This window comes from Myotis yumanensis, unplaced genomic scaffold, assembly GCF_028538775.1.
Source record: "Myotis yumanensis isolate MYYU_CA2020_CCGP unplaced genomic scaffold, mMyoYum1.0.hap1 SCAF_10, whole genome shotgun sequence".
In the NCBI taxonomy this organism is placed as follows: Eukaryota; Metazoa; Chordata; class Mammalia; order Chiroptera; family Vespertilionidae; genus Myotis; species Myotis yumanensis.
In genome coordinates this window covers 4,905,582-5,041,507 of record NW_027223761.1, presented here as the reverse complement: position 1 = coordinate 5,041,507, position 135,926 = coordinate 4,905,582, and the positions used below count along the sequence as shown (strand labels likewise).

The 135,926-nt window shown below is 53.2% G+C and overlaps 9 protein-coding genes, 1 long non-coding RNA gene and 1 pseudogene across 13 annotated transcripts in view; 6 read left to right on the top strand and 5 right to left on the bottom strand.

Annotated features, from left to right (window-relative positions):
* NAALADL1 (N-acetylated alpha-linked acidic dipeptidase like 1) overlaps positions 1-5,160 on the top strand; it is a 9,007-nt gene extending 3,847 nt beyond the window's left edge. The window contains exons 6-18 of the mRNA XM_070427450.1: positions 1-88; positions 794-879; positions 983-1,102; positions 1,907-1,992; positions 2,071-2,134; positions 2,219-2,286; positions 2,513-2,604; positions 2,702-2,792; positions 3,496-3,577; positions 3,660-3,833; positions 3,907-3,994; positions 4,105-4,197; positions 4,484-5,160. The exon at positions 1-88 is cut by the window's left edge and continues 14 nt beyond it. Of these exons, the coding sequence (XP_070283551.1) occupies positions 1-88; positions 794-879; positions 983-1,102; positions 1,907-1,992; positions 2,071-2,134; positions 2,219-2,286; positions 2,513-2,604; positions 2,702-2,792; positions 3,496-3,577; positions 3,660-3,833; positions 3,907-3,994; positions 4,105-4,197; positions 4,484-4,670 (1,319 nt within the window). The 3' untranslated portion in view covers positions 4,671-5,160. The remainder of the gene's footprint in view (positions 89-793; positions 880-982; positions 1,103-1,906; positions 1,993-2,070; positions 2,135-2,218; positions 2,287-2,512; positions 2,605-2,701; positions 2,793-3,495; positions 3,578-3,659; positions 3,834-3,906; positions 3,995-4,104; positions 4,198-4,483) is intronic.
* On the bottom strand, positions 5,144-7,604 carry SAC3D1 (SAC3 domain containing 1). The gene is made up of 3 exons (XM_070427449.1): positions 7,547-7,604; positions 6,808-7,387; positions 5,144-5,750 (listed from the first exon to the last, which is right to left on the bottom strand). The coding sequence occupies exons 2-3, from the start codon at positions 7,379-7,381 to the stop codon at positions 5,248-5,250; spliced, it is 1,077 nt and encodes a 358-aa protein (XP_070283550.1). The 5' UTR covers positions 7,382-7,387; positions 7,547-7,604; the 3' UTR covers positions 5,144-5,247.
* Positions 7,605-8,071: 467 nt separating this feature from the next.
* On the bottom strand, positions 8,072-16,322 carry SNX15 (sorting nexin 15). 2 transcript variants are annotated; one of them, XM_070427444.1, is made up of 8 exons: positions 16,120-16,322; positions 14,170-14,205; positions 13,865-13,985; positions 12,140-12,255; positions 11,860-12,028; positions 11,413-11,556; positions 8,904-9,161; positions 8,072-8,615 (listed from the first exon to the last, which is right to left on the bottom strand). In XM_070427444.1, exons 1-8 carry the CDS (start codon positions 16,216-16,218, stop codon positions 8,509-8,511), a joined length of 1,050 nt encoding a protein of 349 aa, XP_070283545.1. In that variant the 5' UTR covers positions 16,219-16,322; the 3' UTR covers positions 8,072-8,508. The 2 variants fall into 2 exon arrangements, with proteins under 2 accessions (XP_070283545.1, XP_070283546.1); XM_070427445.1 differs by lacking the exon at positions 11,413-11,556.
* Positions 16,323-19,441: 3,119 nt separating this feature from the next.
* ARL2 (ARF like GTPase 2) lies at positions 19,442-26,130 on the bottom strand. The gene is made up of 5 exons (XM_070427448.1): positions 25,993-26,130; positions 23,367-23,477; positions 23,107-23,269; positions 21,698-21,778; positions 19,442-19,913 (listed from the first exon to the last, which is right to left on the bottom strand). The coding sequence occupies exons 1-5, from the start codon at positions 26,055-26,057 to the stop codon at positions 19,779-19,781; spliced, it is 555 nt and encodes a 184-aa protein (XP_070283549.1). The 5' UTR covers positions 26,058-26,130; the 3' UTR covers positions 19,442-19,778.
* A 12,196-nt stretch (positions 26,131-38,326) lies between these two features.
* On the top strand, positions 38,327-43,677 carry BATF2 (basic leucine zipper ATF-like transcription factor 2). The gene is made up of 3 exons (XM_070427446.1): positions 38,327-38,498; positions 39,900-40,004; positions 41,778-43,677. The coding sequence occupies exons 1-3, from the start codon at positions 38,460-38,462 to the stop codon at positions 42,459-42,461; spliced, it is 828 nt and encodes a 275-aa protein (XP_070283547.1). The 5' UTR covers positions 38,327-38,459; the 3' UTR covers positions 42,462-43,677.
* A 20,037-nt stretch (positions 43,678-63,714) lies between these two features.
* Positions 63,715-82,204, top strand: MAJIN (membrane anchored junction protein). The gene is made up of 10 exons (XM_070426429.1): positions 63,715-63,815; positions 70,301-70,346; positions 72,521-72,596; positions 72,772-72,897; positions 73,829-73,860; positions 74,416-74,507; positions 76,245-76,308; positions 80,354-80,426; positions 81,481-81,598; positions 82,159-82,204. Exons 1-10 carry the CDS (start codon positions 63,715-63,717, stop codon positions 82,202-82,204), a joined length of 774 nt encoding a protein of 257 aa, XP_070282530.1.
* Positions 82,205-83,769: 1,565 nt separating this feature from the next.
* On the bottom strand, positions 83,770-83,892 carry LOC139019123 (small nucleolar RNA SNORA44; annotated as a pseudogene).
* A 1,059-nt stretch (positions 83,893-84,951) lies between these two features.
* GPHA2 (glycoprotein hormone subunit alpha 2) lies at positions 84,952-85,890 on the top strand. Its single transcript, XM_070426282.1, has 4 exons — positions 84,952-84,963; positions 85,253-85,355; positions 85,517-85,701; positions 85,789-85,890. Exons 1-4 carry the CDS (start codon positions 84,952-84,954, stop codon positions 85,888-85,890), a joined length of 402 nt encoding a protein of 133 aa, XP_070282383.1.
* Positions 85,891-86,095: 205 nt separating this feature from the next.
* On the bottom strand, positions 86,096-94,480 carry PPP2R5B (protein phosphatase 2 regulatory subunit B'beta). Its single transcript, XM_070427443.1, has 14 exons — positions 94,144-94,480; positions 93,236-93,692; positions 92,341-92,537; positions 91,711-91,812; positions 91,460-91,552; positions 91,205-91,335; positions 89,856-89,915; positions 89,649-89,757; positions 89,132-89,185; positions 89,008-89,058; positions 88,772-88,891; positions 87,635-87,762; positions 87,281-87,382; positions 86,096-86,880 (listed from the first exon to the last, which is right to left on the bottom strand). The coding sequence occupies exons 2-14, from the start codon at positions 93,432-93,434 to the stop codon at positions 86,733-86,735; spliced, it is 1,494 nt and encodes a 497-aa protein (XP_070283544.1). The 5' UTR covers positions 93,435-93,692; positions 94,144-94,480; the 3' UTR covers positions 86,096-86,732.
* Positions 94,481-103,115: 8,635 nt separating this feature from the next.
* On the top strand, positions 103,116-120,918 carry ATG2A (autophagy related 2A). Of its 3 annotated transcripts, none has more exons than XM_070427441.1 (41): positions 103,116-103,386; positions 105,141-105,303; positions 105,392-105,544; positions 105,623-105,725; positions 106,091-106,226; positions 106,369-106,467; positions 106,763-106,859; positions 106,948-107,112; positions 107,211-107,351; positions 107,781-108,018; positions 108,102-108,246; positions 108,344-108,436; positions 108,873-109,031; positions 109,134-109,377; positions 109,700-109,796; positions 109,893-110,052; positions 110,921-111,063; positions 111,153-111,298; positions 111,401-111,558; positions 112,001-112,151; positions 112,288-112,487; positions 112,590-112,670; positions 112,817-112,923; positions 113,014-113,106; positions 114,262-114,332; positions 114,505-114,581; positions 115,074-115,244; positions 115,388-115,514; positions 115,643-115,809; positions 116,317-116,525; positions 116,787-116,922; positions 117,348-117,554; positions 117,704-117,805; positions 117,893-117,977; positions 118,064-118,196; positions 118,273-118,345; positions 118,510-118,592; positions 118,863-118,984; positions 119,131-119,285; positions 120,021-120,170; positions 120,248-120,918. In XM_070427441.1, exons 1-41 carry the CDS (start codon positions 103,216-103,218, stop codon positions 120,479-120,481), a joined length of 5,745 nt encoding a protein of 1,914 aa, XP_070283542.1. In that variant the 5' UTR covers positions 103,116-103,215; the 3' UTR covers positions 120,482-120,918. The 3 variants fall into 3 exon arrangements, with proteins under 3 accessions (XP_070283542.1, XP_070283541.1, XP_070283543.1); XM_070427440.1 differs by having other exon boundaries at positions 115,595-115,809; XM_070427442.1 differs by having other exon boundaries at positions 103,302-103,648; positions 115,595-115,809.
* Positions 120,919-122,089: 1,171 nt separating this feature from the next.
* On the top strand, positions 122,090-125,213 carry LOC139017810 (uncharacterized). The gene is made up of 3 exons (XR_011472878.1): positions 122,090-122,117; positions 122,789-122,991; positions 123,183-125,213. It is a non-coding gene; the product is annotated as an uncharacterized lncRNA (long non-coding RNA).
* The last annotated feature ends 10,713 nt before the right edge of the window (positions 125,214-135,926 follow it).

Below are 135,926 nucleotides of genomic sequence, written 5' to 3'. Positions count from 1 at the left end.
CCTCAGCCCAGGCTGACTGGCAGGGAGCACTGGGCTGTGACTACAAGTTGGGCCCGGGCTTTGAGCCTGGTGGTATGTTCGCAGGCAGGTGAGCTGGGCCCCTCCTCCCTCAACCCCCTCTCCCCTCCCTAGTTATGCTTCCCTGACCCCGAGTTTCCCCTCTGCCCACAGCAAGGCCTGGCCTTTCCCTTACTTCTCTCCCAAGCCCTCCCTTGACTCCAAAATGTCTGTCTTGTCTTTGGGGAACCAGTGAGACAGCCGTGTGGCCCCCAAGTCCCTGTGGGGTACCCCTGCTCTATCTCAGACCTCCACTCTCCAGTCGCCCCCTCTCTTGAGCACACCAAGCTCATTCCCAAATCAGGGTCTCTGCACTTGCTGTCCTCTCTGCCGGGAACGCCCTTCCCGGGGCTCCTGCCATTCCTGCCGGCACTAACCTTCCCCGCCACCAGGGAGCCTCGCACATCTCACACCTCCACTGCAGTTGTTTGCTTCCTTGGGTCTGGCTCAGGAGAGGGAGGCCCCCAAACGCTGGGTCCATGTCCATCACTGCCCAGACCCTGGTGCGGTGCTGGCATCACCAAGTATCTGATAAGCACTGAGCGAGGGAGGGAATGAAAAGGAGAACAGGAATCAGAAGAGCTGGGCTCTAGCCTTACTGCCTCTCCTGGTACTTCTGGGCACTCCCTGACCTGTTCTGCCCCGGGCCTGTTTCTCTTGCACTGGGGCAGAGAGCTGCGGGAGAGGTGGGGGTGGGGAGCAGGGCCAACACTCTGCCTTCCCCTTCACTCCCCAGCCAGGTGAACCTGAGTGTTCACAACCGCCTGGAGCTGCGGAACTCCTCCAACGTCCTGGGGATCATCCGCGGGGCTGTGGAGCCTGGTGAGCCCCAGGACAGCCCTGCTCTGAGGCCCCTGACTGCGCCCTCCCCCTGCCTGGCTCACCCACCCTCTTCTCTGGCTTCTGATCCTCCTCCTCCCCCCAGACCGCTATGTGCTCTATGGAAACCACCGGGACAGCTGGGTGCACGGGGCCGTGGACCCCAGCAGTGGCACTGCTGTCCTCCTGGAGCTCTCCCGCGTCCTGGGGACCCTGCTAAAGAAGGGTGAGCCCCCCCCCCCTCCGTCCCAGGAACTGTCCCCCGGGAGGTCACCTCCAAACCCACTCCTTCCTGGCTCTGGACATCGTCCCACCTCCTGCCTCATTCTCCAGTGCCCCCTTGTGCCTGAGGGCCCTGGAGGCAGACAGGCGTGGACACCAGCCCTGGCCTCGAGTAGCCCAGTTTGGTACAGGGAACGGACCAGACCACTGATTAATTCGTATAGTAGCTTCTGAGAGCCTGTTGTGCCCCTGGATGGAGGGAGGCCTAGATGCCGCTGTGAGCAAGGCAGTGTCCAGGCTCTGCCTCTGCGAGCTTCAGCCCAGTTGAGGCAGGAATGACAGTCCTTAACTCAGCACATGTGTCTCGGTGCCACTACATGTCAGGCCGGTCCTAAGCACTGGAGGTCCCACCGTGAACCCACAGAGCGCCTGCATGTAAGGACAATTGTGATGGCTACAAAGTATCTGAGGGCTTCCCCAGGGGAAGCCTGTGGGCCAGTGTTTCTAGGATGATGGGTGGAGAAGGGAGTTGGAGCTGGAGGGTCAGGATGCTTCTCAAGCCCGCCTCTAACGAAGAGGGAGGCAGGGCGCCCGGGGAAGGGGCCATCTGACTGAGGAATACTGGTGTTGAGGGCAATGTTGGGGTGCTGGTGGGGTGTCACAGCAGAGGAGGGAGCCTCTGGGAAGACTTGGCTGGAGAGGTAGCAGGACCTACCCCCAGCCCTCCGCCCTCTCCACGTCCCCAACCTTTCTGAGTCACCCCAGGATCTGGGGGGCCCTGCCCTCTAACCCTTTATCCCTGCCCCAGGCACCTGGCGCCCCCGCAGATCGATCGTGTTTGCGAGCTGGGGGGCAGAGGAGTTTGGGCTCATTGGCTCCACAGAATTCACGGAGGTGAGTGAGCCTCCAGGGCCGGCGATCAAGGGGATCGCGGGCCGGGCAGTGCCGGGCTGACGCCGCCCCTCCCCGCAGGAGTTCTTCTGCAAGCTGCAGGAGCGCGCCGTGGCCTACATCAACGTGGACATCTCGGTGTTTGGTATGGGGGAGACTGGGCTGCCTGGGGAGGGGGCAGATAGAGGGGCTGGGGTCGGGGTAGAGCCCTTCTCTGGTCCCCCCACAGCCAACGCCACCCTGAGCGCGCGTGGGACGCCTCCGGTCCAAAGCGTCCTCTTCTCCGCAGCCAAACAGGTGAAGGGGGCGGGGCGGACGCTCGGGGGCGGGGCTGCGGGGTGGGCGGGGCTGGAGCTGGCCCTGGTTGTGGGCGGGGCTGGGGGTGGGACTGAGACCGGAGGCGGGCCTTGTAGGACCCGCAGGACTGTGCGTTGGCTGGAGACTAGGGTGGGCCGGGCAGCGAACCCGTTAATTGTTGGGTCGGGGAGGGGCCAACCCCGAGACTACATTCCCCTCTGGTCAGATCCCCGCACCAGGCCCGGGCAGCCTCAGCATCTACGACAACTGGATCCGGTATTTCAACCGAAGCAGTCCAGTGTATGGCCTGGTCCCCAGGTGAGCCCGGGGCTGGGGCCGGGGCCGGGGCCGGGGCCGGGGCCCGGAGGGCGGGCCGGCCCAGCAGCCTCCAGCCCATCCATCTCCCTTCCCGCAGCGTGGGCTCTCTGGGTGCTGGCAGCGACTACGCGCCCTTCATTCACTTCCTGGGCATCTCCTCTATGGACATCACCTACACCTATGACCTGGTGAGCCGCACCGCTCCGTCTCCCAGCTCTGTACTTTGCTCCACTCGCCAGCCCCGCCTCTCCTGCCTTCTCTAGAGCAGTCTGAATCAGCTCCATCACTCACTCAGTAGCTGTGCTACCTCGCCCAACTTTCTTCTCTGAGAATCTGCTTAGGCTCATCTAACATCAAATTTAAGATGCTATTGACTGTAAGATGCACATGATAGGCACTCTTCAGGAGGGGGGAAACTGCACTGCCAGTTAAGCGTAGAATAACACTGACTGTAAACATCTTGATTCCAGAATCTTTAAAATAGGAAAAAAAGTTTATCTCAGAATAGATTAAATGCATTGGTGTGAGAGTGAATGAGATAGGGGATTATGGAATACCCAGCCTGTGTCTCCAAAAGTCTCTCCCTTCCTGTTCCTGGGTAGTGAAAGTAGATTTAAATCCTGTCCAACTCCAAAGCTCTGGGCTCTTCTTCATGTGAAACAGGAAACTGGCACCTGACCCAGCCCTGCCACTTATTAGCTGTGTGATATCAGGCAGGTTACTTAACCTCTCTGAGCATCAGTTTCTTCTTCTATAAAGTGGGAATTCTAGGAACTACCTCATGGATGGGGCAGTGGTTTCAGGGAATGTCTCTACATTGTAGCTCACTGTAGGCCCACCTCCTCCCACTGCCCATCTCAAGCCTGTCACCTCTGGACTTTGTTTCTCCAGAGCAAGACCTCAGCCCGTACCTACCCCACCTACCACACAGCTTTCGACACCTTTGGTTACGTGGACAAGTTTGTGGACCCCGGTGAGGACGGGGTCGAGAGCATCCTGAGGATGGAGGAGGACGGGTTGAAGACTGAGCCCTGGCCTCGTCGCCCTCTCTGCAGGCTTCAGCAGCCACCAGGCCGTGGCCAGGACGGCGGGGAACGTGCTTCTTCGGCTCAGTGACAGCCTATTCCTGCCTCTCAACGTCAGTGACTACAGTGAGACCCTCCGAAGCTTCCTGCAGGATGCCCAGCTGTACTTGGAGCCCCTGCTGGAGAAGCACAGCATCAGCCTGGGTACGAAGGCCCCCTGACAGGAGGCACAGGGAAGCCTGAACTCCCCGGGCTAAGATGCTGGCTGTCCCCACAGGGCCTCTGGTGACTGCAGTGGAGAACTTCGAGGGGGCAGCTGTGGCCTTGGGCCAACGCATATCAGCGCTGCAGAAGGGCACCTTCGAGTGAGCAAGGGCAGCAAGCAGGTGCCTGGGAGGGCGGCATCCAGGGCAAGATGCAGGCTGGCAGCTGGGCTGCTGGCTCCAGAGTGACCAGCAAGTCCTGCCACCTCCAGCCCCCTGCAGGTACGGATGCTCAATGACCAGTTGATGCTCCTGGAACGGGCCTTCCTGAACCCTCGAGCCTTCCCAGAGGAACGCTACTATAGGTGAGCCTGTCCCAAAGCTCCTGGGGGGTGCAGTGGGGTGAGGCTGGGTAATGGGCACCGAGGGAGGAGAATGCCAGCATTTCACTGGCCTTTAAGGGATTCAGGCTCAAAGGAAGGGATGCAAATCAGTCACGGTCACGCTGGGACTAGAATTTACCTCTGCTACCAGTAAGAGCCACAGCTTTTAGAGGCAGTGGGAGGTGCTTTTGTGCCTGGCTCTGTCCAGGAGCTGAGCCCATTCCAGGCTGAAGCAAATAACCCTGATGCTCCCTATTTCTCCTGGTAGCCACGTGCTCTGGGCTCCTCATAAGAGCTTCATGGATACATTCCCAGGCCTGGCCAATGCCTGTTTCAGGGCCATCGACACAGACCCAGGATCTGCGGCCTGGGCTGAGGTGCAGAGGCAGCTCAGCATTGTGGTGGCGGCCCTGGAGGGTGCAGCAGCCACCCTGAGGCCCGTGGCTGACCTCTGACCCTAGCCCTCCTTCCTCCACTCACCACTACCCCCCCTTTATCTGAATCCTCTCCCCACTCGTTTTCTTTGGGTGTCCCAGTCTTCCCTGATGCCAAGGGAGGTCACACTATGGGATCCTTTCCAGCTTCTGGGGCAACAGCTCAGGGCCCTACCAGTTGTGGTCACCTGAGGGGAGTGACAAGCCCTGAAAGAATCTCCCTCATCCTGGCTCTTGGTTGAGAGGGTAGAGAAAAGGAGGCAGGGATGGTGGGAATGGCAAAACCCTCAATTGCTCTTGGTGGTGGGTGGGTGAGGATAGTATGCATGCCAACCTTAGATGCCAGCTCCGAGTCCACCAGGGCTACTCAGGGACCAGCAGGGAGACTGAGGCCCAGGGAAAATAGGGCCTTGCCCACTCTGGGTTCCTCCACCCTCATACCTCACATTTCTCAACTCCTTCCTGCCCTTCCCCAAATAAATCAAGCCTAGCTATTGTCCTTACAAAACAAGTTCCTTTTATTGTGTGGGAATCATGAGAAAAGGGGCCTGAGTGCTCAGACCCGGTCCTGGGCTCTGGGAGACTGCACTTTATCTCCTTACTCAAGGGGCTTGGACCTGTCCCCACCCACCTCTTCCTCCTCCGCCATGACTACTTCCTCCAGGGAGCGCCCTCCAAGCTTGCTTCCCACCAACACTTTGCAGGTCCCCGCGGGCGGCAGCCCCTCCTCAGCGTAGTGACCCCTCTGGAACACAACTCTGTCCTGTCCAACCAAGGGCAGTCCATGGGCCTGGCACAGGTCCCGTGCCTCCTCGGGCCCATCCAGGGCCAGCAGGTGGACCATGTATCCCAGGGGTAAGGTCTGGCCCTTGGGGGTGCTCAGGGCACGATTGAGGCAGGCCAGGGCTCTGCGGCGGGCATGGCCCACGTGGCACTGCACGGCGCAGCTCTGCAGGTATGGCAGGGTCCGGAGCAGGCGGAACAGGCGGGCAGCATTGCCTTCCCGGAAGGCTGCGTCCACAGCCAGGGCCGTGCGTAGGGCTGGGCAGGAGCGCAGGGCAGCTGGCAGCTGCAGAACACTGTGAAGGGCCTCCACTGAGCCTGTGAGGGCAGAAAGCCGGGATGAGGACCACACGAGTCTGCCAGGACCAGGCCCAGTTTCCATCCCATCCGCTTCTGCCGCCCCCACCCACCTGAGCCCCCAGGGGCTCCAGTCCTCCACCAAGCCCACCTCCCCACTCAGTCCTGCTACCCACCCACCTGGCCACGCCCCTCCCCTAGGCCAAGCGCACCTTCACCTTTCCCATCAGCCCTTCCTGAGCCCTATCTGCCTGAGGTTGCCCCTTCAAACAGTTTGGATCCTTATAATAAACTGAAGCAGTGTTCACGGATGAGGGGGAAAGGCCAAGATAATTTAACCACTTGCCTGAGACTTGAACTGTCCTACAGTTCGTATGTAGTAGGACCAGAACGATCAAATCCCAGGTTTCTGACTTGAAACCCAGTTCTTTCTCCACTGCCCCACCTGCCCCACAGGTCAGGGCCCCGGCTCGGCACCATCTTCCCTGTCCCTTTGGCAAGGCCATTTCTTTGAGGAGATACTGCCCCTGCTTCCCTTCCAAGAATCAGACACCTGGGACCTTTGGCCGCTTTTGTAAGCTGAGGCTTGTGAGCCATTAGTGGGTGGTGAAGTCAACAGCATTTTATTACATTTAAATAGAATATTATTTATCAGAATGCACCCTCCATCCACAGAAAGGATCTAAAAGTCTTGGTTGGTTGCCCTGGCCGGTTTGGCTTAGTGGATAGAGCGTCGGGCTGCGGACTGAGGGGTCCCGGGTTCGATTCCGGCCAAGGGCACATGCCTAGGTTGCAGGCTTGGTTCCCAGTGGGGGGCGTGCAGGAGGCAGCCAATGATTCCCTCTCATCATTGATGTTTCTAGCTCTCTCTTCCTCTCCCTTCCTCCCTGAAATCAATAAAAAATTAGAAAAAGATAAAAGTCTTGGTTGGTGGATCTCGTGCTCTGACTTGACACACAGGGAGGGGTAGGGGGCTAAGGGTGAGATCTGAAAGCTTCTCTTTCCTTCCCGGCATCCACTGTCCACATACAGGGGACCCACCTCCGCGTCCTGTCCCGCCGCGGGGGCCCCCACTCACCCAGGTTATAGAGCAGGAACAGGCCCTGGAAGGCGGCCTGGCGGGGGTGCGGCCCTGCGCCCCGCGCGTAGCAGCGCCGCAGCGAACCGAAGCCCTCCTGCACCTGGCCCTGCAGCAGCGCCCGGTCCACTAGCCCGTACGCGGCATTGGGCCGGAGCTGCGCCACCACGGCCAGCAGCACGGCCAGCGCCGCCTCCAGCACCACCGCTGCCTCGGCGTCGCCCGCGCTCTGCAGGGCCAGGTCCAGACGCACGGCGCGCAGCCGGTCCGCCACGAAGCTGGCCACCTCCGCGCGGGATGCGTCGGTGCGTCCCGCCACGTCGCTGGCCAAGTAGCGCACGGTGGCCAGCAGCACGGCCGGCGGCCGGAGCTGGCTCGGCGGGGGCAGGGCCTTGCCGGCGGCCGGCCGGCTGTACTCCTTCACGGCGCGCTGCGGGTCAGCGCGGGGCCAGCTCCCGCAGCAGCCCGGCGCCACCTCGAAGCGATGCAGGCGGCCCTCCTTTTCGCGTCGGGCGCGCTCGGAGGCTGGGCACATGTCCGGGCAGGTGCCCACAGGCAGCTCGCAGCCGGACATGGTGGGCTGGGGAGAGAGGATGGGCGCTCAGCATCCCGAGGACGGCGGCGGCCCCTCGCCCCATCCTGCAGGAAGTGGGGGGCACGCCGAGCCCGACGGAGGATCGGAGAAGACTGGGCGGGGTGTAAACGTCCCCGCCGACGTCGGCAACCGCCCTCCTCTCACCGAGTCAGTTGCTTTCCACAAAGATTGGAGCGGGCCTCCCGAGATGCACTGCGCTGTAGTTCAGCGCCGCAAGCTCAGGACCGCAAATGCCCCCATAATGCGCCGCGCACAGCCCGGGCCACTCCCATGATGCACCGGCTTGTAGTTCCCTCCCACAACCAATCGCTTTGCAGCGGGGCGGGCAGGAGCAGAGCCACGCCTCCCCAGGATCCTGCGCACGTCAGGGTCCTCATTTGGCTGTGGAGACCCACTTCTGCAAAATGGATTACCCCGCCTCGGGTTCCTCTCCATCATCCATCCCCGTCGACCAATAACCTGGCCCCATCAGCCTTACTGTCATGCTCCCCTGTTTCCCTGGACACTATTCTCCCCATTTTGTAGATCCAGGGTCAGCAAATTTTCTGCAAAGGGCCAGAGAGTAAATGTTTTGGGACTTCCGGTGGCAACTACATACCTCTGCTACCAGTCAATCCTTCTGGGGTAGAGAGAAAGCAGCCATGGACAATACTAAATGGATGAACCTGGTTGTAGTCCAATAAAACTGTATTTTTAGATACTTAAGCTTCATTTTCACCAGTCACAGAACATTATTCTTTTGATTTTTTTCAACTATTTAAAAAATGTAAAAACCATTCTAGCTCACAGGCTTTACAAATAAAAAGGTGGTGGGCCAGATTTGGCTGCAAGCCGCAGTTTGCAGACCCCAGTTCTAGAAGGATAAACAGAAAGTTTAGAGCTACTGCCCACACATCAACACAGGCAGGATCAAAAGTGTGAGTCCCTGATTCCATGCTGGCGGGTGTGGTCAGGGAACTGAGAAGTCATTATTTTTCTCATTCTTGGTCCAGTTACATACAGAAATGGTCTCTCGAGTTACAAGACCAGGAGATAGGGCAGGCTCCAGGGAGAGGAGAAGCGGGTGGCTGGCAGTGCTGGAGTCCTGGGGAAGGGTCCGCTCCCTCTCAGGGTGGGACTTTGGACAGGTGCCGGTGCAGGATTTCCTCTGCCCGGTTTAGGTACTCGGCTGCCTTCTTCTTCACTCCTTCCCGCCGGGCAGGTGATGGGTCACCTGTGGAGAGAGAATGGCTCAACTGAGCTACTGGGTTCAGAACGCCTGTCTAGACCCTTATAGTTCACAAAGCATGTGTCTTTCCCCTTCCCTGGGGATCAGATCTATCTTCCCATTTTATAAACAAGAAAACTGAAGCCACAAGAGGGAGAGAAACTGCCCAAGGCTTTACAGCTGGTCGGTAAGGAGCAATTCTCATCCTTGACTTGCTTGTTCTTCACTTTCCCTTCCCTTCACTGCACCATCTGGGACCCCAGGTCTGACCCTCCTCTCTCCAGTTCTACTCACCGGGAACTCCCTGAAGCAGGATGTGCACGCCGTCCCGGTAGCCCTGCAGAGCTGCAGCGTAGGCACCTGCCTTCTCATCCCGCAGGGCCTGGGTGATGAGCTCGGTGGCTTGGCTCACATAGGCAGGGGTGGGCCCTCCTTCCTTGTCCTCTTCCTCCTCCTGTCCTCCAGGCTCCCAGGCTTCCTGGTCCAGCCTCTCAGACTCTGCCTCCATTGCTGTCAGCTCACCTATGTGGGTAGGACTGGGGCCTGCTCCTTCTGCAATCAGATATGGAGGACTCAGGCTACACTGGCCATCCCTTTCCCAGGGCCTGCTGCCCATCCCCAGACCTCTCTTCCCATTAGGGGACCAACCTGGCCCAGGTGGGGAGAAGCAGTGCCTGAGCAATTCTGAAGCCACTGTGCATAGAAAGGTAGCCATGATCTATTTGACTGGTGGAGTTCATATGCTTTTGTAAAAACAGCCTACCTTCCTAATTCTTTCTTTAAAGTACACATTAACTTTTTTTTGCAAGCTCTGGGCCACTAATCTTACGTTCCTCCTGGCTATAGTTGATCTATCAATCCAAGAATTCCCTCAATAAAGTTTAATTGAAGGATGCTAGGCCAACTACGCCAGGCCAAGCGTAGAAATACTCCAAGCCTTGGAAACTTAGGGCTTTATTTAAAAAAAACATATTTTTATTGATTTCAGAGAGGAAGGGAGAGGGAGAGACAGACAGAAACATCAATGATGAGAGAAAAATCATTATCAGATGCCTCCTTCATGCTCCCTACTGGGGATCAAGCCCACAATCTGGGCATGTGCCCTGACCAGGAATTGAACCTTGACCTCCTGGTTCATAGGTCGATGCTCAACCACTGAGCCATGCTGGTCGGGCTTAGGGCTCTTGTTGAGGCCCCACATGCGAAGACACTGGGTAGTAGGTATCCTCACATTAAAGAGAGAACGCTCATATATCCCCCAGAACTGGCAAAGAGGTGGGTGAACATCCCCTTTGTAGCCGATTCAAAAGAAGACTAGAGATCTGGTGAATCTGTGGTGAAAAGGCCTTTGAAGGCAAGGTACAGGAGCAAGAAGCACCATGGCACACCGCTGGCCCAGAGAGGGAAGTGTGGGTATCTCTCCAACCCCATCCAAGTGACCCCATGAGCAGCCCAGGGCTTCCTGCAGGAAGGGAAGATGCCATCTCACTTCCCAGCTGTGCCTGCAGCCCTCCCTGAGTCCCTAACGGAGAGAAGGCAGAAGAGTTCTTGGGGTGCCCTAATACTTGAGTTCGGGAGTTTGGTGTGAGATGAAGAGAGACAGTGCCAGTCTTGTCTGGAGCTTCCGATGCTCAGAGGCCCACAAGAGTAGGGCGAGAAGATGAGGCAGCATCGGAGCAAAGTTTAGTTGCTGGCTTTGGGGGTCAGGGTTTGTGAGTGCTCCCACAGGCTGAGGGGATGTCTCACGGGAGCCACCTTGGAGGACTCTTAATAGGGCTCCTGTCTAGGCGTCTGGCCACCGGGCAGCCCAGGCTGGAGGAAGGCAGAGTATTTGGACACCTGCCCCTCAGAGCCGGCACATCAGTCCCAGTGACACCACTCCTGCCTTGTCCCCCCAATTCCTTCCTCCTCCCCAACCCTAGAGGGGCCAGAGCAGGAAGGGGAGGGAGCAAATTAGAGGAGCAAAAGGACCCTCATACCCATGGCCACCAAGGGCCTGGTCACCAGGACCAGGGACCAGGCCACCAGTCAGGACTGAGCAGGGTCGAGGGGGTGAGGGTGAAAACCGGATGAGAGACCGAGGTCCCGGTTTGGACCAGACCTGAGGGTGAGAGAGCTCAAATGTCTGAAACTGACCCAAAAACTAAGGATCTGCCAGGAGGTCACAAAGGAAGAATAAGAGAAGCCAATAAAATGGGCTTAAAGGCTGTTGAGGAATCCAAATGAAACGGATTCATGCTGATCCCTAGGTGAGACCAGCCTCTTCAACACAGGGAATTCACCATGGAGAGAGATCCAGGGTCGCAGAGTCCAGGACTGTTGGGTCCCCCGATCTCAGTGCCAGGAGCTCAGGACCTGGACCTCCATGGGGCCCCTTCCATCTTGGTGCCCCACAGGCCAACAGCTTCTCCAGGGACTTCCCCTGCTGCTCCCTGAGCCCAGGCCTCACCCGCCTTGACCAATAGGCCTCTCCTGACTTCAGGGTCTACAGCCAGACCCTGAGCCAGCCCGAAGCAGGGTGGCCCCTGCTCCTTCCAGAGCTTCTGCAGGGAGAAGATCCCCCCTGGGAAGTGGCTTATTTCATTCCTCCGTGGTTGCTCACTGTACAAGGGCATCCAGCTTGGCACGCCCTGGCACAGGGCGATGGGGCCTGCTTCTAATTCTCCTGGAGGCTGCCATTTGCCCACAGAGGGCACCTTTCTCAGACTTACACGGGCACCACAGCCTACCTGGTGGCACTGCCTGCCTCCCTTCCTCTGAGCACCTTCTGCCCAGCCCTCCCTCTGATTGTCCCAGCTGTTACCTTCCTTGGAGAAGGGGTCGAAGAGGGCAAGCTCGGCCTCAGTGAGGGGGCCTCGGGCAGGGGAACTAGACGCCTCCTCGGTGCTCCCACAGTTAAAGAGAAGATCCAGGGCCTCCTGGGCTGGGCTGGATGGCAGGGGGTCCGCTGAGGAATAGATCATGGGGGACATTTATGTCTGCCCTTATTCCTTCACAGCTTTCAGAATGGAGCTATCTCACCGAATCCTAGCAGCAACCCTGAGTGTAAACAAGGCCATTCTTAGGGTTTGTGCCCATTTTACAGATTAAGAAACTAGAGCCTAGGTGCCCTGTGCAGAGCTCCCGGCAGGTTAGTGGTAAAAGAGCTGGAACACACCCCAGGCTTTTCACTAAGATCACTGAGGAGGGAGTGGGCCCCCGCCCCACTCTGGACCCACCAGCCTTGGCTCCCTCCCCCACCCCTAAGTACCTGGCACCTCCAACTCCTCAAGGCCCCTCTTCTCTGTGGGGAGTGGCTGGGGTAACCAGGACTCATCAGGTGGTGGTTGGAGCTCCTCAGGAGGCGGTGTGGGGATCAGAGGGGGTGGCAGGATGTGCAGGTCCCTGGACACCTGGGAGGGCCGTGTCACCTCCCCACCCTGCAGGAGAGAGACCAGCCGGGAGGAGTCACAGGGTGCAGCCCACAGGGTGCAGCCCGGGAGCAGGAAGGGTTCCCAGGTGCTGGGGAGGGGTTGAGCAGGTCCACATACCCGGAAGAACTCCTTGAGTTGGGGGCTGTTGTTGAGCGCGGGGATATGCACAGTGAAGCGAAGCAAGTCCTCAGCCCCTTTTCGCCGCTCCTCAATCACAGAGGCTTCGAACCTGCCTGCAGCCCCCAAGAGAAGGAGCAGGAAGAGAAGCAGTGACTCACAGGGCCTGTGGCCCCCAGGCCACTTCCGGTTCTGCCTGAGGATCTGAACAGCCCATCTGAGCTCCCCATTCTCCCAGCAATCTTCCCCGACTCCTCCAGGGTCGGGGGCACTTGAAAGAAGGGACCGATCCCCCTGTTCATCTATTTACCAGGTGCGTACTGAACACCTACTATGTGCTAGGCTCATAAGGTGAATGAGAGAGAAGCAAGCTCTCTGTTCTCATAGATATCACATCCTAGACAGGGGGAGGCAAGCAACCAACAAGAAGCAAAATAATTTCAGATGGCTTTGATGTAATGAGGAGCAAAGTAAGGTCAGAGAGGGGAAGACACTTGCCCAAGGTCACACAGCAAGTAGCCCCCTTTTAAAAAAATATATATTTTATTGATTTTTTACAGAGAGGAAGGGAGAGGGATAGAGAGTTAGAAACATCGATGAGGATGAGAGAGAAACATCAATCAGCTGCCTCCTGCACACATCCTACTGGGGATGTGCCCGCAACCAAGATTACATGCCCTTGACCGGAATTGAACCTGGGACCCTTCAGTCCGCAGGCCGACGCTCCGTCCACTGAGCCAAACCGGTTAGGGCAAGTAGCCCGCTTTTATTACAGTTTTGCTGCTCTGTTCTAGGTAGCTGTCTAACTCTAGCCTAGATACCATGCTGCCCTGCTGCTCTCCCCACTGCCTGGCACAGCCTGCCAGCAGAACCTTGCTGCAGAAAACATCTCATGTGATTCTAGAGAACCAGTGCAGATCAGCCCCGTCCAACAGAAATATATGTAACTTATTATATTTTACAATTTTCTAGTAGCCGCATTTTAAAAAAGTAAAAAGAGCCCTAGCCAGTTTGGCTCTGTGGATAGAGCGTCTGTCTGTGGACTGAGGGGTCCCAGGTTCTATTCCGGGCGGGGCACATGCCCAGGTTGTGGGCTCAATCCCCAGTACAGGGTGTGCAGAAGGCAGTTGATTAATAATTCTCTCTCATCATTGATGTTTCTATCTCTCTCTCCCTCTCCCTTCTTCTCTGAAATCAATAAAAGAATATATTTTTTAAAAATTAAAAAGAAACAGATTAATTGTAATATTTTCTATTCAACTCAGTATATTCAAATCATCCTCATCTGAACATATAGTCAATACATAAATTGTTGGGATAGTTTACATTCCCGCCTGTGTATGTGACCCAAACAGCCCATCATATCTCTAGCGCTGCCCAGACACGTGTGGCTCATGGCTACTGTTTTCGGACAGGGCAGGTCTACTGGAAACCCGGGTTTGTGGGTAGGAATTCTGGTTCTGTCACTTACAGGCCCGGCCCCTTCATGTCCCTGAGCCTCAGTTGCCTCATCTTGAAAAGGGTGCTAATGAGGACAGGAATGTTAAAGCGTCTGATACAATCAGGGCGAGGCTCCATCTGTCACAGGCCAGCTCCCAGGGCCCTCCCAGGCCCTGGAATGTCTCCGCAGGGAGTGTCAGCCCTGTCTCTCCAGCCCCCGCCAGCAGAGGCCCCCTGTGCCCAACTCTTCGACCATCTTCGGCCTGAATGCCTAGAGCCACTCACCAAACACCTGGGCCCGCGGGAAGGCAGGGAACTCCTCCAGGCGGCGGAAGAGGTTGCGGTGGGTGTAGGCCAGGTCTCCGTGCAGCTTGCGGAAGTCGCTGTACCGCTTCCAGACCACCACCTAAGAGGAACAGGGACTTGACCTGACTGGCCCAGCAAAGTGGGAAGAGGCCTTCCCCACCCCCACCCCCGCCTGGCCCAGGGTCAGGGGGGCTGGTCTCCGCACAGAGTTGCCAGCTGCTGCTCCTTTGCTGTTTGCAGATCTGGAATGGGGGAATGGGCCCCCTTCCTCCCAGGAGCCTCACCTCTTTGACATCCTCTGGGTCTCTCTTGGAGGTGAACTGAGGAAGAAAGGCAAGAACCAGGTGAGACCAGAGACTGGCATCTGCCATCCCATCACCCTGTGAAATCCTAGGGTGCCCCGGGTACCTCCCAGCTCCCCTCCGAGGGGCAGTCAGTGGCCACTGGCCACTGGTATCCAGGTGACCTGGCTTTCAGGCTTTGCGTGTAACCTGGGGCAGTTTTCTATCATGCTCCTCGGTTTCTTCATCTGTCAAATGAGAGGATCCCTAAAGGCCGCTCCAAACTCCTGCAACCTCAGCCCGACTTTTATGTCAGTTCCTTCAAAGGGCCAAGTCCCTGCAGCTTCTCTAAAAAGTGGTGTTCTGTCCCAGGAGCCACTCCTTCCCAAAGGAGGGAGCCTCTGTGGATGGACACTCCTGGGCAAAGACAAACCATCACTGGGTTGTGACCCCTGGTCGAGCAGACAGGCCTGAGGTAGTAAGAAGACTCCAATTCACTGTTTCCTTCATAATAATTTGAAAATAACATCCTACAGCTTGGAGTACTTGACAGTTTTCAAAGTAGAAGAAGCTTGTTTTAAAAACCATTGAGGAATATGTACCTAACAAAGGACTCATATCCGGAATACAAAGAATTACAAAAAGATAAGACAAACAACCCAACTTCAAAAATCAGGCAGAATGGGCGGAATACTTGAATGGACACATCCGTCAGAAAAAGACATATGAGTGGCCCATAAGATTATGTTGTGATGTTGTTGTCTTTTGTTAATCCTTACCCAAGGATATTTTTCCCATTGATTTTTAGAGAGAGTGGAAGGGAGGGAGGGGAGAGAGAGAGAGAGAGAGAGAGAGAGAAACAGTGATGTGAGAGAGACATATCAATTGGTTGCCTTCCGCACGTGGCCTGACTGGGGCCTGGGACCGACCTGCAATCCAGGTACATACAGGAATCAAACCTGAGACCCTTTGGTGCATGGGCTGACACTCTGCCACTGAGCCACACTGGCCAGGGTGCCAACAAGATTATGAAAATACACTCAACATCATTTCTCATCAGAGAAATGCAAATTAATACTCCAGTGAGATATTCCACACCCAACAAGAATGGCTAAAATTAAAGATGCTGATGATATCATCAAGTGCTGGCAAGAATGGGAGTATAAAATGGAACAATCACTTTATTATTTTTGTAAATTTACATTTATTGATTTTAGAGAGAGAAAGGGGGGAGAAACATCAATTTGTTGTTCCACTTATTTATGTATTCAATGGTTGCTCCTTTCTAAAAAAACTAATGTGTTTTTTTTTAATTGATTTCCGAAGAAGGGAGAGGGAGAGAGACATCCATGATGAGAATCATGGATGGGCTGCCTCCTGCACGCCCCCTACTGGGGATCAAGCCCACCGCCCGGGCATGTGCCCTGAATAGGAATCGAACCCCGACCTCCTGGTTCATGGGTCGAGGCTCAATCATTGAGCCACACCAGCCGGGTGAACTCTATGAATTTTTAAAGTCATAGACAAGTTTTTTTTAAATAATATTTTTAAAATAAACTCTTTAGAGGGCTTTTATGTAAATATCCAACAAACCAAAAAACAAAACTTACTTTGAGAGCTTGGAGACCTAACTAATATTTGGGTGGAGCCAGAGCGTTCATATTAATTTAAAGAAATTCACAGCCTGATGCCCAGACACCACACTTGGGGCGTGGGCACCCCAACGCTCAGGTCCAGGAACTGCAGTCCACGCCCCTTTAAGAGGACAGCGGCCTCCCATGGCTCCGCCCCCTGACGGCGGCAGAGGCCCCAGAAGACTCGCACTTCCACCTCCGCTTAAAGGGGACACCTATTTCTGTCCGCCAAAAAGGAGCCTGCAGCCGCGACGTGCCTCAAGGTCCAGCACGGCCCCTCTCCCGTTGAGAGGGTCAGGTGCCGCTGGCCCCGCCTCACCTGCGCGGTCACTTTATACTCCGTGTAGCCCTTGGGGTGCGTCCGGGGGTCGGAGACGGTGTAGTGCCGCAGGAAGTCGTCCTTCGCTCGGCGGGACATGGCAGCCCAGCCGGGGCGAGCCGCCCGCCGCCCCCGCCCCTCCGGGTCAGCCGCTGCCAGCCGCAGCCTCTCGCGGGCCTGCGCCCAGCATCCTCCCGCCCAGGGAGCTGGTCGCAAGTGACGGCGCCGTTCGCGGCCGGGCGCGCGGCCAAGGGAGCGTCTAAAAAGGTCTGGTCGTTGGCAAAGCGTAAACTGGGTGATCTGAGGCTAAGGATGGGGAGGTTGCCCACCCATCCGAGAGTGACCCTCATCGCACATCTCCACACGGCTTCTCCGCTCCTTCCCAATCCCCTTGCATCCATTCGCCCAGTTTTTATTGTGTCCTATATGTGCCGGACATAGCCCAATTATTTTCTTGTCTCCCTCCCTGGGATTCCCTAGTTCATGTTTTCTGGAAGGATGGGGGGAGCAAAAAGAACTCCGGAGAAGCACGTTGGTGTCAAGGGTGCTGAAGTTCCATAACGACTGGAGCCTCAGTTTCTCATCCTTAGAATGGGGATATCGATAATAGACACTGTGGGTGTTTCTTTCCTCCCTCCCTGTTAGTATCATTTTGGAGGTAGCTCTGTAGTATGTGTAGCCCTTCAGCCTCCTGCTCCAGAATCTAAAGGTGTCACCTCCTTTTCTTGCCGCAGGTCCCAGGTGGGGGTGAGGGACTCTCTCCTGAATCTCGAGTGAAGGACAGAGGGCGCAGTACCTGGCAAGGAGACCAAGGTGTCCCTGGAGTACAGTGTTGGCTGTGGACTGGCGGCCCGGCCTCTGAAGCCGTCTGTTTTCCAAGCCTGGACATCCAGTCTCCATCCGGAGGCCGTGAGCCCCCAGTATCCTCCCAAGAAATGTCCTTCCGACGAAAGGCAGGTGTGCTCTGCTCCGGGGCAGGCCATCACGGACCCTGACTATGGGTGAAGCGCTTAAACGTTCATCTCTTGTTACGAGAACTCAGATGTGTGGACGCTGTTTCTAGAAAGAAACACACAGCAAAATCCCAGATCAGACTCTTGGAAACTCAGAAATGAGGTAGTTCATCTAGGAGGGGTTGGGGAGTTGGCTGGGATGGGGTTCCTCTAAGGACCCCTTTAGACATGGCTGCTGCTCTCCAGATCTTTCTGGGCAGGGCTGTGTCTCCAAGTCTCCTTCTCACCCATCATTACCTCCCCTCCTGACCCAGTAGCTCCCAATGCTCCCCTTTCTGCTTGCTTTCTTCCTGCCCCTTCCAAAGCCTTTCCTATCTAGATCAGCGTAGTCTCTGGCCTTCTCCAGATCACCAAACTCTACCGGTTCTGTTATTGGGAGAAGCAAACAGAAGAGCCTTCGAAGGAGGTAGGGAGAGGGAAGCGCCGCCAGCGTGCAGCTGCAGGGAGCTGCTCCCCACATTCGCCCTGCTTGACCATGTGACGCAGACTTCCGGCCACAGCTCCAACTCCCCGTCCATAGGCCTTTGTGAGGAGTACAATAGCCTCGTTATTTTCCTGACGTGCATAATTCACTCTTTAAATCAAGGATGCTGCTGACTCAGGGCCCCCAGGAGGACTTGAACACGGGTGACTCACCCAGACCAGTGGATGGCTGAGTTCACATTGCTTGGGTCTGTTTGCGCTCCTACTGGCTCATATGATGATAAGTATAGCTAGCTTTATACCGTGCTTAAGACACGAGACGCCCACCCATCTGGTCCTCATCACAGCCCTAGGAGGTTGGCACCATTTTCTTTCCGTAGATGGGGAAATTGAGGCCCAGATAGGCTAGGTGATTTGCTCAGCATCTTCCAGTGAGTAGCACAGCTGGGGTTTGGCGCTGGAGCCTGGATAGTTCGCTCAGCGCAAGATTTGGGAGTGTGATGGCCACGGTGTCTGTCTTGCATAGAGGACAAGGCAGGCGGTTGTCATGTTCCACCCTGAAGGACAGTTGATGTTCTAAGGGTGTCCACCCAACTCCCACCTCCCTTCTTTCACCCTAACAGAGCCCAGATTTTGCACAGGTTTCTACCCCTCCAGGAAGGGGTCCCAGAGCTAATTCAGGAGGAAATCCAGTGTCTGCTCCTCCTTTCCCTTCGCAGAACTGCCCTGCTCTCATTAGACCCTCTCCCTGCAGTTTGCATTTTAAGCAGAGACAAACACTGAGAGCAGTTATAGGGCTAAGAGTGCTGGGTCCAAGGCTCAGCTCCCCCCCTTCCTCGCTGGGTGGCTCTGAGCAAGTCAGGTAGCCTCCTGAAGGCGCGTTCCCGCACACTGCCAATGGAATACTGAGAGTCTGTACTCCTCAGGCCATTCTCCAACGTGACAGTAAGTGCAGGTCTTCGGACAGAAGCCTGCAGGGTAAGCAGCCACGCTGAGACCACAGCACAGGTCCCTGTGGAATATCCGTCTGTCCTGCCATCCTGGGCGCCCTGGTTCCCATCTTCCTCAGACCAGCCCCTGCTTCAGAGTGCCCTAGGGCAGTGGTTCTCAACCTGTGGGTCGCGACCCCTCTGGCGGTCGAACGACCCTTTCACAGGGGTCACCTAAGACCATCCTGCATATCAGTTATTTACATTACGATTCATAACAGTAGCAACATTACAGTTATGAAGTAGCAACGAAAATAATTTTATGGTTGGGTCACAACATGAGGAACTGTGTTTAAAGGGCCAGAAGGTTGAGAACCACTGGCCTAGAGCCTTCAGGAAGGCCCCTTCCATGCTCTGCTCTTGGTTGGCTCCTCCTGCTTGTGTCCTCACCACTCCCTATTTCCCAAGAGCCCTTGCTCTTTATTCCTGTCATGTGATTTCCTTTGCTTGAACCTGTGCTGCCTTGTACAGCCTGCAGGCTGTCCACTGCATGTGGGTTCCTGGCTGCTGCAGGAAGTTGGGAGCTGAAATTCATCCCGTGTTCCATTCAAGAAGCTGTGAGTCCTGATGTAGGGGTGTACGTGTACCCTTTTTCTAATCCATACCTCTGAGGGTAGCAGTCGCTCTGTTAAACTGTCCTTCGCTTTTCTCTATCCAGAAAACTCCTACTCATCCTTTACTCCCAGCTTTAATGTCACCTCTTCTGGGAAGCCTGCCTGGACTCTTCCAAATGGCAATAATTGCAGCCCGGTCCTATGCTTCTATACTCTGCACATCCCTTAGACACAGCGTCAGTTAACCCTCTGACTGAAATGATCTGTCCCTTTGTCCCCCGCTGGACTGTGGGCCCTAGGTGGTCTCTAAAGCTGTTGAACTAGCAAATGACTCAGCCAGGAATCAGGACAAGGAACAGTTTATTCTCACAGCTGAGCAAGGACGAGGCCCATAGTCTCGATAGCAGCAGAGGCAGCCCCCTCCCAGCCTCAGCCCTTGTCTCTTGGCATGGCAGCTGCAGGTGGGCTGGGTTATGAGCCAGGGTGACAGCCAGGGCAGCAGCCCACCCGCCATGGGATCTGGGCTGGCCATGGAGCAGCAGTGGGCAGCAGCAGCAGGTTACGGAGGGGGCGTGGAGTGTTAGTTGGGCTGGCTGATTCCCATCCTCCCATGGGTGGTGCTTGGTGAGGGTCGGGGGTACAGGGGGCCCGGACTGCGAGGTGGGGGCATCTGGAGCGGCTCAGTCGGCTGTGAAGATGCGGCTGGAGATGTCATCTAGGAGCCAGTCGATGCCGGGCAGCAGGTTATCCCCTGTGACGGCGCTGCAGCCCTGGATGCACCAGTGGTGGCTTCGGATGGAGTCCAGCTCCAGGGCCTGAAAGGGAGGGAAGTGCTGGTGGGGCCCGGGAAGCGCCCAGCCCGCCCGCAGCTCCTCCCCTCTCCTGGCCCAGGGGAAACGGGTGGAAACGGGTGCTGTCTCCAGGTCCTGCCCTGGGAAGTTCCCCTGCTCCCCAGTGAAGATCCCCCGCACCGGGCTCTCTGCACATTGTCAGGCCAGCGCTACCCCTTAGGAAGAAAACAGCAACACAGGCGTCTGTTAGGGTCCGGGCCTTGTGCTGTGGGCCCCACAATGTCCTCTCATCCACTCCTCCCAAGGCCACACTAGCCAGCGCCTGTGCTGGCCTCTGACCAAGGAGGAAACCACAGCTGAGAGGTTAAGCAACCTGTCTAAGGTCACACAACCAGTAAGTGGCAGAACCAAGGTTCTAACCCAGCCGTGGGCAAACTACGGCCCGTGGGCCGGATTCGGCCTGTTTGAAATGTATAAAACTAAAAAAAAAAAAAGACCATACCCTTTTATGTAATGATGTTTACTTTGAATTTATATTAGTTCACACAAACACTCCATCCATGCTTTTGTTCCGGCCCTCCGGTCCAGTTTAAGAACCCATTGTGGCCGAAACCGGTTTGGCTCAGTGGATAGAGCGTCGGCCTGCGGACTGAAAGGTCCCAGGTTCGATTCCGGTCAAGGGCATGTACCTGGGTTGCGGGCACATCCCCGGTGGGAGATGTGCAGGAGGCAGCTGGTCGATGTTTCTCTCTCATTGATGTTTCTAACTCTCTGTCTCTCTCCCTTCCTCTCTGTAAAAAATCAATAAAATATATTAAAAAAAAAAAAAAAAAAAAAAAGAACCCATTGTGGCCCTCGAGTCAAAAAGTTTGCCCACCCCTGAAACCCCACTCTTTCTTTCTTTTTTTAAAAAAATATATTTTATTGATTTTTTACAGAGAGGAAGGGAGAGGAATAGAGAGTTAGAAACATCGATGAGAAAGAAACATCGATCAGCTGCCTCCTGCACACCCACTAATGGGGATGTGCCCGCAACCAAGGTACATGCCCTTGACCGGAATCGAATCTGTGACCCTTGAGTCCGCAGGCCAATGCTCTATCCACTGAGCCAAACCGGCCAGGGCCCCACTCTTTCTCATTCTGGTGCTGAAGCTCCAGAGTAAAGGTTAAGACTCTGGGGTCAGATAGGCCTGCGTTTAAACCCTGGCTTGTTGGCTGTGTGACCTTGGGCGAGTTACCTGACCTCACTAAGCCGGCTTCACCATCTGCAGAATGATAACAGCTCCTACTTCATGAGGTGGTTGTGGGACCTGAATGACTGAACCAGGCAAAGAGCCCAGCACACAGAAAGCACTCACGACTTGGCTACTTTATCCTGTGGAATGACCTATTTGCAGTCTGCCCCCCTCCAGCCCGTGAGGCCACTACTCTTACTGATCACGGAATCTCCAGGGCCCCGAAGAGGTCCTGCCACACAGCGGGGCTCACAATGCTTTTAAAATAAATTAACAGCCCTAGCCAGTCTAGCTCAGTGTATAGAGCGTCGGCCTGAGGATTCAAAGGTCCCGGGTTCGATTCCGGTCAAGGGCACATGCCCAGGTTTCAAGCTTGGTCCCCAGTAGGAGGCGTGCGGGAGGCAACCGATCAATGATTCCCTCTCATCATTGGTATTTTGATCTCTCTCTTCCTCTCCCTTCCTCTCTGAAATCAATAAAAAATATATTTTTTTAAAAAAATAAATTAAATAAATTAACAAACAAACACGTGCCTCTTTCCCTCCATGGGCCTGCGCCAGGGCCTGAACTCACCTCGCGAATGGCGTTAGAAGATAGTGCTCCAGGCAGGTCCTGCTTGTTAGCAAAGATGAGGAGGGTGGCTCCAGCCAGGCGCTGGGGAGACAAACGGGGGGACGGGGCTCAGAGAGCAGCCCGGCCCTCATCTAATTGCCCTGAGCATCTGGAGTTGGAGACCAACTTGGAAAACCAGGGCAATGCAGCGTGGTGGTGGGAGTGGGGTAGGCAGTGTGGACACTGCCTTTGAGGCCGGGCGCTCATGGGGTGATGGAGCCCTGGGCTGGGCCAGGGCCCTGGTTCTAGTCCAATAACCACCCAGTGGGCACCTTTCCCCTCCATGCCTCAGTTTCCTCTTCCATAAATGGGCAGGGGGTGATGGACAACATGATCCAAGAGCCCGTTGTGGTCTCGAATGCTCCACCTGATGAGCTGATGTGTAAAATAAAGGCCAGGGTCTGCTGGGAAGGGCCTTTCCCTCTTGCACGTCCATGGAGCCCTTCCACTGCCCCACTGCCCTGCCAGGCCGCTCTGCCTCCAAGTCCAGTTATTCCTTCCATGTGCTCAGTCCTGGGAGCTGCTCCACGTACATGGATCTAGCTCGGGCTGGGCATTTGATCTCATTGGACCTGCTCGACACCCCTGGGAGGCAGCTACTGTTATGCCCGGTGACCATGTGTCCCTGTGTGCCCAGGACAGCCCCGTTCATGCCTGTTGTCCCCTCATCATTAACTCCCTCTTTCCCTCTCAAAAGTGTCCCTGTTTCATCTAAATGGAGTGCAGTTAACTAGATCAAATCCTGGAACAGAAAAAGGGCATCAGGGGGAAAACTGGTGAAATCCAAATAAAGGCTGTAGTTCTTCAAGAGTAACTTCCCAGGGTTAACTCTCAGTTTTGACACACAGTGATTATGTAAGATATCAACATGGGGAAGCAGGATAGTCTCTCTTCATTATCTCTGCAATTTTTCTGTAAGTCCAAAATTTTACTTTTTAAAAAGTGTTTTGGCCCAGACAATAAATTATAAGATCACTCTAATTATAATGCCCACCTTCGAGATGAGGAAGTGAAGGTTCAGAGAGGTTAAGGGCCTTGCCTGAGGTCACACAGCGAAGAGGCTAACTCCTGAGCCAGGTTCCACTGCTTCCCAAAGCTTCACACACTGGCCTGCAGTCATCCTCCCTGAAGCTGGGTTGGAGGTGGGGAAACTGAAGCTCAGTGTGCTGAAGCAGTGACATCACAGGCGTGTGAACTCGGGGCTCGGCCCATAGCATGAACTACCTGTGGCCCATGGGGCACGGGCTCAGGGGATCTGCTGAGGCAGGTGTCCACACGTCCCTGTACGTGCACAAGGCACTGGGGCCTGGATGCAGGTGCAAGCCCTGCTCCCCAGCCCTCCTTCCCGCTCAGCGAGGCCCCCTGCCCACCTCCTCCACCAACAGGCTCTGGAGCTCCCGCTGGCAGTCCTGCATGCGCTGGCGGTCGGCGCTGTCCACCACCCAGATGAGGCCGTCCGTGCTCTCAAAGTAGTTCCGCCAGTAGGACCGCAGGGACTTCTGGCCGCCAACATCCCAGATGTTCAGCTTGAATCTAGGCAGGGAGCAGGTGCCTGGAGGGTCAGCCTGGCCCCTTCCCCGCCCTCCCCGCCTTGCTCTGGGCTGGCCCGCCTGCAGGGACCCCCGCTCACCCTCGGTGCTCCAGGGTCTTGATGTTGAAGCCCAGGGTCGGGGAGATGGTGTCGATGTCTTCTCCATTGAACTTCTTGAGGATAGTTGTTTTGCCGGCGTTGTCCAGGCCGCTGGGGCGCACCCGGTTAAGGAGAAACCCCTTCTCTGCAGGGTGGTGACTCGGTGACAGTGCCCCTCTCTTATGGGACAAGTCATTTCCCACCACGTATCAAAATCCCTTGAGCACAAAACCGACCCACGATAAACATGAAAATATCAAGAAACAAGACTCTGATCTTCTGACCAACGGCTCCTCAATGAGCTCCATATTTACTGAATACCCACTAAATGCCAGGCCCCCTTCCGGTGCTGGGGGGCCCCTGGAGTCAACGTCCGCCCTAGTGCAGCTTAAGTAAGGTCTTGTGTGGAGACAGCGATAGAGTGTAAACCAATGAGGAAGTTCTGTCAGGTCCTGGTGAGTGTTAGAAAGACAACGAAGAAAAACACAAGGAACACACGGAAGAAGTGCTGGAGCGCAGGCGCCAGGGAAGGCTCTCGGAGGGTCTCAAGGTTTTTTGTTTTTTGTTTTTTTTTTTAATATATTTTATTGATTTTTTGGAGAGGAAGGGAGAGAGATAGAGAGTTAGAAACATCGATGAGTGAGAAACATCGATCAGCTGCCTCCTGCACATCTCCCACTGGGGATGTGCCCGCAACCCAGGTACATGCCCTTGACCGGAATCGAACCTGGGACCTTTCAGTCCGCAGGCCGACGCTCTATCCACTGAGCCAAACCGGTTTCGGCGGGTCTCAAGGTTTTTGTAGGAGAGAACCACCCTCCTCTCCTCCTCACACTGACGGGGCCTGCAGCTGGGACGGGGGCCCAGGCCCTGGACTCAGCAGCCTTTCTGCTCACCTGACCTAGCAAGTGACTCAAGCCAGTGACATGGGGGTGACAGAGCACCTCTCCCGAGACCCAGCCTTAGCCCCTGATAATTGGCCACTGATGATCCCCTCTCCTCCCCACCCCCCAACTTCATCACCCCCATTTCCTTCTCCACTGGATCATTCCCCTCAGCGGACAAACTCTCTGGCACCTCTGCCACCTTAGAAGAAGCAACCATCCTCCTTTTTTAAAAAAAAAATTTAAATTTCAGGCCCTAGGCGATGAGCAGCAGGCCAGTGTCGGTGATGCTGCTGCAGCCCCCCAGCTCCAGCACCTCCAGGCCCTTGAGCTACTGGGATCTCTTGATCCCTCTTCCCCGCATCCCTTTATATCCCGCCCTTAACAGCAACTCTCCTCAAAACCTTTGCATTCTCACCTTCAACTTCTGTTCTGCTCTTTCTGGAACCCAGGAGGCTTTTGCTCCAACTTCATCCCTGCAACTGCTCTCACCAAGGGCAGTCCCTGAAGAATCCATCCCGGTTCCTCCTGGGAGGAGTTTGCACTCGCTGTCCCTCTGCTTTAAAGAATGTCCCCAGCCCTAACCGGTTTGGCTCAGTGGATAGAGCGTCGGCCTGCGGACTGAACGGTCCCGGGTTCGATTCCGGTCAAGGGCATGTACCTTGGTTGCAGGAACATCCCCAGTAGGGAGTGTGCAGGAGGCAGTTGATTGATGTTTCTCTCATCGATGTTTCTAACTCTCTATCCCTCTCCCTTCCTCTCTGTAAAAAATCAATAAAATATATTTTTAAAAAAATGTCCCCAGATGTCTACACGGTTCCACCCTCCCCTCCCTGTCTTCACTTTCTCCATGCGGCCTTCCTTCTCCATCCATACTATACATTTCCTCATTGATGTTATTAACACCGTCCTCCCTCCAGCATTATAGACTGTCCATGAAGGTCGGAGTTGTTTATTTTGCTGTTTTACCCGATCCCCTAGGACAGTGCCTAGCACACAGTAGGTGCTCAATATTTAGTCCATGAGTGAATTCTGTGTCTTTCTCAAGGTTCTTTAAAACAGACATGCTGTGAATATTATTTTCGAGTTATCTGCGTAGGTAAATGTCTTCTCTCCCAGCTAGCGGAGTCGGGTGAGGGCAGCCCAGCTCCTTGCTCAGAGTCGCCCCCATGGGGCCTGGGGCCGAGTAGGGCGAAGAGCGCAGACGCCTGTTAATGGGACTCGGAAGGTCGATGGGGCCTCGGGGTCCACTGACATCGACGGGCCATGGGCAGCAGAGGCGAGACAGCTCGACCCACCCGCGAAAGGACCCTCACGGAGGCGACACCCGCTGCTCCAAGGAGCTGAGGGCGGGGCGACCCCGGGATTCCGATCTTGAGGGCGGGGCCGCGGCCTCACCCCTGGGGGCGGGGGTAGGAGGGCCGAGCCGAGGACAGCGGCCCCACGCTGGGCCAGACCGAAGGGTGGCGGCGGCCGAGTCACTTCCGGGCCCCTCCCCCTACACTGGGACACCTGTCCGGCCGCTGCGCCCCAAGACCCCCAGCTTTGGCCCTGGGAACGGAGCCTGCTCGCCCCGAGCCGCTGGTCCGGCCTCCCCCGGCCCCCCCGCCAGAGTGATTGGTAGGACCCACGTGCGTGACGCACAAGGGGCAGTTGGCACCCCGCGCCCGGTAGGGGGCGCCCAGCACCGCCCGCCCGGCCGGGCCCCGCTACCCTAGCGGCTCCGGCTTCCGGGAGGATACAGCATGAGCAGCCGCAGCTCCCGCTCTTTCTGCTTCATCTTCTTCAGGATGGTCAGGAGGCCCATGGTCCCCGCAGCCCCCTCCCGGCCGCTGTTTCTTCCTAGTCCGGGACTCCTCTCCCTGCTCCTATTGGCTATCACGCCCACCGAAAGCACAGCCTATTGGCCGACCCCTCGCTTAGTCCCGCCCTCGCTCTCACGTGACCGCGAGGTCGCCGAGCCGCTGCTCGGGCCCCTCTAGTGGCGATGGGGGCTTCCACGCTGCCACCTGCTGTAACCCTTCGCACCCCGAGGGCTGGCGTTACGAGGGCACCGCCATTCCTCCCTCCCCAGGACCCCAGGCTCCGCTGGGGACGGAAACCTGAAGTTCCTGGGTTTGTCTTGGCTGCATGGAGAGTAACCGATAGCCCCGGGATTGCTGTCGAGCTCATTCCGGGGCCAGTGTAAGGCTCTGTTCCCCAGAAACGTGGTCCAGACCTTCCGCATCTTGGGCCTCTGGCGGCATCCTGAACCTGCCAGTCACAGGGCCTCCCCTTTCCCTGGCACCTGGAATCCTGGAGGGTGAGCTTGGGGGCTGTTTCTTCCTGGAGGATGAAAGTGCCCCCTAGGGGGCATCTGGAAATGTGCGATGGCGTCATCCTGTTACAGGTCAGGGTGGAAGCGGGTCTGCCTCTGGACCTGAAGCAGGCGGGTTCTTGACCTGCTGCAGGGACAGTTTCACAACATGAGTCCCGGTGATTCTGCGAGCACGTTATTAATGCCGGGATCAGTGAAACAGGGAGGGCTTAGAATAGAAGCAGCAGCAGGAGGGAGGCTAGACTGGGCCGCTTGGCTCTCTAGAAACGTTATGGAAAAGAAGTTAACCGCGCCCCCCGCCCCCCCCCCCCCATAAAAAGAAAAGAAGTGAGTCAAGGCGGGGCTGTTGTCAGCTCACTGGAGAGTAAGAAAAGGGGGCCTCGGGGACAGGTTCGGGGGGTTATCAGGGAAGAGCTGCTGCTGCCCATTGCTCCCCTAGTTGCAAGTCTCATAGGTCGGGCCCTTAGAGTTTAGAGGTGCTTGTCTGTGGGGGAACTAGAGGGGAGGGAAAGGCTCAAGTTGCACTCAGGAGGGAGAGATGTGCTGGGTCCTTAGTCGTGAGGGTTTTAAAGCTGGGAACTTAGGGGTGGTCTTAGGGGAGGGTCTCAAGCGAATATTCACCAGCTCTTCCGGGTTATCCTTTCAGGTCCCGGTCTCCACTGATTGGGTCTCCACTGATTGGTCGTCTCCAGGGCAGGAGGCCATAGCTGGTCCTGGTGTCACTTGCCTGCTTTTGCTGCTTTTCTGGGCCTGGAGCTGAAATACAGCTGAGGCCTAGATGTTATCTCTAGGGAGGAAAGGTCAGGGGTCTGAACTGCATGGCCAGCCATATGCCAGGGGAGGAAAGGCCACCCTGGGGGCGAGGTCTGGCACCAGGTTTGCGTGTGGCTGGACACCTGGGCTTTTCCTGGCTGTAAATTGGTCAGCCAGTTCGTTCATCTACTTATGTTTCCCCATTCCACTCGCCAGGGAATTTTCTTGGCTTCTTACTATCCTGCTTCAATCGGATTGTCCCAATTACCAGATAGGTACCTGTTGTTTAGAAAGCAGGGGACAGACCTGCACAAATAATTATTTCGCTCAAGATGCCCATCATTTCTCTATTAAGAAGCATAATTCTTTGATTTATTGATGAGAAAGTTGAGGCTCACATGGTGCTTGGCATAGTGACTGGCAAATAGTAGATGCTCCATAAATGTTTGTTGAAAGAATGACTGTCGAAATGTTTGGTTCTTTACCTTAATGATCAAGTACAGAAAAAAGGGAAGATACTGCGGCCAGGACTAGGCAAATTGTAAACTCAGAAAGGTGTGTCTCACTGTCTTATTTTTGAGCCCTTTCCCCAGCCCACTAATGGGTAAATGCTAACCGGCAGCACAGAGAAGGCTCTGCCTCATGCTTGGGAAAGAAGTCAGGCATCAGCCCTGGGCAGTTGCTCAGTGGTTAGAGCATTGGCCCACAGATCGAAGGGTCTGAGGTTCGATCCCCCATGTGGGAGGCAACCAATAGATATGTCTCTCTCTCGCTGATATTTCTCTCCCCCCTCCGCTCCCTTCCACCGTGTCTGAAAATCAATGGAAAAATTATCCTCCGGTGAGGAGTAAAAAGAGAAGCCAGGCACCAGCGGAAGGTAATGGCCGACTTCTCTGTAATTGTTATAAAGCACTCCGAGTTTTCTGCTTCATCCTCCTGGCAGGATGAGAGGTTTAGTTCCTTTTTGTAGATGTGATGGTGGAATGCAGAGAGCTTAAGTTGTTTAGACAGCAATTTAAACTCAGGTCTGGCTGACAGTAATGTGCAGTGTTTTTCCGGGTCCCTAAGAAATCTAAGTATAACCCTGGTTGGGTAGCTCAATTGGTTAGAGCATCCTTCTGATATGCCAAGGTCTTAGGTTTGATCCCCAGTCAGGGCACATAGGAGAAGCAACCAATAAATGCATAAATAAGTGGAACCACAAGTTGATGTTTTTTTCTCTCTCTCTAAAATAAATAAATTAAAATCTAAGTGCCTTCAGTGGGGATCATTACCTAAGCTGGGGTACGTGTGTGTGGTAGGTTTGAGGAGTGTGAGTTGGGGCTACAAAGGGCCTGGAAGATGTCCATGCCATATTAAGTGAAAAAAGGGAACTTCGATCCCATTTTAATGTTAAAAATAACAATGCTTTTCAAACGATGGGCAGCCCATTAATGAGATTGTGAAATTACATTAGTGTCACAAATAAGTCGAGCCGTATGAAATCGCCTGTATTTGACCGTGTTGACTGAAAAGACGTCTATTTCATATGCCTCAGCCTCCCGGCGCTAGCAAAGATTAAACAGAGGGGACAGAGCGGAAAGCGCTTCTGCCTTCGCCCAGGAAGTGAGGGGCGCGTGTCCTGTTTGTTTCAGATATTTATATGGATGTGTATACTTCTCCCTAAGAGTCAGAGTCACAGAAACTTAAAACCATTGCAGTTCAACTGCTGCCTCTGGAGTAGGTTTAAGGGAAACTTCAAATGATCACCGCAGGCACTTCTGAATTGCTTGGCTTTGCTGCGGCCACCAGCACTGCAATCCTGGTTTAAATGTCAGGCTTGGAACCCTGTCCTGTTCAAGCTGTTGTTCTGGCTTTCCAGGGGCCACGTAACAGGATTACAGTGAACATCAATGGCAAAACCTGGAAGCTCTGAGAAATAGTAGGAGGACAGGGAGTGACTGTGTTTCACTTTGGAGTAATCATTGCCTATTGCTAGAAGTCCAGGCGGGGGTGCAGGGGCTCCTAGAGACAAGGGTAGGAGCCTGGTGACAGGCAGTATTCTCATTAGCCTGGTGGAAAGGAGGAGAGGGTGCTCTTAGGGAAGTAAAGTCTGTAGGGAATACCTTTGGAAGAAGACTGGGAAAGAAGATCTGTAGAGCCGTAGTTATATATAACTGTGAATATATTCACGAGACAGAATCATGAAATTAAAATACCTGAATTCTGACAGCTGTGCAATCTGCTTTTGAAGGGAGGGTTTCTAAGTGAGGGTAGAGCTCTAGCTGCCTTTCAGAGAGGTGCGTTTTACCCAAATCTTTGGGGAGGACCATTTGGCACTGTAGTTTTACGTTTGAGAGAGAGAGCCTTTTTGGTCCAGCCATGCACTTCATGTATCACCTTTCAATCGTAAAATAAAAGTAAAACTTCTTATCCTGGACCACCAACACCAACACCAACAAAGAGCCAGGGCAGGGACCCTGTTTGACTTATAATTGCTGGTCATGAAGCATTAGCAAGAGGTATACCTAAGCACTTAATTTATTTATTTGTGTATATAAACATTCATGTTTAAGCTTGCCCTGGATGAAATTTCTATTTGATTCTTAAAGACTATAATGTACATATATGAGGTTTAAAGTTACAGTTTTGATAAGAGAAATCCTATGTATTTTCTCTCGTGAAAAACCATAGTCTGTGATGCAGGTTTTCTCTTTTTGGCCCACGTGCTCCTGACGGAAGCACACCCAGGTGTAGGTTTTGTCCTACTTATTCGTAAACAGAGACCTGGATGTGTGAATGGATGTCTGAATGGCCTGATCCCTGACATGGCAGCTGCCTATGGACCAGCCCTGCCCTGGCCGGCTCTAGGAGTCCCACCCCGTGAGGGTGCAAGGGTGGCCTGCCCCCACTCAGTGTGCGCGTTGAGCAGGCCACGCTGAATGCCTCAGATGGCACGTCAGAGTGTCCAGGCATCTTCCGTCCAGGTGTCAGCCAGCTGCCTGGCGTGGGAGGCGGAGGAGGTGTCCTCTCCAACTCCAGATGACAAAATGAGCTGTTACTCACACCCTGCCATCCACTCCAGGGCTCGTGACCTCCTTAGGCCTTTGCAGAAGTGAGGAACCGGGAAGGACTGAGAATCTGGGCTCTTCCAACAGCTGAGTCTGTGTTCACCTTCCCTGTGCCTGGGGCATCCTCCAGAGCAAGGCTGTGCCGGGCTGTCTCCACAGGGCCCGGCAGGGGCCGGGAGGGGCAGTTTACTGAGCCTTCCCAGCAACCTGAGAGCCAGGTACCCTGCTATCTCCACGTGACAGGAGCCAGGAGCTCCGCTCCCCCAGGTGGCTGTAGCAGCCTCTCAACCAGCCCCCCATCCCCCTTCCCCTGCGCATTCCCACTGCCCCCCGAGACATACCTCCGTGTCACCTCCCCCTCTTCAGTGCTTTGCTCAAATGTCGAATGTCTCAGAAAATATTTTTCAGATATCTCAATGAGGCCCAGCCTGACCCCTGTGTAAATTGGAAACTGCTTAATCCCCCGCCCACATTCCCCAAATCATTTATTTCGCTTTATATTTCCCCACAAGACTTACGGCCTGCTACCAGCCTAGACCATCCCTTAATGTAGTGGTTCTCAACCTCTGGCCCTTTAAATACAGTTCCTCATGTTGTGACCCAACCATAAAATTATTGTCGTTGCTACTTCATAACTGTGATGTTGCTACTGTTATGAATCGTAATGTAAATATCTGATATGCAGGATGATCTCAGGTGACCCCTGTGAAAGGGTCGTTCGACCGCCAGAGGGGTGGCGACCCACAGATTGAGAACCGCTGCCTTAATGCATTACATTTATTCTCCCCAGTCCCTCCGTCCCCACCAGAAAGGAAGCTCCACAGGGCAGGGATTTGGCTCTGTTTGTTTGTTTTATTGAAAAGTAATCACTGTGTCAGCTTAAGATGTACAGGATGGTGGTTTGATTTACGGGTATTGTGAACTGATTACCACAAGCTTCAGCTAACATCCGTCTTCTCATACAGATGCAATGAAAAGAAAAGGGCCCGGCCGAGGTGGCTCAGTGGTTGAGCATCGATCCATGAGCCAGGAGGTCCCGGTTTGATTCCCGGTCAGGGCACATGCCCGGGTTTCGGGCTCCATCCCCAGTGTGGGGTGGGCAGGAGGCAGCCAGTCAGCGATTCTCTCTCGAATGGCACAGCCCCTTCGGGCCCGGAGGTGTCAGTCTCCCAAGAGGCCTCGGGCTGGCCCCAGCCTCCAGCCACAGCCAGACGGCCCTGAAAGGTCAGTGGACACATCCCTTCCTTTTACATTTAGGGAAACTGAGCCCCAGAGAGTGCAGGAAGCTGCCTGAGGCCTCAGGCCCGTGAGCACGTGAGCTGCTGGTGAACCCAGTTCTTCTGGGGCCCCTTTCTTCTGGGTGGGGCCCCCTCCCGGCTTCAGGACCCACCCATGGGAGGCCCCGTCTTCGCTGCTGCTTCACTGTGGCTCAGCAACCCTTCCCATGCTGACCCCAGCAGGTTTCGGCCTTGGATACGAGCGTCCCTGCCCTTTGAGGGCCCCGTGTCCCCGTTACTTCCACTCCAGGGGAGGGGGACACTAGCTGGATTGGTGAGGCGTATCCAGTCTGCCAGGCTCTGCCACCTGCTTGTACTTGGCTAAGTCCCCTCCTCTTGCTGAGTCTCAGACAATCAGGATCCTCTGCTCTTGGCACCTTTGGTGTGGTCCTTTGACGGGGTGGGCCGAGGCGAGCGCTCTTGTCTGTGGCGTGGAGTCCCCGGCCATGCTGGGTTGGGCTCCATCCCCCATCGGGCCTTCCAGGCCCTTGCTCGTGACCCTGCCGGACCACTGCCTCACACCAGCCTCTTAGAGCTCTTGTGGGAAGAGAAGGGGGAGAGCTGAGGGGTGGAAAGGCTCCCTCAAAGGCCAGGAGACAGTTCTTTCTCTCCAGTGTCAGGATCTCGGCAGGGTGCCCAGTGGACAGTGGGAATGTGACATCATAAGGAGGCCCTGCCAGGGACACTGGACAAGAGGGTCTCACTGGAGGGTCCCCAATCCCTCCATCAGTTGTCATGACAGCCCTGGCAAAGCAAGGGTGTTATCCCCATTTTACAGACAAGGAAACTGAGGCCCAGGAAAAGCCACGGTCCTGTTCAAGGTCACACAGCTAGACGTGGCAAAGCAGGGATTTGAACCCAAGCCTGGCGGGGACCACCTGGGAAAATCCAGGAGCTGTGGTCACCACTGCCGCATCTCACCAAGCCCTGGGAGGCCCCAGGACACTTTGGCGCCCAGCTGTTTATTTTATTTATTTATTTATTTAAAATATGTTTTTATTGATTTCAGAGAGGAAGGGAGACAGAGAGAGGATAGAAACATCAATGATGAGAGAGAATCATTGATTAGCTGCTGCCTGCCCGTCCCACACTGGGGATCGAGCCTGCAACTCGGGCATTGCCCTGACCAGGAATCGAACCAGGACCTCCTGGTTCATAGGTCAGTGCTCGACTACTGCCCACAGGCGGTGCTCAGCTGTTTATTTTTCATGCTTCCTGCCCACTTCCAAAAGGTTGAGTCAGTTTCCTGGAAAGATGTGTATGTTAAAGGAAAAGCGGAGAAGGAGACGCACAAAGCTTTGGAGGTGGCAGCCTCCCCCTCCTCCGCAGGCCTGGGAGGCAGGGACATGTGCACACTCTTGCTAAGGACCCGGCGTGATGGCGTCATAGAATCACCCAGCTCCTGGGAGGCCTGGCGACGTCACCCAGTTCCTGGGAGGCCTGGCTATTTGCAGATTCCGGTTTTAATGAGCACTCGCAGGCACTGTGCTGAAGTGAGTCAGTCCGTTCCTCCTATGCCCTGGGGAGTCCCCACAATGTCACTGCCCCCAGTCCCTCCCACATTCAGTGTGCCTGGCATCGCCCCCTCAGCAAGACTGAGCTTTCCTACCCGCAGTTCCCTGTGAAGCAGCGGAGAGAACGCCTGTCTTGGTGAAAGAGACTCATGGGCAGTGAGCTTGTCCCACCTGGGGAGTGACTCAGCCAAGGGCTGTACCTCTGAGCAGCAGCTTACTCATGTCTGAGTCTGAGCCTCTTCTCCCACCAGTAGCACCCCGATGCCCTTTGGTAGCTGCCCCTGCCATGCCTCTGGTCCCTACAGGTAAGACAGTGCCGACCCTGTCTCCCGGGATCCAGGCAGGGCCTGGGACTCTGCCTTGCCTATCTCGTCTTTACCTCCTGGCCACAGTGACTCATGTCAGGGATTAGCCAGATGACTCAAGTCAGACCAGGGAGACCCGGGCATGGGATCTCTGTTGGGAAGTGGTAAGGGGTAGACAGATACTCCCCTGTCCTAGGGCCGCTTAGCTGGTGTTTCTGGTAGCCATCTTCCTGCCACAAGTGGTCCCTGCCCGAGGATGTAGCCAGCCTAGAGCCGAGCAGGGAGGGTGAGACACTGACCCCTTAGGACCCCATTGTTTGGGCATCGTGATCCAGCCATGCCTGAAGCTGGAACACTCCAGACTTGTCAGTGACTTAAACTTGAGTTAGATTGTTCTTAAAGCTAAGAATCCAGAGAACCCTAATTTCCATTTCTTACTGAGACTCCTTTATAAGCTTGAGAAATTTTGAGCAATTTATGTCAAATATTAAGTGCTACTTCTTTTTTGTGGTTGTTAATATTCACCTGGGGATATTTTTTGTTCCACTGTTTTTAGAGAGAGTGGAAGGGACGGGGAGAGACACAGAGAAACATTGACGTGAGAGAGACACATCAATTGGACCGGAGCCTGGCGTGGAGCCTGCAACTGAGATACGTGCCCTTGATCGCAACTGAATCTGGGACCCTTCAGTCTGAGGGCTGACGCTCTAACCGCTGAGCAAAATCAGCTTCGGCAAGTGCTGCTGCTTACACGTGGACACAGTCATTAACTTAACTTTTTTTTTCATTACAAAGGTATTTCATTAGATAAATAATCTCGTCCCTATTTTGTACTCCACCATTTTTTTTCTTAAACATAATAATAATAATGAATAAAATACAAGCCTGTTGTTATGTGAACAAAAATTTCATCAGGAATTTATTGAGTGCCTTTGTGAAAAGTTCAATGAAGTCCTAACCGGTTTGGCTCAGTGGATGGAGCATCCGCCTGCGGACTGAAGGGTCCCAGGTTCGATTCCGGTCAAGGACATGTACCTTGGTTTCGGGCACATCCCCAGTAGGGGGTGTGCAGGAGGCAGCTGATCGATGTTTCTCTCTCATCGATGTTTCTAACTCTCTATCCCTCTCCTTCCTCTCAGTAAAAAAATCAATAAAAATATATTTTAAAAAAAGTTTAATGGATGTTTAACAGTGACTTACTGTGTGCCAGGCACTGTCCTAAGCCCTTTACTTACGTTACTTCATCAAATCCTTATTATCGCCTCATTTTACAGATGAGGCTTAAAGAGGTTAGTTAAGTGACTTGTCCAAGATCAAGTTCCAGGCCCAGGAGAGCCCACCCACTTCTCTGGGAAGCCTTTGCTGACTCCCCAAGAGGAAGTGCACCTCCTGCCCTGCCAGTCCGTGTGCCCTGCGTGCGTCCCAGCTGAGGCTTAGTTCCCACGAGGCCCATCCACAGTTGCAAGCGGGAAGTCGATAGCCAGCCTCAGCCCTGCCAGCAGCCACCTGCCTCTTTCTCTGCTATTCATCGTCTGGAGCTCCTTCAAGGTGCCCTGAAAAAACCAGGCCCCAAATGAGGGATTCACGTGGTGGGGGGGTGGGGGTGGGGCCTAGAAAGAAGGCTCTCACCCCTGGGCAGCTGGAAACCCCCAGGGTCTCTCCACCTTCAGGGGTGGGAAGGCACTGGGACAGAGCACCAGAGCAGCCCAACTTCTCCCAAACCAGCCGTGTGACTGTCCCCTCCCTGTGCCTCGGTTTCCTCAATGGTAAAGTGAGAAGGTTGGTTAGAGAGAGTCTCTCCAGGAGCCCAGGGCAGGTCCTGGAGGAATGAGTAAGGCAAAGGCTTCTTCACGCATCCAGGAAGCTTTTGGGGTTCCTGGATGGCAAGCTGCCTGCTGGACTTTGGTGCATGTGTTCATTAATTGAGCACCTATTCTGTGAGGCAGTGTTTGAGGCACCGGGGGATACTTCAGGGAGCAAGATAGGTCGTGATCCTGCTGCCCAAGAGCTTACGCTGCGGCTCTGGTTTTGGGAGACTTCCGAGCCTTCACCCATCCGGGCTGCAGGCTTCGAACCAGGCCCTTCCACAAGCCTGATTCAGAGGGAGGGCCGTGGTGGGGGTGAGGGGAGAGAGGTGTGTCCTCCCTCCAGCTCTGCCCGTTCCCACCAGATAGCCTTTCAGGCATCAGTTCCCTCACTTCTAAGGCAGAGGCTGGACCGGATGGCCCTGAAGCCTGCGCTGCCAGCCTGGGAGGGGTCCCTCCCTGTGGGGAAGCCTCGCGCAGCCGTTCATGGTTAAACATTACCCACTCTGGCCACCCCTCCCTACCACTCCTCAGCAGCCTCAGGCCATAAACACTGCCTTCTTTGGTTTTCCTCCAGGGTCGTGGCCTCCTGGGAGGGGCCACAGGCACACTTGCTGACGGTTTCCCACCCAAAGCCGGGGTCTGGAGAGGGGAAGACCGGGGTTCAGGTCTGGGGCTGGGGACTCCTGCCCTAGCCACCTCCTCCCCACAAAATGGTTTTTCTTTGTTACATCATGCATGTGGCTCCCTGGATCCTTCTGTGGACTGGCTTAATGAGCCCCGTAGGTGCTAGTCTCAGGCAAGACACCCAACCCTCCTGGTTTCTGGGAAACAAAAATAATTCTGAGAAATCAGGGCAGTCTCAGTGCCTGGGGTGCCCCACTCCAGCCTCTGCTCCCAGGCCCCTCACAAGCAAGGAGTGTCAGGCCCAGCTGTCACGCCCAATCCCATCCACCCAGTCGTTTTATTAAAAAAATACATTTTTTTAAATTTGATTTTTAGAGAGAGAAGGGGAGAGAGAAAGAGAAACATCCATGTGAGAAGGGAGCATGGATTAGCCGTCCCAACCAGGAATTGAACAGGCAACCTCTCCGTGCAAGAGGTGACACCCAAACCACTGAGCCACACCAGCCAGGGCCACCCAGTCCTTTTACATTATGAGCCTGCGTGAATCCTGAATTCCCACAAAATCTCAGGAACCGGAATGAATTCCTGCTGAGCTTTCTTCTCATTTCCTTCTTTTCCATCTTCAAAACAACTTTGTGAAATAGGTATGATTTCCTTGTCAGGCCCAGCATATACATGAGAACATTGAGGTGCAAGGATAGACCTGGTCAACAGAGAGCCAGCTGTCAGAGTCAAATCTTCTAACTCTAAAGCCCAGACTGGTTTCATTCCCAATTCTAGGCGGCTCAGGGAACTATTACTTTCATGCTCTGCTCATGACAGACATTGCTAATCAATCATGGCCTGGCAGGCATTGCTAATCAATTGAAGTGCTCTTTTGTAAAAATACTAGAGGCCCAGTGCACAAAATTCGTGCACGGGTAAGGTCCCTAGTGGCTGCCAGCTGCTGGCCGGGGCCTCCCTTCCCCCGGCCACCTGCCACTACCGCTGGCTGGGGCGGGGCCAGCCGGGGGGAGGAGCCACGGGCAGTTGGCCAGCCGGCCCTGCCCCCTGGTCGAACTCCCGGTCAAAGGCGACAATTAGCATATCAGGCTTTTATTATATAGGAAGGAGGATCAGAGGCAGCTGCTCACTCCTCAGCACAGGAGATCAAATCCACAGTATTGGCCATTCTTTTGATCCCACACCACTAGCCTTGGGCCTTCAGGACTTAGGCACAACTCCCAGATGCCCTAGTCACCAGACCACAAGAATGCATTGCGCATGCAGTTCTTGGACAGGGGTTACTGGCTCCTACCCCTCAAAAGATGTCCCTTCTAAGCATGGTCTCTCTCAGAGATACAACCGCCATTCACGTTTGCCTGGGGCTTCCAGGTTTGCTAGTAGGATTTTTTAATTATAAAACATTTCATATATACCCTAAAGTGTAGAGAGTATTATCACACAGAACTGTGTTCCCACAGCTTAAGCTGCAAAACACCACAGACACAACTGAAGTTCCTGTGTCCCCCTCGGCCCAGCTCTCTGAGTCTTTCTCCTGCGTAGTTTACCCTTCCATTCCATATTTACACATGCATATTTGTAAGCCTTACAGACGTTATGTTCAGATCTTGTGGCCGCTGTTACTGTCACACAATGGGATGTTACGGACTCACAGGCATGATGCTCAGTGCAGCTTTGAACCTCCCAGCGGATCGCAACTGCGAACATCTATGGAGCCCTCGCTCTGCAGCAGGTGCGGTTTAGGTGCCTCCCCTGCCCTAACTCACTTAATCTTCACGACAAAACTATTTTTACCCCCACGTTACAGACTTGGAAACAGCGGCACAGAAAGGTGAAGTTCCGTACCTGAGCCTCGTCGCTGGCTTGGCAGCTGTGCTTCTGACACCGTTCTCCGGTGCTGCGAGGTCTGTCGAATGAGAACTCGATAATGTACGCACCTGCTCTGCTATGTAAGGGCCACTGGTTATTTTTGCCTCAACATTGGTCTCAGAGGGTTTGGGGTGGTTGTATTACCTCCCGTGGTTCCTACATCAAGCCTGTGAGTGGCTATTTGTATCATCTCCTAACACCCTTTACAGTAGACAAAAATTAAGGCTCAGACAGGGGGAATCACCTTCTCAACGCTACATAGCTCCCGTGTGCCAGAGGTGGGCTGTGAACCTGGGCTCTTCCGGTCCCATAGCCCCGCTGAGCCTTCGGTTCCCATTGTCTTCCCTTGACTCTGTCCCTGGCAGCCTGCTCTCCCTCCCCGGAACACCCCACACCTGGGCTTTGATCTCCCTCCTCTGCCCCCCTCCACTGCCCTCCTCCCAGAGAAGCGGCCCAACCGGAAGGCCAGTGCATGTTAGGAAATTCCAGCCACGTGAGCCAACCCGAGCTAGGGATTCTGGGCAGCCGGTGGCTTTAGAAGAAACTGAAACTTGGCTCGCCGGGGGCGGAGTGGTCACTGGGGACTTAAAAAGCCACCACTTCCTTGGGTTCCCAGAGGGCACTGGGAGGTCACAGCAGCTGAGGGACACCCTGAACCAGATGTGAGCCTTTGTCCCACTGCCCAAGCCATGCACATCTGTGGGGGTGAAGGGCTGCTGACCGGGACGGTGAGTACAGGGATCCAGGGAGTGGGGAGGAGAAGGGACATATGCCTGAGGGTCCCCAGTGCCTGGGTGGGGAGAACAGGGTCAGAGCTCCTCATCCCAGCTCTGTACATGGGCACATGGGCTGGGCTCCACGCCTCCCCCCCACCCCGGCCCCCTGGCTTCAGTTTCCTCAGGGATCAGAATGAGGGCTTTCCAGCTCTCACATTGCAGCTCCAGCCTCCAGGTTAGACTTGGCCTCAATACTGCTTTCTCCTAACCCACCTGTTCTCCCTTCACTGCCCTTAGGGCAGCCTCTCTTACCTTCCCAAATTATCCAGAGTGGTTTCTCCTGAAGGCCCTGCCCCTCTCCCAAGACCCAGGACCCGAGGCCATCCCCTTCTCTCACTGCGGATCTTTCCCCCCAAGCTCCAGCCTCCCCTCCCCCGAGGCTCCCCAGCCCCCCACCCCCAGCACTTGGAATGGGCCTGCTGTGGCCATGGACCTAGGAGCAGAGTGTCCTCAGCCAGGGAGGCCAGGGTCTCACCTGAGCTCCCTACACTCAGAACACACCTCCCGGAGGGACCTGAGTGAGGGGAGGTTGGGTTGCGGGGCCACCAACATTCCTTCTTGCCTGACCTTCCAAAACTCTGGGCATTGGGGTTAAATAGTTCATCTAAGTATCATGGACCCCTCACCTGGGTTCCGGGGGCAGGGAAAGGTCACAGCTGTCCACCTTTGAGTCCACTCTTTCATCAGAACCAACTTCCTGCATTCATTCTAGGTTGTTGCCCTGCTATAATATGAGCAAGTTGAGGGCGGGGAAGGAAAGGGCCCTGCTGTGTCCCCCTAGCTCAGAGCCTGACACACAGTAGGTGCTCAATAAATATGAGTTGAGTAGGCGAATATCACCTTTGGGCCTGAGTTGAGCATGGGCTCATGGAGCGGTCAGGCCCCGCCCGCTCACGATGGAGCTGGCCGCTAGGGAAACCACCTGACTGTGGAAATAACAGAGGTGGGAGGCTGACCCTTATTAACACCTGGCTGGCCCTGGGCCACCTGCTTTGTCATGGAATGGATAAGTTTGGTTCAGAGAAGTGAGTGACTTGCCCAGAGCGACATAGCTGATAAAGAGAGTGTGGAAGTGGAGTCAGGTCTGTCTGGGTTCGAATCCCAGCCTCTCAGCTTCTTCGGTTGTCCTCCCCCAACGTGAGGTGTGAGCAGGACATTGACACTGAGTAAGGCCGGCATTCCGACGAGGCGCGCCATGCCTGCGATGGGGGGTGTGGGCTCCAAGGGAGCCAGAGGTGGCTTCTGGGGGAAAGGGAACCTTTGGGGACTTGGGTAGGGCATGGCTTTACACAAGGCCAGGATGGAAGGCACCAGCCGCTGCCGGGGCCTGAACCGTTTGCTTGTGGCCTGCAGGACCCCGAGGGGCATCAGAGGCAGCTGAAGAAGAAACAGAAGAACCGGGCGTCTGCCCAGCGCAGCCGGAGGAAGCACACGGACAAGGCAGACGCCCTGCACCAGGTGGGGCTTCTGCCCTTCCCGACCCTGGCCGCGATTACCTGCCCGGCGGCCTCTTCCCCACCCACCTGTGAGCAGACCCCGCAGGCTGTGTGTCTAAGCATTGGAGACACAGCTGTGAATTCAGCAGCCAAAAGCAGCCCGCCCTCCCCAGGGCTCATATTGATAGGGGGTACCCGGGCAGAGGAATGAATGGCTCATGAGGTGATTGGGATGTCAGGTGGTGATAGCCACGGGGAAAATTAAAGCAGGGAAGCCAGGGGGGCAGGTGGGTGAAGGAAACCTAACAAGGGACGCCCTCCTTGAGCGGGTGACATGTGAGCAGCTTAAGGTGGCAAATGAATGAATGAATGAATGAGTGAATGACTCCATTTCTGGAGGTGAATTGAAGCCTTTGGAGAATTTAAGTGAAGGGTGACCTAATGACATTTTTAAAATGTCATTCCACGTGCAGAGACCAGCCTGGATGGGGCTGCTGGTGGCTTTGACGCCTGTTAGGACTTTGAGTCCATGACCTAAGCAACATTTTTATGTAAAACACTCTTGCAACTTCTTCTTTTAAAAAGTGTCCACAAGAGTAGGATGAGGGAGGGAACCAAAGGAAGTCATTCAGCCTCATGAGGCCCAGAAATAGAGTTCCTTCTTTTTGAAAAAAAATCTTTATTTTTTAAAGTATTACACATGTCTCCTTTTTCTCCCAAGAAATAGAGTTCTTTCTGCTTTTGCCACCTCTGCTCATAAGTGGTTGTTTAGAAGTGCACGTTGATTTTTGTCCCCGTGGGTTCTCAGAACCCAGCAGGACAGAACCTGACCCAAGCTGATCAGGGATGCTGAACAGAACCCTGGCTTCAGTGGGAGTGCAGGGTGCTGGGGGGTCCGGCAGGGCGCTGGGGGAGGGGGGTCCGGCAGGGCGCTGGGGGGGGTCCGGCAGGGCGCTGGGGGGGGGTCCAGCAGGGCGCTGGGGGGTCCGGCAGGGTGCTGGGGGGCCTGGCAGGGCACTGGGAGGTCCGGCAGGGCGCTGGGGGGTCCGGCAGGGCGCTGGGGGGGGGGGTCCGGCAGGGCGCTGGGGGGGGTCTGGCAGGGCACTGGGAGGTCCGGCAGGGCGCTGGGTGGTCTGGCAGGGCGCTGGGGGGGTCCGGCAGGGCGCTGGGCAGCCTGGAGGTGTCCAGGACAGTTGGGGGCTCCAAGGCATGAGAAGTCATCATCAGGACTGGCCCAGGGGAGGGGGCGCTGGAAGAGCGTCCAGACAGAGGAGACAGGAAACGCTCTGAGGAAGCAGGGTCCATGGAGGGGCTGGAAGTGGGAGGGGCGGGAGAAGTCCAGAGATAAAGCTGGAAGTGTGAGCTGGGATCACCATGCACAGGGAGTTGTGGGAGCCTTTGAAGGCTCTCGTGTTTGGTTAATGACACAGTTGCCCAGTGGTTCCTCGGGCCAAGGAAACGGGGTGGTTTGGGGGGTCGCCCCAGTTAGGAGGCTGGTGGAGTTCCCGGGTGAGCGGAAATAGCAGGCCGGGAGAGGCCACTGGCCGGGGGAATTGAGGATAGGAACAAGCACAACTGAGCCCCAGGAGGAGGTGGAATGGGGGGAGACTTGGGGGTGGTTGTGGGGGGCTGGCCAGAGGTAGCCCAGGGCCCCAGCTTGCACATTGGCGTGGCGGTGGTATCTTTTCCCTCGCTGAGAACCCTGAGGGCCTGGCGATGGGTGGCGGTGAGTAGGACTCATGGGAGCCCCTGGTGCTGGCTGACTCCCTCCCTGCCCCTCTGCTTCTCCCTGCAGCAGCACGAGGCCCTGGAGAAACACAACCATGCTCTGCGGAAGGAGATCCAGGGCCTGCGGGCGGAGCTGGCCTGGTGGGGCCGGACCCTGCACATGCACGAGCGCCTGTGCCTGATGGGCTGTGCCTCCTGCTGGGCTCCTCTGCCCCCCGGCTGCTGGGGCCAGGCCAGGCGGCCCCTGGACCCCGAGCCTCACCGGCAACATGGCTGCCAGGAGCAACCAGGCCTGTTCCAGATCCCAGTCTCCTCTCCCTCGGCTCAGCCTCTCTCTCCACATCCGCAGCCTCATGGCTCCCCTGGCCTCCTCCTGCCTCCTCTGCCCTGGCTGCCCCTCGGCCCTACGACGATTACTGCACCTTCTGCCCAACTGTCCCCGAGCCCAACCCCATCTGCCTCGCCCCCTGGCTCCAGCCTATTGGCACCTTCCTCCAAGCTCAAAGCCCCCCCGCCCCACTCTTCAGCCCACCCTGCCCCTCAGCAGCCCCGTGGGCCGGAGCACCTCAGCCGGGGGAAGCTGGTGCCCTCACCGCTTGGCCCCTCGGCGGCCCTGGGGCCGGCCTGTCTGCAGGACATGGAGCACAGGCCTGCTTTCTTGGCAGCAGACCAGCCCGGGCTGAGTGTGGACCTCGGCCCCCACCCGCTCCAGGCCTTCCCCCTGCTCTCCTCTGCGCAAGTCCACTTCTAACCCGGCCCCTGGAGCTGGGCCAGCCCTTCCTCAGGCTCGGAAGCGGCCGTGGCACCCAGCATCTCCTCCATGGCCGCCGGAGGCTGCCCTTCCTGGCTGACCAGCTGGCCCAGGAGTGCCCCAGGGAAAGGAAGTTGTCACTGTGCCCGCCACCGACCAGGCCCTGTCACCACCGCTGTCCTATCTCAACTTCATGGTCATCCTGCAAAGCCCAGATGGTCACTTTTTCAGAGAAGGAGACAGAAGCTCAGAGAAGGCAGCGACGTGTCCAAGGTCACACAGCCTTTCTTGGGGCCTAAAACGCCACCATCTGCCCCTTCCTCTGCTGGTGGGATCCTGGCCCAGGCACCTTAGGGGCTGAAGTCCCAGCACTGCAGGCTGGTGTGAAGATGTCTAAATGCTGGGAGCAGGGAGGAGCCTCCCTTCTGCGTTGTGATTCCCGGGGCCGCAGAGCGCAGCATTCCCGAAACCTTGTCCTAACGAGGAGGTCCGGAGTCCAAGCCTGGGTGGGGAGAAGCCTGGCGGGAGCCCGGAAGGGACTCTTTCTTCCTCTAGCAAGGTTTTCAGTTTCAGAACTGAACCTGTGGGGGGAGGGGGGTTGGGGAGAAGCCTGGAATAGTCTCCCCTGGGGTTTCTGCAGGTGAGATGCCTATCGCCATACTGAGGCCTGGGGAGATTCTGCAGGGTCAGCTTTCCAGGCTCTTCCCAAATGCTTCCTTGCCTCCCTCCTGCCCCCAAGGCCACGTGGAAGGAGGGGGGAGGGGGGTGATGTACTAGAGAGCCCTGCACATGGTGCACAAAGGGCTGGAGGAAGGAGGGAGGGAAGGGCCGGGTGCAAGGTTATGTTTAAGCAAGTGCTGGACCTGAACCTGGCAGTTGTGAGACCCGTGTCTTCTTCAGTACCACCCCCATCCTTGTGCAGCCCCCAGGCCCCTCTGATCAGTGACCCTCACTGTTCTTTGGTCTGATGGCTCCTGGAAGAACAGGGACTGGGGACCAGGCTGGAGCTCAGCTGCGGTGTCTGCTCCTGGGGTTCTCACTCAGACCCAGGACAGACACTCTGAGGGGCTTCAGATGAGGAGATCCCACTCTTTGCCCAGATGTTCAGCAGACACTACGCTAGCAAGTGTCACACACACTCCAGGACGCTGAGCCTAAGTCGCCACACGTTGTTATGGTAAATAAAGTGTTTTCTGATGCCTTTTGCTCTGGCTAATGGTTTAAATCTCTGATGTACTTCGTACTATTAAAAACAAAGGGCCTCTGAAAGAAGACGGAATTGTCTAGACAGCGGTTCTCAGCCTGTGGGTCGCGACCCCTTTGGGGGTCGAACGACCCTTTCACAGGGTCGCCTAAGACCATCGGAAAACACATATATAATTACATACTGTTTTTGTGATTCATCACTATGCTTTCATTATGTTCAATTTGTAACAATGAAATTGGGGGTCACCACAACGTGAGGAACTGTGTTAAAGGGTCGCGGCATTAGGAAGGTTGAGAACCACTGGTCTAGAATCTTAGGGGTGGGCACTCCCTCATGGACCTCCTAATCTAACCTCCCTCCCATATTTCAGATGAAAAAACTGAGGCCCAGAGATGGGATGGACTTACCCAAGGTCACCCAGCAAGCGTAGTTGCGATGGTCACAGGATTGTGGGTGGCAGCAGAGCTGAGCCACCAGAGGTTGGGGAGAGCAGACTGGTGGGAGGGAAGCCGAGATGTTAATTAGAGGGACCAGAGTTGATATAATGCACATAGGCCAGGACTCGATGGGGGATGAGGATACCAGGGTCTGACTTGTGTCTCTATACCTAAAATTTGTCAGGCACCTGCTTGTCTTACTTGGGTTAATTCAGTAGCACCTCTAATGACACTGTTCAGAAGGGGAAACTGAGGCCCAGGGGAGTTAAGTACCAAGTTCAAGGTCACACAGCTAGGAAATGGCATAGAATTGATGCAACATCAGGACCATATGGCCACAGGCAATCTTGCCTCCCCATCTTCTCCCTGTAGGCCCTGTATGGAGGGGCAGCCACAGGCTGATAGACATGACCCTAGAAGGTCTAAGCCTTCCTTAAGTTTATAACATATAAGAGAGGGGTGTGACTAAATTAGCATTGGTACAGTCATATGATGATGACTGAAGAGGTCCTAAGCACAAAGGATGCTTTGAAGAATATTTAATGAGATGAGAAAATGCTTTAACATATTAAGCAGAAAAAAAAAATAGAATGTGCAACTGTTACTATAGCTTGATATTCTGCTTGTTTAAAAAATATAAACTGAATCGAAGAAGTAGGCGGAAGTAGTGTCGCTTTTGGAGGGATATGTGCTAATGTCTGTGAAGCCCCGATTTGTAAACACAGCCATCACCATTGCCGGAGCCTTCCACCTGCTCAGATAGATGGGAAGAGTCTGTATCCGAGTGCATCTATTGCTACATAACAAATTACTCCAAAGCTTATCCTCTCACATTCCCGTGGGGGCAGGAATCTGGGCGTGGCTTCGCCGGGTGCCTCTGGCTCAGGACACAGGCTCCAACCAAAATATTGGCCAGGGCTGCAGCCACTCGAAGGCTCAACTGGGGAATTCAGTTCTAAGCTCTCCGTGAGGGCTGTCTGCAGGCCTCAGAAGGTCCACGTCCAAGCTCGCTTACAAGGCTGGTGGCAGGATTCTGTTCCTTGCGGGCCGTTGGACTGGGGAGCTCAGGTTCTTGCAGGCTGTCGGCTGGAGAGGTAAGCTCCTTACTGCGTGGGCCTCTCCGCACGGCAGCGCCACATGCAGCTGGCTTCTCTAAGCTAGCGTGAGAGCAAGGAAAGGTGAGCACATGGAAGCCAGTCTCTTTGTGACCTAATTTCAGAAACAACATCCTGTCACGGTGACTGTATTCCACCAGTAGAGGCCAGTCACTGGATCCAGCCCCCGCTCGAGGAGAGAGGGTTACACAAGGACACAAAAGCCAGGAGGGGGGTCGGGGCATCCATCTGAGAGGCTGCCCGCCACCCTGGGTGAGAACCAGCACTTCCTTGGGTCCTTCTTTTCCATTTAGCACCAACACTAGCAGCTGGCTTTTTTTGAGGGAGCCACTTTTCAGAAGGGAACAACTTTGTCCCCGCTCCAGCAGTGGCAATGCCCGCTCCAGCAGTGGCAATGCCCCCGCAGTGAACAGAGAGGAACTGGTGGGTTTGGGGCTGAGAAGTCCACCCCCCAACTCCTTCCCTAGAGACACACAGCCTCAAATTAGCCTTGCAGCAAGCACAAGGCAGCCACTGCCTCCTCAGAACCACCTTTGAAGTCACGCCTGGACAGTCAGGGCTGAAATCGCCGGTATGCGCAGGCCAAAAAGTCTTCTATGCTTTGGAAAGTAATCACTCACTGGGGGACTAAAGTTTAAACTCAATTTAAACTCTTTTAGCTGTTCTCCCCGCCCCTCGCCCCCTGCCCCCCCATTCACCTCTGTAGTGGGTTGAACGGTGGCTCCCTAAAAGATCTGTCCACCCAGAACTGTGAAAGTGACCTTATTTGGAAAAAGTGTCTTTGCAAATGTAATTAAGTTAAGGAACTGAAGCTGAGATCATCCTGGATTATCCAGGTGGGCCCTAAATCCAATGACCAGTAAAAGCAGGTCACCAATGACAGGAAGAGAAGACACAGAGAGAGGCCCTGTGAAGACAGAGGCGGAGACTGGAGTTCAGCCGCCCCACGCCAAGCAACATGTGGAGCCACCCGAAGCTGGAAGAGGCCAAGAAGGCTGCTCCCTCGGGCCTTCAGAAGGCACGTGGACTCGGGGAGGGCGGTGAGGAGGCCCTTGCAGTCCTTCAGGTGAGCGATGGTGGTGGCCACACCCGGGTGGTGGTAAGAGGTCAGATTCAGGGTGTGCTTCACAGATAGAACTGATGGGATGTGCTCACGGGTTGGATGTGGGGAAAGGGAGGAAGGAAGTATGATGTTGTGGTTTGGGGCCTGAGCAATTGGTGGTTGGTAGCACCAGGGACCAGGAAAGATTGAGAGAGGGGTTTAGTGTGTGTGTGTGTGTGTGTGTGTGTGTGTGAGTGTGTGTGAGTGTGTGTGTGTGTGAGAGAGTGTGTGAGTGTGAGTGTGTGTGTGTGTGAGAGTGTGAGTGTGTGTGTGTGAGAGTGTGTGTGAGTGTGTGTGTGTGAGTGTGTGTGTGTGTGTGTGAGAGTGTGTGTGTGTGTGAGTGTGTGTGTGAGAGTGTGAGTGTGAGTGTGTGTGTGTGAGTGTGTGTGTGTGAGAGAATGTGTGAGTGTGAGTGTGTGTGTGTGAGAGAATGTGTGAGTGTGAGTGTGTGTGTGTGTGGCGGGGGGACCAGGAATCCTGTTTGGGCCATGTTAACTTTGAGATGCTTATTTGTCACCCAACTGGATAAAAAAGAGGGCATGTATTGGGGCGGGGGGTGGGGGGGCCAATGGGGGAAAAAGGAGACTCATGTAATACTTTAAATAATAAAGAATTTAAATTAAAAAAGAATGTTTATATCAATAATACCTACATTTCAGAAAACTGAAAACAATTCAAATGTTCCATCAATAGTACCATGAATACATTGTATAATATTTTGCTCAAGGTAATGCTGCATGGTAAAGAGAATGATCAAATTACAACCACTTAGAACAATATGAATAAACTTCACAAACCTAATGTCAGGCTATGGAAACCAGACACAAAAGAGGAGGCAATTTGTATAATTTGTTTATATAAAGTCTAAAAATAGGGGAAAAAACCCAAATCTACACTGTTAAAAGTCAAGGTTATGGTTACAGTTGGAGGACAGAACCTAGAGGAGGGCACGAGGGGCCTTCTGGGTACTGATATGTTCTGTTTCTTGATCCTTGTGGTGGTTACATGGACGTATTCACTACATGACAATTCAGTGAGCTGTATGTTTATGATCTGTGCTCTTTTCTGTTCTGTCTGATATACTTCAATAAAAAGAGGGTGGCCCAGCTGGTGTGGTTCAGTGGTTGAGCATTGATTCATTAACCAGGAGGTCACCAGTTCGAATCCTGGCTAGGGCACATGCCTGGGTTTCAGGCTGGATCCCCAGTGGGGGCGTGGGGGGTGGGTGCAGGAGGCAGCCACTCATTGTTTATCTCTCATCGATGTTTCTCTCTCTCCCTTCATTTATGGAATCAATAAAAATATATTTAAAAAAGTAAAATCAATAAAAACATATATATTTTTAAAAATATATATTTTATTGATTTTTTACAGAGAGGAAGGGAGAGAGATAGAGAGCTAGAAACATCGATCAGCTGCCTCCTGCACATCTCCTACTGGGGATGTGCCTGCAACCCAGGTACATGCCCTTGAACCGGAATCGAACCTGGGACCCTTCAGTCCGCAGGCCGACGCTCTACCCACTGAGCCAAACCGGTTTCGGCAAAAACATATTTTTTTAAAGAGAGAAAAATAAGTAAAAGAGGGTGAATGTAAAGGGCATATCACAGCCCCTGACAAAGTAAGTGCCACAATGAATGTTAGCTATTGCGAAGGAATGAAGGAAAACCCATGCCTTGTCCCCAAGTGAAATTCATTAACAATCAGAACCATGGACAGATTAGAGTCTGTCCCCAAGGAAGGCTGGAGGAAAACCAAGAGATTCGGGTCTGATGCCTGGGACAGGACCGAGGACGGACTCTGAGCCTCCCGTTAGTTAGTGGTCAGTGCCCCCGGGGCCGTTGCTACCACGCAGAAAGGACTCTTCGTGGCGGACTGTGGGTATCTGTGTGCGTTTTCGTGCAAATTTCATCCCTTTTTAAAATGTCTACAGCACCTTGTTTTTCTAAGCCAGTGAATGCTGACAGCTCCCCGGAGAGACCAGTCCTAGATCTAGTCTATCTAATGGTCTGCTCAGGCTCTTGTAGGCGTTCTCACGGTCCTGAGCTTGTATTTCTCTGGTTAGGGGACAGGAAAGAGACTCCAGGCAGGGTAACCTGTGACAGATCTTCTCTCAGTCATGCCCACGGTCCAGGAAGAAGGCATATTTCATGTCAATTTAATGAGCTGCTTTACTTGGTAGTGCGTTCCCTGTCACTGCGAGCATCCACAGAGGCTGCACAATGACCTGTCAGGTGTTGCCAGGAGTACTTCTACCACGTGAAGAATTTGCCCAGATGCCAGCTGAGGGCACTCCAAGGCTAAAATTCTATTATTTAAATCAACACCAAATTTCCTTGAAGGCATGAACTACTTCTTTCTGCATTGCCACCCCCCCACCACCAGTGTTTTCCCTTTTTCCTAAGAATTGAAATATATCATGTTCAGCAGGAAATTTGAAAAGCAGGGGGGAAATGTATCCATACCACTGGCTACTACTCCACGATAAAAAGGAATGAATTATAGATACGCGTAATAACTTGGATGGAATGCAAGGGCATGCATTATGCTGAGTGAAACGAAAGGCCAATCTCAAAAGGCCACATACTGTATGCCTCCCCTTCCGTGACATTCTCAAAATGATAACATCACAGAGAGGGAGAACACCTGAGTTAGAGGTGGTGGGGAGAGGGGGGGATGGATATGATCTCTCTTAATAGATATCATAGACTTTCTATGTCATTAACTACTCCACACAACAATCACTTTAATAGTTGCATCTTCGAGGTGACGGGGCCTTCTTTATCTTGTGGTGGTTACACAACTCTACAGAGATGCTAAAATGGCATGGACGATACAACGCGGAGAGCAACGACGATTTTCTGGTTTTGATGTTGAACTAAATCACAGAAGATGTAACCATTGGAGGAAGTGAGTAAAGTCGACAGGACCGCTTTGTACTGCCTTTGCAATTTCTTGTGAATCTACAATTATTTCAAAATTTAAAAAAATAGCCCTGGCCGGGTAGCTAAGTTGGCTAGAGCATTATCCCGATATGCCAAGATTGTTTCAGTGCCCCTGGGGCCTGGTCAGGGCACATACAACAATCAACCAATGAATACATAAATAAGCGGAATAATAGCAAATCTCTCTCTCTCAAATCAATCAATAAAAATAAATTTAAAAGCATGGAAAACTCCACTGTTAACATTTTAGCAGGTGTCCTGTGAATTATTTTCTTCACACAGGATCATATTGTATATAAATTTTATATCCTGAAATTTTCCCTTAATAGATATCATAAGCACTTTGTATATCATTAACTACTCCATAAAACAATCACTGTAATAGTTGTGTAACAGGTCAGTTTCATGGATATGTCATAATTTACTCAACCATCCATTCCTTATTGAACACTTGGGCTGTTTCCAATTTTTTATCAATATAAGCAACTTCATGATGAATATCTCTGTGCAGCAATGGTTAACTACATTTTGAATTATTTTCTTAGGCTAGACTTCAGAAGGGAAATTATCGAGTCAAAGGAAACAATTAAAGCAATTAAGATAGTTTTGTTGTGATAAACTGCAGCAATGACCGCCCCTTGAGAATGCCCAGCCCAGGATTGGAATGGAAAGCACCTGAATTATGACCCCAGCCACATCCAAGGTTCTCTGAGGCTGTCCCCACCAGCAGCAGCAGCATCACCTGGGAGCTTACCTTGCAGGTTCCACATGCAAATTCTCAGGCCCCCTCCTTCCCACACCTGTGCATCAGAGACCTGGGTGGTTGAGTGTTGTCCTATGTACCAAAAGGTCGCTGGTTGGATTCCTAGTCAGGGCACATGCCCGGTTTCAGGTTCAATCCCCAGTAGGGGCCCTGCAGGAGGCAGCTGATCTATGTATCTTGCATCAATGTTTTTTTCTCTCTCAAAAAATCAATAAAAGGATTTTTAAAAAATGCCAACCTATTTCCCAGAGCAGCATTTTACATCCCCACTGGCAGGGTATGCGAGTTTCACTCGCTCTGCATCTTCGTCAGCACTTGGTATTTTCAGTTTCTAAGCTTTTTGCCATTCTAATAGGTGTTCATGGTATCTAGGGGTCGATCTAATTTGCATCTCCCTAATGACTAAAGATACTGAGCATTTTTCATGCATCCTTGGGATTCTGTAGAATTAATAAACCTGTACCCCAACCCAGAAACCAACTTACAGTGCCAAAGAGACTAATCTGGATTCTCACTTGGCTCCACACACTGGAACATTTTAACAGCAACGCTCAGCAGATGACAACGGGCCTCAAGCACATATGCCAGCTCTGTCAGACCAGCAAGCAGGCGGTAAGAGGCTCCTGGCTGCTAAGCATCGTCTCCCCTGTTCCAGGTTTTACGTAGAGGAAAACGTTTTGTGCCTTTGCCTTTGAGATGTGCCCGCCCCCACCCCACCAAACTCCTCATCGTTCCTGCTGTTGTTTCATCCTGGTGCAGAGGACAGCGCTCAACCAACTGAGCCACACCGGCCAGGGTGGTCGTTTCTTATAAAGTCACACGTACACTTACCCTATAACCCCGCAATCCCATTTCTAGGTGTGACTTGAGAAATATGAAGACTGCAGTTCATACACCAACCAGGATGCGCATGCTTATAGAAGCCCCATTCAAAATCACCCCCAACTGGAAACAACTCAAGTGTCATCAATAGGTGAATGATAAACAAATGGGGGTCTATCCATACAATAGAATGCTACTCACTAATAAAGAAGAATGAACTACTGATACAGCAACGACATGGATCGATCTAAATTCATGATGCTAAGAGAAAGAATCCCATTCTGAAAGTTACATACTGTATGACTCCGTTCATATGACATTCTGGAAAAGGTAAAACTTTATTAATGTAGAACACGTTGCCAGGGGTTGGGGCGGGGGAAGGGTTTGACTACAAAGGGGCAACTTGAGGGATTTTTTTTTTGGGATAAAATTGTTTTCCATCATGATCTATGCATGTGTTAAAAATCATACACTTGCTTAGCTGGTGTGGCTCAGTGGCTGAGTAACAGCCCATGAAGCAGGAGATCATGGTTCAATTCCCAGTCAGGGCACATGCCCAGGTTTTGGGCTCAATCCCTAGTAGGGGTATGCAGGAGGTGGCCCATCATGATTCTCTCTCATCATTGATGTTTCTAACTCTCTCTCGCTCTCCCTTCTTCTCTCTGAAATCAATTAAAAAAACATTTTTTTAAAAAAATCATACACTTATACACCCAAAACAGTAAATATTTACACTACATGTAAATTTTTAAAAATTTAATATCAGTTTGAAGAATAAAAAAAATCCAGCTCAGCCGATGAGGCTCAGTAGTTGAGTATCTACCTATAAACCAGGAGGTCGGTGTTCAATTCCGGTCAGGGCACATGCCTGAGTTGTGGGCTCAGTCCCCAGTGTGGGGCGTGCGGGAGGCAGCCGATTGGTGACTCTCTCTCATCAGTGATGTTTCTATCTCTCTCTCCCTCTCCATTCCTCTCTGAAATCAATAAAAATATATTTTAAAAAAATCCCAAGGGACAAGGCAGTCACCAGAGGTGACACCCTCACCCACCGTCTTATCTGTAGTGGCCAGTGTCTGTCCCATCTCTAGTCAATCCATAGAACAATCCTGGGTGGTTCACTAAAGCAAGCTCCACGTCCGGCTGATGCTCAGATGATGTCACAGGTTTGAACACGCCCCCAAACAATTTTACCATCTAGTTTGACCTCAATACCATCTCCATGATGGCAGTTGATTTTGTCTAGCTTACCAAGGCATCCCCAAGGGCCTAGAACAATGCTCACACAGGGTGGGGCAAAAGTAGTTTATTCTTGTATGATTTATTAATTTTGGCACTTAATATTCCTGCTCACGTGTTGGCTCTGCCCCTCCTCTGGCCCAAGGGTCTGCTGAGCTCTCAGGTGAGGATTCCTCCTTCTTCCTCCTGATGCATCCATTATGGCCCCTCAGCCAGAGCCCCAGTGGAAGCAGCCTGGCCTCATCACAAAAAACGGTGGCCAACATGGGGCTGCCACCTCCTCAAGCAGGAAGTGCCAGTGGGCCACGTGGACAGAGAAACCACCTCGGGCTCTCCAGGTGCCGTTCCCACACCTGGACAGCAGTGTGTGTTTATGTCTGCCAGGACGTATTTTTAGTTCAGTCTCACTCAATCAGAATGTCTGTGTGTTCCTTTTCCCTCTATTTCACTTGACCCTCTCTAGTTCCTGTGGGAAGTTCAGCCATTCCGTTGTGATAAAGCCCTCTGCTCTGGTTGGAATCCTCGGCGTTTCTGCCTGTTTCTCTCCAGGCTGGTTGAAACTGAAGGCTCTTTGTGTCCAAACAGTGGTGATTTCCTCTGCCCTTCACACCCGGCAGGGGGCAGGGCCCTCCTCCGCAGGAAATCACTGTGCACATCACACAGGGGGCCATCGAAGACTCCTGACGTTCTGTACCACAGTCTTAGGTACAAATAATATCCAGGCAAGTAGATTACAAGTAAACAGCACAGGTACAGAAGTGTTCTCCAGCCTCACCAGAAGCCTGGTTCCTTACCCTGCCTCACCCCATCCCCACTGCACCGGAGAAGGGTTTCTCGGTTCCCAGGCATAGAGAGCGCGAGGGATGTACACCCAAAAGTCGCCAGAAGGCAGCCCTGTGCTGGGACTCAAGTCTTATCAACTTGGTCAACTTTTATTCTGTGCCAAGAAAGGTCAGAGGCACAAATGGCGGGCTGGCATGGTTCGGTGGTTGAGCATTGACCTATGAACCAGGAGGTCATGGTTTGATTCCCGGCCGGGGCACATGCCCTGGGTTGCAGGCTCGATCCCGTTTGGGGTGTGTGGGAGGCAGCCAATCAATGATTGTCTCTCATCACTGAGGTTTCAATCTCCCTCTCTCTCTCTGTCTCTCTCTCTCCTTTCCTCTCTGAAATCAATAGAAAAATATTTTTAAAAAAAGATTACATGAGGGTGGGAAAGGGATTGAATTGCAGGATGCTTAACAAGATTAGCTGCTTTCTTGAGGGTGGTTGGGTTATTTCAAAGGTATGTTAATGTAAATGCACAAAAACAAGGGACAGTAAACCTTTTACTAAAAATGGTATGTGCCTGGGGCAGCTACTTACCACACCTGTCCTGTCCAGAATTTATTGTCAGATCACCCTGTGAGGTTATTAGGGGGGAGGGGCATGTAATAAGAATAGAGCCACAGCTGTCTGGTGATTATTCACTTCACTAATGATAGAAGAGAAGTTTTCCTACAGACCCTGGAAACTGGAGGATGAAACAGGCCTGTAAAAGACCAGACGCCTCGGAGCCCAGATGGGCCCATGACTCAAAGAAAAGAAAAACATTTTAAGAACAGACCCATGACCGCTTTTGATTTGGTTGCTGCACCCGAACCCTGACCCTGACCCCTTCCGGGAATTTTCCTCAGGAATACTGGCCACTCTCAGGTCCCAGGAACGGGCTGCGTCATTTGTAACATCACAGAAGATTAACCACCTTGTTATTAGACTTTGAGCTTCTGAAGGCTGGACTGCAGGCTCTACCCTCCCCTTTCCATGTTGGATTTGTGGCTTGCAGCTGCGCGTAGCTATCTTCTCCCTCGAGGGTATATAACCAACCAACTGGCAAGGGGGGTCAGAGCAGGTCTTTGTGGGTGACCAACCGCTCTCCCATACTGCCCGCATTATTGGAATAAACGCTCATATATGATTCAACCTGGTCCCTGCTTCACTGGCTCGAGTAGTGACAGGCAGCCCGGACCCATTGTTTGTCCGGTTACAAGGTTACTCTCCCTAGAAAGCCTTTCCTGTCCACAGCAGGTGGAGTAGTGTTTTAAAGTGAGGTAGGTTTAGGGGTAGGGGAGGCATTGCATTGTGGATGAAAGGAGACACATGCTAACCTGACAAGCTCAGGGAAGGCCTGCATGGCAGTTTTGCAAACTCTAAGACCTAAAGTAACCACAAGGATGGTCTGAAATTAAAACTTTAAGTAAAAGCAGTTATGGTGGGTAGTGGGGTCCTAGGCCAGTATCTTCCCTGACAAGGTCAGTCTTTACCTTAACTGAGCCTATTGTCTTTTTGCATCTACAATAACCTCATAGAAATGTCCAGGTTACTTGTAATGCCCCTTTTTTCCATACCCCTCAGGGCACAACCAAATGTCCTTCATTGTTATTGCTATCATGTTAATTGTTGACTGTTAACTATTCTGTACCCACCTAAGTGAAAGAAGTATGTGTCTATCATTTTACTTTTTATCCAATCCCGCTTTGCTTTCTTCTGCCTCTCTAATCTAGCACCAATGCATTTCACGTAACCCACCTACGTCCAATCGGTTGAGATTCTGCTTCCTGGCAGTTGTCGACAGTTTGGCTCAAATAAGCTCACAAAAATTCTTTATAGGTTTGAATGTTTTTACCTTAACGTTGGGCAGAGGAAAGATGGGCAGCTAAGGTGGAGGCAGGAGAATGCAGGACCACAGGGATAAGAGGCCTCCACGGGCTAGCTCCCAAATTGGCAGGCCTGTTATCAGGAAGGCAGCACACCTAACACCTCCAGCCCTACCCAGCCAAATGTGGGAACGACCTGAACGGAATCACTTAATAATTCACAGCATAGTCAGAATTTGATCAGCGGGAAGTGGGAGGGAAGGTGCTTGGAGTTGGGAGTTGGAATCACATAGCTCTCTGTTCAAGCCCTTGTGCCTCCACAATTTGCTCCCATTCCCCTCTTTATTTATGATAGTCCTAGTCCAGGGGCCCTCAAACTTTTTAAACAGGGGGCCAGTTCACTGTCCCTCAGACCGTTGGAGGACCGGACTATAGTTAACAAAAAAACTATGAAGAAATTCCTATGCACACAGCGGCGGCAAAAACACCCGGCGGACTGGATAAATGTTTTCGGCGGGCGGTAGTCTGAGGACCCCTGTTCTAGCCGGTTTGGCTCAGTGGATAGAGCATTGGCCTGCAGGCTGAAGGGTCCTAGGTTCCATTCCAGTCAAGGGCACATGCCTGGGTTGTGGGCTCCATACCCAATAGGGGGCGTGCAGGAGGCAGCTGATCAATGATTCTCTCTCATCATTGATGTTTCTTTTTAAAAAAAATATTTTTTTATTGATTTTAGAGAGGAAGGGAGACCACAACCCAAGCATGTGCCCTTGGCCAGAATCGAACCTGGGACCCTTCAGTCCGCGGCTCTATCTACTGAGCCAAACCGGCTAGGGCTCATCATTGATGTTTCTATCTCTCCCTTCCTCTCTGAAATCGATAAAGATATATTTTAATATTTTATGAGAGAGAGAGAGAAACACTGGTTGATTCTTGTATATGCCCTGACCAGAATAGAAACCGCAACCTTACCTGGCAAGAGCTCCAGATCTGTTTAAAATTTGGATATTCGTGGCTGCTTTACTGGTACAGCACAGCAGTGAGGATGAAAGGAGAGCGTGTTCCGACAGTGCCTGCACTATGCTCTGCACACAGTAGGGGCTCTGAAGTGGACAGTTCTGGACCTGACCACGCCAGGCATGCCGTAGGCGAGAAATGAACTCGGTGCACATGCCTGGGGAACTGCTGAAAGGCGCCTGCGCAACTGAGCTCCCGCAGGTAGGGCCCGGGCTGCTCTGGGTCTCCGCCTTGCACGACCTCTGACCCCTGGACGCACGCACGCACGCACGCACGCACGCACGCACGTAACGTCGCCAAACCTGCGTGCTCGCGCCCGGTGGGTGGGGCGAGGGAGCACATCTGCGCGTGCACCGAAAGTTCTGGCGGGCTGGTACCACAGGCAGAGGGCGCGGGCGGTCGCCGAGTGGGCCCTGTAACCCCGCTTCGTTCGAGGTCGACGCCCGCCTTTTACAGAGACCATCCCTTAGTGAGTACTCCTGCCGAGGCCACCTTTATGAGGTGCGAAGAGCCCTTAGTTTTCGAGAAAGAGCCTGGTTGGGTCTGGGAGGTCCTTGGGTGTGAGGAAACGGCCCCCAGGGGCCTGGTGCTCCCTTCCAGTTCGTTCTTTGATCCCCCAGGGAGATTTCCGGCCCGGCCCGACCCCACCACTCCGCAGCCGCCCGCTAATGTAACCTTCCCAGCCCTTGGACCCCTTGGGACGCCCAGCACCCCCTGGGCCAACCGCAGGGCCCTGTCATCACGGAGGAGGCCTGGCGCCCCGGATGGAGGGAGCTGGGCGGGGCGTGGGGCCGGCAAGGGGTGCGATGGCGGCTGTGGGCCTGAGCCAAGTGCCGGCCTCTGTGGGGCCGTTGACTCCCCTTCCACAGGCCGGCGAGGAACTCGGTGGAGATCCTCGCCCACCTCTCTGTCGGCCAGATCTCAGGGACCCATCTTTCTGCCGGGCCACACCCAGGGGGAATGCTGCTCCGGGCACAGCTCCTCTTCGGAGCCTGCCCCAGCTCCGCACACCCACCCTCGTTAAAAAACTTTCCCTGATAACAAACGTGTTTATTTTGATCTATCCCCACCCTTACCCAGGCTTAGCAGTTGCCATGTAAACAGGTCTTCCATTGAAGTAGTTCTTGTCACATCATGTCTTCTTTTTGTTGTTTTTTTTGTTTTGTTAATCCTCACCGGAGGATATTTTTTCCATTGATTTTTAGAGAGTGGAACGGAGGGAGGGAGGGATAGAGAGAGAGAGAGAGAGAGAGAGAGAAACATCAATGTGAGGGAAACAGGCACACGATTGGTTGCCTCCCACACGCCCCAAGATGGAACCTGCCACCCAGGTTTCCCAGGTTTGGTTCAGTGGGTAGTGCCGGCCCTCGGACGGAGGAGTCCCCGTTTGATTCCGGGTACCCACCTCGGTTGCAGGCTCCATCATCACCCATTGCCCTGGTCAGGGCTGGTGCGAGAGACAACCAATCATTGTCTTTCTCCTACATAGATGTTTCTCTGTCTGTCTCTCCCCCTCCCTTCCACTCTCCCAAAATCAATGGAAAAATATCCTCCGGTGAGGATTAACAACAACAAAAAACTTACTTTCCAAGGCTCCTTTTTAAAAGTGCTGCGTTTATGTTTTATCCTAGTTCAGACAACTAGGAATGATCCTTGCCTGTCCCTCACCTCATAGAGTTACCAAATCACAAGTAGGCATCATCCTAGACATTTTCCAAACTAGTCCACTTACCTTCATCTACACTTTCATCGTTGTAGACCAGGCTACTATCAGTTTCTGCCTGGAACTGCAGGAGTCTCCTGCTCTTGTTCTGGGTCATTCCCACATTTACACCAGAGGGGTTCTAACTCAGAGCTGTGTGATCATGTCCTTTCTTTTATTGCTGTTACGATAGACTCCTTCCTATTGCTCTTAGGATAAACAGGTGATGAATCTTATAGACCAGCGGTTCTCAATCTGTGGGTCGCGGCCCCTTTGGGGGTCGAACGATCCTTTCACAGGGGTCACCTAAGACCCTCGGAAAACACATATATAATTACATATTGTTTTTGTGATTAATCACTATGCTTTAATTATGTTCAGTTTGTAACAATGAAAATACACCCTGCATATCAGATATTTACATTATGATTCATAACAGTAGCAAAATTACAGTTATGAAGTAGCAATGAAAATATTTTTATGGTTGGGGGTCACCACAACATGAGGAACTGTATTAAAGGGTTGCGGCATTAGGAAGGTTGAGAACCACTGTTACAGACTCTTAACCTAGACTCATCACCTGTCTTAAAAAAGGCCTTCATCCCTTCTCTACCTATGCTTTCTCCCTAAATGATCTCATCTGTTCCAACAGCTCCAAATGCCACCTAAATACTGATGATTCAAATGTATATTTCCATCCCTTGCACACTAAGGAACACCCCCGCCCCCTTAGCATATTCACTGGGATGTCTAATAGGCCTCTCAGACTTAACCAAAACATAACTATTGGTTTTTCTCTGCAAATCTCTTTCCCTAACATCCTCCCCCATCTCAGTAAAGGGTCTGTATCAATATCCACCTCATAGCAAAGGCCAAAATCAAGTGACATTCTTGATTCCCATATATAATCCATCAGTATATGCCTCAAATTTAAGTATTCAATAACTACTAAGATCCCAAAGTCCAAACCAGCAATATCTTTCTCCTAGACAGAAGCTTCCTAACTGATCTTTTTGCCTGTCCTCTTCTCGTACAGTTCACCTTCCTCTCAGTAGTCAGAGTGATGTCCTTAAGCATAAATCATTTCACTCCTTTTTATAAAATCCTTAAAATAAAATCTGAGTTCTTTGTAATGGTCTATAGGCCTTATGTGATCTAGCTCCTGCCTGTCTCTCTGACTTCATCTCTCTCTACTCTTCATTTTCTATGATCTCTTCTGAAAGGCCTTTGCTGGTCACACTTCACTACTATAAAACCCTATTTTATTTTCTTCATAGTACTTAAAGTACTTCAAATTACACTTAATTATTTACTAGAGGCCCGGTGCACGAAATTTGTGCAGGGGCGGGGGGGGGGGGGAGTGTCCCCTCAGCGCAGCCTGCACCCTCTGGAATCTGGGATCCCTCTCACAATCTGGGACCGCTGGCTCCTAAGTGCTCACCTGCCTGCCTGCCTGATTGTCCCTAACTGCCCCCGCTGCCAGCCTGATCACCCCTAACCGCCTCTGCCTGCTGGCCTGGTCGCCCACAACTGCCCCCCCTGTCAGCCTGGTCGCCCCACGCAGCCTGCTGTTCAGTCATTTGGTCGTCCCTCACTAACCCCCCAGGCAGCCTGGTTGCCCCATGCAGCCTGCTGTTTGGTTGTTACTGTGATGGAGTCCTGGAAAATTTGCATATTCCTCTATTATTAATATAGATATGTTTACTAGAGGCCCACTGCACGAAGTTCATGCACAGGTAGGGTCCCTAGGCATGGCCAGCGATCAGGGCTGATCAGGGCCTTCCAGCTGCCCGATAGAGCATTCCTTCTGGCTGCCGGCCAGGGCCTTCCTTCATTCCGTGCCGCCCCTGGTGGTCAGCACATGTCATAACGAGTGATCAAACTCTGAGTCTCCCAGTCGAACTCTCAAGGGGATGCTTTACATATTAGCCTTTTATATATATAGATTGTTTCTCTCCATACCTCCTGAAGTGTGAGCCCTTAAAGATGGGATCATGTTTCTCTTTTTACCCAATACATTAGTGCTCAGAACAGTGCCTGATATAGAATAGAGCCTGAGGCTCTGAAATGTGTGGTGATTGACTCATTTGGAGTCTTATCTCATAGAACTTCCTTACTGTCCCCTATGTTTCAGGTTACTATACTTGTCTCTTTTGAAAATGCCATGCTGCTCCCAACTGAGGACTCTTGCATCTTCATTTGTGCATTCCTAAGTCATACTCATCCTTCAGATAGGAGTCACTTAGAGTGGGCTTCCCTGACTTCCATTCTAGGTTAGGATACTCTGTAATATGTCCCGTCCATATCACCCTATCCTTTTTAATAGTAGTTATTACAGTTAAAATTATTTATAAGCTCTTTTTAGGTAGGAAACAAGATTTTCCCATCAAATAACACCAGAAAAATTTGGTGACAGTACTTCCTTATTATCATCTCCTTCCACCTCAATAGACAATATAATTACCCTCATAGAGCATTCAGTCCTGCTTTAGGTTCTGTGCACTGACCCAGATTTTTCTTTATGTGAAACAAATTACTAAAACCTTGAAAAATCTTTCTAACATCAGTGCCAATGTGTCATTTAAGACTAATTATTGGGTATTTCCAAGGTAAGATTTCTTTTATTGGGATTTGTCAGATCTTGCACTGAGATGAAAGCTAACCAGTTTTCTTCTCTTGAATTTGCTTTTCTAGTGAAGCATTAATGGAGAAACTTCAGTTCTATCAAAATAGCTAATGTTTATATAATACTTTAGAGTTTATGAGTTTATCTCATTCAGTGCTCACAACAATTCTAGGAAGAGGTGGGATCCCCATCTGTAGATGTAGAAACTGAGAAATGAAGAGGCTGAATGAGTTGTTCAGGGTTTAATAACTAATCAGAGGCAGAGCTAGGACTCAAGCCTTGGTCTTCCAATTCCAAATCTTGTGTCTTCCCCACTATCCCATATTGCCTATAACTTTTCTTCTTTTGTTTTAAAGCCATCATGTTTTGTGATCACCTAAAAATGGGCTGAAAGTCTGTCCCTTCATCTACAAGATTCCATCAACTTAATAGTTAAAGGGACATAGAGTTCCCATCCATGACTGCAGTCTTCATGTTGAAAAATAACCTTGTGAAATCTTTGAACCACTACTGCTATGTGGTTGTTTTTTTTAAAAAAAAATTTTTTTTTATTGATTTCAGAGAGGAAGGGCGAGGGAGAGAGAGAAACCTCAGTGATGAGAGAGAGTCATTGATCGGCTGCCTCCTGCACGCCCCCTACTGGGGATCGAGTCCACAACCCGGGCATGTGCCCTTGACCAGAATCAAACCTGGGACCCTTCATTCCTCAGGCCAACGCTCTATCCACTGAGCAACATCCAGCTATGGCACTATGTGGTTGTTTTGGATTATTTTGTGTAATCTTTATTTCAGATGAGATAATTCATGTATGGTGTTTGTTTCTGAAGTTGGGCAGCCAGCAAGTAATAGGAATAGGCCCCAGCTAGAAGAGGGCTGTTTTCACTTCTTTCAGGAGCGCAGTACATGAAGTTTCTTTTCTGGATTGTCATTTCCAGCAAATGTCCTTCATTTCCTTTGCTCTCAGGCCCCAGCCCTCAGTCTGAGGGGATAGATAATTGTATGTTAGAACCCTCTGAATAATTGAAATCTAATTTTTTGTGACAGCAACCTAAGTCTCACTAGTTGGACTCTCTGCCTACTTAGAAAGTCATCTATAACCCAAAACACCATCAATCTAGCCTGGGTACCTGCTATGTCTTGGGCATGGAGAATCAGCAAGATTTTTCTCAGGACATGAACAGTATTTACCCTTTGGTAACTTTGCAGTTGGCACCAACTATTTCTCTTCACTTTTGACTGCAATTCTAGTCTAAATAGTCTACTAGGCTCTGGCTCCAACCTCCGGTCATCCTAATCCCAAGCAGCTGAGATCAGACACTGGGATATCTCTTTACTGGCAGCCCTAGGCTTGAACTTTGGAAATTGTGGGAAATTCCATTTTTTGGGCACATAGGTCTTCTGGCTCCACCATATATGAGTTTTCCCTGCTGAGTAGAAATGGTATCAGTAATATAGAGTAAAGAATAATGAAAATAGTCCTTTATGTGAGGATAACATTTTAGTACTTACAAAATGATTTTATATTTATTATTTTTTTTCCTTTATAATAATCCCAGGAAAGAGTGGAAAAGTGGTTAAGATCAAGTCTGGATTTATACTGTCTCAGTTTGAATTTTATTTCCAATATTCAAAGCTATGGAGGTTACTTCATCTCTCAGTGTCTGTTTCCTCATCTGTCAAATTTAGACTACTTATCTCATAGGCTGATTATGAGGATTGAGATAAGAAGGCATGAAAAAAAATTGGTAATTATTGTATAAACTAGAGGCCCAGTGCATGAAATTTGTGCACGGGGGTATGTGTCCCTCAGCCCAGCCTGCACTCTCTCCAGTATGGGACGACTCTCACAATCCAGGACTGCTGGCTCCCAACCACTCGCTTGCCTGCCTGCCTGATTGTACCTAACCACTCCCCTGCCAGCTGATCGACACCTAACTGCTCCCCTGCTGGCCTGATTGCCCCTAACTGCCCTCCCCTATTGGCCTGGTCACCCCTAATTTCCCTCCCTTGCCAACTGGGTCACCCCCAGCTGTCCTCCCCTGCAGGCCTGGTTTCCCCTAACTGCCCTCCCTTTCAGGCCTGGTTCCTCCCAACTGCCCTCCCCTGCTGACCATCTTATGTCCACATGGGGGTGGCCATCTTGTGTGTTGGAGCGACGGTCAATTTGCATATTACTCTTATTAGATAGGATAAGAAAACCAAAGCCCAGAGAAGCTAAGTACTGACATTGGAGCTGATATTTAAACCTAAATTGTTCTTACTTTGTGCCTGTTCTCTCTACCTTATCTCTGCTTCCTCTGAAATCAATACCTTGCATTGTATAAAGGTAGCTTTAAACTTCAACAATGGACCTCTTACTCTCATTATTTATTATTTCAACTTCTATATGAAGAGACAAAAAGTGCAGGGTTTATTATCTCTATAGAGAAAAAAGAGGCACAGAAAAATGGTAGTGACTTTCTAGAACATCACAGTGTGCTTGATTCCTAGCTCTGAGCACACACCAATTGCCTTTTGGAGAAAAGCCATGCCATCCTTTTTCCATCTCTTCTCTTTCCTGAGTTTCCTGTAGAGGATTTTTAAAATATATACATATTTTATTGATTTTTTACAGAGAGAAAGGGAGAGAGAGAGTTAGAAACATTGATGAGAGAGAAACATCAATTCTCCTGCACACTCCCTACTGAGGATGTGACCGCAACCAAGGTACATGCCCTTGACCGGAATCGAACCTGGGACCCTTCAGTCCACAGGCCGACGCTCTGTCCACTGAGCCAAACCAGTTAGGGCACCGTAGAGGATCTTAAGTGGGCAGAGATTCTGGACTAGGAAAACTAAAACAAGTGAGTGCTAGGAGGATAGTAGACACTTGTGGCACAGTGCAGTCTCACAAGTGAAGAGGAAGAGTGATTGAGAGGGAGGGAAGGTGAGGCATTCCTCAGCACCATTGGGAAACGTTGGTGTACATCCTTATTTGCTGCACTGGCTGTGGCAGGGAGGTGTGCTCCTCTCTTAAAACTTCGTGTAAAATTAATAGCAGAGGTCTTCCTAATTTTGCCACTTACTGGTATATCATTTAGATTGTTTCATTATTTCGCTTGAGCGCTGTTCACATTGGCCTAGAGAAAGTGAGGGCAAGGGCAGAGAATAGATTCAAGAAATATTTGGAGATAGATACTTAATTCTAACAAAAACCTGGTGAGTCATCAGATGTTAGTTTTAGTCTCATGGAAGAGAAGTGCACAAAGTTGTAAGGTAAATGTGAAAACTTGTTCAGGACTTTTGACTTCAAGTATAGAGATCATCCCAAAACACCGTGTATCCTTCCCATGCAGCTTAGGATAATGGTCTAGGTTAATGGTCACCAACCTTTTGGACCTCGCAGACCACCGGTTGGTGACTGCTGCTCCAAAGGTTTCCTTAAACCAGCAGTCGCCAACCTTTTGGACTTCACGGACCACCAATGGTCCACAGACCACTGGTTGGGATTGCTGGTCTAGGTCATGAATATCAGAACTGAGTCTGGGACATAGGCAGTGGTGCTAAGTATTGAACATTTTACTCATAAAGAATGCTACAGATTGAGCAGGCTCTCTTTTTAATAATTCTCTAACATTTCTATTTTATTTAGGCTATTGTTTGGCAGCAATGAGTTTAAAACCCTTCACCTACCCGTTTCCAGAGACAAGATTTCTTCATTCAGGATCCAGTGTATATAAATTCAAAATCAGATATGGTGACAGCATCAGGTAAATTTAAAGCTAGGAGGGGGTAGCCTCTGTAAACCGGTTAGTGCATTTTCTCACAGATAATCCCTTCTTTGCCTTCACCCAGTCCAGGAGACTGGCTGAAGAAGCACGTTGTAGGTCTTTCCCAGGTATTTTATATTCCATATGTTACTACTCATGTAAATTCCTAAATTAGTGATGGCATACCTTTGGGGCAATGGTTCTCAAATTTTTATCTCAGGACCCATTTGCACTCTTAAAATTATTGAGTATCTCAAAGTTTTTGATTATATGGGTTATAACTGTCAAAACTTATATGAAAATTAAAACAAAATTAAGATAACATACGTACTACTTTGAAAATATATATCATTAACTTTTAAAAATTGATTTAGAGAGAGAGGAATTGAAGGAGAGAGAGAGAAAGAGGAACATTGATTTGTTGTTCTACATATTTATGCATTCATTGGTTGCTTTCTCTGTGTGCCCTTACTGGGGATTGAACCTGCAACCTTGGCATATGGGGACAATGCTCTAACCAAGTGGGGCCTTATATCCTTAAATGTTAACAAATAACATTTTATTTAAAATAACTATCTTTAAAAAAAAATGTGTTTTTTTTTTTATTGATTTCAGAGAGGAAGTGAGAGGGAGAGAGAGATAGAAACATCCTTGATGAGAGGGAATCATTGATTGGCTGCCTCCTGCACGCCCCCTACTGGAGATTGAGTCCGCAATCCCAGCATGTGCCCAGATCAGGAATTGAACAGTGATGCTCAAGCACTGAGCCATACCAGCCAGGCTAAAATAACTCTATCTTTTAAAAAATTAATGAGAGCCCTAGCCAGTTTGGCTCAGTGGATAGAGTGTCGGCCTGCGGACTGAAGGGTCCTAGGTTCGATTCCAGTCGAGGGCACATTCCTAGATTGCAGGCTCGGTCTAACGTACAGGAGGCAGACAATTAATGATTCCCTTTCATCATTGATGTTTCTGTCTCTCCCTCTCCCTTCCTCTCTGAAACCAATAAAAATATATTAAAAAAATTAATGAGAAGGTTGACATTGTTTACATTTCTGGGATTTGTTCCAGAATACAAGGATGGTTCAACATACAAAACCCATCACTATAATATGCCACATTAGGCTGCTCTCCCTCCCGAGAGTATACCCATGCCTTTCTTCCCTCTCAGGCTTGCATTTTCTAAACTCTGTAAGAGTCCCCACAAGACTTGCAACCAGGGAAGCAATAGGCAGTGGCAGCTCATCCCGGGCTAACCCCCCCCCCCCCCCTTTTTAAATACTCGTTATTTTTCCATTGATTTTTAGAGAGAGTGGAAGAGAGAGGCAAAGACAGAGAGAAACATCAATATGAGAGAAACATTGATTGGTTGCCTCTTGCACGTGCCCTGACCAGTACCTGGGCTGGGAAGGAGCCTGCAACCCAAGTATCTGCCCTTGACCGAAATCGAACCCAGGACCCTTTGGTCCATGAGCCAAACAGGCTAGAGCCCAGGCTAACCCCTTGAACCTGTCTCCAAGGCCCCCTTTTCTCTGACTTTCCAGTGAGCCAAAGCAGCCCTGCCTAGGCTCATTTTTTGTCTATAATACTTCTAGAGAGCCAAAGGAGCCCTGCCTAGCTCTCTCCTGTTGTTTCGTCTATCCTCTAACTTTCCAATGAGCCAAAGCAGCCCTGCCTAGCTCTTTCCTGTTGCTTCTTCTAATTCCTTCCTTGTTTCCCAGCTTTAAACATATTCTCAAATACATATATATATGTAAACATACACACACACACCCCACATTAATATAATGAAGGAGGGAAAACCATATGATCATCTCAATTGATGCAGAAAAAGCATTTGACCAAATTCAGCACCTTTTCGTGATAAAAACAATAAACTAGGGATAGAGGTGAACTTCTTGAACATGCATGATAAAGGCCATATATGAAAAACTCACATCTAACATCATAGTCAAATACTCTTCATACTTAAAGATTTTCCCTTAAGATCAGAAATAAGTCAAGGATGCCCACTTTCACCACTTTTACTCAATATAGTACTAAAGTTCTAGTTAGAGCAATTAGTCAAAAATATAAAATGCATGCAAATTGGAAAGGAAGGAGTGAAACTCTCTCCATTTGCAGACAATATGATCTTATATGTAGAAAACCCTGAAGAATCCACATAAAAAACTTAACAGCTAATCAATGAATTCAGCAAAGTTGCAGGATACAAAACCATGAAAAATCAGTTTTATTTGTATACACTAGCAACAGACAATCTGAAAAGAAAATTAAGAAAATTATCCCATTTACAATAGCATTCAAAAAGAAAAATATAATTAGCAATAAATTTAACCAAGGAGTTGTAAGACTTGAACACTAAAAGCTACAAAAAAACAACAACACCTGAAATAAATTGGAAACCCAAATAAATAAAATCTTGTGTTCATGGATTAGACTTAATATATAGTTAAGATGACAACAGTACTCAAAGCAATCTACAGATTCAGTGAAATCCTTATCAAAATCTCAATGGCTTTTTTTTTAAGAAATGGAAAGCCCATTCTAAAATTCATATGGAATTTCAAGGGACCTCAAATAGGCCAAAACAATCTTGAAAAATAGTAAAGTTGGAGGACTCACACTTCCCAATTTATTTATTTATTTAAAAACATTTTTTTATTGCCGAAACCGGTTTGGCTCAGTGGATAGAGCGTCGGCCTGCAGACTGAAAGGTCCCAGGTTCGATTCCGGTCAAGGGCATGTACTTGGGTTGCGGGCACATCCCCGGTGGGAGATGTGCAGGAGGCAGCTGATCGATGTTTCTCTCTCATCGATGTTTCTAACTCTCTATCTCTCTCCTTTCCTCTCTGTAAAAAATCAATAAAATATATTTTTAAAAATATATTTTTTATTGATTTCAGAGAGGAAGGGAGAGGGAGAGAGAGATAGAAACATCAATGATGAGGGAGAATCATTGTTCGGCTGCCTCCTGCACGCCCCCTGCTGGGGATCGAGCGTGCAACCCAGGCGTGTGCCCTTGCCTGGAATTGAACCCAGGACCCTTCAGTTCACAGGCTGACTCTATCCACTGAGCCAAACCAGCTAGGGCACACCTCCCAATTTAAAAACTTACTATACAGCTACAAGTAATAATAAAAAAAAAAATGTGGCACTGACATAGGGACAGATATCCAGACAACAGAATAGAATTGAGAGCCAAGAAATAAACCCTTACATCAATGGTGAAGTTATTTTCTAATAGAAAGCCAGGACCATTCGAAGGGGGAAGAATAGTTTCTTTAACAAATTGTCTGAGAAGGCTTGATGTCCACATGCAGAAGAATGAACTTAGACCCTTATTTTATCCAAAATATAAAAGTTAACTAAAAATGGATCAAATACCTAAATTTAAGAGGTAAAACTATAAAATGCTTAGATGAAAAAATAAGAGCAAATCAATATGATTTTAGATTTGACAATGGTTTATTAAATACAACACCTAGGCAACAAAGTAAATTAGATAAATGAGACTTACTAAATTTTAAAAAATTTTGCACCGAAAAACATCAACAGAGTGAAAAGGCAACCCACAGATGGGAGAAAATATTTGCAAATTATATATCCAGGCCCTGGTCAGTGTGGCTCAGTTGGAGCATCTCCCCATGCACTGGAAGGTCACGGGTTCAATTCCTGGTCAGGGCACATAGCTAGGTTGCTGGTTTGATCTGTTGGGACACATACAGGAGGCAACTAATCGACGAATCTTTTTCACATCCGTGTTTCTCTCTTTCTCACTTCCTCCCTCTCTAAAATCTAAAGAATAAATAAAATCCTGTGTCCAGAATATATAAAGAACTACTGCCCACAACAGATAGGTGAACAGTCCAATTAAAAAGGGAACAAAGAACTTTGAATAGATATTTCTCCAAAGAAGATATACAAGTGACCCATAAGCACATGAAAAGATTTCTGTTATCATTACTCTCGAGGGAAATGCAAATTAAAACCAGACTTAAATACCACTTCACACTGACTTAGAATGGCTATAATTTTTTAAAAGTATGTTTTTATTGCCCTGGCTGGTTTGGCTCAGTGGATAGAGCCTTGGCCTGCAGACTGAAGGGTTCTGGGTTCTATTCCAGTGAAGGGAACATTCCTGAGTTGTGGGCTCAATCCCCAATAGGGGGCGTGCAGGAGGCAGCCAATCCACTGATTCTCATCACACTGATTCTCATCATTGATGTTTCTATCTCTCCCCTCTTCCTCTCCGAGATCAATAAAAAAATATATATATTTTTAAAATTACATTTTTATTGATTTTAGAGTGAGAAGAAGGGAAAAGAAGAGATAAATCAATGCGGTTACCTTTCAGTACATGGGATGGCTTGGTGTTCAACAAAGTGAGCCACATCAGCCAGGGTTATAATTTAAAAATTTAAAAAAGGAAAATTACAATTGTTGCCAAGGATGTGGAGAAATTGGAATCCTCCTATATTGCTGGTGGAAATAAAATGGTGTAGCCATTTTGGAAAACAATTTGGCATATAGCCCAGCTTGCCGGCCAGCCGGCATGGCTTGGTAGTTGAGCATCGACCTATGAACCAGAAGGTCATGATTTGATTTCCGGTCAGGGCACATGCCCAGGTTGCGGGTTGGATCCCCAGTGTGGGACAGGATAGCTCAGTTGGTTAGAGCGTTGTCCTGATATGCCAAGGTTGTGGATTTGATCTCAGGTCAGGGCACATATAAAAAGCAAGAAATAAATGGACTTTTTAAACTGTTACATTAAAATTCATTGGTCATTCTTTTTCTTTGAATGAGTCTTTTACCTAGAATGATTTGTAAAATAATGTGTTTCATTGGTCATTTGGAAAGGTTCACTGACTTATGCAGATCATCCAAACGTCAACACATTTCATTATACAGGCATACCTCGGAGATACTGCGATTTGTGTCCAGATCACTGCAATAAAGTGAGCCATGATATTTTTGCAGGTAGAGTTTTGCCTTGAATTTTCAAAAAAGGCAACATCTGTAAAGCACAATAAAACAAAGCATAGTGAAACAAGATGTGCCTCTATAATATCAAAACTATATTTGCCCGGCTGGCATGGCTCAGTGGTTGAGCATCGACCCATGAACCAGGAGGTCACAGTTCCATTCCTGGTCAGGGGACATGCCCAGGTTGTGGACTCTATCCCCATTGTGGGCAGGAGGCAGCCAATCAATGATTGTCTCTCATCATTGATGTTTCTATCTCTCCCTCTCACTTCCTCTCTAAAATCATTAAAAATATATTTTAAAAAGTCATATTTAATATTACTACCAGTCTCATCAGAAAAATGTTTAAAGTACTTGGAGCCTGCCAACCTCAGAGTGGTGGACAGAAGTTTTCCAAAGTGCAAATTTTTGCTTCAAATCCCAAAATTTATCATTGACAACAAGTACTATCAGTTGTCATTTGACCACAAATATTTGAGTTTATAAGCTCACTGTTCTTTTTTGAGAAAATGTCATATTATCAAGTCTGCATAACAGCCATAGTTTGTGTCAACTGATCATTCGAATAAAATACTGTTCCATGAAAAGAGCAGCTAGTTCAGTTTTCAGCTTAATTGCACAAGTGCTTTTACTTCAGACAGCTCTGATATTTCTGTAGGCAGAAGTGCTTTATGCATGCTTCCCACTTTATCACATAATATTAAAAAGACATGTGATCAAGGGTTGAGATTTTAACAAATTATTACATTTTCATTGCTTTCTCAAGGATATTAAACTAGATTTTTTAAAAAAATATATTTTATTGATTTTTTACAGAGAGGAAGGGAGAGAGGTAGAGAGTTAGAAACATCGATCAGCTGCCTCCTGCACATCCCCCACTGGGGATGTGCCCACAACCCAGGTACATGCCCTTGACCGGAATCGAACCTGGGACCCTTGAGTCCGCAGGCCGACACTCTATCCACTGAGCCAAACCGGTTTCAGCTAAACTAGATTTTTTTTTTTTCTGTGTGGCAATAATGATTATTACAGCTGCTAGTATGGTTAAGTGCAACTGGCTTGATTTATGCTAAGACACCAGCAATTTTGCTCACCGTTGTTTTTGCACTAAAGATTACAAATGTTAGCACAGTGAAAAAGGCATGTAAATTTTAATATTATGAAAATGATGTTTGCCTTTGGAGACCCCTTGAAAGGGTCTTGAGAACCCCTGGGGGTCATCTGCCTACACATGAATACAAATGGCCTAACAGATTAGTAACTTTCACAGTGAGAATTTCAGGTCTTGGCAAGTTAGTGGAGAAGATATTTTGGTATATAGCCTTGTACTAATTCTCAGACCACACCTCCTAGATGATCACTTCCTCTCATGAGCACTGGGTCAGCACACACAATTGTTATTTAGTCATGTTTCTTTAGCTCAGTGGAAGTGTCATTTTTGCTTTACTGTCTATTGTCTCCAGAACTTTCCCTGGCTTACCTCTTGTTTTCTTACTTTCTAGAGGGGAAGATATAGAAAATAAGGAAGTCATCGTCCAGGAGCTGGAGGTAGGGAAAGAAGCTGACAACTTCTGGGAAAGTTCTTCCTTAAGCCGACAATGTGTCCATGTCCAAATTTTAATTATTTCTCACCAACTGAGTCACAACCTCCACTTGATTACTTGGCTTCTCCCTGCCACATTTCCTCTGCAAAGAAATTTTACTGTTTTTTCCTGGGTAATTAAAGCCTGTATCCTTTCTCAGTTTTCCTACTTGAAGTGTCAGCACTTTTGAGGCTGAGAGTTTTGTTTGAACCAGAGTTCCCAGCCATGGGCAGCTCTCTTTTGTGGCAGCTGGCATAGAGAAAGCTTCCGGAGAAATGGAAGGACCGCCGCCTTCCAGGGCTCTGGGAAACCTCACCATCCCAACCACTGCCTGGTACTTGACGTCCAGGAAGCTCAATTGTAAATACAGAGACAAGGCTGCTGTGTCTTCATTTTAATTGGAAACATTTTCCATTGCTTTATTCCCACTTCAATTTCATTCCTTTCCTACCCAGCTCCTTTAGCTTTAGGTTTTCCCACAGGAAGACTAAGCAGGTGGACATTGTTATAAATTGGTAAAAGCACTGGGCAAGAGGTTAGAGTTCTGGGAACTGGTTCTGGATTCCAGTCCTGGCTGAGCCACTAATTAGCTGTGTGACCCTCAGCAAATCATTTATCTCTCTGTCTTGATTGCCTCATTGATAAACTAAGAATTTTAAAGTAATTTATTTTCTTCTAACTTCCCAACTCAGTGATTTATGACTATTGTGGTTTATGAAGACAAATGTGCCACATTTCAAAGAATTCAAATATAATTAAATACACAAACACAATACTCAATGAAATAAAAAATTTGAGTCATAGCCTTAAAGATACTTGTGGCTCTTTGGCTGAGTGTTGGAAGTTACATTAGGATCTTGCAGGACCTCAGAGACATTGTTATAAATAGCAATATAGGACGATGGCAGTTTTTTGCTTATTTTAATTGTGAGTAGAGCAGAATTTATTTCACTTTGCTTCAGTTAACAGGGCAGAGAAGAGCTCAAGGAAGCATAGTAAAGTGGAGAGAGCATAGACTTTAGAGCCAGTCAAACCTGGATTTGAATTCCAGTTCTGCCTCACAGCCTGATTTTGGGCAAGTGACCTACCTTCTCTGAATCTGTTTCCTTACCTGTCAGTGAGGTTGATAATGCTTATTTTCAAGATTTTTGCAAGGATTAGAAATAGATATGTGCAATGCCTGTCACATAGTAGCTCAATAAACGGTAGCTAGAGAACATTTATGTCTATTTATAATCATACTAGAGGCCCGGTGCATGAATTGTGTACAGGTGGGGTCCCTCTGGGTAGCCTGCAGGGATCAGGCTGAAACCAGCAGTCCAACGCCGCCTGCAGCTCCTACCTGCTGCTCCCGCTCATCCTGGCTCCACTGTGCCTGCCGTGGGCTCGCACCCAAGCAGTCCTGATCGGGAGAGGCTTGCGCTGCCACAGCAGTACTCGCCAGCCATGAGCCCTGCATCTGGCGCCCTCCCAAAGGGAGTGGCCTGTAGGATCGGTCTGAAACTGGCTCTCCGACATCCCCTGAGGGGTCCCAGATTGCAAGAGGGCACAGGCCAGGCTGAGGGACCCACCAGTGCACGATTGGGCCAGGGAGGGGCTGCGGGAGGGCTCCAGGATGTGTCTGGCCCATCTCACTCAGTCCTGATCAGCTGGACCCCAGCAGCAAGCTAACGTACTGGTTGGAGCATCTACCCCCTGGTGGTCAGTGCACATCATAGCCAGCGGTTGAGTGGCCTTAGCATATCATTAGCATATTATGCTTTGATTGGTTGTTCAGTTGTTCTGCTGTTTGGTCTATTTGCATACTACCCTTTTATTATATAGGATTAGAGTTTTCAAAGTACTTTTTATGTGTTCTCTTTTGCTCTCACTTGTTTTGAGGCAGATGTTATCATTCTCTTTCATTCATTTAGGAAATATTTATTGATAGGCAGGATAGCCTAATTGTTAAGAGTGTAAGCTCTGGAACCCCACTGCCTGAATTCATATCTTGGCTTCACCATTACTAGTTATGTAACCTTGTTATTCAGAAAGTCATTTTACCTCTTTTTGTCTGTTTCCTCATCTATAAAATGGGGATAATAGAAGTGTCTCAGAGTTTTTGAGTATTAAATTAATTAAAAGCATATCATTTTTCAGGATTCTATTCGTGTGGTCCTAGGAAATTTGGACAGTCTGCAGCCATTTGCTACGGAACACTTTGTTGTATTTCCCTGTATCCTTTCATTTCTGGATGGGAATGAGCTACAATTCACATTGTAGATTCAAATTGAAGCAATAAACCCATAGACAATTTAGAAGGTAGGTCACAGAAAGGAGAAAAAGTCATCCCTAAAATAGTACTCAGGGATTCGTATTGACTTTCCTCATTCCTTAGCACCATTTCCCAGATAAAAGCAAATGGGAGAGAGTGTCCCACTTGAAATTCAAACATGGCGAAATCGTGTTGATCCCCTATCCATTTGTTTTGACACTGTACGTAGAGCTGAAATGGTTTAATGAAAACCTGTCAACTGGTAAGTAGAATGATGGCAGTGTGGGTGGTGGAGAAGAAAAAGGGGAAGGTTGAACTTGCATGGTTAGTAGTGTAAGCTGAAATGGCAAAATGGTCAGTCAGATTGGGCCCCAATACATACCACCCAGTGTAGAAGTCAGGAGCATGTGCTCCCACCCAGACTGCCTAGTTCAAATCCTGGTGGCCTTGCCACTTAATCTGAGTGACCTTCGACAAATTTCCTTTTTTTAAAAAATAAATCCTCACCCAAGGATATGTTTTTTAAAATTAATTTTTAGATAAATTTCTTAATCTTTCTGTGCCTCCTTTGTGAAATGGAGGATAATAATAACAGTACCTATCTCAGTGAGTTGTTAAAACCATAAAATATGTAAATATTGGAGGTTGGAAAGTGAGTACACAGTCTGACAGTAATCACCCAGTGAAGGAACCTATTGTATGAATACTTTATTCCATTTTAGAGGTTTCAGTAACTTTCAACTTAGTAGTATCTTAAAGTAGTATCTCCTAATTTTTAATCTGAGTCATCACTATTTTTACTTATAATGGGACAAGTAGACACCTGCAAGTTTGATTTGGAAAAGCATACAAAGGCCTTGCCTCAAAATATCTCCCCAATTAATTTGTCACTGGTGCCTGAAGTTCCACCTTTTGTTTCAGAGTCGGGGCCCCTTTTTAAGTGGCATATTGTTAGAATATAGTGTGACTCAAACTCTGAATTTTCAGCTTATAAATTATAATAGTTCTAAAATAGGGGAGGAAGAGATTTTTGAAGACTATATTTCTTGGATAGGTGGTACCAGGCAGAAGGGGAAAGAGAATACACGGAGGTTTGGTCTAGGCTAGGACCAGTTCTGAGAAGCAGATGGTAGCCAGAAATCCAGGTGAATCAGTGTCTTGACCCATTATAACATTTAAATTTCCTGTTACAGGGAAACCAATAGATGACAGTCCCCTTGGATTGGTAAGTTTGTCTTTTGTATAGAAAGTGAAAATTGCCTTTATTGTTTCATGTTGTTGAAAATCCAAAAAAATCCTGCTCTAGTCCAGCCGGTGTGGCTCAGTGGTTGAGCATCAACCTGTGAACCAGAGATCATGGTTCCATTCCTGGTCACATGCCTGGGAAGTGGGCTTCGTCCCCAGTGGGGGGCATGCAGGAGGCAGCCGATCAATGATGTTCTCATCATTGATGTTTCTTTCTCTCTCTCCCTTTCCCTTTTTCTCTGAAATCAATAAAAATATATTTTTTGAATTGGTTCTTGGGGGGAAAAAAAAATCCTGCTCTGGTCTCTTCCTGTTTTCCCTTGTTGCTGCCCAGGTCCAATCAGAATTGGATACGTGAGGTCATCTTTTCCCCTGTGGCTAACTTTCTAAGATTGTCCCTAACAGAATGTCTACCCTTACTTGCAAAGTTGACAAAGTTGCCTTTGGCAACTTAAAGATGAGTTCATTGTGCCCTCATGAACTGTGAGCAACTCTGAAATAGGAGGAATCACAGGCCTCTGGTTCCTCTCTGAAGGTCCCTGCTGAGAGGAAGGCGGCAAGAGCCATGAAGAAGAAACGAAAGCGCATGGAATTGTCTGTCTCTCCCAGCAGACCAGGGCTGGACAGGTCAGTGGTGATGGGAGAGAGTCAAAATCCTGCATCCTGGTTAGGTCAGCTGTTGCTGTTGATTGTTCTTGACCTTACGCGAGTCACTCTCTCTCTCAAGGCTTCATTGGTATCTGCCTGTTCCAGTGGGTGGACTAAGGCAGCAGATGCCAACTGGTGGTCCGTGAGGTCCGAAAGGTTGGCAACCTCTGGACTAAGGAAAGGAAGCAAGTTAATATTTGCAGTGTAATTTGAACACAACCCCTTCCTCAGCAAAGTAGGATTCTTCTGTTCATTAAGACCAAGGCTGAGAAGAAATGCAATCAGATCTATACAGTTGTGTCCAATACATATTCAAGGAGAACTTACTACCAGAAAACACAGTAAGAAGGCACAAGACTTAAAAAGTCCCAGGATATTATACAAGAACATAGAACAAACAAAATGTAATTCTATTTTACCTAGTCAGCAGTAAGCTTTTAGAAATCTACCTTAAAAGATAGTTCAGCCCTAGCTGGTTTGGCTCAGTGGATAGCATAATGGCCTACAGACTGAAAGGTCCTGGGTTCAATTCCAGTCAAGGGCACATGCCTGGGTTGCAGGTTCAATCCCCAGTGTGGGGGCGCAGGGGGCAGCCAATCAATGAATTTCTCGCATCATTGATGTTTCTCTCTCTCTCCTCCCTCTCTGAAATCAATAAAAATACATTTTTTAAAAAGGATAGTCCAGTCTAGCCCGGCCAGCGTGGCTCAGTGGTTGAGTGTCAATCCATGAACTAGGAGGTCACAGTTTGATTCCTGGTCAGGGCACATGCCCACGTAGTGGGCTCAATCGCCAGTAGGGGGCATGCGGGGGACAACCGATCAGTGATTCTCATCATTGATGTTTCTATCTGTTCCACTCCCTTCCTCTCTGAAATCAATAAAAATACATTTTTAAAAAACAGATTTTCAGAAAATTTCTATTAAAAAAAAGATAGTCCAGTCTAAAATATAAATGTCTATCAGAGGGTACCAGTTGTTGGGTGAGGTGCTGCGATATGTGATATTAGGTGGAATATTGAGCACATTGCTAACATGTTGAAGTTGCTATTGAGGAGGCTACTTATTTTCTTTTTTTGATTCTCTGTCGGACAAAATGAGTCAGTAAAACAATTCAGTCCTTCTTATTGGCACCCAGAGAAAGCTGCTGGAATAATCTTAGGTGTGGTTTGCTCCGCAGCACGAAGTGCTTTCAACCCAGGTTCACAGAGAGCAGCAGCTTTTTTCCTGGGACGGTGGGGGCCCCAAGACATACAGGAACAGTGAAGGTAGACCACAAGGGAGCTGACTTCTACACCCTCCTAGTGCACACGGCGGAGAAGAGTGGGAAACTCCTTTCCCAGCCAGGTGGAATGTGAGGGGACTTGGAGGTGTGAGGCTTTGTGTCTATCCATTTGACTGAATTTTCTGTGGAACTGAAGCTTCATATCTTCCCTTTCTCTGGGTTTTGATGCACGATCAGGTATTTCAAAGTCTGATACCTGCTGTCAGTCCATTTACCTTTTCTCAACCACTAGATCCCTACATGTCTCAAATTGGGATTCTACTGTGAGTTAAAGCAGCACCCAAAGAGAAGTTGGCCACACAATTTATTCTGCAGGCCAAGAGTGGTATAAAAATAGCCAACCTGCTGAAATATTCATTTGAGCCACGTTTGCTTGAATGTGGTGATGTTGCTGCTGCCAGTAACATTTCCTGGGCTTTTTCCCCACCTCAGGGCCAAGATGAGGACTTCTAGCCAAGGTCCCAGCAAAAAGAAGTTCCTCATGGAAACCAGCAAGGTAAGCACTACAATGGAGGCTTCCAAGCTCTTGACTGTTCCTGCTATGTTACAATCAAGTCAGGATTCCTGTTACCAGCACATCTCGGTCCTTAATACAGACTGAGTTGACCGAACTCATTCTCAGGTTTCACCATCTGCGGAGCAACATTCAACCATTCTGTCCTTGCCACAGCCTGTCTCAAAAGTGGCTGCATAACACTGTACACATCAGTGAATCCTTCTCTTCTCAACTTAAAAAGCTGCTTCTTATACTTACAGCTGAAATAAGAAAAGAGGTCCGTTGAACTTTTGCCTTCTACATTGGGGCCTGAGTCTAGGAACATCTAGTTTTTACAGACAAGCTAGGCATCAGCACAGGACACTAGTAAGAGAAAACTTAATTAGAGCAGTGATGGGTTGGCCCCAATAGTATTTCATTTCATTTGTGAGGTCTGTTCGCCACTTAGGTATTCATAATTCTGCTATGCCTCCATTTCAGGGCTTTTCTGTAGTAGTCTCTAAAATAGTACCCTTTTTCTTTTCCTTTTCTTTCAAAATAGCTGTTATTTAATGGCTTTTTCTTCTCTCTCTCCAAAGTAGCTCTTACCTTAAATATCCAAACACTCTTAACTCATCGCCCTTACCTTCCCAGGACTCCATGATATGATCAGTTAATCAGCAAACATTTATGCATCCATTCAGCAAACTTAGTTAGTCTACTGTGTGCCAGGTGCTAAGGATATCACAGTCTCCCCTAAAAATGCCAACAGTGTAAGCTAGGCAGACCATTACTGATAGATACGCTATGTGCAGGAATAAAGGCACCACAAAGGATAACCTCACCCAGATTAGGTGGATGTGAAGGAGGTTCCTAGAGTAGCTCAAAGAACTAAGGCCAAGAGGAGAGAGTACAGTGCATTTGGAGATTCCAAGCCAGTGCCCCTGGAGCTTGGAGCAAGTGTGGTGCTGGGAGGTGTTACTGGAGAGTCAGCACTGGCTGGATCATGAAAGGCCTTAAGGCTGCCTTCAAGATGACAGGAATTCCCTAAAGCATTTTTAAGTAGAAAAGTAAAATGATTTTCATTCCTAAATGATTCTCTCTCTCCTGTTTGCAAGGCTTTGTGTGAGATGTGGGGGCGCACCAAAACATGTAGGAGTTTATCATATAGTTGGAGGACTCAGACCTCTACCTGGGTGGGCAGGTGTGGGCTACAGGGCCTCCTTGTGCCATGCCAACTGGTCCCGCAGTGTTTTAGGTAGATGGTTGCCCTCTTCTCTCCTCCCATCCTTTAGAGAGGGAAAAAGTACTGAAAAAGTACAATAGGAGTACATGAAGCTTTGGTGAACAAAGATGCTTTATACAACCAAGATAATTACTGTTTAAGGAACATTCCCTTCACCGTCTCCCTTCTACCTTCCTATTCTTAGTTTGACAGATCATCTCCTTCAAGAACAGTACTCACAGTTTCTTATTCAACATAATTACCGTTTCAACCTGATACTGAGTTTAGAAAAAAACTGAGCAAGAAAGAAACCCAAAAGGAACATGTTTATTGACTTTGACTCAAAGCCCAAAGACAGTCTCCATTGTAGACCCTGTTCCCAGAGAGAGGATTTCTCCTAAATTAAAGTGATCACAGTGACTCTCAGTGTAAGTCACTTGAGCTGTAAAAAATTGAATTTGCTCTATGGTCCAATGCTTAATATTTTCTCTCCCCTTTGGGGGAAGTTAGGGTGTAAGATCACAGTGTGGATTATACACGTCTGAACACATTGAGAGCCTATGTGGGGAAAGCTTAAAAGAATACAACACATCTGAATAAGGTCTTTGTTCCATAAAAGGTGTTTTGGGGAGAAGGGCAGACTCATTCATTCCTTTTGTTACCCCAGTTCCAAGACTTAGAAATCCAGAGGTTGGAAGGATAAGAAATGGGGGAGAGCCCAGACAGTGTGGCTCAGTGGTTGAGCGTCGACCTATGAACCAGGAGGTCACGGTTCAAGTCCCAATCAGGGCACATGCCCAGGTTGTGGGCTCGATCCCCAGTGTGGGGCATGCAGGAGGCAGCTGATCCATGATTCTCTCTCATCATTGATGTTTCTATCTCCCTCTCCCTTTTTTGAAATCAATAAAAAAAATTTTTAATTAAAAAAAAATAAATGGGGGAGAACAGAAGTATGGTCCAGAGGTAAAACACATTGCCGTGAGTGTTGGTTGTTTTGTTTTGTTTTTGCCATCTCTGCTTGAATTGCACTTCTAAGCAGATCTGGCCCTGAACATACGGAAGCAACCTTGTGTTTGGTTTTCAGAGTATTGTGTCCCATTGGATGTCCCAGATGATACCCTCAGTCTTATTTTGGCCCATAATGTTTTTCCCTCTCTTGACATTTGCCTAAGAAGACCTCTCTCAAGATTTCAAGAGAACAGAAAAGCACAATTATCTTGTGAGGGGAAGTTCCCCTGGTTCAGAAGTAGGCTTTACCTCTGCCCTAGGGCCTTTGCCCTTCTGGTTCCCACTACCAACCTTACTAGATGCTTTCATTAGGGTCAGTGCATCAGGATTCAAGCCCCAAACCACAGTTTCATTAAAATTGTAAGAATCATCTGTTCAAGCTAAAAATCAGAGCTGGGCCCTCTGAATTCCATATCAACCCTGTCTAGAAGAGGTAAGAGATGTCTTTTTCCTTCCCAGACTTTCATTTTTATAGGAATACTAGAGGCCCAGTGCATGAATTCATGCATGGTGGGGTCTCTTGGCCTGGCCAGCAATAGAGGCCTATGGTGGCTGGTGGCAGGGGGCACAGGAGGTTGGCTGTGGGAGTGCACTGACCACCAGTGGGCAGCTCCTGCATTGAGCGTCTGTCCCCTGGTGGTCAGTGCAACTCATAGCGGCTGGTCAACTGGTCATTGGGTCCTAAGGGTCACTTAGGCTTTTATATATATAGATGACTTAAGTAGCTGTCTATGTAGCCTGGAATTTGATGGTTTGTGGAAAAGCTTATATCAGAAATATCAGCTTATGCTTAGGATGGGGGCTGTATTCTAACTTCCCTAGTCGCTTGCCATGCTTCTGCCTCCCAGACCTACTTGGATAGCATGCAGCCCTTGCTGTAGAGTTCTTCACCAGCACTGTTTGGTAGTCAAGTTCCATAAAAGGTGTTTGGGGGAAAATGGGAAGGAAGGGCAAACCCATTCATTCCCTTTGTTACCCCTGGTGAGGGGAGTGGTCAGTTGGTAGAGATTCCCAAAGAGAACATGATCCAAGTTTCTGGCGCTCAGGTTGTCTACTGGAAATGTGGGTTTGGAACTAGGTTGTAGGATGTCAAAAGGAAGGTCTATAAAGGGAAAGCACAAGGAGAAATCATGAGATTGTGCTGTAGTGTGCTGATTGCTTATGCTGTGGTTATGTTTCCCCTGCCCAGCTCTAGCCATGCTGATCATATTTACCAGTACTCAATAATGGCACTGTGCCTTTGTATATCACATCCATTCTGGAACGGCCTGCTCTCTCTGACCACCTCCTAACCCCCATTTACCCCCATTATGACAAAATCCCACTCATCCATCAAGGCTCCATTCAAGTAGCACTTCCCTGTGAGGTCTTCCTTGACTAGCTGCCACCTGCTCTATTCATGTCCTCCTCATCAACCACAGCACTCCATGTAGACTCATAGGGTAGTCTTATCACACCGCCTTATAAGACTTAGTCTATGTGTCAGTTTACCACATAGATTACACTTTTCTCCACAGTAAAGTTAAGGTCCTCCAGATTTCTGAAACCTTGGTATTCTGCCATTATTAATAGTTGGCACTCAGTAATACAGAATAATAAATTAAACCCAGCTCGGTTTATTCTCAGCTCTTAAATCTTGTTATTTTAGAAGGACAGTAGTTAGGAAGCTGAAATGGGGAAAGGACATCATACCGAAGGAAATATAGAACCTGCCTGAGCAGTCAGAAGCCAGGCCCCCAGCACTGATGTGAAATCAGTCCACCAACAAATAGCATTCAGACCCCAAGCTGTATAAGAGTAAAGTTTAAAACTTTTTTTGGTCCTTTTTATCAGAACATGGAAAGAAACACCCAGCAGAAATGTCAGGAGACTCCAGCATTTGATGGCACTGATGTCCAGGAACAGGGTAGGTTCTGGGAAGTGCATTTATTCTCCTTTAATACTCGTCCTATCCCCTTTAGTTTTCTGATGAGCAGAGCAGCACAGAGCTCTGAGTTTGGGCACGCTCGGTGGGGGTGTGTCTTGCTTCCATGGAGGTGCCTGTTGGCCACCCTCCAGTCTAGGGGCTTGCCCTTGAGTAACAGAAGCCACCCCTCACCCAGCTCCCTAGAGAAGCGAAGGGAGGCAATGCATGTCTTCCCCTGCTTTTGGTAGTGAAACTGATGCTCCCAGTGTTTCACATTTCCATGCGGGGTGATAAGTTTTACAAAAAAGTTGGAAAGGATGTATGACTTCTTTGTCTTACTGGAGAACGACCTCTGGGAAGCTGTCGCTTCTCTTCCCTTCGGGGCATTAGTGTTAATATTTTTTTAATTATATTTTATTGATCATGCTGATCATGCTGATCATATTTACAGAGAGGAAGGGAGAGGATTAGAGAGTTAGAAACATCGATCAGTTGCCTCCTGCACACTCCCTACTGGGTATGTGCCCGCAACCAAGGTACATGCCCTTGACCGGGATCGAACCTGGGACCCTTGAGTCCGCAGGCTGATGCTCTATCCACTGAGCCAAACCGGTTAGGGCTAGTGTTAATATTGAAGGTGCAGCGGATGCTCAGCAAGGCTGGGGATGCATGTTGACATGTTTCCCTTCTAACTCGCTGGTCTTGGCCCAGCATGGGGACTCGGTATGGGCTGCAGTTATCACAGATACAGGAATGTAAGCAAGCGAGTTCTTCAGCAAGTTGTCATTCCATGTGAAGACACCAGCCATGGTAGGTGGCTGCGACTTAAGTAGTATAAAAGTCTCAGAGGCCTGACTTTGAAAATAACTCCAAGGTCAGAATAGCATCTTACTGGGCTGAGATGAACTTGGGAAAGTCAACAAATAATTCACCTGGCTTTAAGAAATCCTGGTGTGAGGCTGCCCTTGGCTCATGCTGAGGGCGTCCTGCCTTCTGCTCATATGAAAGTAGCCTCCGGACTAACACTTTCCCTGCCTGAGTGTTTTCCTTGCAGGTTCTAGGTGGAAGGACAACCTAGCGGGGGAGATGACCCCACCAGTGCAGCAAAGCAATCCGCCTCCACCTGCAGGACCCACAGACCTGGGGACCAGTGGCTTCTTTGGGTTTTTGAGGTAAGACAGACTTCTCTGCTGCCATCAAACTGAGACCCAGGGTGAAGTAGCTCCAGAGTCTGTCTCATTGGGTCTCTCGGGGAAAATAGAGTAGGAAATACAGCAGATTACCTGTAGAATCTGTTTGTCCAAGGCCACTAATTGTGAATTTAATACAAACGGCATCCTGTTCATGTTTACACACCCCACCTGATGTGCCTGCATTGGGCCTGGTTCCATAAATCCTGCTTCTCATTGTACTTGGCTCTTTTAGATGATTTGGTTACCAAAACGCTTCCATTCTCCCCTTTGAATCTAGGCTATGTCTTCGGAGTCCTTTTGGCAGAGGAGTTAGCAAATCCCTTTGTCTATCTAGAGCTCAGCCATCCCACTGCAATTCTTTATTTCCCCTGCCTAAGTATAATCTAATTTGGGTACCTTTTCAAATGCTGTTCCAGACTTGAATTTTCACTCTGTGGTTCCCCAGAGCAAAAATGCCCTCGCTAAGGGAGCCCTGATGCGACCTGGGAGAAGAGAAGGGACCGTTGGAGTTTCAAGCTGTTCTGCTTTCTTCCTTGCAGCTCTCTCTTCCCGTTCCGGTATTTCTTCAGAAAGAGCAGCCAGTGAGCCTTCCAGTGCAGCCGTGGGAAGTGTCCTCTGCTTATGACACTCAAGGCATGGGGAATGAGGGCCCCAAACTCCCTGAGTCCTCTTGCTGGTTTGTCCTGTTTCGCCTCTTTCCAATAAAAGTTTTTTCAATTTAAAACTAAGAAAAGAATAGAACTTTCTAAAATGCTCTAGTCAGAATTGTATTGCTCTGAGGTTGAGTTTAGATCTTTCATCTTCAGCACTTAGGATCCTTATGGCAATAAATTATTTATGAACAGTTATTGACTGAGTTGAGTGAAGTAGAGTGTGAGAGAGAGCAAACTCTTTCCTCAAGATATAGAGAAGCAATTCCTGAAACCTCCCTGGGTCTGCCTGGTTCTTGTTGGCAGGATGCTTTGGGTGGGTGCGGTCTGTACCTCACTGCAAACTTTAAGTCCCCTGCCAGCGGTTAGGGTCTTGCCAGACTCACTGTCGGGACAGACAGATTAGATTCCTGTTGTATGGCCAGAGAGGATCAAAGTAATTGTGGGAATTTAGGGAAACTCATTTTAGCTGAGGACAAAGGAATAATTTTTAACTGTTAGTGATGTTTAGTATTAGAATGGACCGCCTTGGGAAGTAATGAGCCCTTGTCACCTCTAGTCTTTAAACAGCTGTTTTATCTGTCAGGTGCTGGGAGGTTCCCAGGATGAGTGGGAACCTTGGGGCTGGACTGCTTGGATCCCTTGGAGACCCCTTGTTTCGCTGCCTTCAGCTGGGGTGGGGAGAAGAAAAGAGGTGGGCTGCTGCGAAAGGGCCTGGGACCTGAAGGGGAAGCCGGCGGGTGTCAGGACTGGAGGACTAGGGACAAGTTGCATTTACAGCCTTTGCCCTATCGTCCCAAGCTCAGCCTGCTTCACAAAGCTGCCGAGAGGCACAATCCGGAATCTGGAGACCTGAGTGTGTCCGACTGACTAGCTTACAGTGAAGCCTTGGCAGAGTCGCTTTCTCTCTGGTTCTTATTTTCTCATCTGAAAAATGAAGGGGTAGGATTTGATGAGCTCTCAAGTGCCTTCCAGCTCTGGCGGTCCCTGCAGCTGGCTCTGCTTTCTGAGCAGGACCTTGAGGCAGTGGCCCTGGGGGTGGGGGGCCAGTCACCTTCTGATTTCCACCCCACTCAAGCCCCTGCAGCTACTGGTGGCCAGGGGGTCTTTTTCCAACTTGCCACATTCTTGTCCCGAGTGTAATTTAGCACCATGCACGGACAGCAGATTGGGGTTCCCAGTCAGCCCTGACATGAACAGCTGTGTGACCTTCAGTAACACTCCTCTGATCTTTAGTTGCCTCACCTGTAAAACCAGAGCCAGAGCTGGACTGAATGATGGGATTTGCTGCGGTCAACAGCTTCAAGGCTCTTCCTGGCGCCAGATCTCTTGGCCCGGTGACCAGGAGAAGCCCACTCTGGAGCTGACCCCCAGGGTGAGAAGCCTGTCACTTGACAGTGGAAGCGAAGCTCTGACATTGACCTAGAACTCCCTCTCCCCCGGCTCTGCCTCCAAGCACATCTCAGCAGACCGCCCTGGTGTAATTTCTTTTTTTGAAGCTGTTACAGGAAAGGCGAGTGGCAGCTGCCTTAAGTTTTGATTTTGACCTAAGCGGTCAGTCTCTCCAGGTTGCTCTCCCATGCAGCTGGAGAACCCATGGCTACAACCATTGGAAACAAGCTGTCATTTCCCCTGTCCTTAAGAATCTCCTCCCTCTACCCCCCTGCCCCCCCAAAAAAGAATCTCCCATACTCTTTCCTCTGTGGTGGATTAAGGAGACAGGCAGGGCTGAGTTTAGTAGGGTTTTTTTTTTAATAGATTTTTATTGATTTCAGACAGGAAGGGAGAGGGAGAGAGATAGAAACATAAATGATGAGAGAGTATCATTGATCAGCTGCGTCCTGCACTCCCCCTACTGGGGATTGAGCCCACAACCCAAGCATGTGCCCTTGACCCGAATCAAACCCGGAACCTTCCAGTCCGCAGGCCGATGCTCTATCCACTGAGCCAAACTGGCTAGTAGTAGGGTTTTTTAAAAATATGTTTTTATATTTAGGGAGAGGAATAGAGAAATAGAAACTTAATTGAGAAACATCATCGATCGGTTATCTCGTACACCCCCTCCTGGGGATCCAGTCCACAACCTGGGCCTGTGCCCTAATCGAGAATTGAACCAGTGACCTCTTGGTTCATAGGTCGCCACTCAGCCATTGCGCCATGCTGGCCAGGCATTAGTAGTTTTAAGGTTGGAGTGGTGAGGGCCTCAGTATGAGTGTTCTGCCCAAGGCCACACAGCAAAGAGAACCCAGGTGGCAACAACTCGGCCCCGTCTTGGGCCCTCTCTCCAGCTGCACAGCCGCCCGCTTCACCAGCTAGCTCCTGGGCTTCTCTCCACACCTCACTTCCCCAGCCCTGGGCCTTGGGCAGCTTTTGGGCAGAAGGGAGCAGAAAGCAGCAGATGCCACTCCCCCCAACCACACCTCAGACAAGAGCTGGATCTCCCAGGTGGGATCGCTGAGGGCTGAGGCTGGGCAGCAGGCCTGAAAGCCGATCTCCAGGAAGGCGTGGCTCCCTAATGCCGGCAAATAAAAATCCGGAGAACCAGCAAGTCTGAAGACCAGCAGCAGGCTGCTCAGGAGCCACTCAGCAAGCCACTCAGTTCCTGGGCCTTGGAAGTGGTAAGCCCCTGAGGCAGGAGCCCTGAGGGACCTGGGGACTGCAGATGGGGTCCTAGAGGCCAAGATGGTGCAGATGGTGGGAGGCAGATGTTCATGCTCCAGATGGTGGGAGAAAGGCAGGGGAAACCACCGCCGTGGGCTGACAAGTCTAGAGAGACTGCTGCTCACACTGATTCCCATCCAGAGAGACTCACAGGCAGACTCACCCGAAGGCAGGGACAGGGAAAAGTCAGCCCCACAGGCTTGCCGCACCCCAGTCAGATAGGCTAACAGAGCCCCGGCTCATCCACCTGGAAGCACGCTGCTTTTAAAGAACTTCCCCTCCCCCTGCACACGATCTAGAGAATGTCCACCCACTGTTTCAGGTGCCCATGGCGTCCCCCCAAACCCTGCTCTTCTGCCTGCTGTTCCTGGTGGTCACTGAAGGCCGGGGTCAGCAGGCGGCCATCCCAGGCTGCCACCTGCACCGTGAGTCACCCTGGGAGCAGAGGGCTGGGTGGGAGCAAAGAGCCGATGGGCTGGACAGAGGGGCAGGCAGCACCCTCGATGGACCCACGGAGGAAACAGGCAGTGGGAGCTGGGCGAGCCTTCACAGAGGCACCGTCTACAACTCGCCTGTCTCCTTCTAGCCTTCAATGTGACGGTGCGCAGTGACCGCCAAGGCACCTGCCAGGGCTCCCATGTGGCACAGGCTTGCGTGGGCCACTGCGAGTCCAGCGCCTTCCCTTCCCGGTACTCAGTGCTGGTGGCCAGTGGCTATCGACACAACGTCACCTCCATCTCTCAATGCTGCACCATCACTGGCCTGAGGAAGGTGAGGGGGCCCATTGGGAGAGACAGAGGAGACGGGGGTCTAAATGGCTCAAGGAAGGGGACTGGAACCGAATCCCCTCTCCCACAGGTGAAGGTGCAGCTGCAGTGTGGGGGGGGCCGGAGGGAGGAGCTGGAGATCTTCACGGCCAGAGCCTGCCAGTGTGACATGTGTCGCCTCTCACGCTACTAGCCCACCCTGTCCCCACCTCCCTCCCCTTGGTCAGAGGGGCGAGATGGAGTACATCCCGTATACCCTGAGCATCACTGAGGACAGCGGCTTCACCCCCTGAAAAGAGGGGAGTCTCTGCCTCTTCCCTGCCTCTGCCACCTCCTGACCAGTGTTTCATCATTTCACTTCCCTCTTTGGCCCCATCCCTTAATAAAGCAAGCAGTCCTTGAGTTTCTGTCTTTATTAAGTCTACCCCCAGCCAGGGGAAGGGGGACAGACCATGGTAACTGTGACCCCACCTTGCCCCAGGACGTGGGGAATCTCTTCTGCCTGTGCCCTCACCCCTCCCCCTGCCCAATAAATAAAAAGGGGACAAGAAAGTACAGAGGGAGGTAGGGGAGGGGAGGAGGATGCCCAGACCCAGGTCAGCATCTGTTGGGGGTGAGCAGGGGAGAATAAATAGACCATGGATCCATGGTGGGGTGCAGGAAGACCTCGCGCTGGCACGAGGTAGGGTACACGAGGAGCCGAGTCCTGTTGCCCTAGGCTGGGAGCAGGGTGTGGGAACCTGCCTGCAGTCTGGAGCCCAGCTTTTTGGGGCAGGGAGATCCCTGATGGCAGCTTCCTGGTCAAGCTTGCCCTGGTCAAGTCCTGCCACAAGGGCCTGAGAGTTCTGTTGCCAGGACCACCATCTCCTCTCCTCTCCTCCCCACAGTAAAGGGCCCACGCTGGGCCAGGCAGGGAGCCCTCCAACCCACTCTGCAAGGCCAGGGGGAGGTGTGTGTCTCTCTGGGCCCCTGGGCAGGAGAGGGCATAGAGGGACTGATAGCTCTGGGTTTAGTTCCTCCCTTTCTACGGGATCTCTAGCTCTGACCCCCACTCGCGGCCACCTGGGGTGTAAGGCGCTGGAGGGGGGCCTCTTTTGTCCCCTGGGTCCCCTGTAACCGGCGTAGCCGTAGCTCCTCCAGGCCTTGCCACAGCTCCTGCCGCTCCTGGGCCTTCTGCTGCTCCCTGGGGGGAGAGGGTTAGGCAGCTCCCCCACCTGAGGCCCTGCCTACAGCCCATCTTCCCTCACCACCACCTTGTCTGCGAAGGATCTAGGGGAGCCTTCCACTCCGGGAAGAGACCACTGAGGAGGCCGGTCACGAGCAGGTGGCTTGGCCTGGCTCGAGAGACCCGGCTAGAGAGGAGGAAACTCCAGGGCGTCCAAGCTCCGCACCCGGGGAAGCCCTTGGGAGGATGACGACAGGGTAGAGGGAAGGGGCAGCACTTGCCAGGAACATAGGGAGGGACTTTAAATATCTGAATAGATCGGACGTGGGGTCATCCTCTTAGGCTCCCTCCAACCGTGAGGAGCTGGTTCCTTCCTGCTTTCCCCCCTCCCTCCATGCCCAGCCCCCCCAACACTCACTGCTGTTTTTCCAGCTTGTAGGAGGCTGTGAGCTCATCAAACAGCTTCCCATTCATCTCCATGAAGGTCTTGAGCACATTGTAGATCAGAGATACGATGGTTCTTGGCAGGTCAAGGGAGGGGGTGAGATGAGAGCAACTTGAGTTTGGCCCCACCTCCCTCCACAGTGCTCTGCCTAACCCTGTTCCTCAAACACACAGCGTGCAGCCCAAACCCCACAGGCGCTGCCCGCTGCCCTCCGCCTGCCCCTTTCGCCACCCCTCAGCCCTCTTGAGACCCTTCCCTCATTCTCTCTAGCTAGGAGTAACCCCGGGTCTGGACTGGCTGGCCCTGGCCCTGGGCCTGGGCACTCACTGATTCCAGTGCTCCTTGGAGACTTGGTAGAGGGTCCCAAACACAGCAGGCAGCACAGTGTGGCAGTTGTCCTCAATGAGGCTCAGGATATACTCGTTGTTCCAGAAATACAGAGCCCGCTCTGCAACCTGGGACAGGGAGATGGCAGAGGGAGTGCCTGGCAGAGGCTTCCCTGCACGTGCAAGGGCTGGTATCCACCCCAAAACCCAGGGCGCCCTGCCCTCACCCCCCATCCTCAGGACTCATCTCTCCCACTGGAGGAAGCAATGTGACAAGGAGGAAAGAAACTGGACTTGGGGTCCAATGCTCAGGGTTGAATCCTAGCTCCACTGCACATTGGCCACATGACCTGGGCAAGGCATTAACCTCGCAGCTTCAGTTTTCTCATCTGTAAAATGGGGCTAATAAATAATAGCTATCTCCCCAGGGCTGTTGAATGAGGTGTCAGAATCACTGTGAGGAAGAACTAACTTCCACCAGGTTACGGCTCCTAAGAATGGGAGCAAGTCTGTCACACACGTAGAACACTAGTTACAGCCAGCCTCATGATGGGGGGGCGGAGGGGGGGTGTCCCAGCTGGTCCCCTGAAGTGGGACTGATTAAATTGAAGGCCACTAAGAAAAGGAGAGATGCCCTAGCTGGTTTGGCTCAGTGGATAGTGTCGGCCTGCAGACTGAAGGGTCCTGGGTTCGATTCTGGTCAGGGGCAGGCCCAGGTTGTGGGCTCAGTCCCCAGTGGGAGGCACGCAGAAGGCAGCCAATCAATGGTTCTCTCATCATTGGTATTTCTATCTTCCTCTCCCTTCTTCTCTGAAGTCAATAAAAATATATTAAAAAAAAAAAAGGAGAGAAGGGATAACCCATGGGGAACACATTTCAGTTACCAAATATGTTTACCCTACTATCTCTAAAGTCCCAATTGGCCACATTACAGATGAGAAGCTTAATCACACTCAGAGTGAAGTGTTCTGCCCAAGGCCCCTCAGCCAGTGGGAGGCAGATCTGAAGCTTGACCCAAGGACTCGACCCCAAGTCCAGCATCTCCCCATTATCAGACCCAGGAGAGTCCAGAGGGCCGAGGGAGCTGTTAGGTCAACTGGTCAACCTTCCTAGACCATTCCCCATTCCCACCCCATACCTGGAAATGGGGGCTGGACACACAGCGAGCCACCTGCTTGAAGAGGGGTTCCTGGATCTTCACAAACTGGGAGGGCTCGATGACATCAAGAATCTCTTCCATCTCCCCCAGAAACATCACCTGGGGGGTAGGGACACGGGGCCGCAGTTCCATCTCCCCTGACACACACCTGACCGCCCTCTGGAAGCTAAGCTTTCCTAACCTCCCTCTGGTGGTCATCAAAGCCCTTTTCTTACCTCCTTCTGGGTGCAGGTTTTTGGCCAGTATTTGAGCAGTCCCCGGATCACCTGTGGGAGTTGGGGCAGAAAGGAGTCAGACCTGCAGAGACGGAGACCTGCCTTCTCCCCCAGAGGTACTCACATGCTCTGTCAAGGTGGCGTCCTTTTCCAGGAACTGCACCACGCAGTATGCCAGCTGTGGGGCGGAGAGAGAGGACGGGTCAGGAGGGGACTAGGGCAGGACCCAGGTCACTTACTGAGTCTACTCTCATTCACCAAGCATTTACCTAGGATGCACCAGGCACCATGCTCAGTGTGCGAGGACACAATGATCATCTCACAGGGGTAACATTCAGCAAACCAGTCCTTATACATTTTACAGACGTTTCCATGATAGAAATCTGTATGACAATCTATGCGAATACAGAAGAGTTTCACCCTGCCTAGGGCAGGTGGAGAGAAAGGGGCTGGGAGGACTTCACAGAGCTGATGTCTGAGATCCTTAAAGGGTCATGGGGCTTCTCTAAGGTAGAAGGAACAGAATCAGTAAAGAAAAAGAAGGTGACTTCGTGTGGCTGAAGCCAGAGTGGCAGGCTGACCCACATGGCTGCCCTGACTCTGTCCGCTCTCTGCTGTGCAGGGCCAGGTCTGGGCCTTACCTGGGCGTGAAAGACTGACAGCGACTTCACAGAATGCAGGGGAATCAGGACCCGAACCAGGAACTGCTTGTGCTCAGTCTTCAGGGGCAGCGCAAAGCCATTGATGATGCTGAGGAGGGGGACAGAAGAGAGGAAGAGAGCTCAGGTGACCGGCCTCAATCCTTCTTCCCCCAACTGATGCTCTGGCTGAGGCCCAGGGAGAGTCACCTTCCTAAGATCTCCAGCAGCTCAGCCACGCCATTGAAGTGCTCGAGTTCATAGATGAACCTGCATGAGAGAAAGGAGGATGCAGAAGGGCTCAGAGCAGTTGGAGCAGGCCCAGCCCCGCCCAGCCAGCTGCCTGCCCACCCAACCCTGCACGCTAATCAACTCTCTCCCAACCAGAGGCCATGCTCCCTTCCCAATACCCTAAGCCAGGTCCCACAGAGATCCACACCCACCTCTGAATCGCTCTTCTCAGCCCAGCCACCAGTGCCTCTCTGGGTCTCAGCTCAAACCTCTTCTATGAAGCATTCCAACTCATCTCTTCCCCTGGACCCTAACCCCCATGACCTGGTCCCCAGCCAGTCAGCAGGCACCTGGCCTGCGTCCTTCACTCTTCGAGCCAGTCAATCGAAAGAATGTCAGGCACTTAGAGCATCTCCTCTGTGCTATGTACTTCTCAAAGTTATCCCAGGAGGCAGGGTTTATTAGATCCATTCTACAGATGAAGAAATCGAGGCTCAGTGGTTCAATGAAGCTTGTCCCAAAGTGAATAAGCAGGGGATCTCCAGGAGTCTGAGGGATCGTGTCTTACCTACTCTTAGTCCCGGCCTCAGCCTCACTTCATCTTGATGGCTGTCCCTGATATAGCTATCATTCCCATTTTAGAGATGAGGAAACTAGGAGAGCTTAAATAGTTTGCCCGAGTACCCAAATACTGGAACCAAACTCAAATACAGGCCTTCTAACTTCAGAGCCAGTCTCGACTACAAGGCCATGCTAGCATTGGTGCTCAATACACATTTGCAGAAAGAATCTTTTAAAAAAAAAAAAAATACATATTTGTGTTGATTTCAGAGAGGAAGGGAGAGGGAGAGAGAGATAGGAACATCAATGATGAGAGAGAATCAGTGATCGGCTGCCTCCTGCACACACAACTCAGGCATGTGCCCTGACCAGGAATCGAACTGTGACCTCCTGGTTCATAAGTCAACACTCAATCACTGAGCCACGCCAGCAGGGCAGGAAGAATCTTTCTATAGGTCCTTATGGCTGAGCACAATAAGAGTCAAAAAGATATAGATCCCAGATCCCCCCGCCCCGCCCCGGCCGGACTGACGGAGGCCCTGCAAACCCCTTCATCTCTCTCAGCCTCTATTTCTTTATCTGTAAAATGGAAATAAATGCCCTTTCTCTGCTGACCTCACAGGCTTTGAATAATCAATATTACAAAATATGTTGCCAAGAAAGGACTCAGTCAACCGGAGTTCCTTAGGATCCCCTGCCGGGGAGCCTTTGCCTCAGTCTTCTCCCCCTCCCTCTCCAGGCTTCCAGGGCAGGCAGCAGGCACCTACCGGAGGAAGATATGGCTGCACTGTTTGCGGATGTAGGCCCGGAGCCCCAGGAACTTGCCGTAGACCCGGTGCAGGATGGTCTTGAGGTACTCACGCTCCCGGGGGTCCTCGCTATCAAATAGTTCTAGGAGCTGTGGGACCCAGGTCAAGGGTCAGGAGAGAGGCCAAGCCCGGGTTGCTTCCATTCTATCCCCATGCCCCTCAGCGAGCCTGCCCCTGCCCCCTGGCACCGCCTGGCCTGGGTTCCCCACTCACCATCAGGACAAACTTTTGATCCACATATCTCTTGGCCACGGAGGGCTGGAAGTCTGGGCTCTCCAAGAAACGCAGGAAAAACTCATAAACCAGCTGGGGGAAGGGACAGACAAAAAGGTGAGTTTGAGAACAGACTCCCCTCCTCACCCCACCCTGTGGCCCTCACCCATCAGTCCAGGACCTAAGGAGACTCTCCCCACTGTCCTCCATCTCTTCTAAAGCTCCATCCCTACCTTCCCCAGCCCTCATACCTGCAGATGTGGCCATGAAGGCTCAAGGTTGGGCTCATCCTCTTCAGGGTCAAATTCAGGGTTCTCACTGGGCGGCAGGGTCCGGAAGATATTCACTGAGATCTGAGGGACACAGACAGGGTTCTCTAAGAGGGAGCCCTCAAAGGCAGAAGCCAGGACCGCAGCACCTGCCCCAGCACTCACTCCTTGGCAGTCATTCCCTGAACTTAATTCATGGAAGCCCAGGGCCGGGGGGCTGGGGATCCTGCCCTCTAGGGGGTGCAGCCCTGTGGGCAGACAAGATGGAAAGCCGTAAGGTCTGCAGACATTCCAGCCAGCAAAAGGGAGCTTCCTAGCTTGGACACTGAGAGAGGCTTCACAGAAGAAGCAGCACCTGAGCCAGGCCATGGCAATAAGGGGCTTGGGGCGGGGGCGGAGGGGGGAGTGCGCACAGGCCTGGGGAGAGCATAAGCAAAAGCTGGCACTGGTCGGGTGCACGGGAGGACGGAGTGGAGAGGGGAGATGAGGGACTCGCAGGAGGGTATTGGGTTTTTCTCGCACAGGACCGCCCCCTCCTACCCCCCCCGCAGGTCAGCAGTGTCCCTGTGCCCCCCAGAGCCTCCCCCAGGAGGCCGGGTGGCAGGTGCTCACCATGCGGATGATATCTGGGTACACAGGCTCAATGAGGACTCCCCGCGTGCTCCCCACACACTCCACCAGCTCATTGAGGGCCGCACGCTTCACCTCCTTCCCCTTCAGGTCGGCCACACAGTCCAAGAAGTCGAACATCACCCCGCACTGGGCCAGCTTCCTGCTCAGCAGCTCATGCAGCTCTGAGGCCGGCACATCTGGGAAGGAGGGAGGGGCTGAGCCTGGGCTCCAGCTGCCACAGCTCTGGGGAGGGGCGAACCCTCCTAATCCTTAGGGCAGCCTCCCCTGCCCCCAGACCCCATGCTCTTGTGCCATCCCCACCCCTTCAGAGAGCCGATGGCTCCTGTCCCGCCCTCCATTCCTGCCGGGTAAAGGAAAATCTCTTCCTCCTAACCCACAGAGGGCATGGTGGCCTGAGGTGAAAGCAAGTAACAGACCCTGAATGCTGGGGTTCCCAAGGGGCCCCCAACAGTCACTCTCCCTCTCATAGGTGGCCCTCTGTCCTAACAGCCGGAAGTGGGGTGAAAGGTCAGAGCCCATCCAGCCAGCCAGGCCCTTTAGCCCAGAGGTAGGGGGTTACACAGTGACCCCAGGGAGCCTTGCTAAACACCTGCTCCAGGACCCTGGCAGCGCCTGGGCCTCAAGTGGCCTCTGGAACCCAGGCTGTGGGCCCCACCCTTGGCCATGGTCTGCCCCCCAGGGTGGCGCCACTTCCAGATGCCCCACCTCCAAGGATGACAGGCCAATCAGGCCATGCGTCAGCAGAGAGGGCTGGGGGTGGGGGTCAGCTCGGAAGGTGGAGTCCCTCACCTGGAAGGGGCTACCCAACCGCCCTCTGATGGCAGCTGCCAGCTGCCGCTTACTACCCTCAGCTTGGCGCCCGCGGGGGGCTCACCTTTGAGCAGGGGCAGTGGAGTGAGCTCCTGCTGGTTGCTCTGATAGCGGAACTGGGAGGAACTGTGGGACCGCCGGGGCCGGGCCCTGCGGAGGGACCTGCGGGAGAAGCCATCCACCTTGTCGGGTGGGGGCACAGGTGACAGCCCCGGGGACGAGGGGCTGGTGGGGGTACTCGCAGGGGGCAGCTTCGTCTCCATGACAGCCAGGCAGCGGTGAAGCCTTCAGGGACCCTGGGGCTCCCGCTGGCCCTAGAAGATGCTGGGTGAGGCTTGGCTGACTAACTTGGGCCCATCCTGGGGGGGGGGGGGGGGCACAACCACAGTCCTGGGCCCCCCCCCAGGGCCTTCGGCAACTGCCCAGTCCTGGGGGGCAGGCAGGGTGGAGAGGAGGGTGGTTCAGGCCTCAGGCTCTTCCTGGGGGTCACGGAGAGTCTGGTTGGGGTTCCCACTTTGGGTCTTTTGAAAACGAAGTCAGGCAGAGAGGTCAGCAAGAAAGAGATGGAAAGAGCCGGTCAGTTCTCCCAGGAAGACAGCGAGCGGGTGAACGCTGCTGGCGCCCAAGTCTCTTTTCCCTCCTCTTGCAGACCCTAAACGGAGGTATGACCCCTTCCTCCAGGACACAAGTCCCCCCTCCTTTCAGTCTGACGGCCCAGCTCCAAATAACCCCGCTCCGCATAGAGCCTACCCCCAAGCCAGGCTACCTAGAATGGGGATCCCGTTCCTCCCCGCTGGCCCCTAATAGAACGGGCCCCACTTCTGCCCCACTAATCCTGGCCACTAGGTACTTCCCCAAGAATGGGGGTCCTATCCCTATGCCACCCCCCTCCTAGAACCCAGCACCCTCCCCCACCTCAGCTCCTTCCTCGCCCCCCAAATCTCATCTGCCTCCCGGTGGGGGGACACTCACTTCTAAGAACCGCAGACTTTGGGCCCCAGACGGCAGGGGCTGCAGGTGGGGAGGGGGCGGCTGTTCAGAGCTCCTCCCCGGCGGCTCCGCTCCGGGTGCGGGGCGGCGGCGCTCCTGGGTTCCCTCTCGGGCTCCGGGGGGGCCGGGGCATCCCCCCGCGCAGCGGCGGGTCGGGGCGCGGGCGCTCGGCGGGCTCCGGGCTGGTCTGGGCAGCGCGAGGACCTCCTCTCAAGTCGTGGGACCGACAGGCGCAGCGGGAGCCCCGGCTTTATGCGCCCCGGCGCCCGCCGCCCAGCTGCTCGCTCAGGATGACATCAAGTCACCTCCCCCTCCAGCCCGCACCTCCCCGCGGGCAGGGGGCGGGGCGGGGCTGCGTCAGGACCTCCCCGGGCCGCTGGGAGATGTAGTCCCCGCACCGCTTAAAGGGGGCTGCAGGCCGCAGGGTAGCCCCGCGGGCATCCGGGGACAAGGCCCAAGCAGAGTGAGGGTGGGGTCCGAGTGGTCCTGAGCTCCCAGGTTCCGGAAGGGAGACTGCAGGGGGCGGGGGGAGGGCTCCGAGTTTGCACAGGAAGCGAGGACTAATGACAGAAAGGGGCCCGATGCTCCGCCAGGCCCAAGGATCTGGCCCGCTCCAACCATTCCACCCCCAGGGGAACCCCACTGTCGTCCCAGAATGGCCACTTTGGAATCCCCCTGGAAACGGGCTGGTTAATCGTCCGCCTGGGCCGGTGCCTGCTGGGAAGGGTGTGGCGCACCCCAGGCTGCCGGGAAATGCAGTCCATCCTCAGGCCTGCAGTCCCCCTCCCACCTCTTGCTGTCTATGGTGACATCATGGACTGGGGTTTAAAGGGCCAGCCTTGGAGTGGCGAAGCATCAGAGCTGGAGGTGTCCCTGGCACTGACGCCACCCCTCCAGGCAAGCTGGACGCCCCAACAGACCTCCCAGCCCCTCTTGTTCAAAAGCCTGTGCAGAGTACCCCAAGCACAGGTGGCATTCCAGGAGCTGGGCATTCCTGCCAGAGGTTCCCAGCCTGCAGGTCCCTTCACCCCTTCCGAGAACCCTGGACCCCAGTACCCTGTATACTCCCGGATTCCATCCCTCTACACTACACTGTGAAATCGCCACTCAGAAGTTTTGGGTTTTTTTAAATATATTTTTATTTATTTCAGAGAGGGAGGGGGAGAGAGAGAGAGAGAAGAGAGAAACATCAATGATGAGAGGGAATCATTGACTGGCCCCTTCCTACACACCCCTACTGGGGATTGAGCCCACAACCCGGGCATGTGCCCCGACCAGAATTGAACCGTGACATCCTGATTCGTAGGTCTATGCTCAACCACTGAGCCACACAGTTTTGCCTGGATGAACAATTAGCTGGTCCATGTGAGCAGCATGAGTGGTCAATGAGAACAAACAATGAAGCCAGGGAGGGGTCTGGAGGCTGGGGCCCTTTTTGGAGTCTTCCCCACCCTGCCTTGGGCCTTGGTGACCACTCAGTGCTCCATTGCAACCACCCAGCCATCTTCCCTGTTGCATAGGGAGCCTAGGTGCCCAAAGGTGCCCACCTGCTAGAGCAACAGAAAGCCAAGGCCCCAGTTTAGCCAGACTGGGATCCAGGAATACCCCACTAGAGAGCTGGCCAGTGATCCCCTTGCTCAGGAGTCTTCACCAGGCTTGTTCATCTGGCCATTCGTGTCCTCATCTGTCAACGGAAACCCTTAATCTTCTCTTGCCCAACTCCCAGGCTTAGAAGGTGAGGTCTCTCCCACATCCCTGCAGGAAAAAACTGGGGGAAGCCCTAGCCAGGTAGCTTAGCTGGTTACAGTGTCATCCTGATACGCCAAAGTTGCAGGCTCCATCCCTAGTCAGGGTACATACAAGAATCAACCAATGAAGAGAAAGAAAAAAATATAGAAATGGGACTACATCAAACTAAAAAGCTTCTGCACAGCAAAGGAAACCATCATCAAATTGAAAAGGGAGACTGGCTGATGTAACTCGGTGGCTGAGCATTGACCCATGAACCAAGAGGTCATGGGTTCAGGGGCACATGTCTGGGTTGCTGGCTCCATCCCCAGGAGGGGGTGTGCAGGAAGTGGCCAATAGATGACTACAACTCAACACCAGAATCCAATTAAACAATACAATTTTTAAAATGGGGCCTGGCCTGCATGGCTCAGATATTGAGTGTTGACATATGAACTAGGAGGTGACAGTTTGATTCCCGGTCAGGGCACATGCCCGGGTTGTGGGCCCCATCCCCAGTGTGTTCGTGTGTGTAGGAAGCAGCTGATCACTGATTCTCTCTCATACTGATGGTGGTCAGTATGTGTCATAGTGACCAGTCATTCCCAGTCTTTCTGCTGTTAGGGTCAGTTTGCATATTACCCTTTTACTATATAGGATAGAGGCCTGGTGCACGGGTGGGGGCCGGCTGGTTTGCCCTGAAGGGTGTCCCAGATCAGGGTGGGTGTCCCGCTTAGGTGCCTGGCCAGCCTGGGTGAGGGGCTGATGGCTGTTTGCAGCTGGTCACACCCCCTTCAGGGTAGGGGTCCCCACTGGGGTGCCTGGCCAGCCTGGATGAGGGGCTGATGGCTATTTTCAGCCTGCACCCCCTTTAGGTTGGGTGTCCCCACTGGGGTGCCTGGCCAGTCTGGATGAGGGGCTGAGGGCTGTTTTCAGGGTGGCTAAGCCGGCGACAGAAGCTCCCAGCCTCTCCTTTTTTTCTTTTTCTTTTTTTATTCTGGGATTTATTTACCTTCTATAATTGCAACTTTGTTGCTTAGAGTGGAGCTCAGAGCCAGGCCGAGGCAGGCGGGGAACCTTGGCTTCCTCCATCACTGGAGCAAGCAAGCCTCCTGCTCGCTTCAGCTGTGTGGCTGCTGGCCACCATCTTGGTTAGGTTAATTTGCATATCCTGCTGATTAGCCAATGGGAAGCGTAGCGGAGGTATGGTCAATTACCATGTTTGTCTATTATTAGATTAGACTAGATATAAATTAAGAAAGGAACTGCCATTTGACCCAGCGGTCCCACTTCTGGGAATATATCCTAAGCACCCCAAAACACCAATCAGAAAGAATATATGCACCCCTATGTTCATAGCAGTGTTATTTACAATAGCTAAGAAACAGCCCAAGTGCCCAGCAGTAGATAAGGGGATAAAAAAGCTGTGGTTCATTTACACAATGGAATATATGCAGCTATAAAAAATAATGGTCTCTTATCCTTCCTGACAGAGTGGATGAACCTGGAGATTATTATGCTAAGTGAAATAAGCCAGAGGAAGACAAGTATCACATGATCTCACTTAATGATCAAAATAAACTGATGAACAAAATAGGCCCAGAGACATGGATGTATGGACAGACTGACAGATCTCAGAGGGAAGGTGGGTGGAGGGGACAGGAGGAGATTAACCAAAGAACATATATGCATATTTGCACAGCCCATGGACACAGACAATAGTGTGGTGAAGGCCTCGGGTGGGGTGGGGGATGGGTGGAGGAAGGCAAAGTAGGGGGGAATAGGGGACATCTGTAATACTGTCAATAATAAAAGTAAATAAATAAAAGGATCAACCAATGAATGCATAAATAAGTGAAACAACAATCATGTTTCTCTCTAAAAATCAATAAAGAAGGAGGAGAAAGCACAGGGGAGGGCGAGCCCATGGAGCCTTCCAGCCAAGTAGATCCCAACCCCAGAGAGGGAAGGCTTTGCCCAAGGTCACACAGGCCATCATCAAAAGACCCCGTAGCCTCAGCCTCAGTCAGGAGGGTGTCAGCTCCAGGCCCCCGCAGGGTATGTCCTGGGCTCAGTGTCAGGCTGGCAGTGGGGGATTGGTGCTTTGTACAGAGGGGTGCTCACTCCGAGGACCGAGGACCGAGGACCAGAGGACTGAAGGGTGGGGACAGACATAAGACTTCCTGCAAGAAGTGGCATTTGAAATGGGTCTCAAAACAGATACTATGTCACCTGGTGTTGGGGTCCAGCCCCAGCAGGTCCAGGGGTTCCCCATAGGTGTGGATGGAGTCGGCGAAGAAGGAATGACATGGAGGCAGCATTCAGTTGATCAGCATGGTTGGGTTCTCTCGCCTGGTTCTATCCAGGATCTTCAGCCAGGTTCTGTCCAGGTTCTCTAGCCATGTTCTCTTGCTAGGTTCTCCAGCCAGGTTCTGTTCAGGATCTCCAGCGAAGTTCTGGTGTTTATTGTCTTGTTACATCTGTATTTATACCAGTTGATTTTAATCCTGTCAATTTCTATTGCAAAGGTTTCAGGGGTGGGCAAACTTTTTGACTCAAGGGCCACAATGGGTTCTTAAACTGGACCTGAGGGCCGGAACAAAAGCATGGATGGAGTGTTTGTGTGAACTAATATAAATTCAAAGTAAACATCATTACATAAAAGGGTATGGTCTTTTTTTTTTTTTTTTAGTTTTATTCATTTCAAAGGGCCAGATCCAGCCCGCAGGCCATAGTTTGCCCACGGCTGGGTTAGGGTGTTTCTTATCTCCATTCCAGGGAGTAAAGATTACGTAGCTTAAGCGTGATTGTTTGTAGTTAAAGTGATTAACTACCCGCCTGGCACTTAGTTAAGGGGTTTTATCCCCTCCCTAACTTCAGGGAAAAATCCCTACCTGGGAAACAACCTTTCTCAGAAAGGTGACCTTGGTTAAAACACATACCTCTAAGGGGAGCAAACATATTAAGAACAATATGCTATATAAGCCAGGTCCCTTGAAACATATGCTGTGCAGATGCTTCTTTCCTGCAGCGACTGTCAAGCAGCAAGGATGGACCGGCTTCCGGCAACCTGGGAGGTGCAGATGAAAATCTTTTGCATCACCTTTATTGAGATATCACTTTATTTTATCCCATAACATTCATTCATTCTGTTGTTTAATGGATATAGAGAATCGGTTTTGCAAGATGAAAAAGTGCTGGAGACTGGTTGCACTACAATGTGAATACATTTAGCATTATTGAATTATACACTTAGAAATGGTTAATGCCATAGCCGGTTGTTCAGTGGTTAGAGCATCAGCCCTAGGACTGAAGGGTTGCCGGTTCGATTCGGGTCAAGGGCATGTACTAGTACCTCATTATTCTAGTCAAGGGCATGTACCTCATTGCAGGCTCGATCCAAGGCCCTGGTCGGGGTGCACGCAGGAGATAACCAAACCCTCTCTCTGTCTCTCCCCCTTTCTTCCACTTTCTCTGGAAATCAATGGAGAAACGTCCTCAGGTAAGAATTAACAAGCAAGAGAAGAAATGGTTAAGATGCTAAAATTTGTTATGTGTATTTTAAACAAGATGCCAATTCAAGGTCCTCCACCCTGGACCAAGTCAAAAGTCACAGCACCCAGCTATCTTCTCTGATCCCTTCCACACCCACCCTCCTCTCACTGAGGGAATCCCAGAGGGACTCCTGCTGGGTGTGCCCTGGCTGGGAAAGGGAGCGCCTCCCGGGAGCCCCTGAGGCCTAGCACTCGTCCTTTGTCTGAGGAGTTCCCACCCAGTCCAATGAGGGGCGTCTCCCAGGAGCCCCGCAGAGCCCGGCCCTCTCCCCTTTCTTTCTCTGGGCAGGAACGTTGGCTCATCTTTCTTCAGACCCCTTGAGTTCTCCGGGTCCAGTTGTCCAATAAAAGCTCCCAATGCAGGGCCTGGAACTGCATCCCAGAAACACCCCTATGTGTGCCCCAATACCACCTTCCTGAGAGAATATCAACACCCTTTACCTTGGGAGTGTTTGTCATTCTCACATTCAGCTCCTACTCCAGGCCCGGGCCAGGCTGTGGGATCATTATGTCTTGGAGTTGGATTTCTGGGGAGCTCACAGGCTGTGTCTGGGGAGGCGGCAGGAAGGGCCTTTGTACCCCTCTGAGTCCTGTCCACTCAGCTGTGATGCAGACACTGCACTGTCCTGGCCATAGAGCAGTGGTTCCCAACCTTTTCTTTCCACGCCCCACCTAAGCATCTCTAAAATCCTGATGCCCTGCCCCCTGTGACATATAATTCCTATTGTTCAAAAAGTGAACTCCTATTCACGTGGAGGAAGCCTAAAAGGCCATTCACTTGGTCTAAACAAGCTTCCAAAGAACATGGCATCCATGAAAGAGAAAAACAAAAGAATGAAAAGAAAGTTGAAGTACTGAGGAAGAAATCACTAAGAAATTGTTTAAAAAAATATAGTAATATGAAGTGATATGAAAAATACCAAATAAAGTTTCAAAACATATAATAGAGAACTGAAATGCATACATATGTCACAATATATATTTGCAAACTGTAAATGAGGCCCCTAGAACCATAAGAAATGCAAAAAAAAAAAATCACTGTTAATAACGCATTCTCGAATTGCCCCCCTTAAAAATCAAATTGCTCCCCCTGTGGGGCGTGTGCCCCCCTGTTGGGAACCACTGCCATAGAGGGAATCAGATGAGGAATAGATTCACAGCTCACAGGCACCCCTCTAAGAGACAGCTGTGGCTCCCAGTCAAGTTACAATGAGAGACAGATGTGAGTGCAGCTTCACTAGAGAGAAGCCGGCCTGGAGAAGCTGCTGCCCCAGATTCGGGGCCTAAATATTGGGCATGGTCCTGTGTCCTCCACCTTTGCACATGGTGCACCCTATCCCCACTGCAGGGAAGTGGTCGTCCCCGCTGGCCGGGACACAAGGACAACATTCGCTCGTCTCCGGAATATGTGCTCCTATTCCCACTGCCTTTGGGAGGAGAAGCGAGGCTCGCTCATCCACTCGCTCCACAGGCACTCAGGCACGCAGTCTGTTTTCCTCGCCTGTAAGACGGGATATTAATAGCGTCTCTCTGTGAGCAGTGGTGAAGAGCCGATGAGGTAATGCAAGTGCAGTGACAAGCCTAGAGCCCAGGACATCACACAGGCTCAACGCATAATGTCTAATTTTTAAAAATATATTTTTATTGATTTCAGAGGAGAAGGAAGATGGAGAGAGATGGAAACATCAATGATGAGAGAGAATCACTGATCGGCTGCTTCCTGCAGACCTCCTATTGGGGATTGAGCCTGAAACCCGGGCATGTGCCCTTGACCAGAATCGAAACTGGGAGCCTTCAGTCCGTAGGCCCACCCTCTATCCACTGAGTGAAACCAGCTAAGGCATTATTTTCATTATTATCAATTTAATAAACATTTGATGAACACAGCAGTGCCCCTGCTCTGTCATGGGGACAGGCAGATCTATTGAATCATTCTATAAGCATTTCCAAGTGGCCGTCCTATTAGCCTGCCTCCTTGAGTGGGGCCTTCCCAGTGTCTCCCAAAGTTCTCCTGGAGGCTAGTCCTCAATCCCTTCCCAGAGTCCTCCCTCCTACTCACCCAACCCCGGGTGACAGGGGCGAAACCCGGCTCACAGATTCAGGGAGGAGCAGTGACTTGCCTGAGGCCGCATAGAACTCGGACTGGCATCCAGGCTTCTGCCCCTTGGCCAGGGGAGTTGCCCTTGCTTCAGACTGGCTTTTGCCATTAGATTGCAGTTAAGTACATCTCCATAGCAAGGCTAAAGTAGAATTACAATGACCTCTGGGTACCTCTAAGTTGCTTGACCCACCCTGTAGAGCAGGAATCTGCAAACTTTTTCTGTTAAAGGCCAAAAAATTAATCCTTTAGGCTTTGCAGGCCTCCGTCTCAGGTACTCAACTCTGCTGCTGGAGCAAGAAAGCAGCCTTAGACAGTACTTAGTCAAATGAGCACGGCTGTGTTCCACTAAAACGTTTTTTAAAAGAAAAATGTTAAATGTATTTATTGACTTGAGAGAGAGAGAGACAGAAACATCGATTTGTTGCTCCACTTATTTATGCATCTAATGGTTGCTTCTTCTATGTACCCTGACAGGAGATCAAACCTGGAATCTTGGCTTATCAGAAGGATGCTCTAACCAACTGAGCTATCTGACCAGGACCCACTAGAGCAGTGGTTCTCAGCCTTCTGGCCCTTTAAATACAGTTCCTCATGTTGTGACCCAACCATAAAATTATTTTCGTTGCTACTTCATAACTGTAATTTTGCTGTTATGAATCATAATGTAAATATCTGATATGCAGGATGGTCTTAGGCGACCCCTGCCAAAGGGGTCTCGACCCACAGGTTGAGAACCGCTGCACTAAAGCTATTTATGAACACTGGCCTGTGAATTTTACATAGTTTCCAACTATTTAAACATGGAAAAACCATTCTTTGTTCACCAGCTGTGCAAAAACAATAGACCCCTACTCAAGGGATTTAGAATCCATTCTTTATTTAATTTTTGGATTAGAAATATGAAAAAAAACTATTATTATTCCAAAGAGGGAATGGAGTTCTGACCACCTGGAGAAAGAAGGGAGGGTCAGTAAATCTGCCAAGCTTTTCGTGGGAGGAGTGGAAAAAGACCTTGGTGATGCACTCGCAGCAACCTTTATGTCTATTTTCTTACCAGTAAAATGGTGACTATACTCTCTACTTTATTCTATTTTTTTCTTTTATATACTCTCTACTTTAGAAGGTTGTTATTAGGGTTGAAAAAAATAAAGGATGGTAAAGCGTTTTGTAAATGCAAATGTTTTGTTTACTTGTTTCTACCATGCTGGGGCTCTCATACTGACTTTATTTCCCTGAGAAGCTTTCTACGAAGTTTTATGAGACACTGTCCCTTTAAGTCGTACCCAACAACTTCAAGTAATTGGGAGAGTCAGCACATGCGCATTCCTCTGCGGGGATGGCACCTCCAAATCTTCCCCGGGAGCCTGTAGCAGGAAGGTTAAAGGTCCTCCCCCTTAGAATTTATACGCAGGCGTAAATCTAGATTGGGAGCATTATATCACGCAGAGCGCCCAGTCCTTTTTTGGCGCCTGAAGGCTCCGCCCCCCTCGGCCAATCAGTAGGCTTCGCCCTCTGCAAGAACCAATTGCAGTGAGCGTGGGGGGCGTGGCCGAGCGCCCCGGGGCGCGGCCTGGCGCTGTGTGAAGCGGCGGGGCAACCCCGAGGCTCTAGTGAACCCAGCAGCCGCGGCGGGCGGCGAGCGCAGGCGGCCGGGGCTCGGCGGTCTCCGAGATGTCACGATGGCTGTGGCCATGGTCGAACTGTGTGAAAGAGCGCGTCTGCCGCTACTTGCTGCACCACTACTTGGGTCACTTCTTCCAGGAGCACCTCAGCCTGGACCAGCTCAGCCTCGATTTGTACAAGGGCAGCGTTGCCCTGCGGGATATCCACCTGGAGATCTGGGTGAGGAGCCAGGCCCGAGCCCGGGGCGGCGGTGGGGGGCCCCGGGCTGCGGCGACACGAGGCTCCCGGCGAAGGGGTCGGGCCGAGGGACCAGGTACCGGGCGTGTTGAGGTCGTGGAAGTCCGGCCCTTTTCAGGCGTCAGAGGGACCCGGCTGGTCGCCTCCAGAGCGGGAAGGGGTTCCTTGCGGCCACTTCTCAGGAGGAGAGACTGAGGCTTGGGGGAAGGTTGTCACTTGGCGGAGAGACGCCGGAGTCCGCACAGTGAGTCTGGGGCCTGATTGGAGGAGTTTGGTGCCGAGGAACGAAGGAGAGGGTGAGGTGGGAGCAGAGCGGAGGACGAGGGGTGCCGGTAGGACCAGGCCAGGGTAGGGGCAGAGTTGCAGCCATGCAGCTGGACAGAGGAGACAGTCAGGGGTGCGCAGCCCGCCGAGGACACCTGTGGGGAAGGTACCCTGACCTCCTGACCCTACAATCCCGGGCCCAGTGGGTTGGGTTCGCCTCCGGATGTGGATGTCAACAACCGCGTCAGCGCCCGTGTTGATCAACACCTCGTGTGACTGCTGCCGCGCTGCCTACTTCCTGCTTTGGGGAGAGTGGGAGGGTCAAGTTTGGGGAGGGGATTGTGGATTAACCTCCCCACCTGGAGGGAAGCCCCAAAGGGCAGGGGGGAGAGGTCTGGCCCCAGGCAGGAAGCCGGCGGGGGAGATGCTGGGAGCTAGAAAGAGGTAAGGTCTGGGTCTGACCTGAGTCTGGGGGCGGTGACTCACAGCTCAGCTGACCTGGAAAGTTGCAAAGGAGCCACCAATCGGAGGCACCAGCCCAGGGCTGGCACTGGACGGGCATGGGGGCACGGGCTGCTCAGTTTTCTGGCTGGGCACAGTGCAATCTGGACAGGGAGAGCTGGGCTCTAGAGGTAGGCAGGTCTTCCTGGGCGCATGTGGAGTAAGTGAGGTCCCCTGAACCTAGAGTTGGGGGGTGCGGGGGCTCCCATAGCTGTTGCCTGTGAGTCCCAGTGCAGGAAGCCTTTTCGATCAATAAGCTGCCTCTTCCTGTTTCTAGTCCCAGGAAACACTCCTTCCCCACCCAGCCCTGTCGGATTGAATTGGTTCCTACCTAGTTTCACCCGGGGGGGGGGGGGGGGGGGGGCGGGGGGGGATGCAGGTGCTTGTTCAATAGCAGCCCCTCCTCCCAGCTGCTCTGCCTGCAGCCCTACCTTGAAGACCCCAGCGGAAGCCTGGGGACGCTGAGATGGGATGGGGAGAAAGGTCAGGGTCCCAGGGACACTATTCCCCCATCGGTGGGAATAGGGGGTTCACCTGTGCCTTAGAGAGAGGTACCGCTACACCACGTGTTTGGAGTTGGGGGGCATCCCCTCAGCTCAGGTCAGGCCCATGCTCGTGTCTGCTTGACCAGAGTTCGTGGGGTGCCACCGCACCTCCTGCCAGGCCTTTACTATGAATGTGTTGCTCCCAAGCCTGGGACACGCCATCTTCTAGCCCCTCCTCCTGGCTTTCTCCTCTTCATCCTTCAGCTCCCCCCTCCTCTGGCTTAAAATATTGGGCACATTAGGTGATGCAGTGATTGGGCCACAAGGAGGGATCAGCATGAGCAGAGGTGGGCCTTGTGGGGAGCATGTGGAGCTCTGGGAGAGCGGGGCTGCTCTCCAAGGTAGAGCAGACAGGCAAGGGAGACAGCGGCCGGGAGACGCCGGTGTGGGGTTTCCTGAGCCAGCTTTGCCCCCCGGGTTTTGCAGTCTGTGAACGAGGTGCTGGAGTCCATGGAATCGCCGCTGGAGCTGGTGGAAGGCTTTGTGGGCTCCATCGAAGTAGCCGTGCCCTGGGCCGCGCTGCTCACAGACCACTGCACCATTCTCGTGTCAGGCCTCCAGCTCACCCTGCAGCCCCGCCATGGCCCAGGTGAGGGCAGGGTAAGGCTGGGGCAGGAGTGGGAGAGCCAGTGGTGGGAGTGGGCCTGGGCACTCCAGCTGACCAGGCCTCCTCGCAGGACCAGGGCCTGCTGACTCGCAGAGCTGGGCCTCATGTATGACCACGAGCCTGCAGCTGGCTCAGGAGTGCCTGCGGGATGGGCTGCCTGAGCCTTCCGAGCCGCCACAACCCCTGGAGGGCCTGGAGATGTTCGCCCAGACCATCGAGACTGGTAAGCCGGCCCCGCCAGGCCACCGCGCGACCCCATGGGAGAGCTCTGCCTGCCCTGAGACCCCTTCTCACCCCTCAGTGCTGCGAAGGATCAAGGTGACCTTCCTGGACACCGTCGTGAGGGTGGAGCACTCACCGGGCGACGGGGAGCATGGTGTGGCAGTGGAAGTCCATGTGCAGAGGTAGGGAGTGTGAGGGCTATCAAACGGCCTTGGCCCTGACCCCACCCCCAGCCTAGGCTCCTGGGAAGTGGCAGAGCAAATATGGGTGGGCCTGGGCAGTGGCCACAACAAGGGGGAGGTGGGCAGGAGTGAGTCCAGGCGGTGAAGGTGCAGAGTGGCGGGGTGAGGGGGTGCCAGGGATCAGGTTACATGCTGAGGTTTGGGGAGCAAGGACTGGCCGTGGAGGTGCAGGATGGTGTGGCTGTGGTGGGGCAGCTCTGTGACCCCAGACCCCTAGAACAGAATGCTGTGCAGGCAGAGGGGCTCCACACCAGGGGACGGGGTTAGGGGGTGGGCAGGGAAAAGGCTGACCCTATGCTCCCCAGACTAGAATACTGTGACGAGGCAGTGCGAGACCCAAGCCAGGCGCTTCCAGTGGATGTTCACCAGCCTCCTGCTTTCCTGCACAAGCTGCTGCAGCTGGCGGGAGTCTGCCTGCGCTTTGAGGAGCTTCCCCGACAGGTGGGCCAACTCTGATCCCACAGTCTCTGCCTCCTTCTAATCCCTGCCCTCGGTGCCCTTGACCCCTCTGCCCCTCCATCCCTTCTGACCATTCTGATGTCATCTTCTTGACCCCTCCCTCTTACATCCTCTTGCCTCCCAGGAAGGATCCCCAGATCCCCCCTTGCAGGTCGGCAGCTGCTCAGGGTACGTGGAGCTGACAGTGAAATTGAAGCAGAACGAGGCTTTCCCAGGCCCCAAGGTGAGTGTTTGGGCCCTTGGGGAGGAGGGAGCGTGCTCCTCCCAGAATGCTCAGCAGTTTTTATCCTCCCTGTGACAAGGTGGGGGTCGCTGAATGGGGGAAGTTACTGCCTTCTTGGCAACTGGAGAAACTGAGGCTTAGAGAGGTCAAGTTGTGGCCAGGGTCACAGCTAGTTGGTGAGAGAGCTTAGCCAGGCAACTGGCTTCCTACCTTCTCAGGATGAGCGCAGCTGGTAGTGGTTCTCGGGGGGTTGGTGGGCAGGTGTGGGCTCCAAGGTTGCTCCCTCTGCCCCCAGCTGGAGGTGGCCGGGCAGGTGGGCTTCTTGCACCTGCTCCTGACCCCGCGGCAGCTCCAGCAGCTCCAGGAGCTACTCAGTGCCATGAGCCTTGCAGGTGAGGCCGCTGGGCAGTCCTGGGCATGGGATGGTTGGAGAAGTGCCAGCCAGGCTGGACTGACACCAGGAAGTGTCCTCCCTTATAGACTCCAAGTCCCTGGTCGACAAGCTGAACAAGAGCCGCCCGCTAGGTGCTGAAGACCTGTGGCTAATTGAACAGGACCTGAACCAGCAGCTGCAGGCAGGGGTGGTGGCTGAGCCCCTCAGCCCAGACCCCCTAACCAACCCCCTTGTCAACCTGGACAGCAATGGTGGGTGTGGGCCTGACCCGGCAGTTGGTGGAGTAGTTAGTGTGGGTGCAGGAGTCGGTGCCAAGCCCACTGTCCCTGACCCCTTGCCTGGCCCGCAGACCTCTTCTTCTCCATGGCGGGCCTCACGAGCAGTGTGGCCTCGGCCCTCTCTGAGCGCTCCCTCTCCGACGTGGACCTGGGCTCCTCTGTGCACAGTTACATGACCCCTCGCCGGCTCTCATTCCAGGGCAACCCAACTGGTGAGTGCTCCAGGGGCAGGAGGAACTGGAAGAGGCCTTGGTGCTGGTGTGGTCTCCCGAGCGCCCAGGAGGCCTCTGTGGTGCAGTGACAAAGCCTGGGTTGTAGAGTCAGTGGTCCTGGGTGGGCACTTCAGCTCTCCCAGACTGGGTTTCCCCTTCTGTGAAACGGGGGTAGTGAGAGCTGCCTGGCCGGACTGTGTGTTTTGGCCGATGTTTATTGAGAGCCTGTGTGTGTCAGGTACTGGGCTGAGTGTTCCCAGTTGCCTCCAGTCCTCCCAGTTCCCTAGAGTGGGTTGATTGAGCCTGGGCTCAGTTCCTGGCATAACGAAGCTTTGTATCTCCCCTGCCTGGCAAGCGTCCTACCAGAGCCATAGTCCAGCTGGGCCCATGAGCTCTGGGGAGCCCCTGGTGAAGCCTCTGTCCCCTCAGGCAAGACGGCCCTCACGTCCCGTCCGGACACCATGCGCCCTGACTCACTACTGAAGATGACCTTGGGGGGCATGACCCTGACCTTGCTTGAGACACCCGCCCCGTCTTCCGGACCACCTGACCTCACCACCCATTTTTTTGCCGAGTTTGATGCTGCCAAGGATGGGCCTTTCAGCTCCCGTGACTTCCAGCATCTCCGACCGCGCTTCCAGAGGGCCTGCCCCTGTAGCCATGTCCGGTACAAGCCCAAGGCAGGGGCCTGAGGAGAGACTCTCTGAGCCCTGCAGTGCCCCCCTCTGACGCCCAGCTTCTTCCCGGCAGGCTGACAGGGACGGCTGTGCAGCTGTCCTGGGAGCTGCAGACGGGCCGGGGCCGCCGGACCACCAGCACGGACGTGCACTTCGGGCAGCTCGAAGTGCTGGAGTGTCTGTGGCCCAGGGGCTCTTCGGAGCCCGAGTACACGGAGGTGAGGGCCAAAGGCAGGTGTGTGCGGTCAGGGCCTGGAGGTCGAGGTGGACGCCAGGGCTTGGCCTCAGCCTCTTGCCTCCCATGTCCCATCCCAGATCCTGAGCTTCCCCAGCAGGCAGGACACCCAGGCCTCGGCTCAGCCCTGTGCCCACCTGCGCCTCACACAGACCCTGCGCCGTCTGCCCAAGGTAACCCACCTGCCTCCAGGCCTAAAGGCCCTTGACTGTTTCCTATGGTGCCTTGACCACACCCCCAGTCCCAGGCTCCCCGGTACCTCCTTCCTTCTACCTTTCTCCTGTGCTCCGAGCAGAGCATGCCTCCCCATCCGGGGGCCCTTGAATCCATCTGGACCTGTACATGCTGTTTTCTTAGCCTGGTTGCCCCTCCCCTGGCTCATCGTGGCAATGCCCTGCTGGCCTCTGGGGCGGCGAATGTTGGGTGGCTTTTATTAAGGAAGCACGATCGTCCACCTCCGGCAGGTGGTGATGGTCTCCAGGGTCCCCAGCCCCAGCTCTTCTCACAGCTGGGAGGGCTCTGTGTTCTGTTTTTGCTCAAGGGGACCCCTCCCCATCCTGCCCTCGCCCACCCCACAGCCCTTGCTGACCTGAATACCCTCAACTTCAGAGCCGATCCCGGCACACAGCTGCCTGCCATTGCCACTCAGAACTGGCCCTGGCCCTGGCCGACTTCCAGGCGGACCTGGAGCTGGGGACCCTGGACCGGCTCGCTGCTCTGCTGCACCTGGCCACCAGTACCTCCCCCGAGCCACCTGCCGGCCTGCTGGTAAGATGCCCAGCTAAGGCTGGGAGTGGGGCACAGTCCCCCGGCTTGCCATCACCATGCTGGGGACCGCGGCGGCAGCATGACCCCCACATCCTCTCACAGATAGAGTCCCCGCCAGCTGCCAAGCAGGAGACAGTGGTGCAGCTGTCGGCACCCCGGGCCACACTTCGGCTGCACTTCCCCATTGCCGACCTGCGGCCTGAGCGGGATCCCTGGGCAGGCCAGGCTGTGCGGGCTGAGCTGCTGCGGCTGGAGCTGAGTGAGCCCCAGTTCCGGTCGGAGTTGAGCAGTGGGCCTGGCCCCCCATCCCCCACCCGCCTGGAACTTACCTGCTCCGACCTCCATGGTGAGAGCCCCTGGGAAACAGCGTGTGGGGCAGTGGCTCAGGCCCTGGGAGAGAGAGGCTTAGGGCTAAAGAGGCTGGATCATGGGAGCAGACCTGGGCCCGGCCTCACCAGCTCTGGGCACCGGTATTGCCTGTCGGGTCTGCTCTGGGCAGCAGACAGAGTGGACCCGTTTTCCTTGTCCTACTGCAGACCCGCACAGGTGGGCATGAGACAGGCACAGGTCTGTGAACAGTGAAAGACAGGCACCTCTGGCTCCACCTGGCATTGGGGAAGGAATGGGGAAAGGCAGAGTGACCCCCTATCTTTCCCCTTTCCCCTCAGGCACCTACGAAGATGGAGAGAAGCCACCTGTCCCCTGCCTGCGAGTCTCCAAGGCCCTAGATCCCAAGGGCTCTGGTCACACGTACTTTCTGCCCCAGTAAGTGGGGCTTTGCAACTGAGGGTGGCGGGAGGCCACTTGGAATCAGGGGCCAGGGGTGCCCTGCAGACCAGTGACAGGCCTGTGCCCCGGCAGGGTAGTGTTGACCCTGAACCCCCAGGTCAACAGCGCACAGTGGGAGGTGGCCCCAGAGAAGGAGGAGGAGCTGGAGCTGTCTGTTGAGAGTCCGTGTGAGCTGCAGGAGCCCGAGCCCTCGCCCTTCTCCTCCAAGAGGACCATGTACGAGACGGAGGAGGTGAGGCCTGGGGCCTGTGTCTTGTGGAAGCCACGAGGTGGCTTTGGGCCGGGGGCAAGGACTACTTTGGGCACCAGGTGACGTGACCCAGCACCGGCGAGAACTTCGTCTCTGCCATCATCTCGTGTCGATGGGGAGTCGGGAGCACGCCAGCTTGGGGGGCCTGGAAGTGAGGGCAGAGTCGGGAGATCAGGACCCCATCCCTTATTGGCCGTGTGCTTTAGGCCTGGGGTCCTCTCCTCTGAAGGTGCTGAGGGGTACGTCTGGGTTTGAACCCAGGCTCTGCTGCTCAGTGGCCCTGTCATCTCCGCTTATTGCCTAATCGCTTGGAGGACATGGGTGCTGGGCAGGACCAGTTTCCTCATCTAGAAAGTGGGCACAGTGGCCTCTCGCAGGCCTGTCCAGAGAATAAAGGAATTAACATACGTGAGGCCTCAGAGCAGGATTGGCATGAGGCCAGCACTTCACACGAAACGGCTGTCACCCTAGCAGAGAGGGGCTCATGTGAATGAGTCAATGAGAACGAAGGGATGACCCTGGCCAGTGGGGCTCAGTTGGAGCGTCGTCCTGTACACGGAAAGGTTGCAGGTTCGATTCCCAGTCGGGGCACATACCTAGGTTGCAGGTTTGATTCCCAGTCGGGGCATATACCTAGGTTGCTGGTTCAATATCCCAGTCAGGGCACATAGGGTAGGCACCCAATTGATGTTTTTCTCTCCCTCTCCCCACCTCCCTCATCCTCTCTTTAAAATCAAACACATCCTCCACTGAGGATTAGATTTAAAAATGTTTGAAAAGAAAGAATGAATGATAGGAGGTGAGGATGCGTCTCTCAGAGGCCTTTCCCGCCCCCCCCACCCCCACGTAGATGGTGATTCCTGGAGACCCTGAAGAGATGAGGGCCTTCCAGAGCCGGGCGCTGGCCCTGTCCCGCTGCAGCCTGGAAGTGGTCCTGCCCAGTGCCCACATCTTCCTGCCCAGCAAGGAGGTCTATGAGAGCCTCTACAACAGGTGGCGATGCGGGCGGGGTGCCGGGGGAGGGGGTGACGGGGAGCCGGGCTGGGCCTCCCTGACAGCCACCATCCGTCTGCCTGTCTCAGGATCAACAATGACCTGCTCATGTGGGAGCCCGCAGACCTGCTTCCCACCCCTGCCTCCGCCCCTGCCACTCACCCTCCTGGCTTCCCAGGCCCCTCGGGCTTCTGGCATGACAACTTCAAGATGTGCAAGTCCGCCTTCAAGCTGGGTAGGAGGGACATCCGGTGGGGCCCTGGGCCCCCTAAGCTGGGCAGGGCCGGGGCGGCGCTTCCAGGGCTCCTTCCCACCTGGCTCCTTGATCTCACCCCAGACTCAGACTCGGACGAAGAGGATGCCCACTTCTTCTCAGTGGGGGCATCAGGCACGCCGCAGGCCGCCCCCCGGCCCCCGAGCCCTCACTCCCAGAGTTCCTTCTCTACGCTGGTGACGGTGCTGAAGGGCCGCGTCACAGCCCTCTGTGAGACCAAGGTGAGGGCAGCCCTGGGCAGGCGAGCCCCTGGCTTCAGAGCTCCCGCTGGCAGGAGACCAAGACCAGTGTGAGCAGCGCTGAGCTGGGAATGTGGGAATCGGGCCCCAGTGGGGGCTGGTGGGGCCTGTCCAGCCAGAAACACTCACCTGACCCCGCCCCACCACCACCATCATACCCAGTCAGCCGCTTACTAGCACCTCCTGTGTGTAGGGCACCGTGCTAAGGGGTCCGAATGCACCACATGCTGCTGGAGGCAGGCTGGTCAGGGTGATGCTTCCCCTCTGGCAAAAGAGACAAGTGCTGCCCTAGGCCTCCAGCGGAGTCTGGGTAGATGCTGAGCTGATCCTGGTTAGGCCAGGGCTCCGGGAGGCCCCTCACACCTGAGCGGGTGGGAACTGCTCTGTGCAGCTGCTGAGGCCAAGCCCCATGCTCTGCCTGCAGGACGAAGGCGGGAGGCCGCTGGAGGCTGTGCACGGGGAGCTGGTGCTGGACGTGGAACAAGGCACCCTCTTCAGCGTCTCCCAGTACCGAGGCCAGCCGGGGCTCGGCTACTTCAGCCTGGAGGCTGACAAGGCAACACTCTACCACCGAGGTGTGCGGCTGTGGGCCAGTTGTCAGGGCGTCTCTAGGGTCCATGGGCAGGGGCGGGGGCTTGCGGGAGGATGTGGTCCCTGGGTGGAGTGGGCGGTCAGCTCGCTTGGCAGGGGGCTCACCAGATGCCTCCCCAGCAACCGTGGATGACTACCTGCTGCCCATCCACCTGGAGCTGCCCAGCTTTACTCCTCCGGCCCAGCTGGTCCCGACCATCTATCCGTCAGAGGAAGGGGTGACCAAGTGGGGAGCCTCAGGCCGAAAGGGCCAGGCCCAGGCCCCCCACATGCTGTCCGCCGCTGTGCGTATCCACCTGGACCCCCAGAAGAACGTCAAGGTACAGCCACGCCTGCTTCTGCCTACCCATTGGCCGGGGCAACTGCCTGCCTGGGACATGGAGGGCTGGCTTCCCTGCTTGCTGACTGTGTCCCACCCCCAGGAGTTCCTGGTGACACTGCGGCTGTCCAGAGCTACCCTACGCCACTACATAACCCTGCCAGAACAGAGCTGGCACTCCCAGGTGAGCAAGCGTGGCATGGGCATACAGGTCTCTAGGCTGGGAGGAGGCGGTGCCATGGGCATGGGGCTGGGCCGTACTGGGTGGGGGGTTAGAGGAGGGAAGAGGCTCCCCTATCTTCACCACCTCTCCCACCTCGGTCCCCAAAGCTGTTGGAGTTCTTAGATGTGCTGGATGACCCCGTGCTGGGCTACCTGCCCCCGACGGTCATCACCGTCCTCCACACACACCTGTTCTCCTGCGCCATGGACTACAGGTACCCAGGCTGGGCGGGCTGGGCGCCAGGGTGGGGGCAGGCTCTGGCGTGTGTGTAAGGAGCCTGCCCCAGCTTCACTGTCTCCCCCAGGCCCCTCTACCTCCCTGTGCGTGTCCTTGTCACCGCCGAGACCTTCACCCTCTCCAGTAATATCATCATGGACACCTCCACTTTCCTGCTCAGGTACACAGCCCCTCCCTCCCAGACTGGGCTGCAGCTGCCTCTCCCCCAGGGTGCTGTCTACCTGCTGTGTGTCCTCAGCCACTCTCTGAGCCTCTGTACATTCGGGTCATGATCCTTCCCTCACAATTGGTCCCGCCTTCCTGGATCTGCTGACCCCACTGCTGGGGGCTGTCCTGGGATAAGGATAAGACAGGCGGAACACTAGGCCTCTGTAGTGCAACTCAAACAGTCAGAACTTGTAGTCCAAATGCCGGCAAATTACAGCCTGTCCGTGAACATGGCCCATCCAACCTTTAAAGTCGCTCAAAGGATAACATTGAAAATATGGGGAAATACCATGGCACAGTGTTTACTGAGAACAGTAAGACATAAAACGACATGTAGCCCTGTTGGTTTGGCTCAGTGGATAGAGTGTCAGCCTGCGGACTGAGGATTCCCAGATTCGATCCTGGTCAAGGGCACAGACCTTGGTTGCCGGCTCCTCCCCAGCTGGGCCCTGGTCAGCGTGTGCAGGAGGCAACCAATTGATGTGTTTCTCTCACATGGATATTTCTCTCTGTCTTTCCCTCTCTCTTCCACTCTCTCTAAAAATTAATGAAAAAAATATCTGTGCTTCTCTGTGTGCTTCATAGAAAACACTGGAAGGAGATGTGTGTCAGAATTTGGGATTGGGAATTATGATTAGGAATTAGGGATTGTGTCTTTTTTATTGCTATACTCTGAGTCTGAACTATTTTAAAGGAGCTATGTTATGTTGCCACTAAAATAAGGACTTGCATAAAATAAAATAAATTTAAAAAAAAATAGATTATATTAGAGGAATGGAGGCACGAGAGATCCCCTTGGTCTCTCCCCTTAAAAAATAAAATAAAATAAGGACTTGTTTTAAAAGAACAATGACTGTAGGAGGGAAAACAGGACCCTGCGTTCCCTGGGTTGCTGTGAGGCCCAGATGAGGCGGAGGAGCTAGACGTGCTTGGGGAACAATAAGTTTGGGCCTGGGACGCGGGAAACCAGGCCCATTCTCCCCATAGCGCAGGTAACACCACGGCCAGAGGGCCCAGCACTAGCGGCTTGTGGGCTAGGGACCTGCTGAGGACGTCCACCTGCCTGTCTCTGGGCACCTGGCCCCTTCTCAGCCCTGTTCCCCACCAGGTTCATCCTCGACGACTCAGCCTTGTACCTGTCCGACAAGTGTGAGGTGGAGACCCTGGATCTGCGGCGAGGTGGGCAGGCCCGGGCCCCCAGCCACACACACAGCCGCCAATGTCCCCCCCGCCCCCCATCGCCGTTCTCAGCACCCACACGCGCACCCGCACAAGCCCCGATTCTCCCCTCTGGTGGCGGGTCGGGCTGCGTGGAGGAGCCAATAGGAATGTGTCCTCTCCTCTGCTTCAGATTATGTCTGTGTCTTGGATGTTGACCTCCTGGAGCTCGTGATCAAAACCTGGAAGGGAAGCGCCGAGGGCAAACTGGTGAGCACGCCCTCTCCCAGAGTCCCTGGCGCCAGCGCGGGGCAGGGGCCGGGGTTGCTGGCAGGGGATCACCCTCTGCTTCTGCTCCGGGGCCTGGGCTCAGGTCATGGTCACTGCTGGCCCTTCCCAAGCTGGGCTGTGGGGATTGCTCTCCTGGGAAGGGCCGGCCCATCCTGGGTGTCCTTCAGTGTGAGTCCCGCCACTAGAGGGCAGCTGCAGCCAGGGCAACGGGAGTAGAATGGAGGTGGCCGGCCTTGCCTGCCTGGCGGGGCCCAGGGCAAAGGAGACGGGCTCATGTAGCCTTTCTCTCGGGGGATTGCATCCGCTTCCTGGGGCAGCCCAGAGCCAAGCCCCTTCCGTTCTCTGGGCTCAGTGTGCTCATCCATTCAGCGGGTGGCGAGCAGGCTGAGCACCCCAGGGAGGCCTAGCCTGTCCTACCTGTGTGTGGAGAGGACAGAGCCGGGCTGATGGCACCCCTGCCCATCCCCACAGAGCCAGCCGCTGTTCGAGCTGCGCTGCTCCAACAACGTGGTGCACATGCACACCTGTGCCGACTCCTGCGCCCTGCTGGTCAACCTGCTGCAGTACGTAACGAGCGCGGGCGACCTGCACCCCCCACCCCGGCCCCCCAGCCCCACTGAGATCGCCGGCCAGAAGGTACAGGTGAGGCCTGGCCACACAGGCCACCAGAGCTCTGCCTGGCCCCTCCCCTGCCGTAGTCCCCCAGGGACCTGGCATTGGGGGGAGCCCCGGGGCCTGCTCTCCCTCCTGGCACTCATTCACCCCTCCTCCCCTGCCTGGCCCAGCTCTCCGAGAGCCCCGCCTCCCTGCCCTCATGCCCCCCAGTGGAGACGGCCCTCATCAACCAGCGGGACCTGACTGACGCCCTCCTGGACACCGAGCGCAGCCTGTGGGAGCTGGCCCAGTCTTCAGGTGGGCCGGGGCGTCTGGGGGGCACCGGACACAGTCAGCACCGTGTCAGGCACCCCCAAACCAGCCTCCCTCTCCTACAGGTGGCACGCTCCCTCAGGCCTCGCCCGTGTCGGTCTACCTATTCCCAGGTGAACGGAGTGGGGCCCAACCGCCCTTACCCCCTGTGGGGGTCCTTGCTGGAAGTTTGGGGTCCTGCTCAGAGGCCGAGGAAGGTGAAAAGGAAAACGAGGGGGATGGAGACACCCTGGACAGTGACGAGTTCTGCATCCTTGATGCTCCCGGCCTGGGCATCCCGGTACGCGGTGGGCAAGCTGGGCAGGGGCAGGACGTGGGAGAGGGTGGCTCAGCTCCGGGCCCTTCTAGAGATGGAGCTGTGGGAGAGGCAGGAGGCTGGGAGGGTCCTCCTGGGGAGGCAGCCCTGAGCCTGGGCTTTGCAGGAGCTGGTGGGTTTCCAGAGGAGGAGAGGCGTGCGTCCTGGGCAGGGGACTGGGACGTCAGAGTCGGGGGAGAGGGCAGGTGGTTAGTGGGAGGGCGAGGAGGACCATTTGGCTGCAAGGTGCTGACCTCCGGGACCCCAAGTACCAGTGGGAATGTCACATGCAAGCAAGACCCAGGTCCAGGGAGACAAGGCTGGCAGGTGCAAGGGACACTCAGCTCCATCCTAGACGGAGTATTCAGATACAGTGACCCCTGAGGGTCAGCTTCTGTCGGAAACGGGGAGGGAGAGGTGAAGAGGGAGGAACGGTGTGGGTGGCCTGGCCTGGGGAAGTCATCTGCGCCACACGTGTTCCCGTCCCTGCAGCCCCTGGATGGGGAGCCCGTGGTGACGCAGCTGCATCCAGGCCCCATCACCGTGCAGGACGGGCACTTCTCACGGCCGCTGGGCAGCACCGACCTGCTGCGGGCGCCTGCCCACTTCCCAGTGCCCAGCACCCGTGTGGTGCTGCGTGAGGTCTCCCTTGTCTGGCATCTCTATGGGGGCCGAGACTTTGGCCCCCACCCCAGTCACAGGTAAGAAGGAGAGAGAGCAGGTGGCAGCTGTGACAATGGGGTTCACCCCCCAGGAGAGGGGGCCTGGGCGGGGCTCCAGCCCTGACTTTCAGCAGCTGGTAATCCTGAACGGTCTTCACCTTCCTGGCCTCGTTCTTCCTCTTTCCTTACCCAGCCACCTCCCAGGAGAGGGTCTCCCACACAGGCTGCAGGCCTGCTCAGAGAGGAGGGGTGAGGAAGGGATGTTCCCTGTGTCAGCTTGTCCCCTGTCCCTCTTCCCAGGGCAAGAGTTGGCCTCACAGGCCCCAGGGGCTCCCCTTCTCGCTGCTCTGGCCCCAACCGGCCCCAGAACTCCTGGCGCGTGCAGGGGGGCAGCGGGAGGCAGCACCAGGTCTTCATGGAGATCCAGCTCAGCAAGGTGAGCGGGGCTGGGGGGGGGCAGCAGCAGGCACCCCATCCCTGCCACTCAGCCAGGGCTCCATGGCAACTACTTGGTGGAGGGAATTTTACAGATGTTTTGAGGATGCAAAGCTGACGTCCCTGGTGATGGAGAGGTTGGAGAGCGAGGGCTGGACCAGGGTTTATGCTTAGGGTGACGAGGCAGGTAGGAAGGCTGTGGGAATAGAGACGGATAGATTCGGGGAGGAGGTCAAGAGGTCACTTTGACCGTGTGGGTTTGAAACACCTGTGGGATGGCCACATAAAGATGTCCTGGCGGCAGCCGCGTGGGTCTGAGATGGAGCTGTGTGCAGGGAGGTGGCCGGGAGAGGAGGGGCCCGGGGTGAACCCCTCTGTCCGTGTCCGGGCCCTGCTGACCTGGCTCCGGCCTCCATCCTCCCACAGGTCAGCTTCCAGCATGAGGTGTACCCAGTGGAGCCGGCCCCAGGCCCCGTGGCCCCAGGCAAGGAGCTGGAGGAGCAGCCGCTGTCCCGGCAGGTGTTCATCGTGCAGGAGCTGGAGATCCGGGACCGGCTCCCCTCCTCGAAGATCAACAAGTTCCTGTACCTGTACACCAGCGAGCGGATGCCGCGGCGCACCCACTCCAACATGGTACTGTGGGCAGCGCCGCGCGCTGGCAGGGATGGGCCACCTGTTCCCGTGGGAGCTCACATGCGCACACACCTACCTGGGTTGGGAGCGTGGGAGGGTGGTGCGGCTCGGGCCAGCTCAGCTGAAGGAAGGTGCGGCTCTGTCCCCAGCTCACCATCAAAGCGCTGCACGTGGTCCCCATGACCAACCCCAGTGCACCCGAGTGTTGCCTCCGGGTCTCGCTGATGCCCCTGCGGCTCAATGTGGACCAGGTGAGTGGCTGGGGGGGGCAGGCTGACATGAGCCCCCTGCTGCCAAGCCCCTGAGCCCAACCTGTGCCCCACACTTCGGCCCCACAGGACGCTCTGCTCTTCCTCAAGGACTACTTTACCAGCCTGGCAGCGGGCATCAACCCCATGCTCCCGGCAGAGACCTCGGCCGAGGGTGAGAGGCTGGACCTGGTCGGGGAGGGTCCTGGTCTCCTGCTTCCGTGCCTCCCCAGGCCCACCCCTGGTCTGTCTCGTCTGCAGCGCACCCTGAGACCCGAGCCCAGGGGAGCAGCCCCCAGGAAGGGCAGCCCGAGGGCGTGGAGACCAGCGACACCCAAGAGGCCGCAGGTGGTGGCCAAGGCGCTTCCTCCGAGCAGCAGCCCATCTACTTCCGGTGAGGCCTGGGCTGGGCTGGGCGGGCTGCACCAGGCCAGGTCAGCGACTAAAGGGCCCTTGCTCCTTATCCCCAGGGAGTTTCGATTTACATCTGAGGTGCCCATCTGGCTGGATTACCAGGGCAAGCACATCAGCATGGACCAGGTGGTAAGTGGGGCCATCAGGCACCATGGCTGAGGGGGTCCCTGTTCTGCTCAGGTGTGGCCTATTCTTTGGGGCCCAGGCACCATCAGCCACTGAGTCGGCCTCCTGTGGGCTGGGCAGGTCCCTGGGCCCCATCGTGTAAACCCGAACCCCTTCTCCCTCCCCAGGGCACTTTCACTGGCCTCCTCGTCGGCCTGGCCCAGCTCAACTGCTCTGAGCTGAAGCTAAAGCGACTCTGTTGCCGGCACGGGTGAGCCCGCCTCGCGCTCTAGCACCCCAGCCTCTCTCGGGGGCCCTGATAGTCTCTTTGCTCTGCCCCTGACTGGCCGTGTGGCCTTGGCCAAGAGATCAACCTCCTGGGGCCTCAGTTTCTCCTCTGTAAAATGGGTGCAGTAGTCCCCCACCCCCGCCACAGGGCTGGGTGGGAACATGGGGAGTTGAGGTGCCTCAGGTCCTCCTGGCCCTGTGACCCCTCAGTGCCTGGCTCTGCCCACCTTGCCCTCCTCCTCTCCCTTCCCAGGCTCCTGGGTGTGGACAAGGTGCTGGGCTACGCTCTCAACGAGTGGCTGCAGGACATCCGCAAGAACCAGCTGCCCGGCCTGCTGCGGGGCGTAGGCCCCATGCACTCAGTTGTCCAGCTCTGTAAGTGTCTGGCGCTGGGACTCTTGAGACGGCCCACACTCTTGGGCACCGTAGACGTTGCCATTGGTAGTATGTAGGGGAGGCCCTAGAGTAGGAAGGTGGGGGCATGGTAGCCTCGGGCACCTCTGATGACCCCTGTTCCCCAGTCCAAGGGTTCCGGGACCTGCTGTGGCTGCCCATCGAGCAGTACCGGAAGGACGGGCGCCTCATGCGGGGGCTGCAACGGGGGGCAGCTTCCTTTGGCTCGTCGACGGCTTCTGCTGCCCTGGAACTCAGCAACCGGCTGGTGCAGGCTATCCAGGTGAGCGGCGCCTGCTTGTGCAGGGCGGGAGGGTCTGCTGTGGTGGCCCATGCCGTCCCCAAAGCTCTGCTGGGGGTGGGTAGCCTGGGTGTATGTAACATTTTCCGAGGAACAGTCACAGAGCGGGAGAGGCGAGTATCTGGCTGGGACCCACAGCCGGGTCGCCCCAGCCAACTGCGGCCCCCATGCAGGAGGCTGAGTGCCCCCCGTGTTTGTGGCCCACTGGGTCTCTGCTCGTGGCCAAGTCTTGAAAGGAAGGGGAGGGGGCTTTTTGCAGACTGGAAAGTAAGACCAAGACGAGCCCTGCACCCTGCTAGGCCCTGGTGCGCCCCAGGGAGCTGTCCTGTGGGCAGTAGCTCCTGCAGTGGGCCCTGTGGGACGGGGGCTGGATGGGCAGGCGTGATGGGTGGTCATGGCAGGTGAGCGTGCAGAAGCTGGGGATCAGGGTGCTGCCTGTGCCCTGCCGTCCAGCCCATGAGGGCAGGGGCAGGGCTCTAGAGCGGAGGCTGGAGGCATAAGCCAGCATCTGAGGGCCACCCCAGGGCGTGTGCTGGCGTGGCACCGTCAGTCAAGGTTGGGTGGGAAGGAGCCGCCCCGAGGAGGCACGCAGGCCACCTGTCCTGGCGTAAAGCACGGGTGTGGAGGATGGGCAGAGGGGGCCCCTGGACTAGGGTTTAGGGGTCCATCATGTTGCCCTGTGCACCTCTCCTCACTGGTGTTCCCTGTGCTCCCCAGGCCACAGCTGAGACGGTGTACGACATCCTGTCCCCGGCGGCCCCCATCACCCGCTCCCTGCAGGACAAGCGCTCGGTGCGGAGGCGCAAGGGCCAGCAGCCAGCTGACCTCCGGGAGGGCGTGGCCAAGGCCTACGACACCGTTCGAGAGGTAAGGAGGGCCAGCCTGCCCCCCATCTTCCCACACCCACTGTCCACCCGACCCGGCACTGACCTCCCCTTCCACAGGGCCTCCTGGACACGGCTCAGACCTTCTGTGATGTGGCGACTCGGGGTCACGAGCAGAAGGGGCTGACGGGCGCTGTGGGCGGCGTGATCCGCCAGTTGCCCCCAACGGTGGTGCGGCCCCTCATCCTGGCCACGGAGGCCACGTCCAACCTTCTCGGGGGGATGCGCAACCAGATCCTCCCCGACGCACACAAGGACCACACTCAGAAGTGGCGGTCGGAGGCCCAGGACTGAGCAGCAGGTGCCAGACTCCAGGGTGCTGCCCGCCCAGCCAGCCACTGGCACCTCGGCTCCCGCGCCTCCCGAGAGCGTGGACAGCCTGGCGGGCCGGGCCCTCAGGAAGGATCGGAAGGACCCTGCGCCTGGCCTGCCTGCTGCGTCGCTGTGAGAGTGGGGCTCCTGCCTGGGCCTCAGCCCTGTCTCTGCACTTTTCTCTGGGGAGAAAGGACACTGCCCCACCGGGACCCACATCACCACCTGGGCCCACACGGCTGCCTGGACCCAGGACGGAGGCTTTTGGACCCTCGGACCCCGACCCCACTCAGCCAAGTGTCTTTCTATGTCTCCGGGGACATGGGGGGAAAGACGCCGTGTGGTTCAATGTATGATTTTTAATCGCCTGAGCGTGTGGGTCAGTGTCTGCATGACGTGGAATAAACTGCCCACCGCCAGCCCCTTGTTCTGCACACCTGCACTGTCCCGGCCTCAGCCTTGGCCTTGGCTGGCACCCAGATTCCCACCTCTGCACCCAGCACCTCCCCTGTCACTGCCAGGGTTCGCCAACCCTCCACCCACCCCACCCAGTGGATCAGAATTGCTGCCCTGAGCCCCTCCTCACGACCCTCGCAGGGGCCTGCCACCCTGGCCCACCTCTCACGTGGCAGGAGCTGAGTGGAGGGGAGAGGCCCCGGGGTGGCCCTTGGAGGCCTCCTTACCCAGAGTACTTCCGTGGCTCCATCCCTGCAAGAGCCCAGCGTCCGGCCTTACCTGGGGCCAGGTGTGAGGGGGCGGCTGAGAGGGTGCTGAACCGAGCACAGGGCGGTGGGGAGGCTTAGGCCCTGCCCTATGACCTGAGGCTGCTGCCCCTGGCCTCTGAGCCTCAGCTCCTTCCTGATACTCCTTGCCCAGCGTACAAGGACCGGGGGCTCAGTTAAGGCCCTTCCTGGAAGGCTGGCCTCTGGGGGCTGCTCCCCCATCCCCAGTGGCGGGAGCCTCTGTCCTCGGTCCCAGCTACAGGGCGCTGGCAGGCAGGGGCACGGGGGCGGCAGCGGAGACACTCACACGGGGTCAGGAAAGCGACCCTTGTCTGCACCCCCCACACACACCTTGTTTCTTGAGAACAAGGAAGAGGGCTGCTCCGATCGCCCCGCCCTGCCCACTCCCCAGTAGCACTGCACTGAGGTAGGTGGGGAAACTGAGGCACGGGCTTAGAGCACCCTCACCTCGCTAGGGCCATCTGTAGACCCCTCTGGTTCGCAAGTGCCCCCAGCTCTCCTTTGTGTCCCCGGTGTCCCCTTCTCAGTGAGGGAGACATGGCACCACGTGAACAGGGTGGAAGTTGGGTCCTGGTGGGCCCGGGATCCTCGCTGGGCATGGACACCTGGGGCAGAGGCCGAGCGGGCGGAGGGTGCCAGGAGGGCGATGGGCTGTGGACTGGTGCCACCAGAAGGGCAGACGGGCCTGGCCTGATGCTTCCTGGCGCTGCCCCCCTGCCCGGGCACAGTCCAGGGTGTGCTGCCCTTCGAACTGCACTGTGATCCATATTGACAGGCGGCAGGATAATCATTAACTGCCACCAGGGCTGGGCCAACGGCTCAAAAGGCGCTGGGCCCACTTCCTCCTCATGCCTCCAGGGCCAGCCCGCACCCAGGTAAGAGCCTGCAGCCCCTCTGCCCCGGGCACTCAGCCCGCCCCCCTGCAGGGTCCTAGCCCCTCAAGGAAGAAAGGAAGTGACCTAGGCAATGGCTAGTGACCTCAACTCCCTTCCACCCCCGGCCTCAGCTTCCACCTTGGGGGAGGGAGCGGGGCCCTGATGGCTGTGGCATCCCCATGATGCTGCCGCCTTGGGGCACTCGGTCGTGCTCCTGCGTCCTCGGGAGGGCCTGGTGGGAGGGGGGTACCTAGCTCTGGTGTGTTCATCACAGGCCTGCCCTCCTAGGCAGAGGCCTCCTGCCTGGGGTCCCCAGCCTGCATCCTGGGAGACGCCACTTGAGGGAGGTTGCCATGCAGGACAGACCTGGAGGCCCCGCTCTGTGACCTTGGGCCGCCTCCTCGGCCTCTCTGGGCCAGTTTCCACACAGGGAAACGGGGTGGGGGGTGGGGGGTAGGGGTGGCCCGAGTCCACTAAGAGCTCAGAGCCCCAGCTCCTCTTCCTCTCCAGAAGCCTTGGGGTCTCTGAAATGTCCCCTCAGCAGCAACCTGTCACTCAAGCCTGGTGGTCCAGAGCCGGCCTGGGGGGATGAGAAAACACTGCAGAGGAAAGGTCTGGGGGCCGGGGCCAGCGCGGGGACCCCGACCGGCAGCTCCTTCCTCTCCCTACAGCAGGGACAGACCCCCGGGCTGAAGGGCGGGTGCTGCCCACCAGCCTAGGCCCGTGTGCAGGACAGCTCACAGCCCTAAAGCATATGCGGAACCAGCTGCGGCCACATGTCCAAGGTCACCCAGCTCCTGGGCCACCACGGTGCTGAGTGTTTTTTCCAGATGGGTGGTTGCTTACAGCCCTGTTCTTACCATCCTGCCAGCAGGTTTGTGTATCAGCATCTCTTCAAGTTCCCTGCCTCCTCCTTTCCCTCCCCCTCCAGCTTCTCTGCCCCTGTTTGCTCTGTCTCTTTCCCGTTCTCCATCTGCCCCTCATCCCTTTCTCTTTTGGCCTCACTCACCCACTCTCTGTCTCCCCTTCACCCAGCCCTTCTCTGTGTCTGTCTCCTTTCTACAGGGCCATCTCCTACGGAATCTGGGCATTTGGAGGTCCCTGGGGACGACAGACCCAGCCATCCCTCGCCCTCTGCCCTGTGGCTGCGGCAGGAAGGGTGGGCAAAGGGCAGAGGAGGGAGGCAGAGCAGCCAAACTGGAACTGGGGCCCAGCTCGGGTTGGGAAAGAAACGAGGAAACAAGGAACTTGGGGACAGAGGGTGTGGGTGTCAGAGGGGCAAAGGCTGCCCCGGAGTGTAAGTCAGGGCCACTCCCGGCTCTGTGGGCAGATCTGGGGCTGAGCCTGGACTTCGCCCAGAGAAGGAGTGGGCCCCGCACGATAAGGAGCCTCAATAAAAAGACCGTGGACCCAGGGCCCCGAGGACCCAGGGGCCCAGGTCATGGCTGCGGGCCCTCCCCAGACCTCAGCCCGAGAAGAGCTGCCTCCAGTGGCTCCCACCCCCTGTAACAGCAACTCCATGTGGAAGTGCCCACTCGTTCCAGTGGGGCTGCTGTTATCTGGGGTGGGGGCCCGTCCCCGTGGAGGCGGAGAGGAGGCTGCGCCCAGTGGACTGGCAGGGACCTCCGTGGCTGTGCCCCCAGGCCCAGGATGGCCAAGGGTGGTGGGCTGTCAGCAGGCCGCGGAGACCGAGTGCACAGGGCTCTGACCTATGAATTGACAGCCAGTGCTCTTGTCTCCCCTCTGGCTGCCAATTGCATAGGTCACAGGTATGTTCGCCTCAATGCCAGCTGCTGGGACCGGTGGGGGAGGCCGGGCTGGTGTCCAGGGGGCAATGGAGAGTTGCTAGCCCAGGGCAGCACGCGAGGCCCACGGCCCTCCTGTCTCATTCCCACCTTCCCTCTCCCCCTCCCGGGAGCCTGCCCTGCTCTGGGTCTCACCTGTACTTCCTGCTGCAGCATGGCGTGCCTCTGCGCTTTGCCCATGCCGTTCCCTCTGCCTGAAACACCCTTCCCAGCTTTTTTGCAGGGTCACTCTACTAACCATTCCAAGCTCTGCCTCCGCATGTGCTGCCTGCTGGAAGCCTTCTGAAGCCCGCTTGAGCCTCAGTGCCTGCCAGCACCCCAGCACCCGGTGCTTCCCCTGAGTGTAGACTCCCCCAAGACCCCTGTCCTCCCCACACCTGTGAGCTCAGCCTCCGGCCCAGGTGGCTGCTCGATAAATGTTCGCACAGATCCCGAGCTTCCTCCCTGCATGCCCAGGAAGGCTCACCAACATCCATTGTGGCCGTGGGTGCCCAGGGCTCTGGCCCGTCTGTGTGAGAGCCCTCCTAAGATAGGGCCCCTGTGCCAACCTTCCCCTCTGCTCGCCCCGCCCTTCTCTTTCTTGCCGTTCTCTCCCCCTGCAGCACAGCTCTGACCTGTGGGGTGAGTGTCTGGGGCAGAGCCGAGTGGACAAGACCTGGCCCCACCCCTGCTCCTGCTTCCCACAGCAGCCTCCCTCCGGCCTGGCTTTTACACAGTGGGCTTCCGGGGAAGTCTTCATTTGAACACAAAGACTTCTGCTGGCGCCGAAACCGGTTTGGCTCAGTGGATAGAGCGTCGGCCTGCGGACTGAAAGGTCCCAGGTTCGATTCCGGTCAAGGGCATGTACCTGGGTTGCGGGCACATCCCCAGTAGGAGATGTGCAGGAGGCAGCTGATCGATGTTTCTCTCTCATCGATGTTTCTGACTCTCTATCTCTCTCCCTTCCTCGCTGTAAAAAATCAATAAAATATATTTAAAAAAAAAAAAAAAAAAAAAAAAAGACTTCTGCTGGTAAATAAGAAGTGAAAATGAGCCCGGCCGGTGTGGCTCGGGATTGAATGTTGACCTATGAACCAGGAGGTCATGGTTTGATTCCTGGTCAGGACACATGCCTGGGTAGGGGGTGTGCAGGAGGCAGCTGATCCATGATTCTCTCTCATCATTGGTGTTTCTTTCTCCCTCTCCCTCTCCCTCTCTCTCTGAAATCAATAAAAATTATTTTTTTAAAGTAGAAATTAAAAAATTGGAAACCCAGATCTAGGAATAAAGCTCAGACTGCTTTAACGGGAAATGGTTCTTGAGCGCTTTCTGGGTGCCGGGCACTGACCCACATCAATCACCCGCACTCATTTCAGCCACTTTGCAAGGTGCCTCTTGGGAACCTGGTGGGGGGATGAGGACACAGGCTCAGAGAGGGTGAGCAACTTGCTAAAGCCACGGAGCTGGTCGGGCCTTTTCCCGCTGCGGACTCTATGCAGCCCCCTGCTCTGGTCTCTATGTCCCTGTCATGTGTCCCATCCTACGCCCACCCTGTGCAGCTCTGCTCACACTGCCCTGTGATCCCTGGGCCCCCATCTCCTCTGCTGAGATGCCCCCCACCCCCCTCGACTACCTGATCTGCTCCCGCCTCTCCCCGCACCCTGTGGGCCTCTCCACCTGCCCCTTATCTCATTCCTGGAGAGCTCTGTGTGCTTACCTTACCCTCCCGCCCGGTCCACAAGCTCCTTGAGGATAAAGTCCATGACTCACTCCTGGGGGGGCGGGGGGGGGCAGCCTTGTAGGTGTTTGAGACACACCCCTGCCCTGCGTGTCCTCCTCCATCGCCTCTGTGGAGCCTCTGACAGCTCTCAGAGGCGCTGTCCCAACTCGCGAGCAAGGCCGACCCAGCTCCCTCAGACTGGCTCTTTGATTCCCTGACCTGCGGCCTTTCCCCAGCAGGCCCTGGGCCTGTGCATATCTTGTTTAGACTGGATCCCCCTCCCACTCCCTCTCCAGACCCCTACTCACTGGCTCCCATGATGCTCTGTGGCCTCTCTCAGGGCCCATCACCAACACCTGGCGGATGCCCCCAGCCTGGGAGCGGGCGGGAGCAGCGGCCACTGACGTTTGTTTCCTGTAGTCTCAGGGACGGGCACAGAGTAGGTGCTTAATAAATGCACACTCAGCCCCACCTGAAGAGCTTCAATTCACACTCGTCTTACACTCTCTTCCTACATACACCTCTGTACGTTTGGCCCAGGAATATCAATGTGTTTGAGTGGCAGGGTCTGCCTATGGCCTGGCGGGGGGTTGAGTCATTTATGGGACCTTTACCCGATTTCCTCTCCCATTTGGGAGAGAGGGGCCTGGACTGCACCGGGGGCCTTCCCGCCTCGGGTTCCAGAATCCGTACCTGGTCTTTAGGCAACAGAATCCTGGGAAGTCTGAGTGGGCGGGCGGCCAGATGCCACTCCACGGGACACTAGCCAGGGGCACACTTGGCGACGAGAGCCGGTGAGAGCACGGTTTTCAGGACTGAAATACAAGGAGGCTATTGAGGAGTCAAGGCGGGAGCAATGGGAAGGGTTAGGAGAGAAGAAAGCTGGGCTATGACGAGAGGGTTAAGACGAGGGAAAGTGAGGTCCATGTGTCGTTCTTGGCTGCAGGGACTGATAAAGGGCCTTAAAACAGGACGGTCTAGAATAGAGTGAGGGGAGGGATACCATTTGTTGTTATGAGGCCTGATGTTGCGATGGCTCTATAACTTACACAACAGCCTATCAATTTCCCCGACACCATTTATCCAGTAATGCTACCTATTTGTAATGAGTGACTCAGGAGGCTCCAGGCCCTTCAAAGAGAGGAGCCTACTAAAGGGCATTGGACACGAATGTGTCGTTAAGGCCGCAGGGGCAAAGAGAGGAGAGTAGCGCTATAACTTAAGTACATGGGTAAAGCGCACGCTGAAAGGCGGACCACAGCGAACGAAGCGCTTGAAGAGAGGGGCCATCAGTGCCTGCAGGGAGGAGCCCTCAGGAACACCAGCCATCCGCCCTCGTCACCATCGCCACGCGTGAAACAACGCGATGCTGAGGGCGTGTGCAAGCTGAGTCCCAAGCACAAGGGAAGGCCTGTGGGGGCAGGAGTGGTCGGAATTGGGCGGCCTGGACGGGGAAAGGCTCCCTGAGAGGTGAGTGAGTTCAGCGAGGAAGATGTCATGAGGTTTGGAGGAGGAAGGAATGAATGACAGGGACCACCGTGCAGAAAGGGGAAGGAGGCGGGGACCAGGGAGCCTGCTCTTCCGTCAACCTTACTTCCTGCGGCCACCACCAGAGGGCGCCCCAGGCCGAATCCCGCGGGTGCTGTGCCGGGCCGCCCTCCCCGCGCCACCCCTGCCCTTCTCCCAGTGGCCCCAGGCCCCTCCGGGCCAGGCCCGATACTGTCACCGCCACTCACAGAGGCGGGTCCCAGGCGCTCAGTGCTCACCTCATACAAAGTAGGGTTCCTGGTGGGACATTTACAGCTGTCATGTGTGTATACGACATACATGTAACATGTATACTTGTAGAATTACAAAGTGAGTCCTTGTGTAACTAGCAGTTAAGAAGAGCCCTGGCAGGTGGCTCAGTGGTTAGAGGGTTGGGCCATGTACCTAAGGGTCACGGGTTCGATTCCTGGTCAAGGGCACATACCTGAATTGCAGGTTCGATCCCTGGCCCCGTCAGGGCACCTGCTGGAGGCAACCAATTGATGTGGCTCTCTCACATAGATGTTTCTCTCTCCCTCTCTCTCTCTCTCTCTCTCTCACAAACCCTCCCTCCCCACCCCTTCCTCTCTCTCTAAAAATCAATGGAAAAAATATCCTCAGGTGAGGCTTAACCCCCAAAAAAGAACATCTCCACACTGCAGGCCCCCACCCCGGGAAGCACAACGCTGACCGCTGTGGCAATCACTTCCTTGTCTTTCTCTGCGGCTGCCCATCCATGTCCGCAGCCCCAAACACCGTGTGTTCATTGGGCCTGGGTTGCTGTTGTTTGTTATGTAAATGAATCTTGCCATCCGGTTGCTGGAGCCCATAGCTGGTTCACGTTCATTCACTGCTGTCCAGTGGCCCACGGTTTGAACAGAATACAGTTGATTTACTTACTTACTATTAAGAGACCTTGGTACTGCTGGGTCATGAGGCTGCAAATGTAATATTGGGCCAGGCTACATGGTGCCTGAGGGGGAGTATCTTGTTAACAGCCTTTTTCTTTTTAAATATATTTTAACTGATTTCAGAGAGGAAAGGAGGGGGAGAGAGAGATAGAAACATCAATGATGAGAGAGAATCATTGATCGGCTGCTTCCTGCACACCCCCTACTGGGGATCAAGCCTGCAACCCAGGCATGTGCCCTTGACTGGAATCGAACCTGGGACCCTTCAGTCCATAGGTCGATGCTCTATCCACTGAGCCAAACCTGCTAGAGCTCTTTTTCTTTTTTACAATTATAAAACCTTCAGAAAAATTGCAAGAAAAGTACAATGAAGACTCATATATCCTTCATTTGGATTCAGCAATAGTTAATGTTTTGTCATACTTGCTTTCTCTCTCTCGCTCTCGCTCTCTCTCTCTCTCTCTCACACACACACACACACACACACACACACACACACATTTTTTCTGAACAATTTGAGAGTAAGTTACATAGGTCATGACCCTTCACCCTTAAATATTTCAACATGTGTCCCCTACGAAGAATGTCATCTCTTGCACAACCACAACACGGTTACCACACCCAGGCCCAGCGACAGTGGCGCAACGCTGTCATCTGAGAAGCCGATCACTTCCGAAGTCTCTGTTGTCCCAATAAACGGGGATCACGCCTCACATTTCGCTGACAGGTCTCTTCAGTCTTCTCTAATAGAAACCATCTCAGCTTTTCTTTATTTTTTAAGGCCTTACCATTTTTGAAGAATACAGGCCAGTTGTTTTGTAGAATGTCCCTCAGCTTTTTCCTCCCAGGCCCAGGCTGCAGGCTCCATCTCCAGTAGGGGGCCTACAGGAGGCAGCCAATGGATGTCTCTAGCTCTCTCCCTCTCCCTTCCTCTCTCTCTAACATCAATACCACCATATTTTTAAAAGTTTATCTGCCTCATTAAACAACCATGTCCATGATATAAAATTTGAATAATATAGAAAAAGTAAACAAAAATTGCCCCAGTTCCTATGACGCAAGGATAGCCCTTAGGCATTTCCTGTTGTCACTTTGGTGATCTTGGACTCTGCACATCTCATTTAATCTACTGCGAGCCAGGGCTTCGTTATCCCGTTTTACATCCGGTCCCTGACACCTTGTGTCTTGTTAACGATGACACAGCCTTTAGAACTTGAACCTGTGTACTTTGCCCTCGTGATAGTCCCTGGTGGTGGGTGTGTGTGTGTGTGTGTGTGTGTGTGTGTGTGAAGCCAGGTCACATTGTACTCAGTTCTGAAATCTGCTTTCCCAGTTATCAGAACTCCATGATCACTTTAGTTTCCTTCCCTTTTCTGTTGTCGCCTGTTGAGTGGCTTCCAGGTGTTGGCAATCAAGTAGATTGCAGATTAACAAAAGGACAAATCCATTGCTGTAGCAACCGTTCATTGCTGTGCAACAAACTACAGGATTCCTCTCCCCACCCCCATTGGCAAGTGGTGTGTTCCTGAGAAACCATTTTGTTTTTTAATCCTCATCCCAGAACATCTTAGAGAGAGGAAGGGGGAGAGACAGACAGAGAGACATTGATGCGAGAGAGAAACATCGATCGGTTGCCCTCCGTATGGCTGGGGATCAAACCCGAAACCCAGGTATGTGTCCTGACTGGGAATTGAACCGGCAACTTTTAGGTGCACCGGCCAACCCTCAACCAACGGAGCCTCTCTGGCCCCGCCCTGTGGAACCTTTCATAAGCTGAAATGGTACAGCAAAGAAGCAATCACCATTAATCTTGTTTTGCAATAACCATGGATTTATGTGAAAAAAATTTTGAGCAGTCCCAGACCAAAAAAATGAACTTCCAATCATACCAACCAACACACAACACCTAAAATAACACTAACGCATAGTAAGAGCAGCGCCAATCTTGCTGCTTGGCGTACCCACTGCCTCTGTAATGGCTGCTAACCATACACAACACGATTTTCCCCAAAGTGAAAATCCTCTTTGGATTTCTTTCGGTTAGCAGAAACAGGTACTGAGGTAGGTCTTCCGTATAAGGCAGCGGTTCTCAACCTGTGGGTCGCGACCCCTTTGGCGGTCGAATGACCCTTTCACAGGGGTCGCCTAAGACCACCCTGCATATCGATTCATAACAGTAGAAACATTACAGTTATGAAGTAGCAACGAAAATAATTTTATGGTTGGGTCACCACATGAGGAACTGTATTTAAAGGGCCAGAAGGTTGAGAACCACTGGATAAGGGAAGTGATGTGCTGTGAACTTTCAAAACTCAAGGGATACTTGTACCACAACAGCCACTGATCAGCCCGAGGACCTGAAGGTCCCAAGTCCGGAGGCTGGAATGCTGAAATCACACGTTAACCTGGCTCAGTCCACCGCTAGGGCCTCTGAGGAATCTGCTTCCACACTCGTCCTTTTTTTATTTTTCAATATATTTTATTGATTTTTTACAGAGAGGAAGGGAGAAGGATAGAGAGTCAGAAACATCGATGAGAGAAACGTCGAGCAGCTGCCTCCTGCACACTCCCCACTGGGGATGTGCCCGAAACTAAGGTACATGCCCTTGACCGGAATCGAACCTGCCGGTCAGGGCAACCACACTCGTTCTTGCTGATGGTTGACCAGGATCGGCAGAATTCAGATCCTTGCAGCTGTAGGACTGACGTGCCCATTTCCTTGCTGGTTGTCAGCCGGGCTCTTCTCAACTCCCAGAGGCCACACACATTCCTTTTCAAGTGGCCCCACCTTCTTCAAGTCAACAGGGGCAGGCTGACTCTTCTCCTGCTTTTAACCTCTGACTTCTGACACCAGCGGAGCAAACTCTGCATTTAGAGTTCACGTGATAAGGTCAGGCCACTTGGCTAATCCCTGATCGAAAGTCAACTGTGCCATCAAACATGACCGGTCGTCGCAGGAGTAAACCCACCCTATTGGCCACCCCAGGCCTTACAGCAGGTGCGCCCGGCAGTATGGAGAATCTTGGGGACTTCTTGGGATTCTGCCTACAATTACCGAAGGGCAAGAGGGTGTTTCAGAAGGAGTTCTTGGAACCAAGGCAGGAGGCCACGCTGAGGAGCGGGAGATGGGGGGCTTGCCCCCAGCTCTGAGAAGGGTCTCGCTGCCTTCCTGCCCTGGAAGAAGCCGCAACATGTACGCCTGGGAGTGAACACGGAGCTTGGGCACACGTGGCCCTCTCATCTCCTCGGCGTCCAGCTCCTTTTCAGATGGCCCACCCCCATTGCCTGTACTTAAGGGCAGGATGGAGAAGACAAAGGTCAGAGCAATGTTCCAGCTGGGCCAGGAGGGAGGGACAGCTGCATGGACCACCCCGCTCAGAGCGGCCTGTGTGGAGACTGACATGGCAGGAGGAGGAGGGAGTTGTTAGGTCAATGGAGGGACTGGTGGGTGGCTTTGGGCACATGACCCCTCATTAAGGTGTGGAGGTGAGTGGCTGGGCCAGAGGCAAGAGGATGGACTCATTAAAGAGGAGCTGGTGCCTGGCCAATGTGACTCAGTGCTGAGCACCAACCTCCAGGTCAGGGTTCCATTCCTGGTCAGGGCACATGCCTAGGTTGCAGGCTCGATCCCCAGTGCAAGGCGTGCAGGAGGCAGCCGGTCAATGATTCTCTCTTATCATTGATGGTTCTCTCTCTCCCTCTCCCTTCCTCTCTCTAAAATCAATAAAATCATATTCATAATTTAAAAAAAAGAATGAGCTGGGATCTGTGCCCTGGTGGTTTAGTATGACACGATTCAGGACAGAATGACTGTAGCTCCCAGCCTGCGAGGCCCACTGTGAGGCTCAGGCTGTTTTCCAGCCGTGGGGGAGGAGGGGGCAGAGGCCATGGTGCGGGAGAGGCCGCGGGAGTGGAAGAACATGCCTGGAGAGGAGGGGAGGCGGCAAGCGGCTGTACTGGCACAGATGGGGCTAAAACCAGGTTCCTTCGCAGCACCTGCACCTCCTGTGCACGCTCAGGCTGCTGAGACGAGCGACACCAGGCTCCACCCCCGTTTCCATCAGTGTAGAGAAAGGGGACCCCAAGACCCCGCCAAGGGATCCCTGGTAGTATCACTGCGAAGGCAGAGTTCTCACGTGCAGGGATAAGTCACTTCCCGCGGAGTCCCAAACGCAGTGTGTCCGCAGCCCAGGTGTGGAGGGCAGGGCTGGGTGGTTCTGCACGCTGCACCCTGCACCCTGCGCTCGCTGCACCCTGCACCCTGCACTCGCTGCACCCTGCACCCTGCGCTCAGCTGCCATTCTGCCCCTGCAGCCCCTGCAAATGGGGCCAGAGGCCAAGGGTTAGAGACACGGGTGTGGCAGAGTTCAGTAGCCCGGCGGTGGGTGGGACTCTCCAGCCCACATATAGTTTTTTTTTTTTAAATATATTTTATTGGTTTTTTTACAGAGAGGAAGGGAGAGGGATAGAGAATTAGAAACATCGATCAGCTGCCTCCTGCACACCCCCTACTGGGGATGTGCCCGCAACCAAGGTACATGCCGTTGACCGGAATCAAACCTGGGACCCTTCAGTCCACAGGCCGACGCTCTATCCACCGAGCCAAACTGGTCAGGGCCACATATAGTTTTTATTAAACGTGTGCGGAGGCCCTGCAGCTCAGCTCAGGAGAGCACCGCACCCTGGAGCCTGGCAGGCTGGGCTCGCAGGCCGCAGGGCGGGGGGCTGCTTCAGGAGAAAGACGCTGGACACCCCTCCCGCGGTGCCTCCCATCCGCCTTGCGACCTCAGATGGCGTGAGCGCGGAAAGAGCAGTGTTTGCATCCCAAAGGCCCAGCTTCTCCTGCAGCCTGGGGGCTTCGCGGAAGCCACTCGACATCAGGGCCGCGGTTTCTTCTCCTTGATATTTGGAAGCAGAGATCCTGAGCAGCCCGGACTCTGTCACTTCCACACCGGCCGGTCCGGCTGCTGGGCCCTCGGAGGCCTGTGGTGCCCTCGCTCCCGCTCCCGGGCCCTGACCGCCGCGGCGCCTCTTGAGGAGAGAGGCCCCGCGGGCTGTGGAGCAGCAGGCTCTCCTTCCTGCTCGGTGGTTACCCTTCCTCCCGCCCTGGAGACCCTGGGCCCGGGAGCAGCAGGCCTATCCGGTCCTTTTCCTTGTTTTGGCAAAACCGATCTGTTGGCCAAATCTATTTCTCGTGACTGCAGGACCAGAGGCTGCGCTGCTGTGCAAACTTTCTCAGTGGGGAGAATGAGCCACTCTCGCCCCAGGACACACCTATGTGTTTTGGGCTTTTCCCCGGCCTGATTCTTCTGCCATATTTGGAGGGGAAAAAAAACAACCATTTTTCTTTCTTTTTTTTTTTTAGGTTGTTTTTAGAGACCTTGTAGACACTTCTCTAGACCAGGCCACCTGGGACTGAGCAAACCACTCTGAGAGAAAGCAGGTGGCCCCTTTCCGCCGGCTGAGCGCAGTCTCTGAGGGGGGTGGGCTTTGCAGGTGTGTGTTTGTGAAAGAAACACACACACACACACACTGGGAGTGAGGGATGGACATCATTTTTGAGATAAAGGAAATATCTGAACCCTTTCTCAATCCCCCCCCCCCCCCGCCCCCACCGGGATCCGAGCACAGACAGAAAGTGAAACAGAGAAACCAAAAGTGAAAGGGTTCATTCCCGGTTCACAAAACTTCCTCATCAGATAGAAGCCACCTGACTCAAAAAACAAGGAAAGTGAGGACATGTTCCCAGTGCGGGGCAGCCCCAGAAGCAGAAGGCGCCCAGCATCTAGGCGCCAACTCTGGGACACGAACATCCGCCCATTTGAGCTGCGTGAGGGAGAAAGAGCCCTTCTTCCCGCCCTTTGAGCTCCTTAGAGAAAACCAGTGGCCATCCACCAGCAACAGGGGCTGGGCTTCGTTTATAAATAACCCAGGAACATTTTGTTTTCAATGTTATAGGCTGGGCTTTCCCGGCACACAGGGCTCTGGGGAGAGGTGCAGACCATGGTGGGTCAGTGTGGGTGCTGTGGGCACCCAGCTCTTCCAATCCGCATTCAGGCCACTGAACAACCACTTCTTTCAGGGTCCTCAGCCTCGGGCCCTTCCCCGGAACAGCCCAGAAGCTGCATCTCCGGGGTGGACCCCTCAAAGTGCCATGTAGGAGGCAAGTCCTTTGGCTCCAAGGCTGACCCAGGAAGTCTGGGCTGGGCCTGCCGGAGGCTCCTGTCACCAACTGGCACACAGCCTTATAGCGACAGCCTGCCTAGGGGTCTCAATATCCCCTTTTGAGGAGGATGCATAAAAAAGGCCTCAGGACTTCTTCTACTGTGACTGATGAAAAGATGCTGATGAAATCCAAATAAAAGAGGTAAATCAGGGACCTCAGCGTACAGGCAGGGCTCTCCAAAGCTTAGAGATAAATAGGGGAAGGCAGTCGATTTAACGTTCCTTATTCTCTCAGAAGACACTGAGGCCTGACCCCCTAAGGGTGGGTGACCCACCTCCCATCTTGCCCCCTCTGACTCCCCTTGGCCCAGCTCCCCTAATATTGTTTATTCTCAGATTTGAGTTCCCACCTCTGTCCTCTGAGCCTGACAGTCAGTCTGCTTTCTTCCCTGATACAGGCACCCAGCCCTCCAGGCTCCCACATCTCCCAGAAGCCAGAAAATTGGACATGAGGTTTCCAAGGAAGTTCCCAAGAACAGTTTACATCTGTCCAGGAGCCCCCCAGGACCCCACTCCTGCACTTTGGTGTCCTGTACTGGTTACCTAACAATCACAGTCCCCAGAGCTCTGACATCACCCATTAAAGATTCTCACCAGCCTGGACAGTCCAGGGGACCTGTGTGTTGGCCAGGGATGATGTGATGGCAGGAAAATGAGCCTAGGGGGACAGCCAGGAACTGGTAGGTAAGAGTAAAAACACGGTAACTGGGGGTGACCTTGAGAGGAAAGCGGAAGTGCTGGGGTTTTTTAACTCCCCCAAAGTTCCCACAAGATTTCACTGTTGCCCCACGTTTCCCCTCCTCCCCACAGGGGGAATTTCCTCTTCCTCAAAGCGCTTGTGGCCAGTGCCTCAACTTCCTCATTCCCCCTCCCGCCTTCTCTTCTCCCCCACATCCCGTGTCACAGGCGTCCTCCACTGCTTGTGTCCGTAATTCCTAGCCCTTTGGCCGGAGGGATGGCACCTCTTTTTTTAAAAAAATACATTTGTGTGGTTTTTTAAATACATTTTTATTGATTTCAGAGAGGAAGAAAGGGAGAGAAACATCCATGATGAGAGAGAATTGTGGATCAGCTGCCTCCTGTAAGTCCCCTACTGGGGATCCAGCCCATAACCCGGGCATGTGCCCTTGACTGGAATCGAACCCGGGAACGAAGGGTCCCCAGGCCGACGCTCTATCCACTGGGCCAAACCGGCTAGAGCAGTATGTCAGACGAATTTCCCCATTGGTCTCTCCCTCCGCATTTTTCTCTGCCTAGTCACCACCCCGCCAATCTCTTTCTTGCTACTGCCTCCCCCAAAGCAGCCAAAGATGCGGGGATGAGAGGAAGAGTCAGGGAAGCGGGAGCGAGGCGAGGAGGAGGCAAGGAAGGGCAGGCAGATGGGCGCGAGGCCTCCGGGGCCCTCCCGAGCTGCCCGGGATTCTGAGCCCGCGGGAGGAAGAAGGCCATTTGGGGGGTAACTGCGGGTGGGCGCGTCGTCAGGAGCTGGGGTGTTTAACTGGGCATCTCGCGGATGCTGGAAGGCACGCAGGCCCCCGACCGCCTCGCGCTCGACTCCGGCTTCCCGCCTTTCCCACCGCAGCACTTCCGGGAGCCGCCCACTAAGTGTGAGGCCAAACAAGTGTGGTTGCCATGGCACTCG

Bases quoted from the DNA above. Each gene is read 5' to 3' on its own strand.
- SAC3D1 (XM_070427449.1), bottom strand. From the start codon at position 7,381: ATGTCCGGCTGCGAGCTGCCTGTGGGCACCTGCCCGGACATGTGCCCA. The intron at 5,751-6,807 runs GTGAGTGGGGGC...CTGCCCTCACAG, and splicing joins GTTCCTGCTCTATAACCTGG to GCTCAGTGGAGGCCCTTCAC.
- SNX15 (XM_070427444.1), bottom strand. From the start codon at position 16,218: ATGTCCCGCCGAGCGAAGGACGACTTCCTGCGGCACTACACCGTCTCC. The intron at 13,986-14,169 runs GTGAGGCTCCTG...TGTTCCTCTTAG, and splicing joins ACCCAGAGGATGTCAAAGAG to GTGGTGGTCTGGAAGCGGTA. The intron at 8,616-8,903 runs GTGAGTAGAACT...CTCTCTCCACAG, and splicing joins CCTGCTTCAGGGAGTTCCCG to GTGACCCATCACCTGCCCGG.
- ARL2 (XM_070427448.1), bottom strand. From the start codon at position 26,057: ATGGGCCTCCTGACCATCCTGAAGAAGATGAAGCAGAAAGAGCGGGAG. The intron at 23,478-25,992 runs GTATCCTCCCGG...GGTGCGCCCCAG, and splicing joins GAGCTGCGGCTGCTCATGCT to CGGCCTGGACAACGCCGGCA. The intron at 21,779-23,106 runs GTGGGCAGGGGG...TTGTCTCCCCAG, and splicing joins AGAGCCTGTTGGTGGAGGAG to CGCCTGGCTGGAGCCACCCT.
- BATF2 (XM_070427446.1), top strand. From the start codon at position 38,460: ATGCACATCTGTGGGGGTGAAGGGCTGCTGACCGGGACG. The intron at 38,499-39,899 runs GTGAGTACAGGG...TGTGGCCTGCAG, and splicing joins AAGGGCTGCTGACCGGGACG to GACCCCGAGGGGCATCAGAG. The intron at 40,005-41,777 runs GTGGGGCTTCTG...TTCTCCCTGCAG, and splicing joins AGGCAGACGCCCTGCACCAG to CAGCACGAGGCCCTGGAGAA.
- MAJIN (XM_070426429.1), top strand. From the start codon at position 63,715: ATGAGTTTAAAACCCTTCACCTACCCGTTTCCAGAGACAAGATTTCTT. The intron at 72,898-73,828 runs GTAAGTAGAATG...TTCCTGTTACAG, and splicing joins TAATGAAAACCTGTCAACTG to GGAAACCAATAGATGACAGT. The intron at 80,427-81,480 runs GTAGGTTCTGGG...TTTTCCTTGCAG, and splicing joins CACTGATGTCCAGGAACAGG to GTTCTAGGTGGAAGGACAAC.
- GPHA2 (XM_070426282.1), top strand. The intron at 85,356-85,516 runs GTGAGTCACCCT...GTCTCCTTCTAG, and splicing joins CCCAGGCTGCCACCTGCACC to CCTTCAATGTGACGGTGCGC. The intron at 85,702-85,788 runs GTGAGGGGGCCC...CCTCTCCCACAG, and splicing joins CCATCACTGGCCTGAGGAAG to GTGAAGGTGCAGCTGCAGTG.
- PPP2R5B (XM_070427443.1), bottom strand. From the start codon at position 93,434: ATGGAGACGAAGCTGCCCCCTGCGAGTACCCCCACCAGCCCCTCGTCC. The intron at 89,916-91,204 runs GTAGGTGCCTGC...TCTCTCATGCAG, and splicing joins TGCAGCCATATCTTCCTCCG to GTTCATCTATGAACTCGAGC. The intron at 87,383-87,634 runs GTGAGTGCCCAG...TGACCTGCCAAG, and splicing joins TCCAAGGAGCACTGGAATCA to AACCATCGTATCTCTGATCT.
- ATG2A (XM_070427440.1), top strand. From the start codon at position 103,216: ATGTCACGATGGCTGTGGCCATGGTCGAACTGTGTGAAAGAGCGCGTC. The intron at 113,107-114,261 runs GTACACAGCCCC...GTTCCCCACCAG, and splicing joins ACCTCCACTTTCCTGCTCAG to GTTCATCCTCGACGACTCAG. The intron at 114,333-114,504 runs GTGGGCAGGCCC...CCTCTGCTTCAG, and splicing joins GACCCTGGATCTGCGGCGAG to ATTATGTCTGTGTCTTGGAT.